This window comes from Solanum stenotomum, chromosome 3 (assembly GCF_019186545.1).
Source record: "Solanum stenotomum isolate F172 chromosome 3, ASM1918654v1, whole genome shotgun sequence".
In the NCBI taxonomy this organism is placed as follows: domain Eukaryota; kingdom Viridiplantae; phylum Streptophyta; class Magnoliopsida; order Solanales; family Solanaceae; genus Solanum; species Solanum stenotomum.
Window position 1 is genome coordinate 15,531,843 of NC_064284.1, and position 121,896 is coordinate 15,653,738.

The 121,896-nt window shown below is 33.5% G+C and overlaps 10 protein-coding genes and 2 pseudogenes across 11 annotated transcripts; 4 read left to right on the top strand and 8 right to left on the bottom strand.

Annotated features, from left to right (window-relative positions):
* The first annotated feature begins 7,283 nt into the window (after positions 1-7,283).
* Positions 7,284-12,102, top strand: LOC125857991 (4-coumarate--CoA ligase 2-like). Its single transcript, XM_049537649.1, has 6 exons — positions 7,284-8,523; positions 10,824-11,022; positions 11,152-11,297; positions 11,395-11,462; positions 11,582-11,687; positions 11,774-12,102. The coding sequence occupies exons 1-6, from the start codon at positions 7,450-7,452 to the stop codon at positions 11,888-11,890; spliced, it is 1,710 nt and encodes a 569-aa protein (XP_049393606.1). The 5' UTR covers positions 7,284-7,449; the 3' UTR covers positions 11,891-12,102.
* Positions 12,103-14,179: 2,077 nt separating this feature from the next.
* On the top strand, positions 14,180-20,216 carry LOC125857990 (uncharacterized). Its single transcript, XM_049537648.1, is given in 7 exon segments — positions 14,180-14,596; positions 15,090-15,185; positions 16,025-16,526; positions 17,210-17,300; positions 18,162-18,492; positions 18,862-19,010; positions 19,545-20,216. Coding segments are annotated over 7 exon segments (1,983 nt in total). The 5' UTR covers positions 14,180-14,293; the 3' UTR covers positions 20,056-20,216.
* A 631-nt stretch (positions 20,217-20,847) lies between these two features.
* Positions 20,848-28,217, bottom strand: LOC125858002 (NADH dehydrogenase [ubiquinone] iron-sulfur protein 6, mitochondrial). The gene is made up of 3 exons (XM_049537659.1): positions 27,982-28,217; positions 21,228-21,312; positions 20,848-21,101 (listed from the first exon to the last, which is right to left on the bottom strand). Exons 1-3 carry the CDS (start codon positions 28,126-28,128, stop codon positions 20,995-20,997), a joined length of 339 nt encoding a protein of 112 aa, XP_049393616.1. The 5' UTR covers positions 28,129-28,217; the 3' UTR covers positions 20,848-20,994.
* Positions 28,218-28,762: 545 nt separating this feature from the next.
* Positions 28,763-37,609, bottom strand: LOC125857989 (pentatricopeptide repeat-containing protein At5g27270). The gene is made up of 8 exons (XM_049537647.1): positions 36,960-37,609; positions 34,787-36,191; positions 34,130-34,441; positions 33,331-33,435; positions 33,109-33,196; positions 32,898-33,019; positions 32,348-32,412; positions 28,763-29,863 (listed from the first exon to the last, which is right to left on the bottom strand). The coding sequence occupies exons 1-8, from the start codon at positions 37,500-37,502 to the stop codon at positions 29,306-29,308; spliced, it is 3,198 nt and encodes a 1,065-aa protein (XP_049393604.1). The 5' UTR covers positions 37,503-37,609; the 3' UTR covers positions 28,763-29,305.
* Positions 37,610-38,839: 1,230 nt separating this feature from the next.
* LOC125857994 (cytochrome P450 89A2-like) lies at positions 38,840-43,704 on the bottom strand. The gene is made up of 2 exons (XM_049537652.1): positions 42,050-43,704; positions 38,840-39,209 (listed from the first exon to the last, which is right to left on the bottom strand). Exon 1 carries the CDS (start codon positions 43,594-43,596, stop codon positions 42,055-42,057), a length of 1,542 nt encoding a protein of 513 aa, XP_049393609.1. The 5' UTR covers positions 43,597-43,704; the 3' UTR covers positions 38,840-39,209; positions 42,050-42,054.
* A 14,174-nt stretch (positions 43,705-57,878) lies between these two features.
* On the top strand, positions 57,879-71,289 carry LOC125858730 (cytochrome P450 89A2-like). The gene is made up of 6 exons (XM_049538545.1): positions 57,879-58,191; positions 58,279-58,400; positions 58,484-59,042; positions 60,062-60,174; positions 64,116-64,342; positions 69,892-71,289. Exons 1-6 carry the CDS (start codon positions 57,879-57,881, stop codon positions 71,201-71,203), a joined length of 2,646 nt encoding a protein of 881 aa, XP_049394502.1. The 3' UTR covers positions 71,204-71,289.
* Positions 71,290-73,076: 1,787 nt separating this feature from the next.
* LOC125857993 (cytochrome P450 89A2-like) lies at positions 73,077-74,841 on the bottom strand (annotated as a pseudogene).
* Positions 74,842-83,692: 8,851 nt separating this feature from the next.
* Positions 83,693-85,626, bottom strand: LOC125857996 (cytochrome P450 89A2-like; annotated as a pseudogene).
* Positions 85,627-87,141: 1,515 nt separating this feature from the next.
* Positions 87,142-89,089, bottom strand: LOC125858001 (uncharacterized). Its single transcript, XM_049537658.1, has 4 exons — positions 88,866-89,089; positions 88,687-88,762; positions 87,603-87,689; positions 87,142-87,500 (listed from the first exon to the last, which is right to left on the bottom strand). Exons 1-4 carry the CDS (start codon positions 89,025-89,027, stop codon positions 87,436-87,438), a joined length of 390 nt encoding a protein of 129 aa, XP_049393615.1. The 5' UTR covers positions 89,028-89,089; the 3' UTR covers positions 87,142-87,435.
* Positions 89,090-90,199: 1,110 nt separating this feature from the next.
* On the bottom strand, positions 90,200-99,045 carry LOC125857997 (D-xylose-proton symporter-like 2). Its single transcript, XM_049537654.1, has 14 exons — positions 98,895-99,045; positions 98,708-98,805; positions 97,673-97,751; positions 96,892-96,951; positions 96,740-96,806; positions 96,534-96,658; positions 95,980-96,081; positions 95,469-95,837; positions 95,338-95,385; positions 95,185-95,247; positions 94,706-94,786; positions 94,175-94,273; positions 92,145-92,282; positions 90,200-90,537 (listed from the first exon to the last, which is right to left on the bottom strand). The coding sequence occupies exons 1-14, from the start codon at positions 98,943-98,945 to the stop codon at positions 90,406-90,408; spliced, it is 1,512 nt and encodes a 503-aa protein (XP_049393611.1). The 5' UTR covers positions 98,946-99,045; the 3' UTR covers positions 90,200-90,405.
* A 962-nt stretch (positions 99,046-100,007) lies between these two features.
* Positions 100,008-105,165, bottom strand: LOC125858000 (probable NADH dehydrogenase [ubiquinone] 1 alpha subcomplex subunit 12). Its single transcript, XM_049537657.1, has 5 exons — positions 104,962-105,165; positions 104,273-104,299; positions 101,439-101,530; positions 100,548-100,657; positions 100,008-100,477 (listed from the first exon to the last, which is right to left on the bottom strand). The coding sequence occupies exons 1-5, from the start codon at positions 105,048-105,050 to the stop codon at positions 100,319-100,321; spliced, it is 477 nt and encodes a 158-aa protein (XP_049393614.1). The 5' UTR covers positions 105,051-105,165; the 3' UTR covers positions 100,008-100,318.
* A 4,893-nt stretch (positions 105,166-110,058) lies between these two features.
* LOC125857992 (ERAD-associated E3 ubiquitin-protein ligase HRD1B-like) lies at positions 110,059-121,371 on the top strand. Of its 2 annotated transcripts, none has more exons than XM_049537651.1 (8): positions 110,059-110,267; positions 114,011-114,555; positions 115,857-116,033; positions 117,301-117,450; positions 117,531-117,724; positions 119,016-119,175; positions 120,215-120,455; positions 120,937-121,371. In XM_049537651.1, exons 2-8 carry the CDS (start codon positions 114,023-114,025, stop codon positions 121,072-121,074), a joined length of 1,593 nt encoding a protein of 530 aa, XP_049393608.1. In that variant the 5' UTR covers positions 110,059-110,267; positions 114,011-114,022; the 3' UTR covers positions 121,075-121,371. The 2 variants fall into 2 exon arrangements, with proteins under 2 accessions (XP_049393608.1, XP_049393607.1); XM_049537650.1 differs by lacking the exon at positions 110,059-110,267 and adding an exon at positions 113,404-113,592.
* The last annotated feature ends 525 nt before the right edge of the window (positions 121,372-121,896 follow it).

Genomic DNA, 121,896 nt, shown 5'->3' on the forward strand with positions numbered 1-121,896 from the left:
TTATATGTCATTCCTTTCTATAAATAGTTGGATCACAATACTTGTCATTTTATAAAATTTATGCATAAATTACTATATTTTTCCTATTATACCCTTGACAGAATAGTTAATTAATCTTGTCATTTATTAATAAAGTTGATTTAAGAAAACATTAAATAAAGGTAAAAGGGTAAAGCTACATCATTTCTTAATGCAAGTGCAAAGTAAAAAAAATGACTTATAAAATGGGACGGAGAAAGTAGTATTCAAGCTTATACAATATTATCATATACGCATTGAATGAAAGACTTCAATTCTAATTAAAACACGGGATAGTTAATGTGTTATGATTGTATATCAAGAACTAGAAGGTGGGAAAATCAAATGTTCACCAATAAAAGTTCAAATAATCAGTCAACAAAATTACTAAAATTTCATTTTAAAAACGCTAGGCATATATCAAGATCCACATTATTCAGGATCATAGAACAAAAAAATGCAAAAATAAAATAAAATAAAAAGAACAGCTGTTATAGAAATGTATTAATTTTTCATTAATAATAATATGAGAGACATTAAATTAAAATTTAAATAATTGTGAATTTATTGTATATTAATCAAGTCTGGCAGCAACAATAGAACAATCCAGAGGAGTCTAGAACACAATTGCCATTATTGAAGGATCTCGAAATGCAAAACGCCAAGCACTCGTTGTTGAAAAATTCCTTTGTGCATTGAGTAAAACAAGTCACTTTGTTTTCGTCTGTTTCAAAAAGAATTTTGAAAAAAGTTATATACACTAATTTCTTGTAAATAATAAATATCAACATAAAATGCATTAAAATTAATGAGCAAGATAAATGGAAAAAATTATTACCAAAATTCCTTGCAACAGCCAAACCAATAATAGCTAGAAATACCAAGAGAAGAAATGAGTAGGACTTATACAAAGCCATTAGATAGATTTTGATTTGTATTAGCTTGAATAATTGTATATTTTGGGTAGTATTTATAGTTCTTTATAACAGATTTAAATGAAAAATATTATAGAGAATCCAATATTTTATGGAAAAATTATAAATTACATACTTAAATTTGTTATTGTATTTATTAAATTTCTTATTACATTGGAGATATTTTGATTTATAATTACTTTAATAATTGTAAATTTTGGGTAGCATTTATAGTTCTTTATGACAGATGTAAATGGAAAATAATATAAAGAGTCCAGTATTTATGGGAAGATTATAAATAACATACTTAAATTTATTAATGTATTTATTAAATTTCCAAATTTAAGAGATCCTTATATTTTTATTATTGTCATTAAGTCCCTGGAATAACTAGTCCTTTTATAAGATATATATTTGATAAATTAGTTAAGTATATGTGTTTTAACTTTTAAGTGTGTGTCTAACGTCAATCAATAAAATTATATATAAAAAGAACAAAAAAATTATTAAAAAATATAGCAATTGATGTTAAAATAAATATTATATCTATCTAAATGATAAAAAAATTCATGACGTATGAATGTTAAAAATTTATTTTAAATTTTTTGAACCTCTTTCTTTAGTTTTTTAATGTTTTTATTTATTTATTTATTTATTTATGTTCTTTACCATAATTTAAGTAAAATTTAAATAAGATAAAAATGTTAATTTTTAGGAAAGATTTAAAAAGAAATTTTTTATTCAATTTTAAAGTACTAAAATTAGATTTCTTATCATTACAAATAAATAACGATTTAATAACTATAACTTATTGAATTTCTAGGACCCTAAACATTTATGATATATTTAGTAGCTAGTTTTGGCAATGTATTTAGACCTACAGTCTTTATGATAAAATGAGACGGGGACATAATTCAGTACATAACCAAATATACTTGTGGAAAAATCCTTTTGGCCGGAAAATTTGATCAAAATTTGATCAAAATGATATTTTACCTTTTTGAACATTTTTATCCTTTTAATTTTAATATATTTTAATTAAAAAATGGAAAAAAAATTAATTTATTTTAAAATAAAAAAAATATTATAGACTTTTTAAATTTCTGGCCAAATAGTAAACTTTTCAATATTCTGCAAAATTTCTTTGTCGACAAAATTAATTGAGCTTGTTTAAATTGACTTTTAATTTTTTAACTTATTAGTCAAAAGTTAGAGGGTGTTTGGATTGGCTTAGAAGTTGGTCAAACCTACTTTTAAGTCAGTTTCTGACTTCTGAAAATGTTTGGCAATTATAAAAAATAATTTTAAATAAGTCAAAAATGACTTAAAATAAGTTGAAAAGTGTTTGGCAAGGTAAAAAAAAAATTAAAATAAGTTTAAAATGACTTAAAATAAGTTAAAAACCAAAAGTAGGTCTCCCCCTACTTTTTATTTTTTGACTTAAAAGTCATTTCAGTATGACTTTTTATTTTTAACTTAAAAACTGCTTTTTTTAAGCCAATCCAAACAGACTCTTAGAATCTCTAACTTTTGACTTTTGATTTATTTTTAATATTTTAGCTTAAAATTAAGCATTGTTGTTAGGAGTGGCCAAAATCACTTATTTTGATGAAAAAAACATTTTTTTAGAGAAATTAAGGTGTTTGACTAACATATAAAACTGTTTTTATTGGAATTAGAAGTAGTTTTTCTGCTCTTGGAAAGAACCTAAAAAATCTGCTTCTTAAAAAAAGCAGAAGTAGAAAATTATTTTTTTCAAGACCAAACTATCCTTATCATATATACATATTTACCAATATATTCTTTATATTTATTTATTGTGGTGAATTTTCATATGTAGTGATTTTAATTTGTGGAATGGTTTTTAAATTTATTTTGTCTGATATTTTTAATTATATTTAAATTATTATGTTAATATCATATTAATATTTAATTTATTTTTTATTTATCTATATATAATATTGATTCAAAATTTAAATATGTAGATATTAATTTAATAAAAGTAATATTAATTTAATACTTTATAATAGATATTTAAAATAATTTTCTCTCTACAAAATAATCTTGATATTAAAAGTGCATTGATACGTGTCATTTTTCGTAATTTGACTCTCAAATCATTTTTAAAAATGATTACCCAAACACAATCTACTTATCAAAAACGCTTTTCAAATGAATTAACCAAACACAAATTATTATTTTTCAAAAGCATCTTCTAAAAAGTCATTTTAGAAAAAATGTTTCTAAAAATAAGTTATTTTAGCAGCAATGTCAAGCAGGCTTTAAGTGTTCATACACATTTTTTGATAATTTATTCAAACACTCTAAAAATATTTTAAAATTATTTTAACTTAAAATAAGTCAATCCGGACAAGCTAATTAATACTTTTCTTGATGTCTCTTAATGTCAATTTACTTTATATTTGAGCTCACTATAGACTTTTAATGGTACTTCTTTTCTTGATGCATGTCTCTTAATGTCAATTAACTTTATATTTGAGCTTATTATAGACTTCTAATGGTAATTTTTTTCAATTCCTTTTGAACTTTTAACAATATTTAAATAAAGTATTCTTTTCAATTCTAAAATTGAACATCCACCACATAAGTCTTGTAGCTTTCTTTGTTCATTAATTAGTAATCTCTTTTCAATTTCCTGTAAACTTCCTTGAAAAGGATGTTAGGAAGACCAAGAAAAAATAGAAAGAACATATTTTTAGATTATGATTATTTGTAACTTATTAATTTGATACATACAGGTACCAAAAAAATATGTTCCTGCGGTATGTGATTCAGATTTAATTAGGGTTCAAATGTAGAATCCAAATATAAAAAAAAAAGTACCAAAAATGTCTTTTTTTTAAAAAAAATAAAATTGGACATCTAATAATGAGAATCTCTCAACTGTATATTTTTTTATAAATTCAAATCGAGTTATATTAATCAGCATTGACCGTAATTTGACCAGTAGTAGCATGAGTAGGATTGGACATTATTGGCCCATTTATTTATTCAGCTTATTTTGATGATCCGTCCAACTTTAATTTAGACCGTCCATTTTAATCACTATTGAATTTGTTTTGTTTTTCATTCAATATTCAGTATTTATATTGGAGTCATCGCGTACAGCCTCATTTGGGGAAAAGCGTTCCTTATTAAGAATTTTTCCATACCCAAAATTTAAATCCGAGACCTTTAAGTAAGGAAGAAGCAGTCTTATTTGCTACACCATATCCGTTTGTGGTCACCTTTGATTACTAATTAATGCTTACTGCTGATTATGTTGAATGCTAAACTTAATTGTGTTTATACGTAGATAAAAATTAAACTTATAGTAGCACTCTCTTAAACAATTTCCTAATTGAGAAATATGGGTCTTGATCATTATTCATGGAATAACCAAAGATAATCTCAAGATAGAATGTGAGATTATTTAATACCCTGTTTGATTGGATTTTTTTTGTAAATCATTAGTTTTTTTTTATATATAAAAAAATAGGTATAGGAGAAGAAAAAATAGGGAGAAAATTATAAAGTGGGGAATTAAAATTTGAGCAAAAACCATTAATTAATCATATATCAACAAAATAAAGTACAAAAACATTAAAAAGTATAAAAAAAACATGATATTTTTTCATTGATAATAGTCTGAGTGACATTAAAATTTAAAGGGGAAAGTAGATAATACCTACTTATTATCTACTTTTGAGATTGTCATTTAACTAAACACGTAAGGGCAAAGCCTGATTATGACGATTATTTGGTCAGGATATATCTATCTTGGTTTGGATTATCAAAATAAATTGTGGTGGCTAATGTCCATTTTATGTTTCGTTTATAAGTATACTTGTTTGTAAAAATGATTTAAACATACAATTCACGCGTGTACATATAAAAGATGAAATAAAAGGTTCGATTCGATTTGGATATAAATTGAATTAAAAGAGTGGATTAAACGAGTTAACTATTAAATTTATTTAAAATTTGATCAATGAAATGAGTCAACTTGATTAAATGATGTATAAATTATAGGAACCACATATTATAAGTACTAAATAACATCCTATCCCTTCTAGTTTTTTATTTACCAAAAATCCCTTAAAAATGATGTTTGCGGGATACATAGCGTTGTGCACGGGATACATTAGGTTTGATACATTTCACATAGCGAGATACATAGCGTTGTGCACGGGATACATTAGGTTTGATACATTCCACATAGCGGGATACATAGCGTTGTGTACGGGATACATGCGGGATACATAGCGCTGTGCACGGGATACATGCGGGATACATAGCGTTGTGCACGGGATATATAGTGTTTGATACATTCCACATAGCGGGATACATATCGTTATGCATGAGATACATGCGGGATACATAGGTAAATAAAGGATTTTTGAAATAAGTAGGAATAAATGGATATTAAAGTAAGTAAAGGAGTATAGTTAAATAGTTTGTCCTTAAATGATTAGACCTCATCTGGGCCTATTTACTTTTCCTCATTTCATGTCTTTGCTGATTTGCATTTGTTGGGATGTTTTGATTATATGTTGTTTATCCAATTCTTTTTCTCAACCTTTTTTATTATTACATTAGATAAATTGATTAATTTCTACAAGAGAATGTGAGGATAATTAATTTTTTATTTTATTTATTTTACATTTCTTTTTAATTCATTGTTATTTAGAAATTACGTAAAAGATATTGCAAATCACAATAATGAATAACTTAAAAATATCAAAAAAGCATATCATATAAAAAATTTCGTTGACTTTCAAAATTTATCAATGCCACATAAATTGAGATATGAGGAGTAACTCACAATCATTAACAACTAAATATATTTGAAAACTAGACAAAAAGTTAGTTGAATCTCCTGATTTCATCAATGTCATATATAAATAAGTAAAAATAAAGTAACATATATTGAACTCGTAATGACACAAATTCTAATATATCTAGTTAATTAATGAAGAATAACAAGAGAGAAATTAAAATTGTGAAACTACTAAGAATTAAGATAGGATGATATAATCAAATATAGTAAACATACATTTTGGCTATTTGAGTATATCCCATAACATATCCAAGATATTCATACGGAAAGCAACATCTTATTAAATTCGATAAATGAAGAATACCAAGAAAAATAAAAACAAATTAAAGAACAAGAAAACAAAAACAACTGAGAATATAATAATTAAATATTAATTTTATTTTTTATAATTAACGACTATTTTTTATGAATATTTTTAAATTTCGTATTAAATTAGAACATGTATTTGCGAAAGAAATGAGCCAAGTGAATTGGTGGTATATTGGTAGGTATGGTTGAGGTTGATGAGAAAGAATTGCTTGAAACTTCCTTGAGCGGAGGTAGCTGGAATGTGAGCTTACTATAGGGACAACACATAGCTTAAATCAACCACTAATTTTTTATTTTATTCTTGCCTAGGAATTGTCTTGGTTCACTAGTCAAGTCCACTTGCTCCTTCACTCCTGACCTTATAAAATCGAATCGAAATCAATAATTTGAACTAAATAGAGGTCATTGATTTATTGTTAATAGATTATTGATTTAGTGAATTTGATAAGAATTTTGATTTTTCTTTTATATCGGATTATTGATTCTTAACAATTTGAAGATTTTTTTAAACGAGTTAACCGATTACCTGACAATAAATTAATAAACTTATATTTGTACTAAATGTGTATATAAGTCATTAACTTAGGATTTAGTTTCATACTTTTATTCTGATTATCTCAAAGTCTTGGTTATTCTACAAGGTGTCAACGTTTGCTTTTGAGCAAGATGTTGTTTGTCAACTCATGTGCATGTCTCATTTGTTTTTTCACGTTGTTTTAAAGTTATTATCAATGATTTTTTAATTATATGAAATCTTAACGGTTAAACTAATAACGATCATAACTGATAAACTAATAACTAATAAGTCGATATGTTAATGATTCTATAACAATTTAATATCTACAAAATGTATAAGTCAAATTGGTAAACTTCAAAACTGAACCGACTAATACACAGTCCTACATAACTCGACCTCATTTAAATTAACGAGAATGACTTTCTCTGATATTAGTGTAAATATGAAGATCTCTAATAAAAAAGTATATGAAACGTTTTTTTAAAAGGATTAGAAAACCATTTAATTTCATCCATAATTTTTTGCACTTATAATGCAAAAGAATGAAATAAAATATTGTAACTGAACAAATTTAAATTTTGTATTTGGTACTATTTTGTTTTGGTGTGGTAGACTCCCAAGTACTCTTTGTCATCCTCCTCAATGCCAACGTAACTACTCAATTACCCTTTTGTTCTTCTTTCTCAACCAAGCCACACGTTTAACTACTCACCTAACTTTCTCCACCTTACTTTCAATTGTATTTATATCACCTTCTCTTCTTCCTTTTATACCAATCTCTCTCTGTTTTCTTCTCTAACTCATAAATTTTCTTCTTTTCAACTGTTTTTCTCATAAAAAAGCAACCAGAAATGGTGAGTGTAGCTACTGTTGATGCCCAAAAAGCAGAGGTATTATCTTCTGTAATTTCTCCGAATCAAAATCAATCTTCGGAAGAGCTACATGTATTCAGATCGAAATTACCAGATATATCAATTTCCAATAGCATACCACTCCATGTCTACTTGTTCGAAAGGTTATCGGAGTTTGAGGAGAGGACATGTCTTATAGCAGGCAACAGTGGAGAAACATTCACTTTTGGTGAAACGCATCTCATCTGCCAGAAAATTGCTGCTGGTTTAACGAAGGTAGGGATCAAAAAGGGAGATGTTATCATGACTTTTCTACAGAACTGTTCGGAATTTGTGTTTACTTTTCTAGCATCTTCTATGATTGGAGCTGTTATCACTACGGCTAATCCGTTCTACACGAAATCGGAAGTGTTTAAGCAGTTGAAAGCTTCGAATGCGAAATTAATTGTTACTCAATCGCAGTATGTGGATAAATTCCGTGATCCCGCGGAAAATGATCCGAAAATTGGGGAGGATTTTTCGGTCGTTACAATCGATGATCCGCCGGAGAATTGCTTGCATTTCTCTGTGCTTTCGGAAGCTAAGGTAGAAGATATGCCAAAAGGAGTTGTTATCCATCCTGACGACCCCGTGGCTCTTCCGTTTTCGTCAGGGACCACGGGGTTGCCAAAAGGAGTGATACTGACTCATAAAAGCTTGATTACAGGGGTGGCTCAATTGGTGGATGGCGACAACCCAAATTTTTACTTGAAGCACGACGATGTGGTGCTGTGTGTGCTTCCTCTGTTTCATATATTCGCGCTGAATTCAGTGCTTTTAGTCTCGTTAAGAGCTGGAGCTAGTGTTCTGTTGATGCAAAAATTCGAAATTAGTGCGCTGTTGGAGCTGATACAAAAACACCGTGTCTCAGTCGCTGCTGTAGTTCCGCCCCTGGTTCTTGCATTGGCGAAAAATCCAATGGTGGATTCGTTCGATTTGAGCTCGATACGGCTCGTGCTGTCTGGGGCTGCGCCGCTAGGGAAGGAGCTGGAGGAAGCACTCCATAGAAGAGTGCCCCAAGCCATATTTGGACAGGTAAAAAACAAACACAGTTCCCTGTTTTTTTTGTTTTTTTTTTTTGGTTTAGCTAAGCACAAAATGACACTTCTTGATTTCCTATTTTTGGCCAACAAACCATAACCAATTTAATTTCATGTTATTTGAATGATTTATTTCCCAATTTGTGTATAGTCATTGATTCCCAAACGTTGCAACATTTGAATTTGATATATCCATTAAAAAATAATAATTGGCATAACTATTTTAGCATGTTAATCCTATTAATTGATGTTTTAGGGAGTATTAAATAAGAAATAATTTGAGGAATAAGTAATTAATGATAAAAGCAAAACATAGAAAAAAATATTGTTTTTTCTTGATATGTTAAAAATAACAATTAAAGATTAAAATATACTTTTGAAATAGTGCACAAATATAAGTGTACAGAGGGATTTAGAATAACAAAACTTGTATTAACTTAAAATAGAAAATATAAGATGAAACAACTAATTTTACGTATGAGCTATTAAAATAGATAGTTTATGGTGTAAGTGAACTTATGGTCTCTATTCTCTACACAAAATTAGATATTTTATGTATATATCTTTTTGACGTATATTAAAGTTCAAAGTTAAATTATTTACTTGGAAGTACAAGGATCAAATTCCAACTTGATGCGTTTTTTTTCTCTCTCTTTTCTAGCGTAGTGTACTCATTTTCTAAAAGTTCTAGAATGGCCTTATTTCTTAAATTTTCTTTAAATGACACAATTAGGTGTAATAATCAAGATCGACAAACTTTGTTTACAAAAGGTTTAATAAGCCGGAAATGTAGGTCCAAATATGGTGACTGAAAGTTGTGTTTCTTCAAAATTGTCATAATATAAAAGTGATTAAGACGTAATCAACATGCATAACGGACATACCAAATTACATTAATTAACAACTAAATTTCTCACATAATATAAATGATCAAATCCAGTTAGGTTGTCTTATAAGGAAACAATTTTCTAACTAATTTAACTATTATTTCTTCATATCATATTTCAATATATGTTGTCATACTTCAGACTCTTTGACGGTTGCAATTTCTGCACGTAATATATTAGAGGTAGGTAGCGTCCATTTAATACAAACATATCAATTGTTTGGTACGTAACATTAAATTCAACTAGATTTTTATACCCTTATAAATAGGTAGCGGCCATTTAATACGAACATATCAATTATCTGTTACTCCCTCCGTTCAACAATAGTTATCAATTATATTATTTTGAAATATTTAATAATATTTGTCCACTTTATAAAATCAATAGATAATTTTACACTTAGTTCTTAATTTACCCTTATTATTGATTGTAGTTATTTTCCTATCGCATTTTTCAAAACATTGTATTTATTATATTCAAAAGGTGATATAATAAAATTAACCTTCTATTTATAGTTTATTAAGAAGTGTGCAAAGTCAATAGCGAACAACTATTATTGGAACACTAAATTCATCTACGTTTTTATACTCCCTCCATCCAACAATAGTTGTCCACTATACTATTTTGGAATGTTCAACAATACTTGTCCACTTTATGAAATCAATGGATAATTTTACACTTAATTCATAATTTACCCTTATCATTAATTATAATCATTTCTCAATTATATTTTTCAAGACATTATATTTATTATATTCAAAGGGTGATATAGTAAAATTATTTTTCTATTTATAAATTTTAAAAAATATGTCAATTTAATAGTGGACAAATATTATTAAACTCAGAAAGTACCTTTTTAAATAGGTAACGGCCATTTAATACAAATCTGGTATTTTACTCAAAAAGTGAACGAATTTATATAGCAAATGTGCTTTTGCAAATAAAAATAATAATCTAGAAGTGCTTTTCAATTGAAAAGCATAAGGTTTTTGACCAAACATTTTCTTTTGGGAGGATTACGGCGGTTTCCAAATCTATTAAGTTAGTTTGGTTGAGGGTATAATAAATAGTGTTATTGAATTTAGTTATGTAAGAATTAATTATATTGATATTATTTTTTATTTATAATTTGATTTGATGTATTAAAAATAACATTCATCACATAATATTTTAAAAGATTATTCGTATTCAAAAATATCCTTCACTTTCAGAAGCAATTGTATCATTAACCATGTTTATGCTGATTTATGCCAACTCTTGTATTGCTAATACCATAAATTGTAGTGCCAAATATTTATAGGCATAAATATATTTGGCACTTCATTCATAAAGTAAAATCAGGCAAAAAATTCTGGAAATTTTAAAAACATGGGAATTAATATTTTTAATAATTCACATGAATTTGCAGGGATACGGTATGACAGAGGCAGGACCAGTAGTAACAATGTGTCCAGCATTTGCAAAGCAACCATTATCAACTAAATCCGGTTCATGTGGCTCTGTGGTTCGAAATGCGGACCTCAAGGTGGTTGACCCGGAAACCGGTGGCTCCCTTGACCGCAACCAACCCGGTGAAATTTGCATTCGCGGTTCTCAAATCATGAAAGGTCGTTATTAATTCATTATAAATTTTAACTTTCTATACATTGATAGCGTAAAAATGATACTCTTATTAGGTAATCGTCTATAAATAATATGGAATTTATATTAAAATGTTATATGTATGGGTTAATTAGGTTACCTGAATGATGATGAGGCCACTGCACGGACCATAGATATCGATGGATGGCTCCACACCGGCGATATAGGATATGTAGATGACGATGATGAAATATACATTGTCGATAGAGTCAAAGAGCTCATAAAGTTTAAAGGTTTCCAGGTATATATATATATATATATATTGACAACGTTAAATATTTTTTATATCATCAGTTCATTAGTGTATAGAACTTAAACTCATTTGCTGGTTCGTTTAGGTGCCACCAGCTGAGCTTGAGTCTCTTCTAATAAGCCATCCAGAAATTGCAGATGCTGCTGTTGTGCCGTAAGTACAATTAATACAATTCCACATATACTGAATCATAGAAAAAATTATTATGTGTTAATTTGGCTCTTATATATTGTAGTTTTAAAAATGTTTTAACAATTAATTAATTTGTGCAGGCAAAAGGATGATGCTGCAGGGGAAGTCCCGGTTGCATTTGTAGTCCGTTCGGCCCAAGGTTTTGATCTTACTGAAGAAGCTATAAAGGAATTTATTGCCAAACAGGTAATACATCAATCTTTTCGGATCGAATCTAGAAGAGAACTGTAGAATTTTACTAAGCATAATTTAACGTAAAATTGATATGGCAGGTGGTATTCTATAAAAAATTGCACAAGGTGTATTTTATTCATGCAATTCCGAAGTCTCCATCTGGAAAGATACTAAGGAAAGATTTGAGAGCCAAACTTGCCGCGACACCACAATGATAATGCACTCTGTCTACGCAAAGTCCGTAATTGTATCGAAGATCACTTATGTCTTTAACAGTATTGTATCAAGTCTTATATATACAATGACTAATTCTGTGAAGGTTGATTTACTTTTAAAAAAAAAAAAAATTCTTCACTTTTTGTGTGAATTTTCTGGATTCTTTGAAAGGAAAACTTTCAGTTTTATAAATTCATGCACCATTATTTATTACTCTTCCAAGTTCCATGTACCTCAATTTATGTGAAGAACTATTTTTATCTATTTATTGAAATTTGTTGCAAAAAAAGGATTTATTATAAATTTGGAAAGCAATTATGCATTACGCACTATTCAGTATTGACCAAAATAGAGTTGTACTTACGATGGTCCCATCAAATTATGTTGTGTGTTGCTATGTATCCTAATTCCTATCATTTCTTAAATGAAAAATTACGTGGCATAATTAACTTGTACACTGTTTTTATTATTTCTTCAACTTCAAATGCTGTTTTTTCATCTTTTAACTCAGACACTGTCCAAATGGCAAAAGAGAAAAAATGGAGGAAACTGGAGTATCTTAAAGGAGGGAAAAACATACGAATAATTAAATTAATATACCACTTAAGATATCGTTATATCTAAAATTCTCTTATCATTTGAAAAAAAAATCCCCTCTCAGATACATCTCTATCCCCTCTCAGATATAGCCCTCCCATTAAGTAATGTATCATTTGCAATGTATCGAACAAACAAGGAATGTATCTGAAAGCAATAAAATATTCGAGACTTTTGTAACTAGAGAAACTTTCGGAATAAGATGTAATTAACCCCCAAATATATGAGATTTCTGTAGGTTTCCTATGCATTGTAAATTGGGGAATTTTCACAAATAGTCACTATAATAAACTTAATTATACTCCATTGCCATAGTTTGCATATTTATGGGCTATAGCTACAGTTTAAGTTGTCTCGTTTGTATAACTCGCGGGTTTATATAATTTGCGGGTGAGTTTGTAAAATTTGCGTGTACGCTTGTATAACTGAGCTATTTTTGTATAAACTCGAAACAACAAATTCATTCAAACACAAACATTTGAACTTTAAACAGTTATACAAATTATATTATACAAAAGTTGTACAAATTATATTATACAATTTACGAATTATACAAAATACAAAACCCCAACCCACGTAATTATCACTAAATATCGGTTGCGAGTGATAATTAATTAAAATAATAGCTATGATGACTAATTAACTAATATATATTTGTTTAACCATGTAATTTTCCCGTGTAAATTAAGGTCTTATAGACAATATTAATGTGATTTTTCTAAGAAAAAAAAAGGCTTGAAAGGCCCAATAAGTAGGGAGGGTTATGAATGACATAATGAGTAGAGTGATCCCTTCAAGCTAATATGGGCCTCCATCATTTACGTAGGAGCCCACTTGTATATTTACTTTTTGACCACTAAATTGAACATAAACATGTTCTCCCACCTATTGAGGGAAGGAACCAAAATAAAATAATCAGGTGTATTATATTAGTACTCAGATTTTATTGAGCTATTGAGATTAAATATTTCTTCTTTATGATAAAATGGAAAAGTAGAAATTTATTATGTTTTTCAGTGATACATATGAACGTAATTATATAGATAATAAGACTATTTTTTTTACATTAATATGATAATACTTGTAAACTTCATCAGTTTTGACTTGTATACTTAATAGGAATTGTGATGGATTACTCATATACAAAATGAAATTATTATTATTTTTACATATGCGAGTTTACAAATAAAAAGGAGAAGACAATCCTCAAAAAATCGACTATGAATGATTGTGAACACTTGCTTTATGTCTTAAGCACCCATGTTTAATTTGCAGATGAAATAATAATCGTCAAAGTACTTAAGAAAGTATGGAAAGAATGGTGCATAATGGTTGATCAAGATTCATATACTATTAAATGCAAAATATATGATATTCAAGAAGATGCTAATTATCATCATGAGAAATAGATGCCATAGATTAATGAATCATTTGAAAGATATTAAATTTGTATATTTTCCTCGAACATAAAATGTACTACTTATAATTTACCTAAATTTTTATTTCCAGATGATGCAATAATACGAACATTTAAAACATATTATGAAGTAATATAATCGAATTGTTTATAGAAAAAAGCCACTAAACCGCCCGGTTCATTAATACTAGTCCGGTTCAGACCCTTTACAAAGAAAGGAAGGCCCAAAACCGCCATTTCACCCAATAAATCTCAAACCCTACATAAACCCTGAACCTTACAGACATTTCATGGCTTCTTCCTTGTGCATCTTTTCTTCTCCATCAAGCCACACTAACTGAAGAAAAATCCCTACAATTCTTCTCATCGCCTACAATCTCAATCCGTAATGGGAAAAACCTATGCAGCAGGGCTATTCGCAGCCCTAGCTTCTGCCAAATTTGGTACAGAAACTGCTTATGCCGATGGTAGTTTCAATTTCTCTCCGTTTTCCACTTCTTCTTCTACTAATGCCGCACCGAGTGCTCCTGCTGATGTTCCTAAGACACCTCGGCCGACAGCGGAAGCTCCTGAAAAGCCAAAGGTTCGAAATGATAATCCCAGGACTACTTCAGCTGGTTTTGATCCAGAGGCATTGGAGAGAGGGGCCAAGGCGTTGAGGGAGATTAATAGTTCCAAAAGTGCCAAACAGGTCTGGAACCCGAGTTGATTTTTTAGCTTTATTCTTAGGAAACCTGATTGAAATGTCCCAATTTGTTTGGTTGCTACTATTTGGGGAATCAATTAGTTGGAAAATATATTAACTGTCAAAATTAAAGGATTTGTGTGTTGTTATGTAGTTTAAATTTTATTTCAGAAAAATTAAGGAACTGCTATGGTGTTCACACTGAATATAAGACTACATGATTCACAATCTTGTCGTTTTTCTATATTTTTCTTTTTGGCAATGGATGTGTGTTTAAGTGGGAAAAGAGCTCTGATTGAGATTGAATTTTGTAAATGACATTCTATGGTGTTAATTTTTTGTTTTCATGAGATATTTCATGGTTGGTTGAGAGGTATTTTGTGGTATTCTTAATCAACTTATGTTCTATGCAAGGCAAAGGTTTTGTCTTTGACTTTCTTTTCCAAGTTTCTGATGTTCTATGGTGTGGAAGATACTAAATCTGAGATCTTTGTTGTAGGTTTTTGATGTGATTAAAAAGCAAGAAGAGACGAGGCAAGCAGAGTTAACTGCAAAAATGCAAGAGTTTAAAGCATTGCAAGCTCAAGCTGAGATGGTAAGATTGATTTTCTACGGTGAACTGACGCTTGTGTATCAACTCATTAAGAAAAAGTTTCCTTTATTTGTTTTTGTTGATAGATATAGAAAGTTTCCCTTTTGATGAATCCGTAATCAGACGTATGAGCTTGCAAATAATTGTTGTAAGTTGAACGTTTGTTTCATTTCATAATTGCACAATTTGTTTGTGGTTTTGATCTCTGTTGTTTAATTAGGATATTCCATGTGTAATGTCCCTTGTTTTTCTTACTTATGCTATAAATCCTAATCAAGCATTACTGGTTGGTATTAAAAGTGGACTAGAAATTTCATTGGCCCCAGGGACATGATTATGTATTTCCATGTGCAAGCTAATCCAAATACAAATAGCTCAATTATCTTACATTAAAAATTCTATTAGGAAAGTTCTTGAAGATAATTAAGCCATGCATTCCAACTAATTTCCATTCAAACAGGCTCTGGAGTGGCCTGCTGAATAGTTAGGTTTTTCCATCTCATGAGTGCGTAGTGCAAAAAAAAGAAGCATTTGTTTGAACCAAGTTAGCGGATTTGAAAAATGCTCGACATTGTGCACTTGATAATTATTTGTTGTTTTAAAAGGGTGGGCCCATTATCCACCGAGTTTCGAACCTTATGCTACTGGCCCTCAGGATTCCTCGTTCATAAAAAAATAATTATTTGTTCACTAAACAATCTAAAGGAAACCTTTTTTGTTGTTCACTAATCTTATCAGTGCACCACATTTTACTTTTCTTGTTTGTAATTTCAAAATGTGAACTTTGCTATTTATGTACCTATGGGGAAAATATATGTGATTAACTTTCTTTCTTTTAACAGGAGAGACAAAGGGTTGTGTACGATGAACAGAAGAAACTAGCTCAGCAACAGGCACAAATCAAGTCACAGATGGCTCGATATGAAGATGAATTAGCAAGGAAAAGGATGCAGGCATGTAAAGGTCTTCTTAATGTCATGGTTAAATTGGTATTGCATTAACTGATAAAGCTGACTTCTCCTTGCATTCTGCAGGCAGAAAATGAGCATCAAAGAGCTCGAAATCAGGAGTTGGTAAAAATGCAAGAGGAATCAGGTATGAGACAAGAGGCTGCTAGACGAGCAACAGAAGAACAAATCCAAGCGCAGCGCCGACAGACAGAGAGAGAAAAGGCAGAGATAGAACGTGAAACTATTAGAGTGAGAGCTATGGCAGAAGCCGAGGGGAGAGCGCATGAAGCAAAGCTGGCTGAGGATGTTAACAGAAGAATACTAGTGGACCGTGCAAATGCTGAAAGGGAGAAATGGATTGCCGCGATTAATACGACTTTTGAGCACATTGGAGGTTCTTCTCTAACGACCATCTTAAAGCTTGCATTTTATGGGTATCCATGTATAGAGTTTTTCTTAATAGGTAGCCATGTGTAGAGTTATGATCCATAACCCTCTATTTCATTCATGTTATTAATACTGACTTGCGTAATGCATACTTACCTTGTTTTGATGTTGAATTTTTTTGGTCTGAATCTGCCTTTCATGCCAATGGGTTGTGTTTGTAAATTTTGCTGAAGAGACGTAGGAAAACAGAAACAGGAAGAGATTTGAATTTATAATTGTTTTAAGTATTGTGGAGTAATAGTTGTTTGCTGGTGTCAGAAACAATCAATGAGTTTGTTATTTAGATTTTAGACATTTTCTGTAGTCATTTTCCTTTTTAGCATTTTCAATGAGTAGCAGAAAAAAATTAAATACACTATACACGATTTGTGGACTCCTTACATATTCATAGATGCTTCATTCTTCTGATTCTTGGCAATCCCCTAGTGACTACATTTAATGCTGATACTTGAGTGGTGGATTAGAACTTTGTATTAGATAAATTGCAGTATGTAACAGTTCTCTCTTTAAAAAGGTAATAAAGCACTACAGATTTATACCAAATGCACACATTGTAGCTAGGCTTGTATTTCTGGCTACTGCTAATGCAAAAATATGATCTTTCTGACGTGAAGATATTCATTTATGTAGGTGGTTTCCGGGCAATACTAACGGATCAAAATAAGCTTGTTGTGGCTGTTGGTGGTGTGACAGCTCTCGCGGCTGGAATATACACAACAAGGTATTAAATATATTTTCAAAACAACAGTGAAAGTTTTTGGCTTGTGCAATTTTTTCCAAGTCATGCTAAATGTTGTGATGTGAATTTTCTTATGTACATTGCTTGTGGGATCTAGGCATTTTCTTTTCCTCTTTCAGAATCCACATGAACAGACATCAGATACTTTGACCATACTTTTTTTTTGATGAAGTAAGAGAATCCCGTTGATAGCATCAAGAAGATACAATGATTACAAACGATAACAAAAACACCAAAGACTATCAGCTTTAAATACAATATATAGCAAAGCTAATGCTAAAGAGCTGATAAAGTCTGCGTTTTTTGGGGGTGGCTGGAGTAAGGAGTGGTGGTGTTTTAATCACATTGATCAGTCCTTTGCTTTTTTCCATCATTTTAGTTGTGGCTTATGACGCCTCAGTGGGATGACGCTTTCTGCTGGCTTTTTGAGTCCGTTGTGGTTATTGGCCCAAGTCTTCTTTGTTTGTTCTTCTGGTTTGAGCATCATTATTACTCAAACCACCTTATGGGGATAAAATGAAGATTCACTTGCGAGGAGAATCCTACTGTAATGGGATGCAAACTTGTAAACATTTCCATCATTTTAGCCATACTGAATTCATATGATAATTAGCTACTGGTAGAATTGTCTTGTTTGACTGCTGCCTCTATCGATAATCCACTTGTTTATTTCAAATGGCTATCAACAAAGAAGTTGGTTGATTTGGGATAGGCGGTAGTAACTATTAAGTTTTGGTTATCCTCTTGTATCCTGTGGTTGTTCTTGAAGGTACTTTTTTAGCACTACTTGTTTTGACTGGTGTATCTAGTATGGTTGATGCAAGTTTGCTATCTGGATTGCAGGGAAGGTGCAAGAGTTGTTTGGAGTTATGTGGACAGAATATTGGGACAGCCATCTTTGATCAGAGAGTCATCTAGAGGTAAATATCCCTGGTCGGGCTTCTTCTCACGAGCCATGAGTTCTCTCAAAGGTGCTAATGGAGGTTCCGCAACCAAATCTGAGAAAGGGTTCGGTGATGTCATTCTACATCCATCTCTTGAAAAAAGGATTCAGCAGTTAGCCAATGCCACTGCTAATACCAAAGCTCATCAAGCTCCATTTCGCAACATGCTCTTTTATGGCCCTCCAGGAACAGGGAAGACAATGGTTGCTAGAGAGCTTGCTCGCAGATCGGTAAGATCTTTCTTCCCCTTTCAACTAATGAGCAGTGATCTTTACATATTCATATTGATATGTGTTCCATTCAAAATTGTTGAAGTATTGCATGTGTTAGGAAACCTGTTGATACAATTTATAATAAAGCATTGAGTTGCCATGGAACAGGCTTATGTCTACCATCTTATTAAGTTGACAAAAAGTACCTGAAAAAAAATAAAATTGATGCAAAGTCTCACCATTCTGAAATTAAAGACACTCATCAAGAAGTTCTCTAAGGGAATTCTCTCAAGAGTGATGATTTATGACTCCCTTCATGAAATATCTATAAATTGGTGGTTCTGACTTTATTTTGGTGGTCAATAATATGCTTGAATCCGTTGTCAGGGACTTGACTACGCATTGATGACGGGTGGTGACGTTGCTCCGTTGGGATCACAGGCTGTCACCAAAATACATCAGTTATTTGACTGGTCCAAAAAGTCCAAAAAGGGTTTATTACTTTTTATTGACGAAGCAGATGCATTTTTGTGCGAGTAAGTGACTTTTCCCCAGCATTGCTGCCTCTGGCTGATCTAGATCTTTAATAAAACATCTGCATAGTAGGTTTATCCTATTTAATTGGGTTGCTGTACAAAGAGGTCTACTTCCTTCAATGAATTAATTAGTATATTCTTGTTCGGGAATTTCTGGAGTCCTTTGTGGCTTCAAGATGTTCTGGAAGAATTTGTTTCAAATACTGAGAGTTGCAACTTGCAAGGCACTGAAAAAAATCAGGAGAGATAACAATGTCTGAATGGTGATTTCATTACCGAGTCCTTGTTCTCCTTTGAGGGAGAACTTGCTGAAGTCAAAGGGAAAATTCTGACCTCATATAAATGTTGTCAAATTAATAATGCCACATTGTTACTAGATTAACCAGTTATATCATCTTCATTTCTGATATCAAGGCCAGGTATAATATATGGCTTGCTTTATTTTCACTTTATCATGTAAAGATGATTGGCGCTTAGAATTTGGTTGTACAGCTATTTGGTCTATGAGTTCATACCATCTCATTTCAATTTCAGGCGAAATAAAACCTACATGAGTGAAGCTCAGAGGAGTGCCCTCAATGCACTCCTTTTCCGCACTGGTGATCAGTCAAAAGATATAGTCCTTGCCTTAGCTACTAATCGGCCTGGTGATCTTGATTCAGCTGTTGCTGATCGTATTGATGAAGTCATCGAATTCCCTTTGCCTGGTGAGGATGAGCGCTTCAAGCTGATCAAACTGTATCTGGAGAAATATATTTCTCAAGCTGGGGAAAGGAAACCTGGCTTGTTCTCTAACTTATTCAAGAAACAGCAGCAAAAAATAGAGATAAAAGGTTTGACAGATGATATTCTGAGAGAAGCCGCAGCCAGGACGGAGGGATTTTCAGGCAGAGAGGTCGCAAAAATGATGGCTGGCGTTCAAGCTGCTGTATATGGGACTGAGGACTGTGTATTAGATGCTAACTTGTTTCGTGAAGTGGTAGATTACAAAGTTGCAGAACATCAGCAGAGGAGGAAATTAGCTGCAGCTGAGGGTGACAAGTGAAGAAGTTTTTTCCTTTAGATGATTTTTGTCAAAGAAGTTGATCAAGGGTGCGGTGCCTTCTCAGAAAATTATTACTGACATTCAAAGAATGGTTTTTATTCTTTTCTCAATTATTTGGGAAATTTTGGCTTCTTACGAGTTAACAGTTCCATTGTATCAGATTAACCTAGGCATGCTCTGTGTTTACTCATTTTTAATGGCCACTTGCGTATTCAGCGCATATAAATAAAAGTGTTAAAAGGCTGAAAATTACCACTAAAGAGTACTCTTTCAACAGAATCATTTGCAAATTTTACTTAAAGGCTCCATCAAAGCTCACCCTCCTTGTATTCTCAGCCGGGGAATATGCAAATATTACGACTTTGCCTTTGGTTTGCAATATTCTAAATTGTTATAACTGATAAATGGAAGTGTTATTGAGGAATCAAAAGGGCTAGTTAAGGAATTCTGAGTGTTCGCAAGGGCATGTTTCGTACAAAAAATGTAGGGCGAGCCACGTACATTAGGCGTAGAGCACATTTGGAGCATACGTCTGGATGCTTAAGACGTAAGCCTCGCAAAAAAAGCAACTCCTCCATTTACCCGAACACATTTTTCAAGTGTCTTGCCTCAAGGCGAGTTCCAACTTTGCCTTCTAAGCGTTTCTGGTGTAATAGTTGAATTGTAATATATATAACTATATAAGTCATGTGGAAAACCTTTGGCAGCTAACATAAATTTAATCAGGCAAAAGCTTGTGCTATGTATGTGCAAAAGAGAGAAATGAACTTGTCAAAAGCATCAGTAGTGCAAAAGAAAATGGATCACACGGAACCCTAATCCTTATTACGAGAGGCAAAACTTGCCCGCATCAGTAGTGCAAAAGGAACACAATAATCAGAGTTGCTTGCATATAAAATGAAGACGACTTCTTAATTCAGGAATCCTCATATTGCAGTCCTAATGGTGATGATCTTGAACAAAGCGCAAACCACAGTACTTGCATATGGCTGGCTCAGGCAGATCAAGGCATATATACTCAATTGGATGACCAAGAGCAGGTGAGTCTGTTTCAGAAGAAAAAAATAGTACTTTCAGGCTGATAGATTCTTCTTAAAGGAAGCAGTATAATTCCTAAGCAACTCACTAACACTTGCAAAAGAAATGGGAGCACGATATGTTATTCAAATTACCTCCTTCGCAGGCAGCAATCCTTCCCTCAACCTTGATAGGTGGAACTTCACTGATCAATTCCATGGGAGATTTCTTGCTAGTATCCTACCATCAAGCACCACACAACAGTTGGGAAAAGAAACAGAGTACTTTATAGGGAGAAAATTCTTGCTGTAATTTTGTATTAAAAGTGGCATGGTAGAAACAACAGCAACAACAAGGACATATATCTTGGTATAATCTCGAGTCCTTCTTATTCATCTAGCTCTATCTGAACAAGCTTATTGTTTCACTCGCTTGACACTGATTGATATGGAGAAATTTCTTAATGCAATTTTGGTTTAAAAGAGGTATGGTAGAAACAACAGCAAAATACAAGGACTTCATATCTTGAGAAATCCTTGACACCTTATTGTTCCATTGCCTTTTTTCCTTATCGAAGTTTATTGTTCCACTGGCTTGACATTTCTATAAAATGGTCACCTGTTTACATAATTTCTGACAAGCTCATGGAAGTGGGCGCTTTACATATGATTCACGTCCAAAAATTGACAAAATAATGAATTTTCTACCACACAAATGGTCACAGAACTCTGTGGTGCAGCACCCTTTGAAAAAGAGAAATAAAATTTTGGATTGGGAATGAAGGGGGAAAATGGATTACTACTTGGGCCAGAAGCATGGTAGGACAGCTCACAAGCTACTCAAGCAGTCTAGAATTTGCTTAGTTTGACTAGCATTTGGTGTTGTCAAAAGCAAAAAGCGTAAAAAAGCTCTAAGATTTGTTGGGGGTTTTAAGGGCAAATAAAGCGTGAGGTGTTGATGAAAGAAGGCAAAAAGGGTGAAAAATACAAATATATACATTAGTCCAAGACCAATAATTATACACATGAATGACAAATATATGTAAAAGGAGTTGAAAAAGAAAAAAAATAATATGATAAAGTGAAATATCATTTATTTAGTGTCGCTCATTGGCAAGGGAAAGTATGTGTTAGAACCTTGATGATGGAACTGAAGCGCAAGCGCACGTTAACTGAGGCAAAGCACTCAACACGTTTTGAGCCTCGCTTCAGGGCTTAAGCAAATCTTTGACAACACCACTAGCATTCTGTTAAGCTCAATACCACAAAAGCTCGTCTCCATGCTCATGAGCCCCTTTAATTGAAGCTTAAATACATTTTTCTTGAAAACTTGAAACTTAAATACATCTTGTCTAATTAGAAACCATTAAATATCTTCCTACTACTTTTCTTCATATATACTCCTATGTTAAATACACACTAATAATAAATCCATTTTTTAAAACAAGTACACACTACAACATCTACTTTCAGTTGACACATATTTTACTTCTCGCCTCAATCTGTCTTTCTAGTCCTGTCAGTCCAATCTCCGATCAGTCCCTTCTTGCCATCTACAATCATGTGTTCTCTCTATCTTTTATTCAGAGTCTCCAATATTTCTTCTTTTGTCTCTCCCACTCCATTTCCTATTTCAATCTCATCTTTCCTTTCGCATGATTTCGATAATGACTGCCATTTAGCTTCTATTTTTTGACATGCAAGCAATACAAGATTCAGGTCTCGCACACAACCACATGAGAAGTGTTGAAAGTTGAGTTGCGAAGGTTCTCATTCCAAAGGTTAAAATTGGAAATGGCTAATTCTATCTCAAATGAAATAGTTCAATCTCAAGCCTCTCAGTTGATAGATTGTGCCAATCTTAAGCAAGAAGATCTCAGGCTAGCCTAACCCAAGCGAGGACCTGACAAAGTCAAGCTTGTCCTCAGATTTGGCTGGCTCAACTTGCCGGCATCCATGTATATCAAGGTGCACAGAAATTTGTGGTCCTTTGGCAAGAGGACAACACCAAGCTTGTTTCATTAGACTTTCAGATTCTATGCTTAAGTGAACATAACGCATCAGATGTTAGTCAGTAGTAACTGAAGGACACAACAGACTCAGAAGAACTAATTAGGGAGAGAAACCATTTTAAGTGTTTCATCCAACAGCTACCTATTTAGCATCTCCCAGTTTATATGTTCAATTTTGTTTGGAAACTATAAAGCAAGAGTCAAAATAGTGCTGCATTTAAGAGAAAAATAACCTAATAGTGGAGAAAAAGTTGTAAAGAATAAGAAATGGTCCAAATACCTTCATAAAAAAGTACCCCCATAAAGATAGAACAACGAAATGTGAAACGAAGGTAGCAAACTGGAAGAATAGGAGAACTGCTAATAGTTTAACTGGGGATGCCATAGGGGGTCAAGAGCAGACCAAAAGCAATACAGAATGGTGTTTTAGAGAGATGTCGAAGCCGGCAAACTGTAAGAGCCAATATCTATCTATGAGGGGCAGATTAGTTCTGATTAACACTACTAAATGCAATGCCTACTTATATAATGTCTTTATTTTCAGCTCCTGTAAATGAAGTGAAGAGAATAGATGCACTAAGAAAGAACTTCTTTTCGCAAGGTAGCGATGACAAATAAAACAACTCATTTGGTCAACTAGAGTACTCTCACTACCAGTAAGAAGGAAGGGGGAATCGGAATTAAGAATTTGAGAGTTCAGAATAAAAGTTCAACGATGGAGTGGTTGTGGACGTTTGTTGCAGAAGATGGATCACTATGGAAAGATGTAATAAAAGAAAAGTATGGGACAAAAGGAAAATGGACAACCAAGTCTGTGAATGGTCCTTAATCCTTATAAACTGTCTTTGGAAGTCTATCAGAAATCTCTAGTCTAAATTCATGAACAAGTCCAGCTTCAAAGTAGGTAATGAAATGAATATATCTTTTTGGGAAGATAATTGGTCAAGGATCACTGAAATAACTTTTTCCTGATCTTCACAATCTGAGTCAGCAACAAACAGCGGCAGAGGGAGAGGTATGGGAAACTCAAGGATGGAACATAAGCTTCAGAAGACTACTAAATGATTGGGAGATTAGCAAATTAGCTAAGTTTACAATACTTTGGAACAATTCAAAAGGACCTCTACTGCTGACGACTATATGATTTGGCAAGGGAATAGGCAAGGCAAGTTCTCAGTTAAGTCGGCTTATAAATATTCAACCTCTCAAATAATCAAATTGGATGTTAGCCTTGGAAGAAGATATGGGAAGTTAAACTTCCAAATAAAGTTTGCTAGCTTTACATGGCTTTTGACAAAAGAGCCATTTTTGACACGAAACAACTTTACCAAGAGAGGATACCAGTTATGCTCTAGATGTTACTTACATGGAGAGGAGGCTGAGACAATCAATCATCTCTTTTTACATTGTAAGTTGACAGTTCAGTTATGGAAGATATTCATCAACTTAAGGGGTATGGAAGGAAGTTATCAGTAACAAGTACGGCCAGAATATCCCATGGGTTTCCGATATGGTGAATATCCCATATGGTGTCTCGGTGTGGAGAACTATCAGAAATTTATGGGGTCAACTACAACACAATATTAGATACAAAGTGGGGAATGGGACCAGGGTTCTTTTTTGGAAAGATCACTGGATTGGTCAGGATTCCTTGATGTCTTCCTATCCGGATATATATATCCTCAGCTCGTCTCAAGATGCAATGATAAATGAGGTATGGTCTGAACAAGGGTGGAATTTCAGCTTCAGAAGGTTACTAAATGACTGGGAGATAGGGAGAGTAGCCGAGATGCTACAAACACTAGATGATTTCAAGGGCACAAATCTGGAAGTTGATGTAATGATTTGGAAACACAATCATGATGGTATGTTGTCAGTCAGCAGATTGTACAATAGGAAAGTGAAGGAAGTTCCAGGGGAAATCTCTGGACCATGGAGTAAGGTATGGAAAAATAAAGTGCCAACTAAAGTGAGGTGTTTCTCATGGCTAGTGGCTAGAAAGGCATGCCTAACTCATGAGAAGCTGCAAAGAAGAGGCTTTGAAATAGCTTCCTGGTGTTCACTGTGTAATGAGACAAATGAGACTAATAGCCATCTATTCCTCCATTGCAAAGTCACTGCTCAATTATGGGCCATTTTTCTAAGCAGAACACACACAAACTGGACAATGCCAGAACACACTGCAGACCTTCTTAGTTGCTGGGTGAGAAGAGGGGGGAGTAAGAGCCAGAAGAAATGGTGGAACATGATACCCTCTTGTATATGGTGGACTATTTGGAGAGAAAGAAACAAGAGGTGTATGGAAAATACTGCAGAATCAGTACAAAAGATCAAATGGCGTTGTATGAAGACCTTCTGTTTTTGGTGTAATGAGGAGGGTATAGAGGATGTTGGACAGATTTTAAACTTTTTCTCTTCTTTATAAGTTTAGTAGCAATTTCTTGAGTTGGTCTTTTTTGGGTCACTGATGTAAATCTTTTTGATGGTTGCCAGCATACCCTCATTGCTGAGGAATACAACTTTACTTTACAAAAAAAAAAAAGAATACCTATAGTTCTAGCATGCTGGAGCGGAGATGGCAGCCTTTCTGGTCAGAAAGAGAGATACGGTTGCCCCAACTTGTATTTGGTGGACACCCTAGAGAAATAAAAAATGCTTTGAAAATAAATCCAGTAAAATCAAGTAGTTAAAATGAGTGTCTAGTTCTTTTCTATTTTTGTGTGTAAGCAAGAGTACTTAAAAGACCTTGAATCTGTTTTTGATGTTCAAGAATCCTTGTGAGAAGACAAAGGATTAGTACTCCACAGTATAAATATGGGTGGCTACATAATTTTTAGTAGTTTATTTTATTTACACATAAATATCGTACCTTCTGAAAAAAGAAAAACAAAGAAATACCAGAAAGTGTAGACAAAAAGTTTTTTTATTTTTAAGAAAGTGAACATATTTGTAAAAATCCAAAATAGTAAGTAGAAAATCTAATATGGGATGCACTTCCTATTTGAATAGTTTCTAGGAAAATGTGGTTAGTGTTTTCTCAATTTGCGGTTTCTCCTTTTGATAGTGCGTTCTACCTTCCGGCGGCCTCACTATTCCACTTTCTCTTCATGCTTATGTTTTAACGGCAACACAGATGTTGGGTGGGGTGATCTCTTAGGGGTCGTTTGGTTTGAAAATGAGTTATGATGGGATAAGTAATGTTGGGATAAGTTATGTTGGGATTAGTTATGATGGAATAAGTTGTGTTGGGATTATTTTTTATTGAGTGTTTGGTTTGTTGTATTCAAAATAATAAATTTTAAGAGCAATTTATTTGTTTACAAAAATGCCCTTCATTAATGTAAAAAGTGATATAACAAAAGGGTTGAAAGAGACCTTTTTGTCATTTACCTATTTTATCCCAGGATTACTATACCACCCAAAGAGAGGGATAACTTATCCCGGTACTAATTATTAATCCCGGGATAAGTTATCCCGAACTTGCCAACCAAACAACAAAATAAGCGGTACTATAATTTAATCCCGGGACTATATGGTATTATCCCTCACACCAAACGACCCCTTAGTGCCATGATTTCTTCTTCACTGGCTCTTTAATCTTGACAGCTTATGTATGTTCAGTTCTTATTTGCAGCATCTACTCCCAATGTGCATTTCTGATTTGGCACAATCTTGAAAGTATCAACAGATGATCTGATTTCAGCCCAGCAGATATCCTGACTTAAATTCTACACACACTCATATGCTTGCACTAATGTTTAATTCGTCTTTTAATCCCACCAGTCCTATCATATCAGCAAAGAAGAAAAGATATTCTCTCACCATACGAGCATAGATTTGGTTTACCCTTTACATATTGCTCTTTGTAGATGAGATTGACTTTATAAAAAATTTATTCTTCTAGTTTATTTTTTATGGTTAATTCTGTTCTTCTATTTGCTTTTATGATGCTAAATTCACCGTGTATGTACATCTAATTTCATCAATGTCCCATTAAGTGCATTTTGAAAATAAACCATTTTCATTCTCATATATGACCATCTATGGTAAAAAGTATACCCCTTAGTCCTTTGTCAAGTTCAATCTCAAAGGAAAAAGAAAATGAAGCATGAACCACACCTTGAACCAAGTTGTTAGTCCCAAATTGTCCAACATTTGAAGACAGAATATGATGGTTGCTTCTAAGTTTTAACAGCTGATTGACATAAGACCTCTCCTGAAACTAGCCCAAAAGGTTTGAGGATATGCATGACAATCTGTTCCCTTTTTCCAGATTTGTATTGTTCAAAGTCCATGCAATATACTGATTTTTCTTAGTAGTCCATGTAATAAGAAACTACAAGCATGGGATGTTCTCTTGAGCTATTTTAAATCATTATTTCAAATGCAATTTCTCCATGTGATATAAACAAATTGCATACTTTCAGTATAACACGCAATACTCAGCATTCACTCCCTTTGCACAAAATATGAAGTTCGTCCTAATTAGAGATCAATTCTCACCTTCACTTATATCTTCATCGTGGTATTTGTGCCAAAAAAATAACAGCTCTGCTTATCAGATTCTTCTACAACCACTCTTCCTAGGGTATCAAACTACATATGTTTCCAAAAAGAGATTTTAATCCTATCCTCCTTGTGTCTCCAAATTCGGAAATTCCTTATGAAGCACTCCACTGGAGAAGAAACACACATATCTTTAAAAGGAGATGAATATATTATCAATAACGAAAACCGTGCGACAAAACAGCGTAGAGAAGAATAGAGTAGCTAATACAGATTTCAATTTTTGATGATCCATAAGCTAGGGCATCACAGCACCGATGACGATGAGTAGAACTCCGACAAGAAACATCAACAGAAAAATAAAGCACGAGGTGAGAAAAGGAGATTCTAACCTGCATCCATTTCTCTGTATGAGAGGTGATGACCTCGCTGCTAGCAACACCGCTGAGACTTCTGGTGCTGGACCGGACAATGGAAGATGCTCCCGCTAGGGTTTTGAGGAGATTGGTAGCCATTGATATGCCCTGTTTTGATGCCATTGTTGTATTTCCCCCAACGCTGAAATTCCCACTGCTATTCAACAAATGCGATGTAGCCTCGACTCGGACCAGATCTTGGTTAGTACTATTTCTTTTCTCTCTTTTTTTTTTTTTTTCTTTTTCCAATTTCTATTCTTGATAAATACCATTCAATTTTTACATCAAATTATATTAACCCTCCAAAAATAAGTAATTAATAAAGTATATATATATATATATATATATATATATATTAATTATTCATGATTATGTAATAGAAATTTAAGTAGCAATATTCATGCATTTTATTGACTATTTTACTAATTTGGTATAAATTTTAGATGCACTAATGGAGAGGTGGAATTTTTCGTAGTGGGCGAAAGCCTAATAGAGCAATGACCCATGGAGGTAGAAGGCCCACAAGTCGTGAACTTCTTTTCTCGAATAAAAAATAATGATGATATCTTAGAAATAAGTTTTGTCCGATTTATCACTACCAGTCTATTCCTAGCAGAATTCATCTATTTTACCGTGCCTTCAATAGGTAAAAAAAAATCCTTTCATTTTTTTAATGTTCAAGGGAAACAAGGAAACACCTAAAATGGGCAATAGTGTAGAAAAAAATCAATTCATTAGTACGAGATATTTTTTCTGTATTGTTAGGGGAAGAAAGAAATACAACAATGTGAAGTAACACTTAAGACACTAGGTTCAAACCACAAAATTAGAATCGAAGAATTTGCATGACACTTCTAAATAAAACTAAATATACAAAGTTACCGACACTCAGTGTCAACATTTGTACATAAAGCTTAATCATTTTTATGGTATAAGCAGTAAGAGATACAAACTAAATACTATTTACACTCCCTCATACTTCTCAGGCCTTCAAAATTGGTTAGTCAGAATCCACCATATTCGCGACTTGGGAAGTACCCCGCCCAGTAAGATCATCAGCACATCGATACTCAGATACTGCCTTGAGCAGTGTGACAGACAATGCCAAACTCAATGTTGCATGTTATTTCAACTGATCAACTCCTTCATATAATATTAGCTTAGCTCCAGCCTTGCTGGTATGACCTTGGCATCCACGCTAGTCTAAGCACAATTGCATACTTGATATGACGTAATTGTAATTTGGCATTCAGTCTCATCCCCCAAGAAGTTCATTAAACGGTTCAGTTATGCTGATGAATCAGTCAGCTTTCAATTTTGATCCAACTTCAAGTTTCTCCAAGAAGGGAATCCCGAAACTGTTCATAGACCTCAACACCCCTTCTGCTTTGAGTACTAAGCCTGCTGACCTGTACAAATGCACAGCTGCACTCATTATAAAACGGTCAGGTTTTACAGACTTGGAGATTCGTTCAAAGAAGGAAATGCCTTCCTCCACATGACCATAGTCCATGTAACATCTAAGCATAAGACTATGAGACTCTAGGTCAGGTTGTAGTTCAGCATTCATGAGATTATTATAAATCCTTTCTACTTCTCTAATTAATCCCCCTTTTGCAAAACCTGATAGCAACACGTTAAAATGAGCACAAGAAGGGGCAATTCCTTCTTTCTGCATAGAATCAATGGCCTTTTCAGCCTCTGAGCACTCTCCCACCCTTGTATATGCTTTAATCAGTGCAAGATAGGTTAGGGAGTCAGGTTTGCAACCACTGCTCCGCATGCTATGCATGAGGACTTCAGCTTCTTGATAAAGTCCAGAAGCCGCATATACATTGATCATAACATTGCAGCTCACCTGCATTGTGCTGAAAATTATTAAGTACTTTAATGTAGCAATCCACTTCTAAGCATTCTTCTATGCTATAAATGGCAATGAACATTAACAGTGCATTATTGACAACCAAGACATATAAGTTTGTATTGAAAGCACATGACAAAATTTCACCAGCCAGAATGTGGCTGTACTGCAGAAACATATTTTTTTTTTTGATGACAAGGGAAACCCGCAGCTGCTACCCTTTGGGTGCGCACTGGGTAAAACCCCCGCTCCTATGCAATAGCTCGCAAACCACATAGGAGAGGTAACCCGCACTAGGCAAGCCCGGTGCGACGAGCTCGACCCAGAAGGCAAACCCCTTGCTTTCGCTGGCAAGGGGTTTCTGTAATACCCTTTATTAAAATAAGGGCATAATTGTCATTTAGCTCTCATTTAAAAAAAAAAAGAGGATCAGAATTTTTTTTTTAAAAAAAGGGGCTGAAAGCCCTAACAGAAGCAGCAGCAACGCTGCAACTTCAGGGATCAAAAGAAAAAAAAAAAGGGACTCTTCTTGTTCTAGTGAGCGAACGAACGAAGGAGAAACATAAATTTAAATTGAAAGCCTTAGCTCTCAAACTAAAGAGAGAGGTGGAAGAAGAAGAAGAACGAGAAGAAGGTAAGTTTCTTAACTTAGTCTAAAGGTTGAATTTGTATCTTCCATGACTATAAGATTGGGAATTGGGAAGTTGAGAAACATGGGTTAGAAGAAAAAGAGGAAATTTATTTCATTCTTATGAACCAAGTGAATATAGTCAATGATTTGAACTATAAACTTTGGTATTGGGCTTATATGCAATAAGAGTAACCGGGCAGTAGGTTAGGTTGATCTTTTTACAGCGAGAATCGACCAAGAAGAGACTAATGTGTGTGATTAAAGCACTAATTAAGTGATTGGGCAGATTTCAAATCAGTCATGAAACCTCTAGGGCTGGGTTTTTTTTTATGTAGTATGAATTATCTAAATGAAGGAGTTAACACGAAATTATTATGAATGTGATTATAGATTGACCAAAGGAATTCGTACAGAGTAATTGAGTGGCAAGCTTGGTAACTCAACACAAGTACTGTGAGTAGTAATCTTACCACAATTGATGTTTTATAACTTGCATGACTTTCACATGGTTTATAAAGTAAATGTGTTATCGAATGTTTTGAACTTGCATGTGGGACAAGTCTTTTACTGGATATGATACTGAAAAGATTATTTGAGATGATCTCATTCTTATAAGATATGATTACTGATATTGAAAAGGTTTTATACTTATTTGAGAAATAGTATTTTGACAGGTGATTGTTAAACTTTGAAATGATATGATTTGATAAGATTTAAATGCTCTGTTCGATTTTGAATTGTTTTTACTTATTACAAGAAAAATATAAATGGGAGTAGACCTTGATGAATCCCGTAGCTAACGGCGGGTTCGTTAGACCTGGTGCACCTTGTAGTTCTGATTTCTGATAAAGCCCTTGCTAGTGGGAAGGTAGAACTAGTATACTGTTACTGATATCCCTCGAGTAGGGATCTACTGATATGAATAACTAACTCCTTTATGAGGAGTTCACTGTTATTGGTTACTTTTTAAGGAGAAGACCACACTGATTACAAGATTCATCCTTGGAAACCTCCCAGCTATAAGATTTGATATGAAAATATTCTTTTTCTGAGTTTGCTATTATGTATTTACATTGATTTTGCTTATATGAGGCACCTAAGGTTGAATATTGTTATTGTTTCTGAAAGAGCATTGTTTCATCATCATGACTATTACACTAGCATGCTTTCTGACTTGTCCCTCATTAAAATGGTTGTGGTTAAGTAATATTACTCACTGAGCTAGCGTCTCACTCCTCGCTATTTGTTTTTACAGAGAATTCAAGTGGTATTGAAGAGGATTCCATTAACTAGCGTGTGAGTTAGTAGCATCTGGTGAGCCCCGCATTGCTTCGCGTGGCAAGAGAACTATTGATTTGTTATGTTTATTTAGTTTCTTTTAAAAACTCTTAGAATTGCTCCATTTGTCATTCTTTTGATTTGAGTCAAGATTAGTCCTTCGAATTGTAGTCAAGTGACTAGTTTGGAATTTTTTTTCCGTAATTTGGAGATGAATTGGTTTTTATTTCGTGACAATTTGATCCTTGATGGATATTAAATGGTGGTTTATAGTTGCTATTAGTTGTGTTGTGAAATTCTGAGACAGGAAAAATCCAAGATAGGCCTAAAAACAAAGGAAACTCTGCCCGATTTTTTGTAGAATTCTGGTGAGGCTTGCTTTGGGATTCTCCCCCTTAGCGCCGGTCATGATCCTTAATTGGGTCGTGACAAAGTCGAACTTAAGACCTCCAAGAAGTCCCAAGTCCAAACCACTGGGCCACCCCGAAGGGTACTGCAGATACATATTTACTGCCGCAAAATAAAGTAAAATGACTTTTCTACTGGATCTGGCTCTGATTACGCTTACATACCTGTCCAGGTTTTATCCCTGCTTCCTGCATTCTGCCAAATAGATTAGATGCTTCATCATATTTCCCTGCATCAATCGAAAATAAGAAATCACAAAATTGGTACAACTAAAACACTGTGACAGAAGCCAAGAGAATTCAAGCACAGACACATTTCCCTCACCACCCTCACCCAGGGAAAAAACATAGCTCTTCACCAACCAAAAACAATTGGCAACAATACAATCATTATGACAGGTGTTTGAAGTCTGAACAGAGCAGAAAAGGAGCGTCTTGAATTTAAGAAAATAAAAAGGACACACATATGAAGTATGTCCATTCACATTAGCATTTTCTTGTTGGGGAATACAGAAACACACAGAAGATAAAGGGAAAACCAAGCAGCTAACTAAGCCACAACGATAAAAATGACAATTTTCAATACTACCTATGTTTACGAGATATTGTGAGACAGATAAAAAAAATTAGGAGAATTAGCATTTGAGTGATCTTCACCAGAAAGACCCAGGTTTTCTTAACAAACCCCTGAGAAATTTAGGCAGCAAGTAATTACCAGCCTTTCCATAATAACATATCAAGTTGGTATAAGCCTTTTCATCCAAAGAAATGCCCATCTTCTGAGCAATATCAAAAGCCTTCACAGCTTTATCTAGATTTCTTCCTCGTCCATATACACTGCATCCACAACCAAATTCTTACACTTACGAGAAATACAAAATATAATATCTTTCCCTCACTCATTTTAAAGAATGACAAGTTCTAACCTAATCATGGTGTTGTATGTTTGAATTGATGGAGGAACACCTGAGGAGAGCATGTGCTCATAAACTCTGGATGCAAGCCGCAATTTACCTGCACTCCATTAAAATGTCTTTAGGTCTCAAAACTTTTAATTTCTGGTCAATATTGGATCTCAATATGCTCCAAATGAAAGAAAAAAAAAGTTCAAATGCTTTAGGCAATTGTTCTCTTTGATAAAAGTTAACCTGCTTGCAGCATTGCCTTGATAAATGTATTATAAGCCACAGTATCAAGCTCCAAATTAGCACGCAAAGAATTGTGAATAATGGCCTCCGCTTCAGTATATCTCCCTGCACATTGCATTTCAACAACATCAAGCAACATAATCAGATAATACAAGCAAATAAGATATCTATTTCTTCTTTCCAATTTCAGGTTCTTCTACAGCAGCTGTTTTAAATGTGAATATGAGATAATGGAACTCTTTATGTATTCCCAATATCTAATCCTAACACAATCCACTTGTAATACTGGGGAAGAAAGTTGCAATTCTTCGACAAATAAATAGAGAAATAACTCTGGTGTGGTGTTCAATCTACCTTTAAAGTTTAGGAAGAACAAAAGTTATCAAAGAGATCAATTGCATCAACAGAAGGCAGTGAGGACATCAATTGAAAAATTGTGGCATGCAAACACCAAACATCTGTTTAATTTATTCGATTGGCACAGCTAAACCAGCTTAAAGTACCAGGAAATTTTAGGTGAACGAAAGGCAGACATGTTCATATATGCTCCTTGAAGAAGAGCTTCATTTTCACAGAAATTTCTAAAACTCCTTAAGAAATGGAGAGAAAGGAGTCAGTCTGATCCCTCACTATCCTTTACCCACACTAACTTAAGATATTGTACTTGAGTGTTGATAGTTTAGGATTATGCCAAAATAGATGATTGTATAGATAAAGTAGTTTAAACGCAATTGAACAGGGTAACACAAAGTCTTAGATTGAGCAGAAAGCATTCAAGTCAAAGATTCCATACTCTTACCGCAATTACTTAAACCATTCACCAGCATGCTAATAGCAACTGGACCTAAAACATGCCCTTTCTTCATCTCTTCCCTGTAAAACGTGTAAGCTTCCTCTTGTTTGTCACATCTATTATATGAATCAATTATAGAATTGTATACAAGACTTCCAGTCCTGGAGGAGTTCGCAACTGATGCAAAGACATTAAGCGCTTCCTTCAAATTCTTCTGCTTCCCATAAAAATTGATCAAGGATGCACTTGCAACATCCTCTGGTTTTCTACCCAGTTTCATTAACAGCTTATAAAGGTCTTCTGCCTTTGAAATGTCACCTACAGGAGAAATTGATGTAAATTACCAAAAAATCAGGCCTCATAACATTTCTGCTTAAAGGATGAACTAGAGCGGAAAGAAAAATTCAGATACAATAGTCCCAGATGGCCATTGTGGAATCACTTTAGTAACCATATTATACTACCATAGTGGGATGAAGCTAAGGAAATTATGAGTTCTGAGTTCTATGCTATTTTAATCAAAACATTTCATAAGGACAGGAAATCTGGCAAGGTCAATCTTTTGTCAGTCAAATTTGTATACATATCAAGAATATTAAAGAGCAGAAATAGTCAGTGTTGCTTACACCTAACTTACTAAATGCAAGAGCAAATTTATTTTACCTTCTTTGGTGAATTTCCTGATTAGCTGACTAGCAACAGACAGGCCATTTGCAGTCTTAAGCAACAAATTTAGTGTTTCTTCTGCCTTCATTGTATTTCCATCTGCTATATAGAGGATAAGGGCCAGCTCAAAAGCCATAGCACCTGGTTGGTCCAAGGGCATGGAAGCAATTTCGGTTGCAGAAAATCTATCATTTCCATGGATGGCCACAGAAAAAGTCTGTGTAAATACAGAATCTTCAAATGTCTTGCTTGCACTGAATTCTCGTATCAACTGCACTGCATCTCTGACCATTCCTTCAATGCAAAAAACTTTCATGACTGTCTTGAGAAGCTCCTCATCAAATTCGACTTGAATTTTCCTTATCTGGAAAATGAAATCTTTTGCTTTCTCAGTTAAACCGAGTCTCATGTACAAATTGAGCATGTCTTTGCAAAAACCACACTCAGGAATTTGCATCTTAGAGAGAGCCTGAAACACAGCTTCGGCAGATGCCAAGTCTTCCTTCATAATATAGCACCTCAATAAGATACCATAACAGAAATTTGAAAATGATATGTTTTTTGACTTCATTTCATCCATTATATTCAGTGCGTCCTCAATGTTTCCAGCATTTAGATGGACTTGAGCCATTGTTGTATAGGTTTTCTCATTACTAATCACACCCAACTTCTTAACGTCTTCAAAAGTCTTTTGAGCATCTTCATAGAGACCAAGCTTGCCATATATTCTGATAAGCAAGCCATATATGACTTCATCTATTTTGATACCATACCTTTCCATCTCCTCAAAGAGAGCAAGTGCTTTGGGATAATCCTCCTTTCTGTAATACATTGTCAAAAGTGAAGCACATGTAAAGTTGCTCGGGATTATCCCTTGTGATCTCATATCTTCATAAAGCCTGAAAGCATCATCATAGTTACCACTTTTTGAAATCAGACTGATGAGAATGCTATAAGTTGCCTCCTCCGGAATGAACTTCAAACTCTTCATCTGATTTAAAGTCTTAAAAGCTACTTCAGCATGACCTTCTTTGACAAGTGAGCAGATAACGACAGTAAAAGTAAAATGATTCAGCTCAACCCCTTTTTCAGTCATCTGTTTCCATATACTTATAACATTTTCATGAAGTGATCTTTTCTGTAAAGATGACAGCATGAAATTAAAGACTGCAGTTGAAGGTGTAATTCCCCTTTCCTGAACAGCAGAAAAGAAGGACATCATAGCTTTGTGACGTCCCCACCGAGCATAAGCGCACAACATGGTACCACAAGCAACTTCATCAGGTTCACACCCCGCTTCAAGCATTTCCAGAAAGGTCTGCTCAGCTAGCTTGATTTTCCCAACTTGGCCATATGTACGGAGAACAATCGTATAGACAATGACACTTGGCCGGTAGCTTAACTGTTCCAAGCATAAATCTAAATTACACCAAATTAATATTTCAGATTCTCCAAAGAAAAGAATTATTAGAAACAAAACATTGTGATCCTATGCTAATGTGATGACAGATTACTCGTGACAGAATCATAGCCAATGTTAATCTAGATTTTAAGAACCATCTAACAAAAGGTATGTTGAAGAACTTCTAAAAGACAAAAGTATGCCAAAAATAAAAAAATAAAAAAATCTGCATAAACCTTAACAAGTGAAATTCCCTCCATCCAAATCTATATGACACTCTCCAATTTGGAAGGTCTCGAAATGTTTGTCAACATTCCTTATCTATACAACCCCCACAACTTTCAGAAATATGAAATTATTAAAATTTTAAACATGATGTAATATTTCTCTATCAAAGTAACTTCTCAATCATTACATTAATACTTTCTTATAAGGTTTTTCTCCTCTATCAGTAATGTTATAGAAGTCAATTTAACACCTTAAACATTCAAATTCCATCCTATAATATGAACGGAGGAGGATATACTGATTTATCTCAAATATGTAGTTAACTTGTCATCTAGAAAAAAAAAATGCAATCTTGTAAAAGAAGCCCAAAAAAACAAGCACTTGAAACTTGGAAGATGCACAAGCCCCTCAAAATTCGATCTAAAATCAGAAATACAGAAAAGATTCAGACAGAATCCAATACACACACCATTTTCAAGTAGAATTCAACTGGGTTTATCAAGTTCAATGTAAAAGTTGAAGAACCACTAACAAACTCACCTGTAATTTCATCCAAGCGAAAAAATCTCTAACTTGTCGCCAACCCCTTTGTTCTTTGAGCACAACACACATCTCTCTAAAAGTAAGCTTTGTAACAAAAGAACCCATCACTTCCCTCATATCATATGACCCTTCAGCTTTGACTGAAAGACTTCTTACTCTCTTAATAGCCGCAACCACATGCTTCCCGTACAAATTCCCATTTCTATCGTCTTCCAAGTACTGCACCATCTGCTCAGGGGTCCGCTTAATCCATTTGGGTGTCATAGCTTGTGAGCCTTGGTTCCGCCTCAACGCGCTTAAATATTGAGCTTTAGCTTTGATAATGCGACGAGCGTTGTCGTCGGAAAGTGGATTCTTGGGGTGTTTTGATCTGGGTTTTGGTTTGTTGAGGTTCTTGCTGTTGCCGTCGCTGAGTGTCCATGGGTCTGGTGTGACAGAGCAGGAGACTATGGTGGGTCTCGGTTTGGGTTTTCTGGTAGGTTTGTGAGATGGAGATTTTAATGGAGTTGAGCAGAGGAATGAAGATTGCAGAGCTTCCATTGATTGATTTGGAAATTTTGAGAGGGCAATTGAGCACACAGGCTACTCAGTGCAAAGAAGATAGCACTGATAATCGCGGCTCAAAATTAACTTCAGTAGCAAGCTCGGGCAGTTTAAAATATCGGTCAGCAATAGTGAAAGTTATTGGAGAAAATGTTTGGACAAGTGCTGAGGACTGAGGAGCTGCGCTGACGCTCGGGGAAATGACTTTAGATAGGAGGTGTCGAGGTCATGTATTTCGAGGATACAATTCTATCTAGGAGGAGTGGAGGTCACATATTGGAGAAGAGTACTAATTGTATCATTGGGCACGACGAATGATACAATTCTTTTTATCCTATAGGAGTTACGGTCATAGTGCAGATCGATGAAGATCCTTATTGTAGTAGGAGCCGGTTGGAGTTACGGCCATAGCAGCCAAGCACATCCTACTACTGTTGTGCAATCTTTCATCGGGTTCGTAGAGTCGGTTTTTGTTTACCACAACAGAGGAGCCACCCCCACCAAGCAGGAGATCATGGGTCATAACGCATTCTTCGCACAATAAATTCACTTTGAAGTTGACTTATTCGCTCGACTAGTCATCAGAACGTGTACGAAATACCATAAGGGCACGTCAAACTTCTCTTCGTTCCAATACTTGATCTCTCTTATACTCCCATCAACACCAACTATTCCAACATGTGTTATTCTCTTAATGTCCAATATTTTATCTCTCTTATACTCTCATCAACACTTACTATACCAACATTTGGTGCTCTCTTTAATGTCGACTAAATCAAATTCATGCCTAGAACTAGAAGTTCCATTTTAGGGTAAAACTATTTATCAAAAGGTTATTTCATTCTCATAACTTAAACACAATTTCGGAGTGTAGTATTTAAGCATAGAAGTAAAAATCACTCGATAAATGATACGTATACTTTTAACTTGGTAAAATATATGAGTGGCAACTCAATAATTTTAATAGAAATTTTCATGGATATGCAACTTGAACAAAGTCTCAATTGCTATTAACTACCCCCACACTTCCATGGGTTAATCAGTTCAAGTGCTATGCAATACCATTTTCTTTCATATATATATGATTCAAAACGTGTGTCATCTGGCAATTCAAACATTCTCGCCAAGTCTTGATAATGTGTTGAAGACAAGATTTTAGTGCCAACGGAAACGTTGGGACATTAACATTCATATCAACTCGAAAGCAATTTCACTTTGTTCCATGGCAAAATTCATTTCCTGTTCTTCGTGAGTTATCGAGCTCTGTTTCAGAACATCTTTAATCCCAGATGATCCATCACATCCACAAAATTGCACGACACAAACATAAAAACAATAACAAGTAGAACTATAAAAAACCACACCACATTTTTGTAGTAGCAGTCAATACAAAAATAGATTACGAGCCACTGTTATCAACTTTTAAGAAAGATGAGCATTGCCCCATCAGGCAACAACAACATACCCATTGTAATCCCACAAGTGGATGTACGTAGACCTTACCCTACCTTGTGTGATGTAGAGAGGTGGTTTCCCATAGACCCTTGGCTAAAGAATAGCTTTTTCAAAAATAAGTTTGACAAATACAATATAAAGTGTGCCAAAATGATTCTAATGCCCTCTTCCTGCTATGATTATTCCCCACCATTGCATCAGCGGAAGATTCTACAGCTTATTGCTTATCATATTCCCTTTTGCTGTTTCCTGTAACACGTGGATTTATAATCAATAAACAAAATCAACAAAGAATCCCTCCCTACTAATAAAGAGGGGTGGATAGAACAGAACATAAAGCAGGTATGACAACTACCAGAAACACCACCACAACAAGAATAACATACCCAGTGAAATCTCTGGGGAGGGTAGAGTGTACGCAGACCTTACCACTACCTCGTGGAGGTAGAGAGGTTTTTTCCGAAAGACCCTTGGCTCATGTGTATCAAACCCAAGTAAAAGAAGAATAAACCCGCAACTTTTAATATTTTCACATAGGAAGCAACACATTCATAATAGGTACAAGCAAGAAATAGAGCAACAAAAAGATAAGCCTTTCCTACTGAACTAGCCATCTAAGCTCAATCTTAAATTGTGACTACCATAAAAAATTATTGTGCACTAGCCTAGAGGGGATCCAAGACAAAGTCACTAAATTCTAAATTCTAACTAGCTTGAGGAGCAAATACCATTGCATCCAATTCTCTTTTGAAGAAGAGAGTGGTCAAAAGATATTGGTGCCTGATGGAGTGCCATTTATAGTTCACAAAAAGTAGAGTCAAGACTCCAATTAGTAAGAATAAAGTAAGGAAATGGTCGTACAGAAATAATGACCTACACAATACTTTGTTGAAGGTGGAGTTTTAAATTTCAATACTATAAATAAATAATTTGTCTATCATATTCTCAACATTGTAAGAAACAATTCAATCCAAAGAAAAAACAAAATGATGTTGGCATTCCATTGCAGGTTGTAAGCAGTTGAGCTTTGTACCTTATGAATACCATCAATATACATTTAGTGATTAGTCATAGTATTGTGTCTAAAAAATATTTGCGAGGAGATTTCCTGAAAGTACCGTAGAGGACGATGACTTGTAATAACATTGGGGCACCTAATGAATTTTCCTACTACTGTTGATCCTACATGGCAGACTATACACAAGGGACAGGTTCATGCAGTGGGGGTAGTTGAGAGTAAACTATGTCCCCTTTGTGGTATTGAGCATGAAAGCATAGATCACCGTTTCTTCCAATGTTCTTTCTCTAGCTCTATATGGAGCAAACTACTTCTGTGGCAAGGTGATAGGAGGTCTACAATGAAATGGCAAGAGGAGATCCAGTGAGCTGTTTTGAATGCCAACGGGAAGAATGTAAAAGCTACAATGTACCGGGCAAGTATTGTTGCATGTGCCTATTTAATATGGCAGGATAGAAACACAAGAGTTACCCAACAGAAGCGGAGAAGTCATGAACAGATTACAAGGTTGATTCTATAGGAACTCAGGTAGTAGCATGTACAAGTAGTTTAAGTTTAAAGCTAGCCAGTATAATGAGAGAGCAGAATTTATACCCTTGAAGCTTTGATGTTAGACAGTTCTAAAGGAAAGAAATGACAGCACAAACCTAAAGGAAGCGCATAATGACAGCACAAACCTAAAGAAAAGAAACTCAGTGAAAAGTTTTGCGCATCCTCCATCAGAGAAGTACAAAATCTAGCTGTGTAAAAATATATAATAGGAAGAAAAAAACCCACAGTTTGACGCAGTTGTCAACAACACAGAAAGACGACCAAGACCTGCTTATTCCTCTTATTTGTCAAACAAAGTTAGCACCAAGGTGTCTCTACTTTGAATTGATCTTTTCCCTTTTATAAATTTTATGATGTTATAGAGAAATCGTGTGGCTGCAGACAATCGACGCAGCAATAGAAATCTGAAGGAGGGAAAAAAGCGGAAGTGCAACAAATTCACTTATCCCAAGCAGGCATAGAGACGACAAGATGGATAGCAGAAGAACAAAACTCCAAAAGCACCAAGAAAAATGAAGCAAAAGAAAGGAAGTTCCAGATTTAAAGTAGAAGTTGTGAAGTCACCGCTAAGCTGTTAGGAAACTTTCTGATATAGCCTCACATGTTAAAGATCAAATAAGCAAAAACAAGGCAGCAAAGTAAAGTTAGTTGATCAGATAAACTTTACAGTCATCACGAACGTACATGGAGAAACAAGTGTTACATTCCTGGAAAAATAGCTCACGACAGCAAAAAGAAGAATGTATCTACCTCCCAACGGCCAACACATAAGGTTAATTCAACAGATAATGTTAACATGATGTATTTGGTTAATTCACAAAGCTGAGGAGCCATACTTGAAATCCCCACCAAAGCATAGGTCTGTCATAGCTAGAAGAATAGGTCACAACGCAAAAAACAAGACTATTTATCTCCCACAATAGCTCTTCCCTTTGCTTCCAGAACAAAAGGTACAGAAGATGTCAGGATAAAATATAATAGAAAGACTAAAATGTCCCAATTTTCATGTGACTGTCGAGAACCCAATGGGACGACGAAGGGGAGTGTATTCCCTTGTATTAATAGTAGTAATCATAATATGTGAACAATAAGAACTAGCATTCTTATAGAGGAATTTAAGAATGAAAAAACATCTAATCTAACATTTTAGCATTTGTGACTATAAATATATAAATGTATTTTTTTAATCGATTAAAGAGGGAAGAGTGGCAAAACAAAGTGGAACGGAGGGAATAGTATAATTCTAGTGAACAAGGACCACTTCTTTACACAAGATCCAGGAAAGCACAAATTGAACTACTACCAGCCAAATGGACAAGATATAAGCAAGAAACAGTAAGTTTAACTTTTGCCTTGCTGCAATATCAGCTTAGTAGTTTGTATCTTGTTTTAGCCAATACAAAGTTACAAACTACTAAGCTGATATTGCAGCAAGGCATTAACCATCATTTTCCCACTAACTTCCAGCGGGAGGGAAGTCCATCAACAGAGAATGATGCAAATAAAAAGAACCAATTACCAAATTCAAGCAGAGTTAACTCTGGGGCAGATACGAGCTCGTAGTGGGTTCTTCATCACAACGGTGAATTCTAGAATCTCTGTGAGATCAACATCATCTCCCTCCACAGGCTTCCATTGAAAATGCCAAACCAAATTAGCCACAAAGTATTCCAAATGAAGCATAGCCAATGCATAGGCAGGACATATTCTCCTCCCTGCACCGAATGGCATCATCTTGATCTCTCTACTCCCTGTTATATCAAACCCTTCGTTATCTGATCCTTCCACTAAGAACCTCTCTGGCCTAAACTCCAAGGGATCCTCCCACACCTTTGGGTCTAGACCCATCTCTGCAACCATGAAATTGATGGTGACATCCTTTGGGATGACGTACCCGTTCAGTTCTACTTCCTCTGTCACTGTGTGTGGCAGCACAAAGTGACCAGGTGGGTGCCGCCTAAGACCTTCTAATATCACTGCTTTCAAGTAGGGAATTTTCTGCAAATCCTCCTCCTTCACCACCTCTTCATCTGTCAACTTGCTCTGTTTTTCTCCCACTACACTTGCAATTTCTTGGTATAGTTTTTCCTGAATGGAAGGGCTTTTGACCAAGTTGGCCATAACCCACTGTAAGGCAGTGGACGTCGTATCAGTTCCGGCGCTTAGGAATTCACCGCAGAGGGTTACGATTTCTCCATGATTGAGGTTCCTTTTTTCCTCTGGCAACTCCAAATTCAACAGCGTATCCACATAAGCCACCACAAACTCATCACCGTGCTCGATTTTTTGTTCTTTGGTCCTTCTTCGAGCTTCAATCAGAGGGATGATGATACTCTCTTGCTCTTGTCGTAGTTCAATGAGTTCCTTCCAGCGATTCCGAAAAATTATTTTCCCAACTCTAGGAAAGAAATTGAGCGTATTGAATCGTCTGAAACCCAGGAGCATTTTTCGCTGTATATTTTCAATTTGTCTGATTTGAGATTCCTCAAGCTTATCCCCAAAACACATCAATACAAGAAGACAGAACATAGCATACTGAAAATGATCAATTAACTTAACAGAATCAACTTGGGAGTTACGGAGCTGCTGAATGAGGATACCCAATACCCAAGATCTGGCCTTGGAATAGGACTTGATACGAGAAGGGTGGAGTATTTCTGAAGTCAAATTTCGACGGAGTAGACGCCATATAGGGCCGTAAGGGGAGGAGTTGATGTTCCGCTGGTTACTACTGACGGGCCCAGCCTTTGGCCGGTCAGAGAAAACAGCACCTTGCTGGACTAAAGCTTGGTAGGCTATGGAGTGGCTAGCTACGAATATGGCTGAACGAGACCCAATCTTTAGGGTAATCAACGGACCATACTTAGCCTTAAGGTCACGGAGGATGGGTTCCAAGTCGGCGAAGGTCCTTTTGGCCCATAATAAGCTACCGATTACCGGAAAACTGTAGGGTCCCGGCGGGAGCTTCTTCTTGGTATTGGAATTTGGAGAGACAATAATATTAAAAATGGATTTCAACCAGAAAGCAATACAGAGAGTAACAACAATAATAAACCAGATTTCCATTGCTAAATCACTCACTACTTTGTAATCATCAATGAGATTTTTATCTTCTTATTTTCATTATCATTATCACCCGCCCAGTTCAGATATGGTGAGGAAGGTTGTCGCGACTTTACACATATAAGGTATAATATCTCAAATATAAAATATAGAATTATTTTATATGTATTTGATTGGAGTTTGAAAATTGGCCAAACACATATACACCCCTTTTAACTTGTCCACATTTTTCATTTTGACACTTTATCTTAGCTTTATTCCATTTTAACTCTTGAACTCCAGTTTTTATGTTTCATTTTAACACGAAATACTATTTTTATGATTTATTTATTTTTATATATATTCTTCAATTGCAACTTCTTATTTTAAATTGACATGTGTCATTTAATTTTAGTTAAAAAATTAAAAATTAACAAAAAATAATTCTTTTTAAAAAATAATAATTTCTTTTTAAAAGTGTTATGTATTTTTGTGTGAAAATAATCGACGAAATTGTGTTGGTTTTCTTTTTTTAAAATCACTGACAACCTAACAAAGTCAGTCGAGTTTTAACATTGTTTAGTAGTGTTATTAGCAATGAACAAGAGTCTTTTTTTAGTAGTGTTATTAACTAAGTCAGTCGAGTCTTTTTGAAGATTGGTTTTTTTATTCGTATTGATTTATATTAAAAATTAAAAGTGAGTATTTGCGTTAAATTTAGATAGCCTAGATGATAAGAAAAAATAAATAAATAGTGTTATTTAATTTGATTGAATGTTTAAGAAAGAACATCAAAGAACTTTCGTCAATTTGTTTTCATGCAAAAATACAAAGATATATCAAAAAATAATATTATTGTTTGAAATTTTTTATGTTTATTTGCGAATGTTTAATGTTTTTGATTAACAGGCACACGTCTATTTTTTTAAAATAAGAAATTGCAATTGAAGAACATAAATAAAAACAAATCATAAAAATTAGTATAAGTGTTTAAATGGTATAGAAAAAATGGAGTTTAAGGGTTAAAATGGAACAAGGCTAAGTTGAAGTGCCAAAATGAAAAATGAGGGCAAGTTTGAGGGGTTGTATATGTGTTTGGCCTTGAAAATTTTTATTCCATATTTATACCATAATGGTACTACCCTTTGTCTCAATTTATGGGCATTTTTTATTTGTCGAGAGTCAATCAGTTCAAATTAGATTGAGAATTTGTGCATGAAATCTTCAATTTTTTTAAAATGAAATTTATATATTTATAAACTATGTAAAAAGTTCTATTAGTCACAATAATTTATAATTCAAAATATTTAAGAGATCTATGATAAACTTATAATTCATAATAACTTATTCTTGGGCTCCTCTCCTTTCTATCTATTTGGACGACAAAGGCATGTCATTAAGATTTACACCCCCATATAAAAATGTCGATTTCATATTACTTGATCACTTATTAAATTGAAATAAAAATTATTAATTTTTTTTATTTACCCTTACAATTAATATAGCCTTTGGAAGTTTAAATAAATTTTAAAGATTTAAGAATATTTTTTTCAAGAGGCAATAAATATGAACAAAGGGCAAAATAATAAAATTGATTAATCTATTAATTTTTAATTGCCGTATGAAATAAAAAGTGTTCATCTAATATGAACGGAGATAGTAATAAAATAAAAATAAGCTTCAGGTGTGTTTGGTATATTTAGAAAATATTTCTCGAAAATTAAGTGTGTCTCTTACTTATTTTTTTCGTATATGGTAAATAAGCAAAAAAATATTATTCAAAGAGCACTTACATGTTATCTTGTAAAATGCTATGTAGAAGGATAGAAATGAGGAGTGGGGGTGAGGGGGTGGGATGATCAAATGCTAAGGGTTGGATACGATAAACTTGAAATATTATGCAATTTGTGTTGACACCCAATTTTGATCCTCCCCGATGTAAATTAATCATCGAGCTTCTTAAATTCCGAACGAGTTGAAATAATTGACTTTATAAAATTCAATATATTTTTCAAGTCAGTTTAAAGTAATTTTGTCATTTTTATTATCTTTTGAATAATATATATGTTTTACATAATTATGTATATACCAATTAGTATATATTTTATAAATATTTCGAAAATCATCTCAAAAAGATTTTAATTTTAGTAAATATTTTATTAAATTAATTTAGTTTAAATTATGGTTTTGATTTTAAGTCATTTAAGCTTAATTGAGTTTATTATTTTATTTTGTTGAAATTAAAAAGCTCGTTAGTTAATCATATTAATTCGTCTTATTTAAATTTTAGCCAAATTCATTAGTTAAACTTAATTTGCTTAAGTTTTTTGACTTGAGTTGGTTGATTTTGCAATTCATTTGGCTAAATCTTAAATTACAAATTCAATCCATTCCCTACCAATTGTTTCAAACCCTTTCAGGCCATTTTTGGGCCTCAATTCTAGCAAAAAATCGGCCCAACTTTCCCCTTTTCCTTCAACCTTTCCAGTAGTCCACCCATTTCCTAACCCAAAATTAATTCCAACCATCCCAGCCCACTTCCAGCAGCCCATACAGTAGCAGAACCGACCCAAACCCATTTCCATCCCTTTTTCCCTTGTAATCCCACGCCAACACAACAGAAAACAGTAGCAACACTCCAACAAACGACCTTCCAGCAGTCCAAAATGACGTCCAAATTCCAACGTTCACAAGAAAACAACCAACAACGTCCCTTTCCGTAGTACTGTTCCAGCATTTTTCCAGCCGAGAATCTGCCTTATAGCGTGAGATTGAGCCACATAGCTCGCCAAGGACAAGAGAATCAATCGGAGCCGTTGGTCCTCCTTTCCCCTTTCGGAATGAGTCAAGACCTCAAGGGAAAGGTGTTTGTTCGAATTGGTGAATGAATTCGTATTTCGAATTTGGATTTCACCCCAAGTCTCTACCCGATTCCCTCCAAAAATCTACCCTATTTTTCCCCTATATAATGATCTCTTCTATTATTTTGTAAAGGGGGGATTTTTGAGTTTTTAATTTTTTTATTAGAAACGTTTGTTAGAGAAAACGGGGGATTTCTTTTTTTAGTAGAAAAAAAAAATTAGAGTCAAGAGAAAGGGTGAAATTTCTTTGAACGAATTCTTATACTTGAGAGAAGTTTCAGACGGCCTTTTCTCCCAATTAGGAGAAGCGGAAATTCCTCATTCAAAGCTAGCTTGAAGTTCTTGGTCGACTGTTTGAGTTTCGAATTCGTGTGGTGAAAAACTCGTCTGCTCGTTGCTGTCCAGTTCGCCGCACTTAAAAAGGTAAACCTCATTTTCTCGTATCACCCATTTCCTAAGCCTTAGACTGTTCACTGTTTGAAGGATACAAGTTATATGAAATGCTGAAATTTTAGAAGTCTTGCCGATCCTATGTGTTTCTAAGTTGTTTTTCCCTCCTACTTTCTTATCATTTAGCTGTTAATCTTGTTGGTTGGCTGTAGCTTAGGATGATTGTGACTTTTTTTTTTCTTTTTTCTGAATTTAGAATGTCGTTTTTCTCAGTCTGATGAACAGGGTTGTGTTCATACATTTTGGCTAGCATGTTGAGTGCTTTCTTCTCTTATTTGGAATAGTGTTTGTTCCATCCGTGTTCAATGAAGTAAAATATGGTTCATATGTCAGTTATTTACAACTTTAAAATCTCATTCGTAATAGTGTTGTTCGCATAGTTTCCATTGCCTCTCACGTCGAGTTGATTTTCTTAAGTCTATCCTAGTTTGACTAAAGTAAAGGCTAAATCGATAATTTGTCGGAATGTTCATTGATGTCAGCTTGCTTTGTTCCACTTCCGCCCTTCTGAATAGGTTTACTATTTGTATTTCTCACTACTCGCCTTGTGAACCATGCTAATATTTGAAGTTCCCATAATTGGTATTTATGAGTCATGACTTATTAAGTGTAATAAAAAACTTCTTACCAAGAATGGTTTGCCATTTACAGTTTGCATGAATGTGGGGTAGTGTCTTCTTCTAATTGATGGTTGTTTTTTTTAGGGTGCTAGCATTACTTGCTACTTTACTGATGCCAAGGAATATATATTTGCTATAATGTAGAAAGCCTGTTGCTAGTCCTTTTTTTTTTTAATCATAAAGGCACATGTACATGCTTTTCCTCATTGTTGGAATTCACTGGGCAGTAGAAAAAAAAAATAGTAACCCTTTGATTATGTTATTTCATTCCCTATTTATGATGAAATGATTGATTGACTACACAAGATTTTAATATATTAATTCGGTCTAATTCTCTTCTATGCTTTGGGTTACTTATTTGATTGAGTTGGTGTTAAAGTTCTTTAAATATGCTATTTTCTCAAGTCATTGGAAAAATTAAGTTCACTAACATGTTTTTCCCTTCTTATTTTTGTTGAATGCGAACCCCTTCTTGAGTCTGTGGGGACTCCGCTTCCTATCCTTGCATTTCGGGGATTTTGCTTCTCTTTATCGAGTCCAAATAGTCGGTGAACAGGTTACAGGCAGTACGGGCTGGAAGTTGAATTTTCATGTTCCGAAAACTCGAAAACAAGCTGAAATACAACTCGTATACAGCTGTATACAGTCGAAAATAACATTATACAGGTTCAAAAATACGAGAAAACAGGTGAAAAATACAAAAGTATGAAATTCGAATAAAAATACAGGACCGGGAGTTCAAGAATTAGCGGGATACATGGTTTATACATCAGATATGCACTTAGTGTATACCATGGCAAAAAATGAGAATGAAAGGGCCCAAGACCTTAAGTGATTTCCAGCAGGCCCAAAAATTGAAAAAAAAATGGGCCAAAGCCTCATTTAAATTGTTGCAGGAATTTTGAAAGAGTTGGGCCTGAAAGCTCATTTTACTGAATTTGGGCAAAGAGCCCAAGTTCAAATCTTCTCTCCCTTTTCTCCTTTATTTACATTGTATTATTTGACTGACCTCGATTATCTTATGATTTAATTTAATTAAAATCCTAAAGATAGTCATTTCACTTTCTCTCTCTCTCTCTCTCTATATATATATATATATATTCAAATTAGACATTTATATTTTGTACTTAGCTTTTATTTTCACTTTATTTATTCGTCCTGTCACTTGAATTATTCCCCCTTAGGAAAACCCCCCTTAGCCTTATCCCCTTAAAATAATAATAGTAATAAATAAAATAAGTAAAAAATAAATGAGTTCCTTCACTTAATTAAAACTTCAAGAAATTAGTTAAAGTAAAAAGGTTTCTTTTTTACTTAGTTAAAATTGCAAAATTGGCCAAAGTCGTTATGAGTTCTTTTTACTTAGTTAAAATTTTCTAAGTTAGTCAAAATCATTTTTAGTCAAATCGCCGGTCAACCGCAAGTTAGCGGGCATTCCGAGGGCCTAACACCTTCTCGGAATGTACATTTAACTCCGAACTCTTTTATTTTCAATTGATTTTATCTGTTTAAATCTTTTGAAAACCTTATATTTTTTCTTGATTTTTTACTAAAAATTAAGTGGCGACTCTGTCCTTTTGGAAACCCGGTTTCTCTTAAACCATAAGTTTAATCGGTTTTTCGAAAACTAAGTCAGTTTTCCTTTTATATATATTTTTAAATAAAACAATTTATTTTTGTTATCAATAGAGAAGTCATTTTCCTCATTTTAAAAAAAACTTGTTTTACGGGAGAAAATATTTTCAAAACATATGAAAAAAATGAAAAACATTTACTAAACACACTTAACCGTGATTAGGACAATTAGGCTCCTTACTATTTTATTTTTTTCAACTTTCTCCTAGTTTTTATTTAGATGAAAGGCATATGAAATATATTTAAATCAATGATTGATGTTTAGTAAATTTAAAATAAGTCTTAATCATGATTAGAATAAAAATTAGTATAAATTATAGGAACCACATATTATAAGTACTAAATAACATCCTATCCCTTCTAGTTTTCTATTTACCAAAAATCCCTTAAAAATGATGTTTGCGGGATACATAGCGTTGTGCACGGGATACATAGCGTTGTGCACGGGATACATTAGGTTTGATACATTCCACATAGCGAGATATATAGCGTTGTGCACGGGAGACATTAGGTTTGATACATTTCACATAGCGGGATACATAGCGTTGTGTATGAGATACATGCGGGATATATAACATTGTGCACAGGATACATAGCGTTTGATACATTCCACATAGCGGGATACATAGCATTGTGCACGAGATAGATGCGGGATACATAGGTAAATAAGGGATTTTTGAAATTTTTGAAATAAGTAGGGATAAATGGATATTAAAATAAGTAAAGGAGTGTAGTTAAATGATTTGTCCTAAAAATTATTTTCTATAAGATAAATTTCAATAAAGTTATTTTATTTGCACCAAATATATCCAAGTTTTCATTCACATAAAAGAAATAGCCCAAAATTAGCAATATATGTACATGCAACAAAAATTATTTTGAACAAAATGATCATATACATATTTAATGTATTTATATGTATATATAATGTATCGATAGTATATAATAGTGTATACTCCTACATAAATTATGTGTAACTATATATGAGAAATATGTATACATTGTTGATGCAGTAAAGTCTTCATATGTCTATTAGGTATATACATGAATCTATATCTAACAAAAAATTATCATCATGGTAGACATTGTCGTTATATACGTTTTTATCTATATTACCTTAAAAACATGAACTTCTAACTTGAATGTTAAATTACTATAATATCCCTAACTTAGGTTGTGACTTTTTCGATGACTTGTGACTTTTTCGATAAGTTGTGACTTTTTTCAAAGGGTTGTGATTTTTCGATGAGTTGTGACTTTTCCAAAGAGTTGCGACTTTTTCAATAAGTTGTGACTTTTCTAAAGAGTTGTGACTTTTCCAAAGTGTTGTGACTTCTCGGAAAGGTCATGATTTTTCAGATAAGACACAAAAAAATTTGTTCATACTACCCTTTTTTGACTATAAAGAGAGGGTCTTATTCTCATTTTTCAACCTCCTCCTCCTCCTCCTTCTTCTTCTTCTTCTTCTTCTTCTTCTTCTTCTTCTCCTTCTCCTTCTCCTTCTCCTTCTCCTTCTCCTTCTTAATTTTTTTTTGTGTGATTTATTGTCGTTGAGCGAGTTCAAAGTTTAGCAGAATATGAGGTACCACTATTCTGATGAAGTAAGTCGTTCTATCCTAAGAGAGTTTATTCCATAACCTCGAGTACTTGAAGAAAATAATATAATTTTTATGATATAATAATTGTTTTTTTGCTTAATATTTACATTAGTATGTAATGTTCCAATATATGAAGTTAACATGATGTAGTCTAAATTCATTTGATTTTGTTAACAATTTCTCTTGTGATGCAGATTTATGCTTCTGAATATCTTTTTCCAAAATTTAGAAATTGTGACGATTTGTTTTTTATGCTCAAGACAAAAGAATGATTTTATTTATCAATGCTACTTATGTGATTTGGACTCTCAGAAAGTTTGCTTCAAAATAATTATTACTATATAAGCATTGCCCTTTTGTTTTACTTATTAAAATTCTTAATATTTCAGTATTTTAGATGAAGAAAAGTTCATATAACTTGTAGTAACGTCAGTTGAAGTTTGTATTAGTTTAATTTTTTTATTTGTTTAATAGCTGATTTTATGAGATAAATATGTTTATTAATACAAATATATATTAATTAGTTCACCTGCTTTCATACAGTCCTCTGGCAATGGTAAACACATATTTTACACCACTAATCAACATTGTTTCTTCCCCGTGAAGCATTACTTATACAACCTATTATTGGTTCACCTGCTCACATACAGTCCCCTGGCAATTTTAAACACATACTTTACATATATATGCTACTCATACCCTTATTTTTGCCGCACTTTACATCTTAATGATACCCTCTTTTATGCATCAAATCCAATTCTAATCATGCAGATTTTGACCATTTATCGCCCTCATCAATGGTACTAATACACAATAACTCCTAGAATTAACATTGTCGCTCTCATCTCCCAATGGTAGTCATCAAGCTCCTGCCCACATGACGACTGAAATTGAACTAGCAAAATGGAATGTACCGACAAACAACATACAAAAACAGTCTGTTAACTCGGTGATGAGAGTCTTAGTGATTTGAAGTGGTTCAATAATGCCTTACTAGAATTCAAGGCATGACGGGACTTTCAGAACAATAATATTAGCTAACTAAGAGGTAATAACATTAACACTTTTACTTACCTTATTATTTTATCATTCATGTTTATTGTACTTATACCTCCACCCCTATTCACAAATACTAGGTACAAAAATTCAAGCAACACTATTTAATAAACATATCGAAACATGGAAAGACTCCTTGAAATCAAATAAGAGTTGCTACATTGCTAAAGGACGCTTGGATCGCGTCAACCCCAACTACTATTCCGTACATAAAGAAGTTGAATTGGCATTTACAGATAACACAATCATAAAGGCGACTGACATTGAGGTTTCAATACACAAATTCTTTGTTGGATTTGTATCATTGGATCATGTCGATAAATTATCTAATGGTGCTATTCTAGGTAATTGTCCACCCAAATAATTTGTTGTTTAATTTCATGCTCTATTACGTAATCGCTATCACTAATTTACATTACCTATTCTAAGATTTGATTTGCGTTTTAGTTTCAATGAATCCCTTCATTGAAAAAGAATATAGCAAAAGACGTGAGATAGTTGTTACAAATGAGCAGTATGTTTTAAAGATGCCTAAACTACCATCAATATACAGATATGGTGAAGTATTGACATTTCGGTTCTAACTGATAACCCATCATGGAACATACAATTGTTACTCTATGAGAAGATTTTGTAGAAAATGACGGTGCTTTTCTAGAAAAGATGAAAGATGCCCTTGTAACACTAGGCACTTTTGAAATATCTACTATTTCCATGAGTAGCGTCTTGATCAATCCACAGTTTCAGAAATTCACGAACCTGGTACATTACATTAATCACACATATGTTCTGCAATGTTATTTAAACCCGATTGTTATGACTAATGTACATACTATACTTTAGCATTGTAGGCAGTTACTTTTAAAATTTCTATAACATGATATAGTTGTTCTATTATCATTGTTGGGTAATTACATACTAAAATTTCTAAGTTTCCAAAACCTTTGCACCGAGCACATCTCACTCAAAATGGGTGATACGGTTAACTAATCTCATAAAAATACAGGCGTGAAATGGTAAGGGCCGAAAATAAAGATTTTATGATAACACCAAGTAAGGAAATGAGAAGAGTCATAGAAGTTTTGTTGGTATATAATATGGATGGATTGCTAGCTGATTCACAAGTACATACTATCCTACACTTGTACTCTCTAAAAATAATAACCAAATTTTATATCCAAAATATAATCACAAATATGGTATATTGGAGATGTGTAGGATTGTTTGTACAAGTTCAAAGCAACAATTGTAGACATACTGAATAAAGATGAGCCATGATATTCGTCTTGTAAAAAGTGAAGCAAAAAAGCGAAAGTTATAGAACATACTGTATCGTGTAACAATTGAAACATTGAGAATGTAGAATATGAAATAAGGTTAGACTCAATAATAACTCGATTCTACATTTACTAATTAGAAAATAAATTAGCTTTAACTTTTAAATGACTACCCTTATTAAACAGCTACTACTAACGACTTGAAGTGTGTGGTGGAGAACAACGTGTCCGAGTTATACTATTTAAACTGGCTAAATATTTACTAGGTTGCAGTGTGCAAGACTACATAGAATCAACCTCAATAAAGATATGAACTGTATTTATACCTAAACACCTTAACGCCCAATGGACTCCGCCACATAAGTATGTTGTCTAATCCATTCTAACTTTTACAATTATCTTATTGTGATACTTCATAGCACAAAAGAGAAGAAAATAATTACACAATTACATATACATAAAATTTGTTGATTCTTCAAATTTGCACATTAGGTTAGTTTTGAAAGAAAATGTGCCCATTATGCTGCTGAGAAAACTGGACCCCTTAAATGGCTTATGCAATGGGACATAGTTGATTTGTACCGGCTTTGACGAGAATGTCATACATGCAGAAAAAACAACAGGTCAATATGTTATGAACCAGATGTTTACTCCAACAATAAAACTATAACCACCCCTTTTCCTTTTTTTAAACAGATACTGCTTACGACTTAAAATGTGTGGTGGAGAACAACGTGCCCAAGTTATACTATTTGAAAAAGCTAAATATTTACTAGGCTGCAGCGTGCAGGACTACATAGAATTGACCTCAGTAAAGATATGATCTGTATTTATACGTAAACATCTTAACGCCCAATGGACTCCGCCGCATAGGTATGTTTTCTAATTCATCCTAACTTTTACAATTATCTTATTGTGATACTTCATAGCACAAAAGAGAAGAAAAGAATTACACGATTACATATACATAACAATTGAAGATTCTTTTAATTTTATATATTAGGTTTGTTTTGAAAGAAAATGCGCCCATTATGCTGCTGAGAAAATTGGACCCTCAAATGACTTATGCAATGGGACATGGTTGATTTGTAGAGGCTTTGACGAGAATGCCATACATGCAGAAAAAACAACAGGTCAATATGCCACAAACCAGGTATANTCAAATGTAGGAGTATACCTACCACAACATACTTTCTCACATGACAAACTATACATTGCACTATCTAGAGGAATATCTATGCCAACAAAAAAAGTACAGGTCATGACTGAACAACTAGATTGATGCATCGGGACATACAAAAGAAATATTGTATACAAGAAAGTATTAGGTGAGATTTGTTTAATACCAAAATTGTAAGAAATCAAATAGGAAAAAACATACACCACACATATAGCTAACGAAAATTATATTGGACAAATTCTTAGGTTTGGTGGAAGAGGAGACGATATGAAAAACATCATACAACTACCACTTAAGACATTACTTTGGTGTATATAAAGTTATTCAAATACAGGGTACACTGAATTTCAAATATTAAAAGGGAACATATAGTTCATGACACGCCATAACTAACAGGACAAACTATTAATTCATGCACAATTACTTACTAACAAATTGCCTAATAATAATTTAATAATACGACGTTCGTCGCTACATGCCCAACAAGAAAGAAGGCAAATAGATTGGCCATTCACTTAGTATGATGTAGTGCAATATTAAATACATATCGATATGTTGAAAGCCTAAAATATACATAAAAGATAAAATATCTCGTGTATAGGGATCTCAAGACTTAAGCACGTGCAATGAATCTAGTATATATATATATGATATAACTCAGATACATGATCATGTATAATAGATATAAATGTACTTATAGAAATTATTTTTAAAAAAATCCTCAGATACATGCATCACTATTATTGTATGTAAGACGCATCTCAGATAAATAATTATATAAATTATCATATACATTAGAAGATAGACTTATAGATACATGTAATTAAGGAAAGAAATACATTATTAACACAGAGACATAATAGGAAGGCGAAATTATCTAGTAGTACCTATATTTGAATAGAATTTTATACTGAACCGTTTTACTCCATAAAATTTTAACTACACATTTAAACTAGAACAAAATAGAAACTTTAGCCTCTTTTGATTATTGATCGAATTTATGTGACAATAATTTAACTGAGTTGGAAAAATATGTATTACACACACAAAATAAGAGTGAATTAATTTAAAAAGTTACAAAAAATTAAATAAAAAGTAAGAAAATTACCTACATAGAAGACAAAAGCCAAAAAAGAAAAAGAAATGGTAAATCCCTTTCTTCTTGAAATCCACCCACCCTTTTTGAAACTAGCAGGTCCCCCACATGCTATATCACTTATCCTTGTCATTATTAATTTACGTGACATTTTTTTAAAATTTTGAGATTCAAACATGTTCATTTTTTATCGTAAATTTTTTATATATATCTTTTTTAATTGTGAATTATTCTAACTTATAATACCTATACATAAATTACATTTCAAAAATTTGAAGATTTCATGTGTAAATTTTCAATCAAACTTAAATTGTTTCCCTCATTTTCAAATGAATACTATGTATTTATCAAAAACCCAACAATAAAAATAATTAAAAACGAAGAAAATGAATACTATGTATTTATCAAAAACCCAACAACAAAAATAATTAAAAACGAAGAAAAAGAACTCCAAATTAAAAGTTAGATCGAAACGAGTATGCTTATTGAAGAAGGATTATTGTTTTTTTTTTGGTGGAAAAGTGTACCTTATATATAATCAAAACATTACAGTAGTATTAGTAGCCATATAGTTAGCTTCTCAAGTAGTTGTAGTATTAGCATCACTATTAATTACATCATTAGAAATAATATTCAGATTTCCAAGCATTGCTAGCTTGGTACAAGTAGATAGTGAAATTATTTTAGTAGTTGCCTCTCCATCCTTATCGGCTTGCAAAATAGGTCTGGCAACTACCAGGATATAGGATATGAGCATCATTATTTAATTCTAATAAGCTTCCTTCCGTTGCTAAAAAATCTGCTAGCCTATTTCCTTGCTACTAATTCTTTCTTTTTATCTTTTCATAAGCATTTTTTTTTTAAAAAAAAAAACAATTTCTCATCTCTCTTTTTAAATTGTAAATACAATTTTGAATTTTTTACTATTTCTTGATCTTTCCTTCTTTCAAGTTCGGATTTTTCTTTCAATTTCAAGCCTTTTGGTGTCAAGTTTAATGTTAGGAGTAGTATTGTTTGAGTGCTTTCTTCTATAGATATTAGTACTCTCTTCGTTTAAAAAAGAATGATTTAGTTTTTTTTTAGTCTGTTTAAAAAAGAATGTCCTCTTTCCTTTTTTAGCAACACTTAGTTTCAACTTTCCACGTGACATGTTTAAGTCCACAAGATTAAAAGACATTTTGGTACATTTGACATAACTTTAATTTAGAATCACAAGATTAAAAAGTTTTTTTTTTCTTTTCTTAAACTCAGTTCCAAATCAAACTAGGTCATTCTTTTTTCAACGAAGGAAGTATCATTTTTGATGAAATTGTAAGCTCAAATGGAGCTATTAATGGACTTGTTGGGGTTAGAGTTCTTGCGAACAAAGGTGACAATCATTTTTTTAAAGTACTTATTTGTTAAATAATCATTTTTTTAAAAGTACTTCTTTGTTAAATAAAATAAATATATAAAAAATAATGTTTTGATAGGTAGCAGGGAAGAACTTGGGTGGTTGGTCACAAGAGAAAATTAAAGGAAAGGTATCCTTTAAGTTTTAAATTAATTATTGGTGACTATATTGACCAACAAAAGGTCAAACATATTTAAATACTAAATTAAATTAATTGTGGACTCAATTAACATTTTTAAAACTTATAATCTTTTTAAAAATACAAAGCAATCCCCCCCACTAAATAAACAAACTTTCCACTCCCTATCTCAAACATTCTCCTCTCTTAAACGTTCTCCTCTCTCTCGTTGTAGAAAACTTTTCATACTTCCCAAAAATTAAAAATTACTTTGATCGGGACAATCAATTTCTCCGGCAACTTTCAACTTTCGATGGCCGTACTTTGAACTTTCAATTTTTCTATTCTAACCATCCAAAGGAACAACAATTTGCAGGTAAAGCTTTATTTTTTTGAAAAAAATTAGGGATTTTTAGTTTTTTTTTTTAATAGCTTTACAATTTGCATATACTCTTCCCTCAAGAGCTGCCTAGGTTTTGTGCGATTCATGTTGAGACAATGAAGTTTTTGCTTGTTTATGCTTTAGGAAGTGGATCAACTGATTGTTCTAGGACGAGCAAATCGACTAACCCCACCCTATGCTTTAGGACAATTTTTGGCAAGATTTGATTTTTTTTTTTTAGGGNGCTTCGATCGGGACAATCAATTTCTCCGGCAACTTTCAACTTTCGATGGCCGTACTTTGAACTTTTGATTTTTCTATTCTAACCATCCAAAGGAACAACAATTTGCAGGTAAAACTTTATTTTTTTGAAAAAAATTAGGGATTTTTAGTTTTTTTTTTTTGAATAGCTTTACAATTTGCATATACTCTTCCCTCAAGAGCTGCCTAGGTTTTGTGCGATTCATGTTGAGATAATAAAGTTTTTGCTTGTTTATGCTTTAGGAAGTGGATCAACTGATTGTTCTAGGACGAGCTTTAGGAAGTAATATTTTACAATTACAGTTTGCTTTTTTTTTTGTTTTTTAGGGTACTTGGAGATTGATTTGGATTAGTGGGGTTAGTTGATAATTTAGGTGAGATGGGGAAGAAAAGGGGTTTGCCAATTGGGTTGCTGATGGGTGGAAGGTGGAGGTTAGAACACTCAAGAAAAGAAAGAAAAGGTGTCCCTGCTTTCTTGTTCATTCCTCTTTTCTTAATCTTACCTTTGTTTTTGTTTTTGTTGTATTTTGCTTTTGAGATGATTAAGATTGGTCCTAGTTCTGATAAAAAATTGATCTTATATTTATCTTTTGAAATTAACAACATTAGGGCCTCCTCTGTTGCAATAGATGGCCTATTTGCTACAACATATGGGTTATTTGTTGCAACAAGTGAATTATCTGTAGATTATTGTATTGTGTTGAATTTATTAAATTTATTGCTATTTTTTTAGTGATGCACAAATTGATTGTAAGTTTTTTCATTTTTTCTATTTGTAGATAAAATGGCTTCCAAAAGAAAAACAAGTGAATCAGTCTCTAATAAATCAAGAAAAGTAGCTAAAGTACAAACACCATTAGAAGAACTTGTTGTACAGAAACAGCATGAAATTATGGAAATTGTAAAGGAGGACGATAAAAATAAAAATAAAAAGAAAAGGAAATAAATGATGAAGAAACTGAAAATGATAAAGAAGATGAGGAGGAAGGTGAAAAAGAAAGTGAGGAAGGAGATGAAAATGAAAGTGAGGAAGGAGATGATATTGAAAGTGAGGAAGGAGATGAAGATGTTGTCAAAACTTTTAATATTGACAAGTTCCAAGTAGAGATGCCTATAGATAACCCTACAAATTTGACAGGTGATTTTGTTGTAAAATCAGCCATGGGCGCCAAATTTGATGCTTTTAGAACGATATTGATGAATGAAAGGTTGGAGGATTTCTTCAAGTCTAGTTGTTTTGGATACTTTCTTGATATGTCGGAGGCTAACAATGCACGTTTTCAAATGAGCATGGTATATGATCTTCTCAAGCGCGAGATCAAGTATAAGGGAGATGGTGATGATGCTTTGGAGGATAAGAACAAGAAAATGGATGAGATTTGGATAAACTGCTGTGGCATGCCAGTTTGTTTTGGCATGAAAAAATTTGTCATAGTGACTGGACTGATATGTCATCCTCCTTCTGAACCACTTCCTAAAGTTGCACGCTTAAGAAAGCCAAGAGAAAAAAAGATATTTAAATCAGTCAAGGTTGGTAAGAAAGGTAAAAAGTCAGTCAAGAGAGTCAACACCAAAACCAACAAAGGCAAAGAAAAACTTAATAATGAAATAAGTTGTTGGCTATTATTGGACCTAGTTATAAAGCCAAAGATTTGATAGAAGATCTCCAGAGCAAAAAGGTTTTAAAGAAGCACAAAGAGCGATTGTGCTTAGTTTGGTTTGTGCATATCATTTTATGGGCTAAAGACATCAATAATGTCATAGATCTTAGTTTGTTTGTGCTTGCTCAGGATTTGGATGCATTCAACAATTACCCATAAGGTAATAATAGTTATTTCTTGATTGTCGAGTATTTGGTGTCAAAGTTATCACCGAAGACGAACAATTTATATGGCTTTCCTTGGGCTTTCATAGTAAACTTCACCTCTAATTTTAGTATTTTATTTATTTGTGTTATTGAATAGTTATTTTAAATTTTTATTTTCATCATCTTTATATTTTTAGGCTTGGGCATTTGAAACAATACCTTACCTCAGGAAGCAATTCAATGATTACTCGAAAAAAATTTCTCAACCAAAGATTCTTAGGTGGTTGTCTGCCAACAACAACCCAAAAATAAATTTTGTTGATCTCTTCGATCCTCCTTATGATATAGTAAGTCTTCTATAGAATAATATTTATTTAAATTAACTGATTGTTTGTTTTGCTTTCGTTTAGTTTTCTTCCAATATATGACTCATTTATAGTTATCTATTGCAATAAATGAGTCATCTGTTAGAAGAAAACATAAGAGTTTGCTACTGTTTTGTTTTTGTCCAACAGATTACTGATCTATTGCAATAGATGGGTCATTTGTTGGACGAAAACTTAATCATTTGTTGTTGTTTTACTTAGGTCCAACAGATGACCTATTTGTTGCAACAAATAGGTAATATATTAGATGAATTCTCAATCTTTTGTTGTTTTACTTTCATCCACTAAATTATCGATCTGTTGCAATAGATGGGTCATCTATTGGATGAAATCTCAATAACTTGCTGCTATTTTGCTTACTTTCCACAGATGACATATCTGCTGCAACAGATGAGTCATCTGTTATAAGAAAACTTGATCATTTGCTACTGGTTTGCTTTCTTCCAATAGATGGCCCATCTGTTGCAACAGATGAGTCATCTGTTAGAAATAAAATATATAGGTAAATATTACAATAAATATTTTATATATTATAATTTATAAATTTGTTTTAATAAAAAATATTTTTCTTTATAAATTGTACATCCATGGCTTGTCCCTACAGAGCAAGAGTTACAAATGCCATTCTTTTTAACACTAGAAATTATTGACACAAAATCAGATCATATAGTAGATCTAATAAAAAAAGAATTAGCTGAAGCAACAACGATCAAAAGGGAAGCACCTATTGTTTCTGGTGATGCTGATATGTTGCAATAGATGTTTCTGTTGATATTGGTGATGCTAGTGCTAAAAGTGGTGGTGAGCATGTTGATGATGTTGGTGATATATATGGTGAATTCACCCCTTTCAGTGGAAATACCACATCTTTTACTCCTTCTTCTAGCTTATGTTCTGCATGAAAATGTGAAGAATGGGTTATCTATTGTAATTGAACTTTACTTATCACTAATTATGGGTTAAAAAGCATTTCATATCAAAATAATCAATTGATCTCTTTATTTAAGACGAATACAGTTAGTTGATCATGTAATTACTCTATAATGCATTGAAAATGTAATTGAACTTATTAAATGAAAGGTAATTATAATTAAATAAGTTTATTATTTATCACTAATTATGGGTTAATGAAACATTTCATATCAAAATAATCAATTGATTGCTTTATTTAAGACGAATACAGTTAGTTGATCATGTAATTACTCTATAATGCATCGAAAATGTAATTGAACTTATTAATTGAAAGGTAATTATAATTAAATAAGTTTATTTATCACTAATTATGGGTTAATGAAGCATTTGATATCAAAATAATCAATTGATCACTTTATTTAAGACAAATACAGTTATCTTATTATGTAATTACTCTATAATGCATTGAGATTATAATTAAACTTATAATTGAAAGGTAATTATAATTAAATAACTTTTTTATCACTAATTATGGGCTAATGAAATATTACATATCAAAATAATCAATTGATCACTTTATTTAAGATGAATACAGTTACTTGATCATGTAATTACTCTACAATACGTTGAAAATGTAATTGAACTTATTAATTAAAAGATAATTATAATTAAATAACTTTATTTACCATTAATTATGGGCTAATGAAACATTTCATATCAAAATAATAAATTGATCACTTTATTTAAGACAAATACAATTAGCTGATCATGTAATTACTCTATAATGTATCGAAAATGTAATTGAACTTATTAATTGAAAGGTAATTATAATTAAGTAAGTTTATTTATCACTAATTATGGGTTAATGAAGCATTTCATATCAAAATAATCAATTGATCACTTTATTTAAGACGAATACAGTTAGCTGATCATGTGTATTTACTCTATAATGAATTGAGATTATAATTAAACTTATAATTAAAAGGTAATTATAATTAAATAATTTTATTTATCACTAATTATGGGCTAATAAAGCATTTCATATCAAAATAATCAATTGATCACTTTATTTAAGACAAATACAGTTACTTGATCATGTAATTACTCTACAATACATTGAAAATGTAATTGAACTTATTAATCTGCAATGCCGTCTTACTTTATGGATTTGCGAACTCAAGCATATAATGATATGCATCAAGCACTCCATGCCCGTGCTCATGTGTTCCCCTAACCAAAGACTTTGCAATCTCCCTACCCTTATATATCTTCTAATAACTCACCTTACAACCCAATTTTGTACGGAGTTGATTTGCCATATCTCTCGTAGATAGACCTTTACCATTAGGTGTTTGGTCTCCCTCCACATCATGTCTAATCTCATCATCTGGAATATTCATGTCCATCTCATTTAATTCATCATTTAACAGATTTTGTTGGTCTTATTCTACATTTTCATTCTATATCAGTTTTTCAACAACGTACACCCTTAAAACGGACCTAGTTGCATCACTCAGATAAGCATGAAAACGAAGTTGATTGCTTATCTTAAAAGGTAGGACCCTCTAATTATCAAAATACTTGTGCATGTAACTGATGACTAGATCATTTGGTTGACAATTTAGTCCACAATAACTAATGATTGAGTTCACAAAATCATTATACAAAAATATCTCTTTGGACGGTCATCAATACTGACTCTGACAAGTCACCATCCTTCCAACGCCAAATAAATCTATTGTTCTTCTCAATCCATTCACCATAACAATCAACAACTATTGTTATTGATTCTTCCATTGATGGTACCTAAAGAAATTTATTAAAAATATTTAATAATGATTGTGTAGTAAAGTTGAGTGGCTATATATATAGTTAAAAATCATATGCACAATCATTGTCCCAACAAATGAATCATTTATTGCAACAAGTAGATCATTTGTTGCAGCAGATGATTCACTTGTTGCAACTGATGATTCACTTGTTGGATACATGTCCAGAACTAGAAGCTTATTCAACATGTAAGTCAATTGTTGTAATGATGAGTCATTTGTTGCAACAAGTAGTTGATCTGTTACAATATATGACTTATCTGTTTGGACAAATTTTTAATTGTCCTAGTTTGGCTTGGTATTGTAACATGTATCCAACGGGTAAGCCATCTATTGCAACAGATGAGTCGTCTAGTGCAGCAGATGACTCATATGTTGCAATAAATGATTTATCTGTTGTGACAAGCTTCTGGTTCTTTCCTAGCTTGGCCTGATACTGTAATATGTATCCAATATGTAAGCTCTATGTTGCAACAAATGAGTCATTTGGTGCAGCAGATGACTCATCGATTGCAATAAATGACTTATCTGTTAGGACAATCTTCTGATTCAGTCCCAGCTTGACATGGTACTGTAATATGTATCCAACATGTAATTTATTTGTTGCAACAGATGACTTACATGTTGGGTACGTGGCTGTAATTTTTTGAAGAAACACTCAAATTATCAAAATAAAAAATTAGAGTAAAAATCATTAGTTTACTTACCAAAATCACCTATGATGTAATGCCCAATGATAAATGAATGAAAATTGATCTGAAAACAACAGTACAATGTGAATATCAACTGAAAAAGGAAAAAAATGATGAACAACCAGAAGAAGATGGTGATGAACAAGAAGAAGAATGAAGAAGAAGAGCAGCAACAATGGTCCCCAACAATGGAAGAATAAGCAAGAGATAAAAAGGGAAAAAGTGAGCCGTTGGTACCCTTTTTTCCCCTCAATTTCTTATTATTTAGGATTTTATATAACATGGACTAAAGTAAAAAATAAAAAACCTAGGGATGAAAAATTCAATCTCTTAATTCTTAATTTAAAAATTGTCATCCCTATTCAATAATTAAGACTTGAGTCACCAATTCCTAATTTTGAAACTTTTCTATAACCCTTAAATCATTGTCCAATGGTAACAATGGTAACTATTAAAGTTTTTTAATTTTTTTTTTTTTTGAATCTAAACAATTTGCCATTGTTAATCTATGGTAAAGAAGAATAGAAAACAAAAAAGAAAAAGAGACGGTTGGGGGGCTGGTCATGGGTAACAGGGGAAAGTCTAGTGCGAATTGTGCAGGTATTACAAAAATTTATTTTATTTTTTATTAGTTAAAATATTTTTCCTTACTCATATTAAATTATATTTTTAAATAATTTTTTTTATCCAATTGACATGATTTAATTCGTTATAGTGTCATGTCATAGCGAGTGTATCTCACACACTTAATATTTTTGGTTGATTGTCTAAAAAATATCAAATAGGTATCAATTCGAAATACTAGATGTGTTCAATAGGTACAAAACTTAGTTAAGATGTCCAAGTGAAATATGTGGACAACAGTGTGTATGAGTTGAGCGTTATCTTTTCAGCCACAGAATCTCTACAGATGACTCTCCTTTGTTACTAAAATCACTCGCATGAAAATGAAAACAATCTCTTTGTGCAATTGGAATTGAGTAATGGGAGAACTGTATTTTCATACTACTCCTTACTCTCTGCATATCTTTCTTACTCAAATCCCTCTTTAATCTTGTATTTTTCATATCTGCTAACTCCAAATCCAAGAAGAAACTCCCACCGGGACCCTACATTTTTCTGGTGATCGGAAGCTTATTATGGTCCACCGCCAAATTAGAACCCACACTCCGTGTACTCAAGGCTAAGTATGGTCCTCTGATAACCCTCAATATTGGGTCTTATTAACAATTTAATTATGCATTGTAATTAGTTGTAATTAGTGTTAGTTACCGTTAGCTAGTCAATTAGTTAGATTGTTAGTTAGGCTGTCACATCAAGTTGGTTAGGGAATCAGAAAGTTAGTTAGGATATTTTGTTTTCTTATCTTCTACTTTTGCTTAGTTGGATACAGCTGTCAACATTACATTCTTGTGTATAAATACTTGTATCGATCAATACACAAAGTGTGAGTTCACATTTTCTCAAATCTCAGATTCTGCAAGCTGCTTCTCTCAATTGCCAATTATGGCTTCTCTGTTGTTCTTTGATTAGATGCTCACCATTGTTGTGTAGTTTGATATGGTATTAGAGCCTAGCTTGCCCTCGTCTCTTTCGATCTGAATTTTTCGTTCATATTCCTGGTTGATCCTTTACCATGACAGGTGCTGAAAATATTCCTTCAACAGAGGGAACTTTTACTAGTGGTTATACGAGCAGTGCTCTCTATATACATCATTTTGATAGCCCTGAAATGGTACTAGTTCCAGTTCAATTCGATGGCACTGGATATCGATCCTGGAGAAGAGGAGTCATGCCAGCTTTGTCAGTGAAGAACAAGCTCGAGTTCAACGATGGTAGCTGTGTTAAACCAATTGTGAATTCACCTCAGTCACGTCAATGGCAACGATGTAATGATATGGTAACTTCCTAGATCTTAAATTCCCTCACTAAGGAGATTTCAGATAGTGTGGAATATGTTAATGATTCAGTGGAACTTTGGAAAGAACTTGAAGATAGGTATGATCAGACTAATGGAGCAAAGTTATATCAGATCCAGAAGGAAATTAATGATCTCACACAAGGTAATTTGGACATCACTGTCTATTACACTAGAATCAAAAAGCTTTGGGAAGAATTGAATACTCTGAATATGAGAAATTAGTGCTCTTGCACTTGCACTTGTGGAGCCAAAGATGGGCTACACAGAGCAGAACAGGATAGACGTTTGGTACAGTTTTTGATGGGGATGAATGAGGCATACACTGTGGTAAGAGAAAACATTCTTATGATGAATCCTTTTCCATCCATGGCGCAGGCTTTCTCTTTACTGATCCAAGAGGAGAAACAGAGAGAATTTAGACCTTCTAGTCGAATTCCTATGGAGTCAGCTTCTTTGAGTGTAAATACTTCCAATAGTAATGGAAAGGGCCCAGCAGGAAGGAACTACAAGACATCATTCTCCAACAACAACTATTCTGGAAGTAACAGTACCTTAGGAAATAACAATAACTATGGAGGATCCAATTATTACTCAGGAAGCAGTAGTAATAGGAATGCTATGTTTTGTCATTTCTGCAAAAAGACGGGACATATCAGGGAGAAATGCTACAAGTTAAATGGATATCCACAAGGACACAACAACCAGGCTAACAGGAACAATGGATTTCATGCTAGACAGAACAACAATCATGAATATAAGGGAAAAAGAGTTGTGGCTAATGTGCATGGATCTCCTGATGACATGATGCTTGCTCAGGGAGAAAACTGTCCACAGGGCAATCACAATCAAAATGCCACAATTACTAAGGATCAATATGCTCATATCATGAATCTCCTGCAGCATTTTCGAGTCGAGGGAGAGGACTCAACTAACTCGAATACAGCTGCTGGTTCTGTGAACTTTGCAGGTATTGTAGTATGTTCTTCCTCTGTAGATTTTGGAAAATCTTCATGTGAATGTTTTAAATCAAGTGCTGACTTGTGGATCATTGACTCGGGGGCATCAAACCATATAACCTTTAACAGATCCTCTCTAACCAACATCCAAACCATGCCTTACCCTATGCTTGTTTCTTTGCCTAATGGATATAAAGTTAGAGTGACATAATTTGGTGATGCAGTGATCACATTTGAAATTTCAGATTGTTTTACACAATGTATTATATGTGCCTTCTTTTAAATACAATCTAATTTCAGTTCATTCCTTGACTTTTTTCATGAATTGCATAGTTTTGTTCACTAGTGCATCTTGTTTGTTACAGGCCCCTTCAGTGAAGAGGCCTCAGGTGCTTGGTAATAGCAGAGAAGGACTTTATTTCCTTTGTTCAGGATGTCTGAAGAACAATNTTGGTAATAGCAGAGAAGGGCTTTATTTCCTTTGTTCAAGATGTCTGAAGAACAATGTCAAATCCTCCACCTGTTGCTATATACCCTACAACAGCCACAGTCCTTCTTTTTCTAGTCTTAGTAGTAAAGTTTCAAATGATAAGAACATTTATGTTGAATGTTATCCTTTCTTTGCAAATAAATGTACTGATACTTTTGTGTGTTCTTCCACTTCTGATAATGATCAAAATGTGTTGAAAGACAATAACTTTTCCACTACTTCTACTAAATATACTGTAGACTTGTTATGGCACAATAGACTTGGCCATGTGCCTTTTGCAAAGATGAAAAACATACCCACAATTCCAGCTAGTTTTTCTGCTAAACAGCCCTTTATGTGTACCATTTGCCCCATGGCAAGACAAGAAAGACTACATTTTAGTCAAAGTACCACACATTCTAATACCATTTTTGAACTCCTCCATATTGACCTCTGGGGTCCTTACCACATACCCACACATGACAATTACAAATATTTCATCACCATAGTAGATGACTATAGTAGGTCTACTTGGACTCACTTATTGAGCACCAAAAGTAATGCCTTACAGGTTCTTAAAAACTTTGTAAGTATGGCAGAAAATCAGTTCCAAACCACAATCAAAGGTGTCAGGACAGACAATGGGCTGGAGTTTAATAATACTGAAACAAATTTTTTCTTTCAAACCAAAGGTATAATACACCAAAGGAGTTGTCCCTATACACCCCAGCAAAATAGCATAGTGGAAAGGAAGCATAAGTACTTGTTGGAAACAGCAAGAGCTCTCCTATTTCAATCAAAACTTCCCATGAAATACTGGGGTGAATGCATACTTACAGCAACACATCTCATAAACAGACTCCCTTCAACCTACCTAAAAAATAAATGCCCTTATGAAGTCTTATATAAGAAAAAGCCAACCTACAGTCAGCTACGATCATTTGGGTGTTTATGCTATCCCACACTACCCAAAGTTCAGAGGGACAAACTCCAACCCAGAACCACTCCTCACATATTTGTAGGTTACCCCTTCGGAACAAAAGGATATAAGGTGATGAGTCTTGCCACAAAAAGAATACATGTGTCTAGGGATGTAGTATTTCATGAGAATATATTTCCTTTTACTTTGACTTCAGAAAAATGCATTTTTCCTTCTGTTCTTAGAACAGTTTCTTCAACTGATTTCTCTGATTGTATTGAATCAATACCTGATAATACTTTGTTAAATCAACACACAGATATGATTACTACTGACTCAAATGTGTCACACCATCCTCATTCCCCCTCACACAATCAGCCTACTCCCACACTGATCTCTCCTCCTGCAATACTGCAGAGGAGATCACAAAGAGAGAATAAGCTCCCTTCACACTTGAAGGATTACATTTTTTCTATCCCTACTTTAAAGACCCTTGCTCCCACACAATCTCTTTCCAGTGCTCTTTCTCTCACTAACTTGTTCACTAAACACCAGCATATTCCTCCTAATGTCATTGCCTCCACCAGTCAAGCAGTGGTTGAAAACATTTGTCATGATAGTGAACTTTTATCTTATGAGGAGGCAGCATTAAGTCCTGTTTGGCAAAAGGCCATGATACAAAAATTTGATGCACTCTATGCGAATAATACTTGGGATCTTGTGAGATTACCTGCAGGTAAGCAAGCAATTGGTTGTAGGTGGGTGTACAAAGTGAAGCACAAATCTGATGGCAGTATTGAAAGGTTTAAGGCCAGACTAGTGGTTAAGGGGTACACTCAACAAGCTGGTGTAGATTACACAAAAACTTACTCCCCAGTAGTCAAGATGACCACTGTGAGGACTCTGATTGCATGTGCTGTCAAGAAAGGTTGGGATATGTTTCAACTTGATGTGAATAATGCTTTCTTTCATGGTGATCTTCATGAAGAAGTCTACATGAAACTACCACAAGGGCTTGCTGTAGATGACTTAGGGTTGGTATGCAAGCTCAATAAGTCTCTTTATGGACTTAAACAAGCTAGTCGACAATGGTATGCCAAGTTCACTGAAGCATTATCACTCAGAGGATATGTCCATTCACATCATGATTATTCTCTTTTCTACAAAAAGTCTGGTTCCTTGGTAGTTTTTGTTGCAGTCTATGTTGATGATGTTATCCTCACTGGTACAGACATCACTGAAATCACATATCTCAAGGCCTACTTGGACAATACATTTAAAATCAAAGATCTTGGTCAATTACATTACTTTCTGGGGTTAGAAATACTTGACATACCAGGAGGGGTTCTTGTCTCTCAAAGGAAATTTGTGCTGGATCTATTAAAGGAATATGACTGTTTCAATTGTAGCTCACTTTCTTCTCCTTTTGATCTAACTGTCAAGCTCAGAGCCAAAGAGGGAACTCCACTTCCTGATCCTACATATTATAGAAAACTAGTGGGAAAATTGAACTTTCTTACCAATACTAGATTGGACATAGCCTTTAGTGTTCAACACTTGAGCCAATTCATACAGGACCCCAGAACTCCACACCTGCAAGCAGCTTTTCATCTTCTTAGATACTTGAAACAAGATCCAACCTTGGGTCTTCATCTATCCAGAGATCTTAATTGCTCAATTAAGGCATATTGTGACTCAGACTGGGCATCCTGCCCAAATTCAAGAAGATCAGTCAGTGGCTACTTGGTTCTACTTGGAAATAGCCCAATCAGCTGGAAATCAAAGAAACAAAAAACCATCTCTCTATCCTCTGCAGAAGCAGAATACAGATCACTCAGAAAAGTTGTAGGTGAATTGGTTTGGCTTCACAGGTTGATTACTGAGTTGACTATATCTGATCTTTCTCCAATCCCTGTCTTTTGTGATAGCCAGTCTGTTATTCATATATCTCACAACCTTGTCTTTCATAAAAAGACCAAACATATCGAAGTTGATTGTCATTTTGTACGCAATAAACTTCAGGAGGGGCTCATCTCCCTTTATCATGTTTCCACTACTGAGCAGCTAGCAGACATCCTTACAAAGGCACTTACTGGTATCAAACATTCAGCAGTCCTTGGCAAGTTGGTTGTGAGATCATCACTACCAACTTGAGGAGGGGTATTAACAATTTAATTATGCATTGTAATTAGTTGTAATTAGTGTTAGTTACCGTTAGCTAGTCCATTAGTTAGATTGTTAGTTAGGCTGTCACATCAAGTTGGTTAGGGAATCAAAAAGTTAGTTAGGATATTTTCTTTTCTTATCTTCTACTTTTGCTTAGTTGGATACAGCTGTCAACATTACATTCTTGTGTATAAATTCTTGTATCGATCAATACACAAAGTGTGAGTCACATTTTCTCAAATCTTAGATTCTGCAAGCTGCTTCTCTCAATTGCCAATTATGGCTTCTCTGTTGTTCTTTGATTAGATGCTCACCATTGTTGTGTAGTTTGATAGGTCTCGTCCCACCATATACATAGGTAGTCACTCTTTAGCCTACCAAGCTTTAGTCCAGCAAGGCTCTATTTTCTCCGACCGGCCAACGGCTGAATCTAGTAACCAGCGCATCATCAGCTCCGCCCCTTACGACCCAATATGGCGTCTTCTCCGTCGAAACTTAACTTCAGAAATACTCCATCCTTCTCGCTTCAAGTCCTATTCCAAGGCCAGATCGTGGGTGCTGGGTATCCTCCTTCAACAGATCCGTCACGCCCAAGTGGATTCCGTGAAGTTAATTGATCATTTTCAGTATGCTATGTTCTGTCTTCTTGTATTGATGTGTTTTGGGGATAAACTTGAGGAACCTCAAATCAAGCAAATTGAAAATATGCAAAATAACTTGGTCCTGGGTTTCCGACGATACAAACATATACTGAAATTCTTTCCCAGAGTTGGAAAAATAATATTGAGAAATCGCTGGAAGGAACTCATTGAACTACAACGAGAGCAAAGGAATATCATCATTCGTTTGATTGAAGCTCGACGCAGGGCCAAAGAACAAAAGACCGAGCACGGTGATGAGTTAGTAGTGGCTTATGTGGATACGCTGTTGAATTTGGAATTGCCAGAGGAAAAAAGGAACCTCAATGTTGGAGAAATCGTAGCCCTCTGCAGTGAATTCCTAAGCGCCGGAGCTGATACGACGTCCACTGCCTTACAGTGGATTATGGCCAACTTGGTCAAAAACCCTTCCATTCAGGAAAAACTATACCGAGAAATTGCCAGTGTAGTGGGAGAAAAACAGAGCAAGTTTAGTACAGACGAAGAGGCGGTGAAAGAGGAAGATTTGCAGAAAATACCCTACTTGAAAGCAGTGATATTAGAAGGTCTTAGGCGTAACCCACCCGGTCACTTTGTGCTGCCACACACAGCAACGGAGGAAGTTGAACTGAACGGCTACGTCATTCCAAAGGATACCACCATCAATTTCATGGTTGGGGAGATGGGTTTAGACCCAAATGTATGGGAGGATCCAATGGAGTTTAGGCCAGAGAGGTTCTTAATGGAAGGATCAGATAAGGGAGTTGATTTCGATATAACAGGAAGTAAAGATATCAAGATGATGCCATTTGGGGCAGGGAGGAGAATATGTCCTGCCTTTGCATTGGCTATGTTTCACTTGGAATACTTTGTCGCTAATTTGATTTGGCATTTTCAATGGAATCCTGTGGAAGGAGATGATGTTGATCTCTCGGAGAAGCATGAATTCGCCACTGTGATGAAGAATCCACTACGAGCTCGTATCTATTCTAGAGTTAACTCTGTTTAAATTTCGTAATTGCTTCTTTTTATTTTCATCTTCCATAACATTGTTTCACGATTTGCTGAAAAATCAAATAAAACCAATTGATAGTATGATTGGTTGACTTTAGATTGTTGCTAGTAATCAAAAGAAGCAAACTCGTTAGCGAGTGGAATTTGGAGCCACAAAGGGTAAATTCATCAAAGACTCTCATTGATCTTTGATATGCCGTGTAGCTCTAATGATCAGTAAGTTGCTTTGCTGTGAACTTTGTGTGGGTTTTCTTGTGCTCATTTCTATGTTATCTTACTATTATCAATTTGTTATAAGCTAATTATAAATTGAAAATTAAACCAAAAAGTTTTTCATTTTATTTTATTCAAGAAAAAATTAAAAACTACGAAATTTATTTGGTTTTCTTTTAATAAAAAATCGGATCTGGCTCCCTTCCATTACCCCTTCCCTCCATTTTGTCAAGTGCACGATCTAGATTAGAGACATGTGTCATATTTAAAGTTTAAAGGTCAAGATTATATTATATTAACAAATATCATAACCATAGTTAAGTCAACTAATTTTAGAAAACTACTCTCCAAATTTGATAAGGATTACAAAATATTCTATACAAAATTTGATATTTATTAATATCATTAATTTCATACTATATTTTTCTATTTAAATATTAAATTGTAAATTTTTAGTTTTAAACCAATTAGTTTTAAATGATAAAAGATTGTTATTGTGCGTTCTTTTGATTACATCTTAATTACTTCTATCAATTCCAATGTTCTCCTTTTTTGGATCATTTTTCAGCTTATTTAATTCTACTTAACAATTGCTAGAATGGAAAATGATTTTTTTTTTGTCCATTGCTACAGTATGTTTTTCAAAAAAAATATATATAATTAAATAATTGGAGTGGATTAGTAAGATAAATAAAATAGATATCTTCTTATTTCTTATAAAAGTATTTTAAAATAAAATTAGATTTCAACAAAATTTAATGAAAAAAAAACATTTAAATTGATTGGTGACTTTTTAAGTGAAATGTAATCCTTGAGTGATTTTCTAAGTAAAATATCAATAGTTGAGTGACTTTTCAGTTATAATCATTAATTTCATATTATATGTTTGTATTTAAATATTAAATTGTAAATTAAAAATATAAGATGAAATTAAAGATATTAATAAATATCAAAATTTGTATGGAATATATTGTACTAATTCTTACCAAATTTGGTGAGTAGTTTTCTAAAATTAGTTGACTTAACTATGATTATGATATTTGTTAATATAATATAATATTGACCTTTAAACTTTAAATATGACACATGTCTCTAATCTAGACGTGCACTTGACAAAATGGAGGGGAGCCGGATCCTAAAAATCAACCCAAATTAAATCATAAACACCTCTATTAAATATAAAAATATAAGATGAAAGTAATGATATTAATAAATATTAAATTTTGTATGGGATATATTGTAATTCTTACCAAATTTAAAGAGTAGTTTTCTAAAATTAGTTGAGCTAACTATGGTTATGATATTTGTTAATATAATATAATCTTGACCTTTAAACTTTAAATAAAGCACATGTCTCTCATCTAGATGTGCACTTGACGAAATGGAGGGGAGCCGGATCCGTTAGTAATTATTTAACTGGACTACCCCTTAAACTATGGTTACCACCAATAAGGAAAGCAATTAATAGATAATTACTGGGTTTAACCGTGGTTTAGAGGGGTATTTCAGTTAAATGATTACTGACCATTAAACTTGAAAACGAACAGATGTAATTAGATTAGCATAGCATTAGACGAACCGAATACTAGTTATACTGGAGAGTGGAGAGGAGCGTCTTCCCTAATATACAACAACGTCAAATTAATCAACTCTTTGCATCAATAGATTTAACAATAACAATACAAATTTCAAATGTAACAACAATTCAAACAAGCTTATATTGCAACAAGGCATTAACCATTATTTTCCCTCTTAACTTCCGGTGGGAAGGAAGTCCATCAACAGAGAAGTAGGCAAATAAAATGAAGCAATTACCAAATTCAAACAGAGATAATTCTGGGGCAAATACGAGCTCGTAATGGATTTTTCATCACACTGGTGAATTCTAGCTTCACCGAGAGATTAACATCGTCTCCTTCTACAGGATCCCATTGAAACTGCCAAACCAAATTAGCCACAAAGTATTCCAAGTGAAGCATAGCCAACGCATAGGCAGGACACATTCTCCTCCCTGCACCGAATGGCATCATCTTGATCTCTTTACTTCCTGTTATATCAAAATCAGCTCCCTTATCTGATCCTTCAACTAAGAACCTCTCTGGCCTAAACTCCATCGGATCCTCCCATACATTTGGGTCCAATCCCATGTCCGCAACCATGAAATTGATGGTGGCATTCTTTGGAATGGTGTAGCCGTTTAGTTCTACTTCCTCCGTCACTGTGTGTGGGAACAGAACGTGACTGGGTGGGTGTCGCCTAAGACCTTCCAATATCACTGCTTTCAAGTAGGGCATTTTCTGAAAATCTTCCTCCTTCACCACCTCTTCATCTGTACTCAACTTGATCTGTTTTTCTCCCACTACACTCACAATTTCTCGGTATAGTTTCTCCTGAATGGAAGGTTTTTGACCAAATTGGCCATAATCCACTGTAAGGCAGTGGACGTCGTATCAGTTCCTGCGCTTAGGAATTCACGGCAGAGGGTTACGATTTCTCCAACATTGAGTTTCCTGTTTTCCTCCGGCAACTCCAAATTCAACAGAGTATCCACATAAGCCACCACAAATTCATCACTTTGCTCCGTCTTTTGTTCTTTGTTCCTGCGTCGTGCTTCAATCAGAGGAATGATTATACTCTCTTGCTCTTGTCGTAGTTCAACGAGTTCCTTCCAGCGATTCCTAAATATTATATTCCTAACTCTAGGAATGAAATTGAGTATATAGAATCGTCGGTAATTCACGATATACTTGCGCTGTATATTTTCAATATCTTTGATTTGAGATTCCTCAAGCTTATCCCCAAAACACATCAATACAAGTAGACAGAACATAGCATACTGAAAATGATCAATTAACTTCACGGAATCGACTTGGGCGTGACGGAGGTGTTGAAGCAGGATACCCAGTACCCACGATCTGGCCTTGGAATAGGACTTGATGCGAGAAGGATTGAGCATTTCCGAAGTCAAGTTTCGACGGAGGAGACGCCATATAGGGCCGTAAGGGGCGGAGCTGATGCTGCGCTGGTTACTACTGAGGATAGCATGGGTGGGTAGAGCCCTTAGTCGGTCGGAGAAAACAGCACCTTGCTGGACTAAAGCTTGGTAGGCTAAGGAGTGGCTAGCTACGTATATGTTGGGACGAGACCCGATATTTATGGTGATCAGAGGACCATACTTTGCCTTGAGGTCACGGAGTACGGATTCCATGTTGATGAAAATCTTTATCGCCCATAGTACGCCACCGATCACCGGAAAACTGTAAGGTCCTGGCGGGAGTTTCTTCTTGGAACTGGAGTTAGGGGAGATGATAGTAGTATTAATTAGAAATTTCAACAAAAAAGCGATACAGAGAGTAACCACAATGATAAACCAGGTTTCCATTATTGTAGTTTTTTCCTTCCAAATTCTAATCAGAATTGAAATTTATCCAGAAGAATGAGCTTCTACACCTTTTTCATTTTCAATGTTTACCTATGTGTGTTTATAAAGCAACTCCAACCAAAGTGAATTTATTATAATTATCAAATATTGGATCGGCTTCCTTCCATTACCTTTTTTCTAAAGTTTAAAAGTCAATATTAACAAATATCAGAACTATTATTAAATTAACTAATTTTAGAAAATTATTATCCAAATTTTTTAAGAATTATAATATATTTCTTACAAATTTGATATTTATTAATATCATTAATTTCATCTTATATTTTTATATTTAAATGTAAAAATATAAAAAATTTATCATCATATTAGTTAATGGCTTTTGAAAATCAGTTTTTGCTATTTCGATATGTATTTTCTTCTCAGGATATAAAGTACGAAGAAGAATTTTAATTACTCAGACACATTTGCAGCTTCTTCTTTATTTTCTCTTTTCTCTTTTTTTTTTTAAAAAAAAAATGTTAGGCAAATTCTAGTAAGAATTGGATTTTACCAATGGGTGGACAGTGCTTTACGATATATTTCATACAAAATTTGATATTTATCAAATAGTAAAAATTTGAGATGAAATTATTGATATTAATAAATATCAAATTTTATATGGAATATATTGTAATTCTTACTTACTAAATTAATTGATTTAACTATGGTTNAAATTTGATATTTATTAATATCATTAATTTCATCTTATAAAAATATAAAAAATTTATCATCATATTAGTTAATAGCTTTTGAAAATCAGTTTTTGCTATTTCGATATGTATTTTCTTCTCAGGATATAAAGTACGAAGAAGAATTTTAATTACTCAGACACATTTGCAGCTTCTTCTTTATTTTCTCTTTTCTCTTTTTTTTTTTAAAAAAAAAATGTTAGGCAAATTCTAGTAAGAATTGGATTTTACCAATGGGTGGACAGTGCTTTACGATATATTTCATACAAAATTTGATATTTATCAAATAGTAAAAATTTGAGATGAAATTATTGATATTAATAAATATCAAATTTTATATGGAATATATTGTAATTCTTACTTACTAAATTTAGTAAGTAGTTTTTTAAAATTAGTTGATTTAACTATAGTTATGATATTTATTAATCTTGACCTTTAAACTTTAAATAAAATACATACCTCTCATTTAGACGTGCACTTGACGAATGAGAAGGAATGAATAATGGAGATTGGAAGGGAACCGGATCTTCAAATATTGTCTATTTGAATTTTTTATGTGTGAATTACACGTTGTAAGCAAATAGACAATCCACTGGACAAACTGTACAGTAGGGATACGGTGAACCACGAAGGAAGGAAAAAGAACGTGTAAGGAAATAAGATGAACATTCTCTTAATCAAGATTTAACACCAAATTTCTATTTCAGAAAAAACAAATACTACCTCTAAGGTATATCTCAATTTAATACGTCTACTTTTCTTTTAATCGGTCGTAAATAAAATGACATATTTCTATAGTTAATTACAATTTAACTTTAAATTATTTATTTCACAAATAATTTTTAATCACAAAAATATCTATTATTCATTTTAGACTATAAATTTCAAAAATCTTTATTTATTTCTTAAACTCCATGTCTTTTATTCTCTCGAGCTGGATGATTAAAAATTATCATGACCAGTTCCCTTGGGGATAGATCTATAAGAATTCATCATTCCCTATAACAAAAAAAAAAAACTGACTTGAATGATCCTATTTAAGAGCTAAGTTGGCTAAGGATAGTCATAATTATTATGGCGAGCCCGCATGGCCCAATGATCATTTATATATATTTTTTGTAATAATTTTAGGTATTATTGTCAGAGGCGGACCCACATTATGGAGAGGGGGTGTACGTACATTCGATAACTTCCGAAAAAATTATATGTGTATATGTATATCTATTTTGAAAAACTGGTAGAAATTAAGATATATTTATTAGTACACCCATGATAAGCATAGAAATGTCGTTGTGCTACTAGTATAAGCTAGAGATACCACCTTTGAGACCAGGGTTTGAATCCAACTAAAGACCTTTTTTATTGTTTTTATTTTAAGTTTAGCTTAAAGCTCATATTTGAGTTATGTTTATATTGGTGTACCCAAAGTCTTTAAAATTCTGGGTTTGCCTCTGATTATTGCATGTAATGTAGGCTTAGTCGTTTTAGAACTATCAATGATTGGTAAATCGACGGATCCATTTACAATCCCTTTAAAAATATTACAATATTATTTAAAAGATAAATTTTTATGTATGTTAAAGTCAAATCAAACTAACTCAAATAAATTGAGACGTATTGATATAAGAATGAATAATGCATCAAACAGACTGTATTCTTTTTAAGAAAGAACGTGCAGACAAGTTGTTGTTTATAAGGATAATAAATTAATAACGTGGATATAAAAAAATGGTACTTAATTTATCGAGCGGGTAGTTTATTCTATGAGATGTATAATTGTCATAATTAGGAGTGTACAAGTCAAATTGAATTGACAAATCAAATTAAATTGAAAAAATAAATTGAATTGTGGTTTGCTTTGGTTGGTTTGGCGTTGAAAAAAAAATCGATCACTTTTAGTTTGATTTGGCTTGATATTAAAAGAAAAAAAGTAAAACCAAACCGACAATATATATATATATATATATATATATATATATTGAAAAAGAATTTAAATTACACCGTATAGTTGTAAAAAATTGAAAGATAGAAAAAAAATCGATTAAAGCCGAAATCGAAAAACACGACTTTATGTGCTTTGATTTGATNAAAATCGATCACTTTTAGTTTGATTTGGCTTGATATTAAAAGAAAAAAAGTAAAACCAAACCGATATTATATATATATATATATATAAAGTATGAAAAAGAATTTTAATTACACCGTATAGTTGTAAAAAACTGAAAGATAGAAAAAAATCAATTAAAGCCGAAATCGAAAAACACGACTTTATGTGCTTTGATTTGATTTTTAGATTTAATAAACCGACATAATTAATTTAATTTTTTTTTTAATGAAAAACCAAACCAAAGCAACCTATGTACACTCTAGCCATAACTTTTATCATGCTCTGTGAATATAACGAAATATAAATGTTTTATCGGATTATTTTTACAAAAATATTTATACATTGTTTCCACGAGTACATCCTTCATTTTCAAGCTTTATTTCTATTATAATTTTTCCATCTTAACGATTATTCATTCTTTTTTAGAGTGTATAAAGTCACGGAGCAATTAAGGGTAAATGCTTATTTGTGGTCACGGTTATTCTAGAATGATTAGTGTTACACTGAGAGTGATTTGAAGTATATATGTGGAGATCTGTGATTCTTTACTTTTAGGCATAATACATAAATATGACCCTTAACTTGGCTTCATCAGATAGCTATGTCCTCTATCTTTGAGTGTGCACAAATAGACCCTTAAACTTATATAAAATTGAACATGTAGACACATGTGTCCTGCATGGCATAATACATGTAGGACGCCACATAAGACACAAAATTTTCATGTAGGGTGCCATGTAGGATGAATGTGTCTATTTGTTCAATTTTATACAAGTTTAAGTGTCTACTTGTGCACACCCAAAGTTAAAGGTCATAGTTGCCAGCTGACCTCAAGTTAAGAGTCATGTTTATGTATTATGTCTTCCTTTTATAATGCTGAAATGTACTTTTTGTGGTTAATTTGCAAGTTGGATCAGATTATATTAGAAGAATTTAATTGCTTAACTGATTAAAATTGAAAGAAAAAAGAAATTTACGTAGGTTTTTATGTGCATGACATTAATGATGATTATTATAAATATTTAATATTTTATTTATATATAATATATTTCTTACACATTATTTGAGTATATAGCTATTATAGAGAGGTAGTTTTACAAAAAAATGTACTACTATAAATTAGAACGAATTCGTCTTTTGTCCCGCATAAAATTTATATACACAACGTTGAATTTTATAGAAAGAAACTAAAAATATAGAATATTAAATTAATAAAGGAATAATTCCCTTTCCAACTGGGGTCGTTTGGTGGCTGAATAAAAACGAGTGATCCATATATTAATTCTTATACAATGTTTGATAGGTAGATAGGAAGAAAGTTATCCATGTATAAAATTAAGATATCTTACATAAATTCCACTACTTTAGATCCTAATTACTAGAATTTATGATAGTTTGTAATATTACTTTTTATACCATATTTTGGCCTCGAGATGCATGTATCATTAATGACGAGATACATGTATTTAACAGTTTTTAAAGCCGAAATACACAATTTATTAATTTGAATTAAAGGGGTGTAACTTATTAATTGCTGACTAATTAACAACCCAACAGATTTACAGGGTCTTTGAATTATTGTTATTTTATTAAAATAAGTTACTATGGTTAAATTTCATTAAAAGTACCAGATGGTGTAGAAATTTCATACACCGACGGTGCACAAAACTTAAACCCAAGTAATTCTGTTATTGTACTCTTCATCTTCTTCATTGATTCCTTCCTTTGTATCTGAAAGTTTCGAGTTTTTTTTTCCAATTGGTCAATCACAGTATTGTTGAGACATTTCCTTACAATCGTCCGCCTGAATCCTGTGCCAACTTCTAAAAGGTGGATGATGCATCTCGTCATTAATGATACATGTATCTCACAGCCTAATTTGTAAAAGTTTATCAATTGAACTTTGGAGAAATATGAACTCTATCTCAAATATATGCATCTCAACTTTAAAAACTATTGGATATATGTATCACCATTAATAATACATGTATCTCAAGCATGTATCTCGCAACCTAATTTGTAAAAATTTATACAATCGAACTTTAGAGAAATATCTAGTATTAATTTGATGTATCAAATATCAATTTCATACGTTATATTAAAAAACATGTATATATCTCGAATACATCATAAGCAGATACATATATCCAAAAACATGTATCTCGTCATTCTTCTTCTTATAGTCTTACTCATCTTCGCATGTTAAGGTAATACAAAACTATCAAGTATTGATTAGCGAAATTGAAGCCGAAGAGATGATTAAGGACGATTTTTGCATCATATATATCCTCATAGATGACGAAAGCAGTTCCACGTGTATCCTTTGTTGTGTCAATACAAATCTGCCTTATAGCACAGACTCAAGGGGTTCAGCCGAACCCCCTCGGCAAAAAATTACACGGTATATATAAGGTAAATTTTATGTATTTCTGTAGATATATATATTTTGAAACCCCTCAATAGCAAAGAGAAATTAATGGCGCAGTAGCAAGTACCCCCAAAATTATGATGTATGTCACTAGTTCAAATCCCAATGAAAGCGTTTTATTTTTTTCTTATTCAGTTTCAGTTTTGTTTTTTTAGTTTTTTTTTTACTTTAAAAAATGTGCTAAAAGTTTGGTTTTAAACCCATAAGAATTCAAAGTTTCCATTTCCAAAGGCTTATTTCATGTTTATACTTTTATTTTTCGAATCCCTGAACGAAAATCTTTGGTCCGCCACTGCAGCATAGTACTTGCCAAAGATATAGTACATCTCTTTGCTCATGATGTTGAACGGAAGGTATCGAACGTATGGTACCCTGTTAACCTTTGACAGTAGGCGGGTATTGCCCTTTCGGAGACTTAACGTCCCCACAGTTTCGCCGGAATAAGAGAGAAAAAGTTTAGCCTCTTTTACTTAATAGTTTCGCCGAAAGATGAGCAAGAATCAATTTTTGATATTAAGAGGAGGAAGGATGAGAGAGAAATGGTGGAGGACCTGAGGGATTAGAGATATTGTTGGAGTAGAGGAAAACAATTGATGAGAGAGAAAAATTATTAATTGCAATTGGACCATTAATTTTGGTGTTTAATAAATCTTAGGTTTAAGGGATTTGTTTATCTAATGGTATCTTTTAAATTATATGGTATAAAATATTAAAAGTGGTAATATATGTAATTGTTTAAAAGTAGAGGTAAATTTAGCATATATGGTAGGGATGTATGTCTAGTTAGATAGTTTTCACTAAAATTAATTCAACATTTGGTTGACAATTTAAAAACCCGCATAGTATTATTATGTAGAATAGAAGATGGAATAGTTACTAATACAAGTATAACTATTTACTACATAACTAATACATGCATAAAATAATACATAAATTCACTCATAATTAATCCTTACATTAATAATACACTATATATGCATAACTCTAATTAACCAGCTACCAAACGATCCATAAGTTCATCCTCATTGGGCTGTACTTTTGTTGAAGGAAATAAAATGCGTGGAATTTGGAGCCACAAAGGGTAAATTCATCAAGACTCTCATTGATCTTTCATAAATGTGTTGTTGTGTAGTTCTAATGATCAGTAAGTTGCTTTAAGAATAAATTAGAAATTGGCACACTTTTCTGTGAACTCTGTGGGTTTTTTAGTGCACATTTGATTTGATTTGAGAAAAAAAAATTAAAAACGACTAAATTTATTTTGTTGAATTTTGATTAAATAAATCAACCCAAATTAAATCAAACACGTCTTTTCACTTGGAATACTTTGTGGCTAATTAATTGATTGGCATTGTCAATTGAATTCTGTGGACGGAGATGATGTTAATCTTACTGAGAAGCAAGAATTTACCATTGTGATGAAGAATCCACTACGAGCTCGTATATGTTCTAGAAGTAACTTTGTTTTTGGTTCTTTCGCCATCAACTTTTATAGGACGTGTGTGTCTACTTGTTCAATTCTATATAAGTTTAAGTATCTACTTGTGCACACCCAAAATTGAAGAACTAGACACAAGATGAAGCAAGTTAAAGATATTGTTTATGTATTATTTGAGAAAATTTTAAGAAAAAGGCAAAATTTGGGAAAAGTTTTGGGAGACTAGCAATGTTTCGCTAGCGGTAGAAATTAAGAAAATGGTGGGACTCTTTTGAGGTATGAGCTTTGAGAGCTCCAAATATGGGATCATACTGCCAAAATCTAGCCTTGAAAATACTGCATCAGTATTATATTATTTATAATACTTAAATAGATGCTATCATTTTTTAACGTTTACAATATTACACATCAGCAATCTACACAATATTGTAACAAGCTATATTTGAGTATTTTAGGTCCTTCTTCGATATAAAAAAGATGGGATAAAATATAAAGTTAGATTATCAAAATAAGCAAAGGCAAAATGGAAAGGAAAAAAAAAATAACGCAATCATATCAAATCATACATAAAATTAAAAAAAAAGCTAACGTTATATGATAATAAATTTAACAATACAAAACTAAATATTATATTTAAAATAATAATACAACCATTCAAACAAGCTTATATTGCAACAAGGCATTATTCATCATTTCTCCTCCAACTTGGTGGGAGAAAAGTCCATCAATAAACAACANTTTGAACATTTTTTGGATCATTAGCTAAAAGTATAAAATGAGTGAAATACACTCGCGATGACGTGGCAATTTGACAAATTAAATAATGACATGTGTTATTTGAGTTTTAAAAAAATATTTTAAAATGTATTATAATGTGAAGGAAAAAGAAAATCACTTACTATTAAAAAAAATTAAAAATAATCTGTAATCCCAACCGACTAACCCACCACCCAAACCCTTCCCCTGCTATTCCACCACCATATCGCTGTCCATTCCAACTCTTTAACATTGTTTAAAAACTCCGGCGACCGTGAAATCTCCAATAATTTTAAGCATGAATGATTCAAACTGTACTTCACATATTAACATGAAAAGAGGATATAACTTTCTTATTGCCCTATCCTTTTAGATTATTATTTTTCTGCATTAATTGAAAAAAGAAAAGTAAATTAGAGAATTTTACTTCGAAAAAAGCATCAATGGCAGACGAGAACTCGAAAGAAGAAGGGTTAGGGCTAAAAAAGGTTTGTAACAATTCTGTGGAATTTCACCATCTCCGTCGTCGTCAGTGTCGTACTGGGGTTCTTATTCTTGGTCTTCTTTCTCCGGCGAGGAGTAGCCTTGTATGAGTGAAAAACTCATCGTCACCAACCGACAGGATTCGAATAAGCCTTTCGAGTTTCTTTTGCCCCGCCATAAGTTTTCCAAAGTAAGATTAAGTTATAAATTTGTAAGTTTGTTTGCTTCCATAAATCAACAATATGACAAAGATTAAAAAATAAAAAAAAGGAAATAAAATTTGAATCGATTCTATATTTGAAGAAAAAAAAGAGAACAAGCAGTGGCGTTAATGGAAGAGGTGCCGAACAGGAAGAAATGGATATAATGACGGTGATAATGAAAAATATGAAAAACTACAATGATAATGATGGTTGGATAAAAAGCAAAGAAGAGGAAGAAGAAAGTTACTGGTGCGAGATTGCGGTGGCGACGGTGGTTGCTGCTTGGTGGTAAGGTGAAGGAGTAATGGCAGCAATCACAAGGAAGAAGAAAGGGATTTTTTATTTTAAAAAGTCTAATTAGTTGCTTTCACGCGCTCTTTGTCCGTGCATCACACTTAAAATGCCATGTAGGCAAAAAATGTTTAATTGATTCAAATTTGAAAGGGTAGAGATGTTCAATAGGTACAAGCCTCATTTTAAGTGTCTAAGTGAATTATGCGGACAACTTTAAGTGTCTGACAATGACTTAAGCCTTAAAATAATAATACAACCATTCAAACAAGCTTATATTGCAACAAAGCATTATTCATCATTTCTCCTCCAACTTGGTGGGAGAAAAGTCCATCAATAAACAACAACATACCCATTAAATAGGTCCTCCAGAAAAGAAAAGGTAGAGTGTACATTAATCTTACAACTACCTCGAGATGGAGAAGTATAGAAACAAAAAAAAGCAATTACCAAATTCAAAGAGAGTTAACTCAAGGGCAAATACAAGCTTGTAGTGGATTCTTCATCATAACGGCGATATCTACCTTCTCCGTGAGATCAACATCATCTCCTTCGACGGGATTCCATTGGAAATGCCAAACCAAATTAGCGATAAAGTATTCCAAGTGAAGCATGGCCAATGCATAGGCGGGACACATTCTCCTCCCTGCCCCGAATGGCATCATCTTAATCTCTCTACGTCCTGTTATATCAAAATTGCCTGCAGCTGATCCTTCCACTAAGAACCTCTCTGGCCTAAACTCCATCGGATCCTCCCACACATTTGGGTCTAAACCCATCTCTGCAACCATGAAATTGATGGTGACATGACGTAGCCGTCCAATTCAACTTCCTCCGTCACTGAGTGTACAAGCACAAAGTGACCGGGTAGGTGTCGTCTAAGACCTTCTAATATCACTGCTTTCAAGTAGGGCATTTTCTGCAAATCTTCCTCTTCAATTGTTAACTTGCTCTGTTTTTCTCCCACTACACTCGCAATTTCTCTGTATAGTTTTTCCTGAATGGAAGGGTTTTTTACCAAGTTGGCCATAACCCACTGTAAGGCAGTAGACGTCGTATCAGTTCCGGCGCTTAGAAATTCACTGCAGAGAGGTACGATTTCTCCAACATTGAGTTTCCTGTTTTCCTCTGGCAACTCCAAATTCAACAATGTATCCACATAAGCCACTACTAATTCATCACCGTGCTCCGCCTTTTGTTCTTTGGCTCTGCTTCGTGCAGCTTCAATCAAAGGACTAATGATATTCCCTTGCTCTCGTTGTAGTTCAATGAGTTTGTTCCACCGATTTCTAAATATTATTTTTCCAACTCTAGGAAACAATTTGAGTATATAATTGTATCGTCGGTAACCCAGGATCAAATTGCGCTGCATATTATCAATTTTTTTAATTTCAGCTTCCTCAAGTTTATCCCCAAAACACATCAATACAAGAAGACAGAACATAGCATACTGAAAATGATCAATTAACTTCACAGAATCGACTTGGGCGGCGTGACGGAGTTGCTGAAGGAGGATACCCAGCACCCACGACCTGGCCTTGGAATAGGACTTGATGCGACAAGGGTTGAGTATTTCTGAAGTCAAGTTTCGACGGAGAAGACGCCATATAGGGCCGTAAGAGGCGGAGGCGATGCGGTTGTTACTACTGACGGCGTTGCCAGCCGTTGGCCGGTCGGAGAAAACAGAGCCTTGCTGGATTAAAGCTTGCTAGGTTAAGGAGTGACTGGCAATGTATATGGTGGGACTAGAACCAATATTGAGAGGACCATACTTATCCTTAAGGTCACGGAGTATGGGTTCCACTTTGGCGGTGGACCATAATAAGTTGCCGATCACCGGAAAAATGTAGGGTCCCGGCGGGAGTTTCTTTTTGGAATTGGAATTAGGGGAAACGAAAATAGTAGTATTAAATAGGAATTTCAGAAAGAAAGCGACACAGATAGTAACGACGATCAGAAGCGTATCCAGGATGGCAGGATGATGAGTGCACTATTATGAGAATGTAGATCTAATTGGTTTGACATATAGGTTCTTATCATTGAAAATAGTTAAAATTTTAAAATTATAGGTCCAAAATTGAAATATTTAATTAATTAAAACGTCAAAAGTACTATCAATAACCACTTAGGGATGTGTTATCCAATTTTAGAAAGAAAAATAAAACAAGATAGATATAAAAGTCAAATTTCTAACCTCACTGTGAGGTTCACCCAATCATCATCGTATTATATGATATTTCGAGTGTGGGTTCACACATTTTTATTTAACAAAAAATTTAAAAATATAACGCTACTATATATGATTTCGGGAAGGGAGCATGGGTTCACGTGAACCTTGTGACCCCCTCCTGCATACGCCTCTGACGACGATCATAAACCAGCTTTCCATTAGTGTATTTTTTTTTTTCTTTCTTCCTTCCGATCAAGCTGAAATTTGAATCTGTTTTTGTTTTTGTGATTTTAATAATGTGACGTTGAAAATCAAAATTAAAAAGTTACCCAAAATATATATTTTGAAAACGAAGAGATGATTATTTTAATCCTTTTATTAGTTTTGCATGCATGGGTAGGGTGCATATACTGCAAGCGCAGGCAACAAAGAAGAATAGACTAATCAAACACAATTCACCCTGCAACGAAAGTCACCTCTTAACATGGATCCAACGGATAGTTAATAAGTTTACTCCTGATTGCGTTTATGGTAGTATAAAATAAAGAGAAGTTGTCATGAATTATTAATTTTATTTTTGAATTACTGACAGTTAAAAAAAAAAAATTATTTGATTAGTTGAACTTAGATAATCCTTAAATTCTCGCAATCAACACTTCTCTCGACTTTCGACTTTTTATTAACAATCTCATACTTTTACAAGAGTTTGAGATCATTTGCTATGTCATATTGCATATTGAGATTGTATCTAAGTTAAGTTAGTCAAACAGAAAGGTGTTTTCAAAACTATCAATAGTTTAGAAACGAAACTAATAATTCACGTCAAATTATACGCGGGAATATGTGATTCTTTTTTTGGTGCTGAAATGCTGAAGTTTGTGAATTTTTTGTGTTAAATTTGCACGTTGGGGCGGATTATATTATATTAGAAGAATTTAAATGCTTATCATAAATATATTTTAATATTTTATTTATATACAATCTATAATGAATTCATCTTCTATCCTTCTAAATTTTATAGAAAGCAACTCAAACATGATATTAATTATACTAATTATAATATAGTGTAAAAGGACAATATACCACTAAAGTATCGTAAATTGTATGTAAATAATACCCTCTGTCATACTTTTGGAACATAGGTGCCCCTACCGTCCAAAAACTAGAGCATATATGCCCTTCACTCTAACGGAAGACTAAATAGGGACACGTGCCACAATCTTATCCATCGATCCGTTATTTAATAAATGTTGGATCGGTGGATAAGATTATGACACGTGTATGTCCATTAGTATAAAAGGTATTTATGCTCTAGTTTTTGGATGGCGGAAGCACCAATTTCCCAAAAGTATGACAAAAAATATCTGCATATCATTTACGATAATTCGAGGTTATATTTGTCCTTTTTCCCTTTAATATATGAATAATTTCCTTATCTTAATTATACTAATTTTACTACATGAATAATAATTTCCTTCCCAACCAACAACCAAACGACCACTGAGATAATTCTCTATACTCTTGTTGAAGGAATTACAATGACTGTCCAATCTAATTAGCAAAATGCACACTTCAAAAGAAGTCAAACACCATCTGGATCATCATCCTCATCAATTTTTTTGGAACTAGTAAGTGTTTTCTAAAGCTTCATTCTTTAAAACTGAGATTTTGACACAACATTCTAATGCAAATACCAAAAGATCCCCAAAACACAAAAGCATAAGAAAACATTGAAAACCTAACTTTTATAACTAATTCAAACTTGTTCTTCACGAGTTATCGAGCTCTTGTTTCAGAACATCTATAATAGAGAAAATTAATCCTATCCACAAAATTGCATGATACTTAACATATAATCACTAACAAAAAGAAACTACAAGAACCCACCTCTCCTTTTTAGTAGCGAGACAATACAAAAGTAGATTACAAGCCATTGTTAACTTTCAAGGACGCTGGGACAGAAGAAGAAAGATAGACATTGTCCATCAAGCAGTCAACCAAATGATTCTAATGCCCTTCTTGCTATTCTTACTCCATCATTGCATCTGTGGAAGATGCTGTAGCTCGCTTATCAGATTTCCTTTTGCTCTTTCCTGTAACACGTGCGTTTGTAACCATCAATAAGCAAAATCAACGAAGAATCCTTAATACATCAGGAATGATAGATAAAATATAGCAATCCTAGTGTAACTTGCCTTTCTTCTTCAGTTGCTTCATTTTAAGTTTTGAGCTCTTTTTCATCGGAAATTTAACAGGAGCTTTATTGGAGTCTTGAATTTTGCCTGAAGCAAATAGGAAAATGTCAATCAGTTTGACATAGAACAGACATCCTCTCTACCATGTGCATAAGGAAAAGAGAGAAGGAACAAACAGAAAGTAGAGCAGATATAGCAACTACCCAAAACACCAAAACTTTTAGCATATCACATAGATACAAGTAACATATATTCATCATAGGAAGCAATGACTCCACTCGTAAGCACAAGCAGCAAATCAACAAAAAGATGAGCCTTTCTACTTACTGAACCAGCAATCTCAGCTCTATCTAGGAAATTGATTAGGATTTAGGATCAACATTATAGCACTCTAGCCTAGATCAAATCAAATCCAAGACGTAGATTCACTAGACTATGAATTCTAAGTAGCTCGAGCCAGGGACGGAGCTCATAAGAGAGATTAAATCTCGTTCTTTAAAAGATTATAATGCGCAAATGGGATAAAAATCAAACCTTTTTCTTATGACAAGGAAAACCCGCAGCAGTTACCCCTCAGGTGCGCACAAGGTAAAAAACTCGTTCCTATGCAATAGCTCGCAAACCACATAGGGGAGGTAACCCGCACTAGGCAAGCCCGGTACAACAAGCTCGACCCAGAAGGCAAACCCCTTGTTTTCGAACTTCTCCAATATGGAAGTCCCAAGCCAAACCACTTACCACTGGGCAACCCCGAAGGTTATATATAAACTGATGAATCCCATCGCCATAAGGAAAAATTGTAACATAGTAATAAAGGGCATACAAAAGTTGCTTTTAGGTCACAAGTTCAATCCCAACTATGTCATTCTAGTATGAATCCACTTAGATAAATTCACAGTTACGCCACTAGTTCGAGAATCAAATAACATAACACCTTGAAACAGAGATTTCAGTTAATTTAATTCTAATGGATTTCTCTCTCACACATACACAAGATCATAAGCAAAAATGCTGGAGTTCAACGTTCAAACCCCTAACTTAAACACTAGGTCCGTAGAAACAGCTACAACGGTAACTAACATACCTTCAGCAGCATCAGCCACAGCCATCTCCACATCCTCCATTGTTATCACGCCCTTTTCAATAGCCTCTTTTTGGTCCTGTTTCACATCAATCAACACCCTCAAATCACAAATTCAAAATACACGTAAAAAATTCAATAAAAAGATGAAAAGGAATTAATATTGATCAATGATTACAGACCCTGCGCCATTTCTTGAAGAGCTTGCGTTTACGCTTCCCGGAGATGGCAAGAGGTTGAGCCTTCTGCTTAAGCTTACGGGTATTTGGGTCTCCATGTTTTGCTCTCTTGCTCTCTGAGATTATTGCCCTTCTCTTCTTCTGCACCTCATTAAATTTCGCCATTATCCCCAATTTGCCTTCACCTTCGATACTTTTTCTTCTGAAACCCTAGTTTAGTTTCTCTCTGCCACTTTATACGTGTAGGCCGCCGCTTTAGGTTGAACCCCCGGTTTAGTGTTAAATGTACCGAACCCGGTCCACACGCCCCGTTCTATTTATTTAAGGGAAAAGGGTTGGAAATATATTCAAATTTTGATCAAAATTGTGTAACAATCCCAAACAGGACCTAGTACCCTGCACTATTTAATAATGTATTTTAAATATATATAGGTGTCCATCTGGAAATCATAAATATTGCATCATTATAAATAGTAACTTGTCCAGTTAGACACTTATATATCTTTTAAATACACTATTGAAAATAGTGCTGGGTAATAAGTCCTGCCCAAAGTTTGAAATTATTACAGAAATTTCGATCAAAATTCAGATATATTTCAGACATTTTTCTCTTTGTTTTTGGCTTGTTAATATAACATTATTCTTTTGGTACAAATAATAAATAACTTTGAAATTTTCTCAATATTCAAGTTTAAATAGTTTAACAGTAATCTGTGATGGAATTAAATCTGTTTTAATAATGTGTATCAAATCAAATTAATATAGGTATAGAGGTATGTCAAATAAATGGAACAGTTGCAATAAAATCTGAAATCATTTTCTTGTGCGCAAACGAAACATGTTTTTTTTTGGGTCAAGAAAGGAAAATATAGATATGGACTAGTTTTATTATTCAGTGTGGCATTCCCAGCGGCACCTGTTTTGGTCGAAATGATACTCCCGCAGCTAAAAAGTAAAGTAATCCATTTTGTTTGACCATTTTTGCTTTAGTTCATTGGAATTATGATCTTTTTCTAAACAAAAATTCACCAATCCAAGAGAAAAAAAAAGCATAATAATACCACTTAGTAATATTTTTGGATTCATTGTACATCTTTATTAAATACTAATACGCAAAAAAAAAAAAAAAAACGTAGCCCACCAGTAGATAGATAACCAATTTATGAATGGTAATGATCACAACAACAATAGAGAAAAGGATACTAACAATACTGGCATTCGAGAAAGTATACTGTGCTAAAATAGTGTCCCTGAAGGAAAGAATCAAGTTAAACAACGAACTGGAACACTATTCTTTCCATTTTTTCCTTTTGTACAAAGTAATGATCCACTGCTGATGACATAATACACACGATTACACAACTAGGCTAATCACCAGCCCTCGATTTCGCATACTGGTGTTACGAGAGAACAGTTGCAGACCAACTTGGTTGCCTCAAGAATTCTGACAAGGAGACATTCAAGTATGAAAAACAAACTTGTCCAAGGGTGATAGCCGTACTTTCTATTGCCCGAGAGATGGAGAAGAAGTAAGATGTGAGTTCTAGAGATATTTGGCTTCAATCTCTTCCAAAGTGAGCCCCTTTGTCTCTGGTATGATGAAGAAGATGAATACAAGAGACAAAACAGCTATGCCACCAAAGATGAAAAATACAGTTCCGGCCCCCAGTAAGTCCTGCAATTAGGAGTAACCAAAAATATAATTTCTCAAAGGCATATTTGTTAATTCTGACTCGTAATTGATTTTCTTAGATGACACCCATTTTTAAGCCAAATAATGCCACTAAAATAAACATAAGTTGGAAAAAGGGTGGGGACCCAAGAGAGAATAGCCTTGAATGCATAATCCATCAGTGATGTTGTTTGGACTCTTCAAAAATCTCCGGCTGTGTGTCAGATCATTCAGTAATGCATTTTTCTAAGCTCCAACACAGGGGCGGTAATATTTTTGGAGAGATCAAGCAACATAGTCCACCAATACCTTGTCAACTAAGATGAACGACTTCCAGATGACATAAAGTTGTATGGACCAATTACATCACCAGTTCTAGATGATATAAACTCATACGAAGAAATTGCATCACCTATGGCCAATTTATCATGGAGCCATTTAAAAGAAGGTGTCTCCAAAGCAATCAACAATTTGGGCGCTAGACCAAACAATCTTGTACAATTATACTTCACATCGGAAAACCTTATAATTTTATCCATTAACAATCATAACCATGCTTGCATGAGGTGTCAATTATGTCTTCAATCTTCAGTCTAACAAATAAAAGAAATTATCCTCCGTTCTAATTTAATACTTCTGGAAAGATCCAATACTGTAACTGAAATCTTAATTTAATCTAAGTATCATGATGGGTACTCTACCTCCCCAGACCCCACTTATGGGATTACACTGGGTATGTTGTTGTATCATGATGGGTACTCGTACATTTAATTACTTCTGATGTTTGTCACGACTCAGAAGTCATTTTAGACCTGAATGTTAGTGCAGGGACAAGTGTAAGAGTAAGAGAGCATCTAGCTTTAATAACCCCATTTAGTATTGAGGTGAACTGTGTCCAGATAGAGCAAAATAGATGAAGTATGTACCCTACCCCTATTAGTTCTGGAATAAGGTATTATGATTAATCAATATATTGTGACTGGCACTCACTTTTAGTATTCTTGGAGTGAGATTCCAAAATTGAAGAGACAAGTGATTTGATTTCGAAAGCTCAACCACTAATGCAGGCGGATTCTAATAAGCAGCAGATGTACTCTGACAACAAGACTTCGCCAGTATTAGCACCTAATAGACTCACTATCCTCCTTTTATCTTCCATTAATTGCACGGAATACATTGTCAAATATTCAAATTTACTATTAAGATATAATCTATTAGAACTAAAGATGTACAACATCTGCACATTCAAGTACATAACAAGCTTGAAGATACTCCAGGTTGGAACAAAAAAATCCAAACTTGTGTGACAGGCAAAAGAGATGCATCTTAATGGATACTATTTAGTTCTGTATGGTAAAAGGAATATATCATGACTTTCTAGGAGAACCAATTTCAAGTATCTGATTTCACCCTCTATCCTTTTCATCTTTTATCTTTTCAAGATTAGGCTTAAAATGAAAATTAAAAAAACTCATCGAATGAATAGACAACAGACTAACCTTCACAAATCACAATAACATGCCTCAAAGTTGCTTTTAAGGGAATTCTTTAACAGAGCAAGTGCAAAAATATTATTTAGAAATTCCAGAGTATTAAAGAGTTTTCAGTACCTGAAGAGGAGAAAATGCAAATGCCACTAGTGCATTTGCACCGAAATTCACAAGAACTGTAAGACTCAACCCTCGCCCTCTAACGCGCAAGGGAAAGATCTCTGAGATCATCAACCAACCAATTGGACCAAATGATAACTGCAAAAGATGACTTCAAGAAGTTAAGAGCAATGCAGTACTTGGTCAAGCTTCAAAAACCAAAACAAGCTGGATAGAGATGCTGTGGCTTCTTTCTTTCTTTTGTGGCTCAAGGAATCTTATAGTTAAACAAAATAACTCATGATAAAAGGCAAGAGGATCGATTACAAAACCATAGGCCAGAATATCGTACTATTTTTTTCTAAAATCTAAAATAGCACACACGAATCACAGAAAGAATTGCAGATGTTATCTTGGTACAATCAATACACCAAAGTAGAATATGTCCACAACCTCACTTCTTTGGAACAAACCAGAAAGTACTACTGTTTTGGGGTTCACCCTGTTACAAACTAATACCTTAGAAAAGAATGGAACAAGTCTTTCAAATTCTTTGTCCCAAATGTTCTTGACTTTTTGGGCATAGACATATACATAGTAGATTAACAATAGGAAAGAATTATCATAATTTCAATGGATAGACATAAGACTAGCACGAGAGTTTTGTGGGAGACTTGATGCTTTTGAAACATACTCTACAAAGCCCCAAGTTTCCTTTTAATTCTATAGCATAATTCTTACGCAAGGCAATAGTGGATTAAAAAATACTTTCTAGTACCTTAGTAATTAACTTTTAGATACTTTTTTCTTCTACAGATCTATGATCTAATTTCATGATCTGCAAAACAATGGTGCCTAATGGTCATAAAATGGTCTCCTACCTTTTTCCTTTTCATAACCTCTGCTAGAATAAGGGAACAGTGCAAGGGACTGCAGGAAGGAGAAGACACACTCACATGGAAAAGACATAGTAAAGGGGTTTACACAGTGAGCTCTGCATACAAAGGCCTGAATCAAGAGGGATCACAGATCAGTTACTTGCGGTGGAAACTTATATGGGAAGCAAAGGTACCATACAAAGTGGCATGTTTCACTTGGTTGGTTTTGAGGGAAGTTATTCTTACTCAGGATTATCTAAGATATAGGGGATTTCAACTTTGTTCAAGATGCTATTTATGTGGACAAAATGCAGAGATATTTAGACTTTTGTTTCTATACTGCGAAGTGACCGGCCAGTTATGGGATCGGTTTTATTAACCTCAGAGGTATCAGGTGGGAAATGCCAAGAAGAACCTCTGAAGTCTTGACAAGATGGAGCACAGAGGGTAAATGCAGCACAAACAAAGACAGATGGAAAATTGTCTCAGCAACAATTTGGTGGACAAAATGGAAGGAGAGAACTCGAGGTGTTTTGAAGATACAAGCAACCCCTTGCAAAGAATCAAAAATGAATTATATTCTTCTGTTTTGCTTTTGGTGTAAGTCAGAACATATAAACGATCCAGTTTTAATTATTGACATTCTAGGTTCCTTGTAAGAAGAGCAAGAGTTGATCTTTAGTTTCTGCTTTTGTCTGGATCCTCGGATGTAACACTCTCATTTTTTGTCCGATGATTTATATACAGATTTTGTTACCTTCTCAAAGAAAAGTTCTGCTAGTGGAAGATCACTGAAAAGAAGAAAGAAACATCTAATCTCAACAAACCATTTCAACCTAATTACCAATAAGATTAGACTATTTCAAAGTCTGCTGAAAGTTTCAGGTGATGAACATTCACAACGTCCAAATAAATAATTTCCATCATACCAGTGGGGTAAAAGATGAGCAAAGGTCGTTGCTTACTCTTCAAAAAAAAGAAAAAATCTAGAATTACTGCATCTAATAAAATTTGTGCAAAGTTGAACTTCAATTTTATCTTCCTCAAAAAAATAAAATGTGCACAAAAATCATGATGTTATTTGTACTGTATAGCCAAAAGTTACACTCACTCAGACAAGTCTATTGTAGTACTTTCAAGCACAAATATTGAATGAAACAAAACTTGAATTACCTGGTAACAGCCAACATACAGTAGCAGAGCAGTAACAGCCACAGCTGGAACATCACCAAGGAAAGTGTAATATGATCCCAGGAGGAAAAGTGACATTGCCTGCAGAAAATACATGATTAGTGGGAGCTTCAGAAAAATTAACATTGATTGTTATGAAGTTGCTTCTTTGGAAGTAAGTTATCTAAGATTAAACATGTCAAATCCACCATACTAGGAATTCTGAAACCATAAATTTATAAATTAATACTCACTCCATTCCAATTTACATGATACTTTTCATTTTGGGATGCTACAGCATGTTTGACAACAATGCATTGACCATATCACATAATACAACTTTCATAACTTTCTAGAATTCAAATACAGTTAACTATTTTTAAACTCAGTAATGTTTTCTCAACCCAGTTACCATTAATTTAATACTATATTTTACTACCACAATATATATACACAAGTCAAATTAACATATAAAACTTAGTTGTCCAGTCAAACATTGCCATATAAAATGAAAAAGAGGGTATAGTTACTTACAATCCCAGACACACCTCCAAGAAGCAGAGGCCTCCTCCCAAGCTTATCAACAACTACCACTGCTACAGCAGTCATAATGAGCTGAAAATGGTGAAAAAGAGGGAAACATAGGATCATTCCAATGCTGTAGCAAAAGTTAACTGAAACTAGCAGCAATATCCCATAAAGCAAATGGGATAACTAGAACAGAGCCACAGAGGAAGCAAGTTAAAAGGAAAATTAAGACTATTATCATTAGTTCTGTATCAATGAATACTGAATCAACTTTGCAACGATCTTCCGAACAAACCTCGAATGCAAGCATCCTATCCACTTAACGCCACAGGAAGTTGTTGCCTTATATTACCATAAGAATTCAAAAAATAATAATATATATGCCCTTTACCACCTGCGTGGACATCTTTTCTTGTTCATTCTTTTCCAGGAAAGAACAAGGTTAAATAGAAAGAGAAAGAAAACAATCTTCCCCAAGATTCCACCTTCAACAGTGCAAGGAAAACTGAAGCTCTTGTAGCATCAGCTGCAGCCGAAAATCCCGCATCCTGCCATTGTACACTAAGTTAGTAGGGCACAAAGAAGAGAAAGTGATATAAGAACATCATTAACACCCTTCAACTATTTGGCAAGTGTACCTGGAAAATTTTTGCAGCATAATACAAGACACTTGGTTGCCCAGTTATCTGCCATGTGAAAAGCAAAAGAAGTGAGTGCACAGTTAGATCATTGCAAGTGGAACGGAAATGAAACTATTAGATATATCTACCTGTTGAAACAAGATTAGTCCAGCACCAATTGTTAGGGCTTTCAAGCATTTTCCTTGCAGCATCTCACCTATTGTCGCCTCTTTTTCTTCGCTTAGTTGTGAAAGCTCAGACAGAATGTCATCAACTTGACAAGATGCCGAATCACCAATTGCAGCTCCCCTAAGCTGGCACAAGCAACATATGGCTTTTTCTCTTAAACCCTGCAACTCACCTTTCCCCTGTATAGCACATAGAAGAATCCACCTGGGTGATGAAGGAAGCCACCACATTCCAATTCCCATAATAACTGCTAAAGGGGCACTAACTCCATACATATATCGCCAACCAGCAACAGTTTCTATCAGAAGGCTTCCAACTGTATATCCAACCTACAAATGTCAGCTTTCCACAATTCAAAAGAATGCTATACAACAAATAATGATGCCATGAAATATAGATCTAGAGATCACCTTCCTCTACAGTAACGTTCATATAGACAACAGAATTTCCAGGCAAGTATGTAGTACTTACTAGCATCCCAAAAACTATGAAGAACTCTTTAAGAGAAATCAGTTGTCCTCGTATCTGGCTAGGAGCCGTCTCAGCAATGTACATGGGAGCAGCATGCATTGCCTGCCATGGAGCAACCAGTTTGAACATTGAGTCTTTAAAAAGAAGTAGATTTCCAAATATTTTTCAGGTTAATACTGTTAAATCCCTCACTTGACCTTGATGGTTTAATGTAATTGATGCCTCGTCAAATCAAAGCAGAAAGAACAAAGGAAGCTAAAAGAGGTCATTTCTGTGTTTAGGAGCGTAATCAGGAGAACGATAGAAGTGAGAGGTTCATGTATGTGAAAGCACCAGTCAGAGTTCAGGGGAGTAGAAAGACACCTCAGAGAAGAAAGAAAATGGGAAACAGTAGACAACTTTTAAAGGAGATATAAGCAAGTGGAAGGAGTTGAAGGAGTAGAAGGACTCATGTGACTGAGAACTCACCATCACAATTCACATGTGAAAATACAAGATCCCCGGTAGAATAAGTAAAATGGAAAGAAAAGATTAAAGACATTGCAGTATCTTACCAGTCCAATTCCTACACCATACAGCAAGCGTCCAATTACCAGAATAACATAGACAGGAGCGAATGCTGTTACCAGAGCTCCAAGAAAGTAGAACAAAGCAGACACAATCAACTCCCTTCTTCTCCCTACAAATAAGTTAAGTAGTTTCAGTCACAAGAGTCACATTTGAAATGTGACACCAATTGCAGTCGGATAGAAAAACTAACCAAGCCAGTCAGCAATTTGGAAAGCAACGGCAGATCCAATTAAAGCACCATACAGTGAACCACTAGTCTGTCACAAGCAGCAAACCTAAGATCTTTCCAATGCTCAGACAGAAGAAAGCACATATGATTTCATAAGAAAATGGTACACTTACTATAAGACCAGTTTGCACAGAAGACAAATCATACCAAGAAATTCCACTCAATGTAGCTGACTGCAGAATATAAACAACATTAACTTTTTTGTCAATCAAGAATATAAGTGGCATTAACTTGTTAAAGTTGTTTTTATTTAATGAGCCAACTGCAGAATATAACTTGACACATTAGAACCATAACTCTATATGCTAGAATGAATAACAATACCAAGTGTGATAAACAAATATTATGAAATCAACAGTTCATTTAAAAGGTACACTATCAGCAACATTTGATGACCTTTCTACAGAAACTTGAAACAGTAGAAAATTTCTATGAGCTGTCATTGAAGAGAAACAAGCAATTCAACTGGACGCATTTTTATATGGCAATCAACATCTTTGTAAGAGCAAAGATCTTCTTGAGGCACACGATGTTCAAAGCCTGATCTCAATCAAAAGTAATTTCAACATATTACAAACTACCATGAGCTAGACAATTGAAATGTGATAACTGGAAAGACAGATAAAAATGTCAAGTTTGGTATTTTTCCTACTTGCTAGGCCAAAGACTAAAACTTCCATGTTCCCTCCAATATCAGTTCTTTCTCCTTTTGTACTAAGTTGGTCCAGAATCCATAAAGATTCTTGTTAACAGCCTTATGCCATCAGCTAGGAGGACATAAAATCAAGGTCGAGCCACTAGAAACATGGTAATGAGACACAAGGATTCTTTTATTTTTCTTTTTTTGATGATACGATACAAGGACTCTTTATTAGGTCGAAGGAAGCAAGATACCTCTATGGAAATTGTAGCAGAGGATGTGGCTCCAATATCATAACCATAAAGCAGTCCTCCAAAGGCGGGGAACAGAAAACTGGAAAATCATTCATCAGCTTATCATAATATATTCAAACTAAAAGATCAAAAAATAATAATAAGTATCCTACTAAGTGAATCAGCATAGGACATAGAAAATCCATGGATATTGTAGTACTAATATTTTTCTTTTCTGATTTTTCCTTTTTATTCTGGAAGACTAAACCTTAAGCAACTAGCAATGTACAGATTGAGTGCAATAACCCAAAGTGAATTTGTAGTCTATCATGTCATACCTAAAAAATCATTGAAGCTGGAAATTTCTCCATTTCGTTTTCTTCTTAACACATCGATTTATTATTTTTGTGGATCATCTGAATAATTTATCTCTGGGAATAAAGATGGATATTTATATTTCCAACAGTACACATAAAAACATGCCGAATCACATAAAAGATCACTTAGAATTCAAAATTGTAAAGAGAAGATCATCTTTTGTATAGATAATTATATACTATAACTTAATAGAGGAATCTATTGAGCCAAAATCTATACTGTTTTTACTAAGATATAGGAATCTATTGAGCCAAAATCTATACTGTTTTTACTTAAGATATAGGAATCTATTGAGCCAAAATCTATACTGTTTTTACTTAAGATATCATCTTGTCATGCTATAAACAACAACAACCACCCCCGTGTAATCCCACAAGTAGGGTCTAGGAAAAGAAAATGCCACATCATTACTATCACTTTTTTGGGTTGCTCACTCAGTATCTGGTACTTGTATTGGAGCCCGACTAATCCGGATACGCTCATTGAAGGGCCCATTTCATGCTATAAACAAAGTGCATTCAATTCATCAAACAAATAGACTTACAATTCCAGAAACTACTCGAAGCACATCTTACTGGTACATTTCAAATGGAAACTAGTACTATGTTCAGTTTCAGCACCAAATGATTAAATTCGATGACTCAGATTACAAAATGGACTCAATTAGTAGTTACTCACGGGAGTACTGCGGAGCGTATTGAGTAATTCTCAGCATGATGTTCGCCTTTTAGAAGTGGCTCTCGGACGATGTTGATCTCACTAGACGAATTTTCACCCTGCCCCAATTCACAATCATCAAAATTGCACCAAAACACTTTCCCCCAAATAAATGGATAAAACAAATTACAGGACAACACTAAATTACCTTGTCAATGGATGAAACAATTAGCTGCTCGGGATCGTTGGGTGTCGCCATTAGAGAAGGTCAAATTGAAGATTTAAGCTTACAGGTTAGAGTATTGTCGAAGCTAACTGTATTTGCTCTTCTTTTTATTATTATTATTATTATTATTATTATTATTATTATTATTATTATTATTATTATTATTGTTTTAGTTTTGGGAAAGTTAGGTGAAAAAGAGGAAGAAAATACATATAGACGAAAGCAGGAGACTGATTTCAAAGAAGAGGCCTATAGTATAGCACGTCGCTTCTTCAACTACGCTGAAAATTGAAATGGTTAGGTGAGAAATGGCGGTTTGTCTGGAAAACTAACCAAAAAAAATTAACAACTTGTTTCCGTATTGTATTTTTAGTTTAAATACATGTTTATTTTAAATTTTATTGTATGATATCATTTAAATTAATGCTAGCTAATAATGAGTTTTGGTATGATCACGTCATAATATCTTCTTCTCAATTTGTCTATAAATTTATCAAGTTTTGAAGGGGAAAAACTTGACACAACATCTAAAATCTAAAAATAAAAAAAAGGTGATTATTACACCAAAATATACTTGTTAAATTCTTTTAAAATTTTAAAACTTACCCTAAATTTTATATTTTATTTTTAAAAATAAAAGTTCATCAATTACGACTTCAACTAGATGAAAATGGATTCGCATTCATATACATAGTAATTATATAAGCAAAAAAAGAATTTAACAGTGTTCTTTTGTCTTTTCGATAATCTCATCTAGAAATACATACTTGTCATGAAAAGATTGTCATAGAATGTGGAAAATTACTTTATTAAAATATATATTCTAATTGAAGCAAATTAAAAGACATGTTTATGTATTAATCCACATATTATATAGTATCAATCCACATATACACCACCAGACGTCTAGAACGAGATTCTGGCAGCCCATCCTCTGTATACTACTGTATATAATGTTAAATATGATCACTTATTAACTTGTCGAATATTGCGTAACTGAAAATCCATCTTAAGATTCATATTTCTTCGATATTCATCTTGTGAAAGGGAAGGGGGAAACTGAACAAGGTATTTAAATTCAATGCATTTGGTCTTCCCACCACGATCCACCATTTTCAATTCCAATGGGATATAACATAATATATCACTGAATAGCTTAGTTTCAAAAAAATAACAATCACACTTTAAACCGGCGATGGAATAAAGTATGCATACCGACATTTTGGATCCAATTCAAAACCTGAGAACCATATCAAAGATAAGAGAATTGTACAGCAAATTGTATCGACCTGAAATTTGATAGTACACATGTGCTTATAACCACAGGTTCAATACGAGGACTTTTTATTAACGAAGCATGGCAGAAAATCCATATAATTGTCCAGCTGCACTTTAGAAATTGGAACCTATTCCTTCTTGGTGGGTTGCCAAGTTTGGTACCTAGTCCAGTCTCTCTGTCCAGGATTTAAAGTGTGTCCCTTGGAGTGATATATGTATGCATCACCTTCACCAGAAAAGTTCTCCTTGTGCTCAAGCCCGTACCTCTTGGGTTTCAGCAGTAGCAGCTGCATGGCATGTTATATAAGAATTCTGAAATGGTGGGGTATGCATCAAAAAGAACTTGTCAAGACTTACTTCATCACCAGTGTGATCAGTGACGTGATGGAGCCAGCCATGCCATTCTGCTGGAACTTGTGAAGCATTGTAACGATTCTTCTGTGCATACTCCACCCACCGGTGTCTTCCTACATAATCATGTCAAAAACAAATGCTTTTACTTGAGCAATCGTAAAAATAAAATAAACAAAAAATCACTAAGGTCTCCCAAATTTGGGTTACAGGCATCACTGCATTCCACTATACTTGGAGATTAAGGGCGATGAGACTCCAAACTATTAACCTTAAGGTTATCCATTTAATGTCTTAAACAAGATTAACATATCTCTAGAATTTGAAAATGTAGTCAAGCTTCACAATACGACCTAGAAAGCATGTTTAACTAGGCCAAAACTATTATTTCACACAATGAAACAAATAAGCCACCAGTAAAGTTAATATCCTCTACCAAGAGAGATTAGTAGAGTACACATACTGAAGCAGATCAATTGAAACGCACTAAGTTCTGTCACCATAAAGTATAAGTCTTGACAAAGCAGCAACGGCAACAACTACTCCATGAATAAAGAGCAAGAGACCTTTGCTCTTTTACATAGAACAAGGAAAATATAACCTACTCAGTGAATAAAGAGCAAGAAATCTTTGCTCTTTTACCTAGAACAAGGGAAATATAACCTTTCTTATATGTGCCTACATATAGCCTTTCCTCTGATCACCTTAAGGGGAAAATATCAGAGCATAAGATTATACAACTAAATGATAGAACCCTCAACTTTTAGGCGATACACAAGGGAACCCACAACCTTGAAGATTCATTTTGTGGCACTAGTATTAAACAAGATAACGACAAGTGAGATGTACAAGGGAAACTGATTAAGACACACAAAAGCATGAAGCAGCTGTACCAACCATATTGTGTATCGCCTAGCTTCTCATAATATTTGTTACCAAATTTATCCACACCAACAAGTGTTGCACCAATGTTGTGGATCTTGGTTTGCCTGAAGCAGCAAGAAACAAATAGTATCTTAGATGGACAAATTTAAGAAATCGCTTTAACAAGAAAGATGTGGCAAGGTCTTTCAATAGTCTCACTAATACCTTACTAAGGAAAAATATTGTCTTACTCAGGCATGTATTATACAGCTGTTCTGTAAACATGAAAGCAATCAGTTGAAAAATCTTAAAATTCAAACGAAAGAGGGGAAACAAGAAGGAGATTGTAATAATCTTCCCCCTAATTTTGATGTTTCTTTTAATGTGAGGAGAAGTCAGAAAGTTGCAATTTTCAGCTACAACAACGACCACGGCTACGCCTCATTAACAAGTTGAGAGCTCGGATCGAATCAGTATATCATCCTCATACCAAATAAAAATAAGAGTGCAAAATAAGTTTTATATATATATATATATATAGAAAAAAAAAGAATTATACTTGAGAATCACACCCCTTGTCCTACCAATGTTAGCTCAATATGGTCATTATTCAGAGAGGAACTGGTTATTAATAACAAAAACTCAAGACAATCAAAACCAGGAAAAGCAGACAATACATGGGATTTCATCCCCTCCCTGTCTCCCACTAATATTCCATTGCTGGCCAATGTTGAAATTAGTGTCTCAAATTTAGAGAGATTTTACACTGTAAAATCTTGGAACCATTTGGGAAGCCTGAACTAGCAGTAATGGATCGGTCTCCACAACCTCCTTACCAGATTCCCTCCTATTTCCTTTCTCACCAAATGACAAAACAGCCACCAACAACAGAAACATAGTCAAGATTTGGATCCTGAGAATACAAATAACAATCCCACATACAAATGTATGCATATGCATCTATCTTACGCATCCAACAAAACAATAAATTCACGCCCGTAGCACATAAGAGCATCATGTGGCTTTCAACAACTTCAGATGTGATCATTCTGAAGACTATAGTTGTTGATGCAATTAGATTTCAACATCCATGTCAAGTTTCAATAGCTTCTATCAATTGTCAGCCAATAAAGGTTTTGATGTGTTTCAAGAGATGATGCTGAAGACTAGTCAAAAGAAAGAGGAAAGGTGCTAAGGCCTAAAATGTACATTCTGGGCTAACTTTCTAAAAAAGAAAGCTTCACCTATTTCCTAAGATAAGCATTTTTTTATAGAAATCTTCTTCTGAAGATATAAATGTTTATGAATGTAGTCAAGTATTCTGACAAATGGAACGTATCACTGGAGTGTGGAGATAACTCGACTGCACAACAAAGGTCTACTAAAAGGTTTCTCCTAAAATTAATTTTAAAAAGGGGATTGTCTATCCCTCCCAAGATAACCCACAGTCCTGGATTATAAGATAATGCACCAAATAATAAAGAACAAAAGTTTTTACCCAAAAAGAAGCAATTTCTGCACTACTCTTAACTGGTGTGGATTTTTCTGATGCCTTTGGCTCTGTTTGAAATAAATGTTCTGAATCTAAAACTGGGGTTTTAGTTCCAGTCTATTTCCTGATATTGCAAGATTTCTTTAGCACATTACCGCATACGCTCGTCGGTAGCCGTGGAGTGTTTGAGAGTAAAAACCTTGAGTAACCAGCCAAATTCAATTTTTCTTAATTTTACTTTCTTCCTGAGTTCTACTACAGTCAATCACAGACTATACTGACATTTAGAGCCACAGATGAAAACTTATAGAGGCTAGACAAGCAAAAGAGCTTGTAATGATCGTTGCCCATCATGGTCTAAAGTCATGTGCATGTAAAAGTATTTGGTCATTGACAGGGGCAAATCCAGAGGGTCATAACAAGTTCACGTGAATTTAGTAGCTTATGCCCAGCTCTTGTATGTATATTTATATATATAAATAATTGATAGTGAACCCAATTATTATTATTAGTATTAACTTGAAGTTTTTGTAGGACCCCGTAAACTTCAAACCCGGGATCCACCTTTTGCCACTGTGCTCCTATTCTTCTCAATGTACCACATTGCTAGGAAAACTGAAAGAAAAACTATAGCTCATACATACGTGATACGAGTGCCAATCATGAACAAAAAAATTGAACATATCAAACTTTAAACTCTTTACTAACTACCTCCCCTCTCACTGCCCCCCAAACATTTTCAAAAAATGTAAGCAGATGAACGCAACAAACAACATTAAAGTGTTAGACAAAACCACACCAATATTTACGTGGAAACACCCATTGAAGGTAACACCCCAGACAACGGAGGAGAAAGTCTAGTTGTATGGCAATGTGTACTATGGAAAAGTTCAGCAACAATAGAGAGAGAGAATCCAAAAGTGCTAAACCACCCAACCAGAACAGCATATAGAAATAGGACAAACAAAGAGGTCATGACGGACCAATCCCTCAACAGCCACAAATCTTAGAGAAAAAATCCACAGTCCATACTTAATACTATCATCTTCTTAGCTCAAGTCAGACAGAATTCAGGCAACCAAAAACAAATAAACAGAATGAACAGTTTTTTCAATTGTTCAACCAGTAATAGATGGTAACAAGTATAGCTAACAACACCATAGACCACTGAATAGTTTTGGTACCTTATTTTAATTAAGTTCATTATGTGACCTCGTGCGGACCAAAACTCCATGAATTGAACATGTTCATAAAGCTAAACAAGTCAACCCCCTAATTTACCCACATTGACAAATAAAATCATTCAGTTATGCATTCATCATTTCAAGGGTCTTTTTACAGCACTTAATTAGAAAGAGAGCTAAATGGTACTTACAGAAGATTTCCATCCGCGAGACACCTCCTAGTAAAATGCAAGAGGGAAGTTGTAATCAGCTGAGAGTTTGAGATTAATTAAACAACATAAAAACAAGAAGTGTAAATGTTTTAAACTGATAGTAACAGTGATGGAGCACCAAACAAGCAAGTTTACTTTGGTCACAAAAAGATAATGCCCCAAAATGCTAGAATAAGTCATAATATCCAATTTACTTTGGTCACTTGAAGAGCAGAATTAAGTTGGGGTAAGCTGGTTATAGTAACAACTGCTCCTTATTCCGAAAACATAGGATAATAACTTTATCACATGTGACTGTCGTTATGCACAATAATAATGAATCAAGAACACCAAAACATTTACCAGAAACATTTCAGGTTAGGTAATAGTTCAGACATAAGACCATCTAATATAAAAATCGGTTTCATTTCAATGTATACCTTATTGTTCTTGTTATAACAAATCCAAACGAAATCATTTTCAACAAATTACCAAACAACAGAGATTTCAAACCCTTTCATTCTCAAATTTGAGCTTACAACAAGAGATTAAATGGGAATAATCGACACGAACTATCAATTTCAGATTAAGATTACGGAATCAAATTGAAAAAAAGATGCATATCAGATTTTCAAAATTTACGGAGTGCAATTTGCAAACACCGATGAATAAAAGGTAAGAGAACCAACACGTATCCTTCTTGTTTGAGCTCCTTGAGGAAATTTCCGATCCCCTTTTCCTTAATCGACTGGAAAATGCTCCTCACCACCGACGCCATTCTCTTCTCTTCTGCTTCCTTCTCTGAATTCTGTAAACAGACGCCGAGATTCGCTTACTGAGATGAAAATAGTATGGGCCCGTGAGTTGGTCTGGTTTACAGATCCGAGATACTGACTCGCTTCGAACCCGTTTGGAGACAATTGGGCTGGCCAAATTTTTGGGCCGGGAATATGAGAGAATTTCACGAAATTAGATCCGAATTTATGAGGGATAAACTACCTTATTAGACATACATCACTATTACTAGACATCGGAGCCAGTGCTAGCACGGGCCCAATATGTATCATTTTTTGTTTCAATTTATGTGACAAAGAAAAAATTAAAGAGTTAATCAAACTTTAATATTAATTTAAAATAGTTTAAATTTTTAATTATTGTTAACTGTGGTAAAAAAAAAATTATGTCTTTTAATATTCTAAATTGCTAATTATTTTTGTATGATTTGTAATATCTTTTACGCAATTTTGAAATAATAAAGGTTATTTCTTCTTTCTCAATTTATGTGGTACTAATAAAATTTCGAGATTCAATCAATTTTTTTTGTCTTTAAAATATTCTATTGTTAATTACTGTAAATTATTGTACTTTCTAAGTAATTTTCAAATAATATATATTATTTCATTTGTCCAATTTATGTGTCATCAATAAAATTTGAAAAGTTAATCAGATCTTTTACATATTTTTATATCTTTTGAATATTTAAGTAAATAATTATTGTTATTTATAATATTTGATACAGTTATTTAAAAAAAATTAAACAACAAACAAAGCGAATTCATCATAGGAAAATTACCAAAGCATCCTTGAATACATCAATAATGGGTCCCACTTTTTGTTTTAAAAAATATGCATATTGGGAGGATATTTTTGTCCAAAGTGGAAATAGAATAAGTATAAAGCATTAAAGTCTTTTAAAATTTTAAATTGTTAATTCTTATTGTATGATTTGTAATACTTTTACGTCGTTTTCAAATAATAGAGGTCATTTCTTCTTTCTCAATTTATGTAGTACTAAAAAAAATTTTGAGATTCAATCAACTCTTTTTGTCTTTAAAATATTTCTAGATGTTAATTACTGTAATTTATAGTACTTTCTAAGAAATTTTTAAATAATATATATTATTTCATTTCTCCCAATTTATGTGTCACCGGTAAAATTTGAAGAATCAATCAAATCTTTTATATATTTTTATATCTTTTAAATATTTAAGTAATTAATTATGGTGATTCATAATATTTTATAGAATTATTTAGTATAGTAAAATAAATTTAAAAGAAAGAAACAAAACGAATTCATTATAGGAAATTACCAAAGCATCCTTGAAAACATCAATAATGGGTCCGACTTTTTGTTTTTAAGAAATTGCACATTCGAAGGATATTTTTGTCCGAAGTGGAAATATTGTGTAAAAAATGTGTATTTATTGTGATTTTGAATGTTTTGTGGGGTAATAGGACGCACGCAAAGTTAAGGTGTCTTTTTGAAAATCTGGGACAACTTCAAATATCACTTAATGTTTTTTCTCAAAATCTAATTTACTTTCGTAAACTATGTGTCAGATCAAAATCAGATTAACAAATTCAAAAGGAATGAGTAATAAATATATATAGAAATGACATATTTATTATTTAACTAATTAATAAATATGTAACTAAAAATTTTGTTAGCTTTTGGTTGAAAGCTAACAAGATAGTTACCATGATAGTTGGCATTGTGGCTTATTATATATAGAATAAATATATACTAATATTATCTTTACTTTTAAACAATTACATATATTACCACTTTTAGTATTTTATACCATATATTAATATATTATTTGAAAATACTATTAGATACCCACATCCCTTAAAACTATTATTGATTAATTATCTGCTTAAATAACTCTTTCACTCCAAATCAACCACTGTCTCTTAATTCTCCCCTCCCATGTTTATCACTCAATTATGTCTCCTCCTTTTTGATTCAAGAATTTCACCTTACAATTTCATTTCAACAATAGTTAATCTACTCTCTTCTTCTCAATATATCATCACCACAAATTCTCCTGAACCCAAATATCATTTTGTATTGTTCATTTATCACGAGTTCCAATCACAGTAACTGCTACAGAGAAAACTTTCAATTCATAGTGGGTCTTGATTGTTTGTCTCTGAAATAAATGGATCTTAGTTTTGATTATGTTATACCACAGTGCAAAAGGATCAAAGGGAATATTGTAGAAAGTTTTTGTTTGCTGGTGCTCTTCTAAGACTTTCTTTGGTTACTGTGATATGGATGTGGTAGTACCAATATTACTTTGATATAGCCCTTGAAACATGTGTATCAAATAAGTAGTAATCTTAATTAAGATCCGAGTTGTATTTTTAGTAATGAGGTATCTGAACATGTATATGTATCCACTATATATTAAATTTTGGATACATGATTTTTAACAACACAATGATATTAATGATACGACAGATACTCTACAGTCGTGATTTGTTCATAGATTCATGTGTTTCAACTACATTTCATATTTAGATACACATAATTAAATGTATATGCTTATTATGTATTCGAGATACATGTTTTTGGATATAACGTATGAAATTTAGATACACATAATTAGATGTATATGCTTCTTCTTCTTGTATATTCCATACTTAGATACACATAATTAGATGTATATGTTTACTATGTATTTGAGATACATGTTTTTGGATATAACATATGCAATTGATACTTGATACATCAAATTTATACTAGATACATATAAAAGATACATTAAATTAATATATATATATATATATATATATATACACACATAAAATTAATAACAAATACATGAAATTAATGCTAGATACTTCTATGATACATATGAATGTACTTGTATGACACTCATGTATCTAAATGTTTAGTTTGTTGGATACATCATATATTGACAATAGATACATCAAATTAATGAATTTATTATTTTAAGAGTAATAATTTGAAATTAATCAAATTACATTACCAAGATATACATGTTTTTATCTTATATTAATAATATTAATGAATTTACTATTTCAAAGAATAATAAAATGAAATTAATTATCTATGTATTTTGAAAATCCTCAATTACTCCTCTAATTAAGGAAATAAGTTACAACCAATTAATTTAAATAAATAAATTTTGTATCTCAATTTTAAAATTCGACAGATACATGTATCTAATGAATTCAGACTCATGTATCCTAATCATAAAATATGGTAGAGGAAGTAATATTTGAAACTATTGGGAATCTTAATAATTAAGACCTAAACTAGTGGGATTTATGTGATTTGCCCATTTATGAGACGTATCACGTTTACCTAGAGCCGTCAAAACGGGCTTTAACCCATGGGGTTTTATCTCGCGCATCAGATTAATATATCAACGCTTATATTATTGTATCTCGCGCATGTATCAACACGTATATAACTCTGATACATTAATCTGATGCGCGAGATACAATAATATAAGCGTTGATACATTAATTTGATGCGCGAGATACAATAATATAAGTGTTGATACATTAATCTGATGCGCGAAAATGAGGGATTTTGGAGATTTGTAAAACTTATAGGGGATAATGGTAATAAGTAAACTAAAATGTGGAATTTCTGTAATTTTTCCTTTTTTTTAAACACTAAACAAAAATTCACTCAATGGTTAGAAATTTCGTGTATAGAACTCTGTATAAAATTGATATGAAATGCGTATATAACTATATAAAATTTACATTAAGTTTTTTTTAAAAAAATCGTGTATAAAATCTATATGAAATATCTTTACAATTGTATGATTTTGTATAGAACACGTGTTGGTTTCTGAAAATTTAATATGACTTAGAACACCATTATATAAAATTGTTATATAATATTCTTAGAAAAAATTTTATACAATTATAATAACATACAGAACTTAAAATATCATATATTTCTTCAAACAATTATCGTACAACATGAATACAATGTTGATACAATATGTTTGTAACTTTGAATTAAATAAAGTAGGACTGAAATTCAATCAAAATTGTAGATAGAGAAAGTATTATGAAATAATTTTATCTCAAGTTGTTAGATGTTCACTGCAAAGTGCCTTAAGAGGACAAATGTTCCACAATTTAGCAACATTCAAGGTTACTTTTACTTTATGATTGCAAGTACAAAAACAACTACTTTAGATGGTTGATCAAATGAGAACGGGTGAAAGATTATATGTTTTTTGTGCAAACATAATTTAAAAATAAAAAATCACATATTTATAGATTGTGCTTTGTTTGAGAATTATTTAGACTCGATTATTAAATATCTATAAGTCACAATTTCATTGATTCAGTCTTAAAATGAAATGCACCATTAAATTATATTGCAAATCAAATAGAAAACTAAGAGGTCAAAGCTTACCAATGATATATACTGAATTCATTTGTGCTACATAAAATGAGGAAAATGTCCGAGTATTTGAAAAAAAAAAACTTATGGTAACAATATTGTAAAGTTTTTGGCCTTACTAGATGCGGATAACTTTGCTATTCAATGGTATAGAAGTAAGAAAATGTTGGAAGAGATGACCTTACATGTTATGGATCTATTACTTATAATAATTAGATAGTGTCAGGTCATTGAACTTAGAGTAGAAAATTCTAGTGAGCTTCATATGATCATTAAATTGATTAACTTGAAATGAGAGATCTATCATGTCCAAGTTCTACTATTCGAGTTAAGAGCGGAATCTCACGACAATAAAGAAGATGGAAGAGTCTCGACAAAAAATAGACAAATACTAAAAGGGACAAAAAATGAGCAAGTAACATATTTTACCGTTCGGTCAAATTATATCCGTTAGTTAAATATATATTACTTTTTTATATTAAAAAATATTTATAAAATAATAACATACAAAAAAATATATTTTAGTTGACAATTACTTTTTCCCCAAAATTAGCCTCCTAGAGTTTGAACAACTAAATAAATGTCGAGAACCGTTTCTGTGTTTTCTAACCGATTTATTTACTGGGTCGGGTCAAATTGTGCGTTGTAAATGCCCACGTGGCAAATACCAATTGGCTAAGTCTCCCTCGATGACGATTCCTCCTCCTTATTCACCTTCTCCCATGGCTACCAAATTTATTCTCTTCAGGTACTCATGTATGAAATCGTGAATAGCTAAGGATTCAGGATCTTCGCAACGATACAGAAACTTCACAGGTAAATTGATCTATACAGCATTTCAAAAGTAATAGGGTTTGGCAACACTTTGTTTGTTGTTTCCATCTTCAATCAATCAATCATATCCCTAATTAGTTGNTTTAATTTATTACCATTTTTGTCAACTTTTGGCAATACTTACTTAAAATAATTTTGTTTCTTTAAACTTAGCAAAAAGTGCTGTCATTCACAATTTTTATCAATACTGTCATTCAACCAAATTGTTATATATGGTTAAAAGAATAATGTTGACAAATATCATAAATATTTTTTAAAAAATATACACGTAAGTAATTTTTCCCATCATGTTTACCTAAAGCAGTAAAAACGGGCTTAGCCCATGGGGCCGGTCCAATTCAATCCGTTATTGGGTAGGATTGGAATAGAATTTTTAAAGCCTATTTAAAATTAGGGCAAATTACATAAATCACATACTTTTAAGGAAAAATTATAATTTATCCCTTAAAAGTTTATAATTATAGAAATCTATCAAACGGATACAATAATATAAGCGCTGATACATTAGTCTGATGCGCGAGATACGTTAATTGTTAAGTAAGATGCATTACATTTTATACATGATACACTAATATGATGCGCGAGATACAATAATAGAAGCGCTGATACATTAATCTGATGCGCGAGATACACTAATCTAATGCGCGAAAATGAGGAATTTTGGAGATTTGTAAAACTTATAAGGGATAATGGTAATAAGTAAACTAAAAGGTGGGATTTCTGTAATTTTTCCTTAAAATTATGGCTTATAAGCCCGATCCATATAAGCACTTGTCCCTGAGGCTTGATTGGGGTCGGGCCGGGGTTGGCTCATGGGCCAAAACTTTTTATTTAAGGGTAACTCACTAGTATATAATCTAATTATTTAAAGGAAAAATTACAGAAATCCCACATTTTAGTTTATTTATTACCATTATCCCCTATAAGTTTTACAAATCTCCAAAATCCCTATTTTTTGCGCATCAAATTAGTGTATCTCGCGCATCAGATTAGTGTATCATGTATAAAATGTAATGTATCTTACTTAACAATTAATGTATCTCGCGTATCAGATTAATGTATCAACGTTTATATTATTGTATCCGTTTGAGGGATTTATGTAATTATAAACTTTTAAGGGATAAATTGTAATTTTGCCTTAAAAGTATGTGATTTCTATAATTTTGCCCTTATTTAAATACACGCTATGTTGTAATATTATGAATCATACAAGATTTTGGTATGTCCAAATACATGTATCTCGGAATATATAGACTCAAAATTAGGTTAATTTGCTCTAGATAGACTCTATCCAAGTAGATTCGCATGTATCTAGGATATATAGACGAATCTCACGCCCTCGCCTTCCTCCCATATTGCTTGTCACTCTTTTATCTCGCTCACGTATCTGGTATGCGAGATACATGTTGATTGCACTAGATTTTTTAATAGTGTTATTGAATAAACACCATTATTTGACATATTTGATTTGAAAATCTTCTCATTTTTCTTGATGTTATATATAGAATTATAAGTTAGAATTATTTTTTTTGAAAAAAAAGATCAGCCCACCCCAGCCCTCGGCCCTTCTAGGGTTGGGTTGAGCATTTTCAGGCCCTTCTAAATGAAGGGCCGATCGACCCTAGCCCTTCAAATTCCTTTGCCCGTGAGGCTTGGACTGGGTGGGGCTAAGCCGGCCCTTTTTGACACCTCTATGTTTACCAAATATAATAGGAGTTTTTTTTTTTTTACACTAAACAAAAATTCACTCAATGGTTAGAAATTTCGTGAATGGAACTCTGTATAAAATTGATATGAAATGTGTATATAACTATATAAAATTTACGTTAACTTTTAAAAAAAAAATCGTGTATAAAATCTATATGAAATATCTTTACAATTGTATAATTTTGTATAGAACACGTGTTGGTTTCTGAAAATTTAATATGACTTGAACACCATTATATAAAATTGTTATATAATATTCTTAAAAAAAAAATTATACAATTACAATGACATAGAGAACTTAAAATATTATATGTTTCTTCAAACAATTACTGTACAACATGAATACAATGTTGATACAATATGTTTGTAACTTTGAATTAAATAAAGTAGGACTGAAATTCAATCAAAATTGTAGATAGAGAAAGTATTATGAAATAATTTTATCTCAAGTTGTTAGATGTTCACTGCAAAGTGCCTTAAGAGGACAAATGTTCCACAATTTAGCAACATTCAAGGTTACTTTTACTTTATGATTGCAAGTACAAAAACAACTACTTTAGATGGTTGATCAAATGAGAACGGGTGAAAGATTATATGTTTTTTGTGCAAACATAATTTAAAAATAAAAAATCACATATTTATAGATTGTGCTTTGTTTGAGAATTATTTAGACTCGATTATTATATATCTACAAGTCACAATTTCATTGATTCAATCTTAAAATGAATGCACCATTAAATTGTATTGCAAATCAAATAAGAAACTAAGAGGTCAAAGCTTACTAATGATATATATTGAATTCATTCGTGCTACATAAAACGAGGAAAATGCCTGAGTATTTGAAAAGACAAAAAGACTTACGGTAACAATATTGTAAAGTTTTTGACCTTACTAGACGTCGATAACTTTGCTATTCAAAGGGATAGAAGTAAGAAAATGTTGAAAGAGATGACCTTAAGCCTGTTATGGATATATTAATTATAATAATTAGATAGTGCCAGGTCATTGAACTTAGAGTAGAAAATTCCAGTGAAAGCTTCATATGATCATTAAATTGATTAACTTGAAATGAGAAATCTATCATGTCCGAGTTCTACTATTCGAGTTAAGAGCGGAGTCTCATGACAATAAAGAAGATGGAAGAGTCTCGACAAAAAATAGACAAATACTAAAAGGGACAAAAAATGAGCAAGTAACATATTTGACCGCTCAGTCAAATTATATCCGTTAGTTAAATATATATTATTTTTTTATATTAAAAAATATTTATAAAATAATAACATACAAAAAAATATATTTTAGTTGACAATTATTTTTTCCCCAAAATTAGCCTCCTAGAGTTTGAAGTTTGAACAACTAAATAAATGTCGAGAACCGTTTTTGTGTTTTCTAACCGATTTATTTACTGGGTCGGGTCAAATTGTGCGTTGTAAATGCCCACGTGGCAAATACCAATTGGCTAAGTCTCCCTCGATGACGATTCCTCCTCCTTATTCACCTTCTCCCATGGCTACCAAATTTATTCTCTTCAGGTACTCATGTATGAAATCGTGAATAGCTAAGGATTCAGGATCTTCGCAACGATACAGAAACTTCACAGGTAAATTGATCTATACAGCATTTCAAAAGTAATAGGGTTTGGCAACAGTTTGTTTGTTGTTTCCATCTTCAATCAATCAATCATATCCCTAATTAGTTGAGTTAGCTATACGAATTCTTTATATCCATTAATTTTGCTTTATTCGGGTCCAATTCATTCAAACTTTACTGAAAGATGATGTCTTTGGGTCATAGAGGGTCTATAAATCTCACAATTATCCTTAAACTTATTACCTCTGTTTCCTAATTTTTGTGATTAGGTTTGTATCCTAATATTTGGTGGAATCGATCTAAAAATATGCATAGGTTTGATATTTGGTCTTGTTGGAATGCCCTAAAAGTGGAACCTTTAACACTTGTAATGTATGGATAGACATATATTCCTTTTTTGATCTGATTGAAACTTTTGTTATTGACAGGAATTAGAGGAGATGATGAGGTTACAAACTTATGCGGGGCTTAGCTTAATAGCTACACTGGCTGTTATTTATCATGCTTTTAATTGCAGAGGACAATTCTACCCAACAATGGTTTATCTGTCGACGTCCAAGATCAGTCTTGTGCTTCTTCTCAATATGGGTCTTGTTGTCATGTGCATTTTGTGGCAGATTACAAAGAAAATTTTCCTTGGTCCCCTTCGAGAGGCTGAGGTGGAGAGGCTGAACGAGCAGTCTTGGCGGGAACTCATGGAAATACTTTTTGCTATCACAATTTTCCGTCAGGACTTCTCTGTGACCTTTCTTGCAATGGTAACTGCGCTCTTGCTTATCAAGGGTTTGCACTGGTTGGCTCAAAAGAGAGTTGAGTACATTGAAACAACTCCTACTGTTACTAGATTGTCCCACATTCGCATAGTATCCTTCCTGGGCTTTCTCCTCTTCATAGACAGTCTCTTTTTGTACGACTCCATGAACTATTTGATACAGACAAGACAGGCATCTGTTTCTCTCTTCTTTGCCTTTGAGTAAGTCAAACTCTTCCTACTCACTGTTGTTGCTCTCTTTTTGGTTAATATGTGCTCCTTGAGCTCCACTGCTAGTTAATGGTGTTTTCCCTGTCGCTGTGAAACTAAAAGAAACAGAACAAAAAATCACACCCATTTACTTTTTGTTTAGTCCTTTACTTTTATAAACTAGATTCCTGATTATCAGTGATATTCCAAGGGAAACTAGAGATGTTAGTGATCNTCTTTTTTGGTTAATATGTGCTCCTTGCGCTCCACTGCTAGTTAGTGGTGTTTTCCCTGCCGCTGTGAAACTAAAAGAAAAAGAATAAAAAATCACACCCATTTACTTTTTGTTTAGTCCTTTACTTTTATAAACTAGATTATCAGTCATATTACAAGGGAAACTAGAGATTTTAGTGATCTTATTAGACCAAGGGCCCCATAGTTTATGTTTTATGCCTTACAAAATCACTTGGTTGGGGCATGGGGATGTATCATGTTTACGTGTGCTGACACGTTGGCAAAGGTGAGATTAGGTTTTTGATCTTCGTGTGCTATTTTCTTTTACGCAGTTCTTACTTTGCTTATCTTCAAAGCTGATGCAAACTGCTGTAGTTTATGCATACTTGTTAGTACTGCAATGTTATAGCTCATATGGGTTTAGAAACCTGTTTTGTCAATCATTAGGCTGGATTGATGTCAAGTCTCTTGGAATTGCAGTCTTATCTCATTTCTCATGTAAAAATAAATCTTAATAAGGTAAAGATGTTATAACACCCAATTTTCGATTCTCTTAGTTAGGGTTGATATCTTATAAGGTATAATTTAATAAATGACTCTGACCCTTCGGGGTGGCCCAGTGGTTTGGGCTTGGGACTTCCATGTTGGAGGTCTCAAGTTCGAAACCCCTTGCCAGCGAAAGCAAGGGGTTTGCCTTCTGGGTCGAGCTCGTCGCACCGGGCTTGCCTAGTGCGGGTTACCTCTCCTATGTGGTTTGCGAGCTATTGCATAGGAGTGGGGTTTTACCCTGTGCGCACCCAAAGGGTAGCGGCTGCGGGTTTCCCTTGTCATAAAAATAAATAAATAAATGACTCACTGTTTAGTTAGAAATCTTTTTTCATGTACATATTTACATTGTTATATCAATGAATTTACTAACACTTGCCTGATTCATGTATCATATTTGTAATTGCTGGGAAATATATTCTTGAACTTGATTACTTCTCGTATTGTTTTCCCTTACTGCAGTTTGATTATGTTAACAGTATCCTATATCCTTCTCCCTAATGAAGAGCAACTTCTTTTTGGTAATGATTCAGGTACATGATACTTGCAACAACAACTGTCTCAACTTTTGTAAAATATGTCTTCTACGTAAGTGACATGCTTATGGAAGGACAATGGGAGAATAAGCCTGTCTATACTTTCTACTTAGAACTTATCCGAGACTTGCTCCACTTGTCTCTTTACTTGTGCTTCTTCATGGTGATTTTCATGTAAGTCTATTTTAAGTTTTGCAGTTTATTTTTCTCTACTCATAAGTGTATAGAGGTGTTTCTGCAGATTGGGAAAAAGAGTGTATAGAAGTGTCTCGCTTCTGGATATATAAGCTTTCATTCTTCCCTAACATAAAGTTGCTGATGTAATCAAAAGCTGCCATACTTGTAGAAATTTCCATCCATCCATCCATCCATTTATTTGATGATAAACTCCTTACTTAACTATATGAGGAAAAAAATTCCTTCTAGAGATTAATTGTTGATATGTAGCAGCCAACTTTGTTGCAAAAAAAGCTGTCCTCGACCTTAGCATGACCAACACAAGATTTAGAATAGAGTTCAGAATATACAGAATATGAGAGTATTGTATCGATGAACTGAGAGTTATTAAATTGGCCTTGCATCAGCGGTCATATAATGGGCTGTCTTTGCTCTGACTCAAATGCGCCACATTTAACAATAAAGAAACCAAATGTGCCACATTTCACAATAAAGAAACCAAATGTGCTACATATATAGGTATATAGTCCCTGTTAGATCTCTGTCAAGTATCTGGGCATATAATCCCTGCTAGATCTCTGTCTGCACATTATGTGGCCACTAGTTGTGGGGTTGCCTATGCTTTGGAATGGGCAGAGGATACCCAGTTATTTAGCTACCCTAATGGAAGTTATCATTTGTGATTATGAAATATCTGACAGTGAAGCATGCTCATTTCTTGTATTGTATGTGCTTAGTACTTTTCTGTTAGTAAACCGATTCTAAAATGAACCTGATTGAGTATGTCATTTCTCTTTTTCCCCCTGGAGGTCTTTACATCTTATGATGAGGTTTTGGAACACATTTTGCTTCATGTATAGTTAGACCTACTTTTTGGTAAAGAAACCCCCCCTGCAGCAGCCGGTAATTTATCATCTTCTTTTTATTTGGGTGGGGGAGGGGGTGTAAAGAATTCACCTTTTTTTAATACTGTCTCCTTATGAGGGGCATGTAGAAATAGGGAAGCACACTGTCCTGAAGCCTTACTAAGGTTCCTCAAGTATACATAGCTGTAGTCAAGTTGGTGTGCGACATTTGTTGAGTGTTCTGCAGATCTGTATTTGACTTTTGATAGAGGAGCTCTTCTTGTTTGTCCTTGTTGATGACTTGATGTTACTTTTTATTTGTTGACCCAGGCTTGTCTATTAGGTCTGTTCGTTTCCTTTTGCTCTTGTTATCATTACATTGAGACGCCTCACATTATTTGTTTAATTGTATTTTGTAGGAACTATGGTGTGCCACTGCATTTGATTCGGGAGCTTTATGAGACATTCCGCAACTTCAAGAGTCGAGTTGCCGATTATGTACGCTATCGGAAGATCACTTCAAATATGAATGACCGTTTTCCAGATGCTACACCCGAAGAGCTCAATGCGTAAGTTGCTTACTTCTAACGTTTGTATATTTTTTGTTCCTTGAGAACTTTCTTAATCAGTTACTTCTATGTTTATGCAGAAGTGATGCTACCTGCATCATTTGTCGTGAGGAGATGACCACTGCTAAGAAACTTATTTGCGGGCATCTGTTTCATGTGCATTGCCTCCGCTCATGGCTAGAGCGTCAACACACCTGTCCTACCTGCAGAGCCCTTGTTGTGCCAACTGAAAATGGGACAAATGTGGCAGGATCACGACCAGATGTGCAACAAGGTATAATTTATAGCTTGATCACATTCCGCTAATCATACTTTAGTGTCCAGTGGCATAGCCACATGGATTTGAGTAAGTGGATTCAGAAAAAGAAAAAAAAGATGTCACACCTAAAATATGAACCTGTGTGGAGGGGATTCAACAGTTTGTATACATGCAATAAATTATTTTTACCCTTTTGCATAGTGTAATCTTCTGGTTAAGGGGTTTCAATTCAACCCCCTTCAGGGTAGTTATTCCCCAGTTTGTATAAACTAAAATAAGTCAATTCCTTTGAGTGAGAGACAATGGACTTTTATCTTCAATAGTCTTAATCTACATGACTTTGTCAACTATATTTAGCACTAGGACTTGGAGGCTAAGTCATCCATTCATTGCTAACAATCAGTGGCGTACGCAGAATTTTTTGCATGCAGTGTCACCTTTTAATATATATATATATATATATATATATGTATATAACTAATGCAATTCACGTATACTTATTATATCTTTCCCATGAAGTAAAATAAAAACTTATATTTTAACTTTTTTTGGATAAATTTTGCTTTTGAAAATAATCTCACTAGAAATAATAGTGCTAAATATTTTCTTTTTATTTGAATTTTGAAGTACCAAAAGAAGAAAAATAAAAGGCAAAAGAAGAAAAGATAAAACAAAGGTAGAAAGAAAGGAAATATATCACTAATCAACATAAAAGCTCCTAAAATGTACAAAAAAAAAATCTTTCTAGACTCAAACTCGCATCCCTCTCGTGGACAGCTGAAACACTTTAACCAACTGGGCTGCGCGCTCTATGGTGTCAAAATTTATCACTGTAAAATATATATCGCTTTTGTTGTCTTTTAATTATATATGTATATTTAGCAAAAAATTTCAATGAAGCCGTGTCATGTGACACCCCTTGGGCCTTACTAGATCCGCCCCTGCTAATAATCTGTGTCGAGCATCAAATTGTAGCTTAAGTGCTAATGTGTGAATCAAGTTGATAACAGGTCATTTCAAAATCAAAGGTGGATTTTCTTAGACATTTGAGGATAGTTTTTATTTTATAATTTTTTCTAATTTCAAGGTTTATATTTGGTAGTTGTCACTGATTGTGGAGTGTATTTCTATCTTTTTCTCTTTTTCAAAAGGTGATTGTATGTCTAGCTTTTTTCCCTAAAGGCTGAAATTCTCATTGGAAGAGCCAAACCCGAGAAGGGACACTTTTATGTTTTTATGTTTTTTTGTAATGGATGAGTGTGGCAGTTATATATATTTATTGAACCCTTTGTTAATTCTCTCTCAGGCCATGGATCAAGTGCCGCAAGTGCATCTCAAGGTTCGCAAGCAAACACCACGCCAAGTAATAATGTTAGCCAGCACCAAGCTAGAATCCAAGCTGCAGCAGCAGCAGCAGCAGTTTATCAGAAGTCTTATGTTTATCCTTCTGTACCAACACTAGCGTGGTATGGATTTTCTTATCCTTTATGTACATGCACTATTGATTATTTGCTTTGCATATTTATTAGACCTTTCCTCATCCTACAGACGTGAAAAGCTGAATCATACCTCTCTATATTCCTTTTTCAGCCTACTTGTTAGTGACAAGTAATTTTGGAACTTTATACAGGCAGGGTAAAATTAGATAGGATTTCATTTTGGAAATGAGCAAGAGGGAGTTTCAGCATTTTTATACATGCTTCGTCCACACTCTAGGCAATCTGTTACTGTACTACTCTTTTATGCAGTTTAGAGCTGTTTTGGTTTATGTTCTTAAATTCTCTGGATAAGTCAACTCCTGTTTTCTCTCTCGTCCCTGTGTTGCTATTATTATTGGATGGCTACATTGAACCTTCATTTCTTGTGCTTACCAAAAAAAATATCTTTCTTAAAAAGAAAATTTTGTTAGCATATTACATGGTACAGAAGTTACATCTTTACCTCCGGGATTCTTTTTTCCTATTCCAATTTTTACGAAACTGCAATAAGTAAGTTGTGCTTCTTGCATACTCCTCAATGAACATTTAAAAAAGACCCATTTCAAGTGTCATCATATTAGTTTGGAAAGTCAAATTTAATCTGTTTGAGATAAAGTGAGCATGAAAATGTAAGATGCTAACAAGAGACGCTGTTTGCAGATTCACAATTCATTTTTAGATGCCTTCATGCATTGTGATGTAATCTCTAGTCTGATTGTGGGCCATTTCCTATACATTCATTTTGGGTCAGTTTCTTAGGAACTATTGGACCTCCTATTAACAGCTGCTCATTTAGCTGTCCATGACTGACAAGGGGGTTGTCTTTGACTTGTAGTTCTTTGTTCTGTGATATACTGTCAATGCAGAGTACGGTGGAAGGTAGCTGCTTCAAGTTCATCTTTTTTACTGTGCACCCCCTTCCTGTTTTTTTTTTCCTTCTTTTTTGGCAGTTGAAGAGGGAGTCTGGTTTTCTTGTTAGGTTTCTTAACTGTTGGAAGGAAATTGAATCAATGGGTCTTGTTTGCAGGTCTCCTGGATATGCTCCAGTTCCTCCTTCCTATAGTCCCGTGGGCAGTTCTGCCAATGTGCTCTCAGATGGGGAACGGGCATTGAATGAACAATTATCGCACAATCAATTAGCAAATATGCCCTTTGCTCAATATCCACAATCTGGTTTTTTCCCTTTTCAATATCCAGGTGCTAACAACCTTGGTATTCCAAAGGCTCAACTTGAGGCCCATAAGATACTTTTACAGCAACAAATTGAGGTATTAAGTTTCTCTGCTTGATTGATATCTTTATCTATTATGCCTCTATTATACATTTGGTATTACTCTGTAAAAGAGTTGGTAATTCCAATGGACAAATAAATTCTACATGCATGAAACTCGAAGTGGTCTTTTGTTCAATTCTACTCACCTATGTTTGTGTAGATTTTTCCAACTAATATTCTGGAAAAATTAAGTACTGTTTCTAGACATTGCAAGCTTTGCTTTATTTGCTTAGTTATCTTATCATTCATTTCAGTTTCTTTTTCTTTTTTGGGGCGGGGGGGTATTTTAATGCTAATAGGTGGATGAGATGAGAAATCAGATATGTGATATATACCATGTGATCATGCACGTGGCTGCGTTATACTTTAGTAGGATACTTTTCTCTCTAGTTTCTGTAACGCATTCATTTAATCTCTCACTTTGAGCTTAATTCTCATTCAATTATGCCACTGGTATATACTGCATCTGTGATCAGGTTCTGCAAACCCAGCTCAAGCTTTTAGAGCATCCAAACACACAAAAAAAAGCAGATGATTTAGGAATTTCTGATAGTAAGGGAAAATCAATTTTGTCAGAGAGTTCTCGAGGACAAACCGAAGGTGCAGAAATATGAAGCTAGCATAAATGTATATTTATGGTAAGGGCAGACTGAAGTTCAAACGTACAGTTAGAAATAGTAACATTTGAGCAATGGATTTGTAAGAGGTTGTTCTGAAAGTTATACTATTCCCGAGCACTATGGGAAGTGTTGTATTCTAACTCAGCAACTGATTATTTCCCTCAAAAGTCAAAAATCTTGTACGCCTTGTGAGTTTTAACTTCACTTATTCTTTATTTACCTTGACTTCTTCTATACTCCAATCTCAGTATATAGTATACCTTTAAATTTGAGTTTTAATTTGTGGCAAAATTCCCGCTGTTTGCTATGCTCACGATCACGAGTCACGGATGTGAACATTTCACAGGATTACAATGGGAAAACGCTAGTTGAGATTCTGTTTGGGTTAAGCTGATTATACGTAGCCGATAAGTATTACGTGTTGGTAAGACTTTTATGTGTTTACGTGTTTGAATCAAAGTGTTGACTGTTGAAAGTGATGATTAACAGTCTGATATATTCGATATTAAGTGTTGAAACTAATAATAAACACTTGACATGTTTGATAAAAAGTGTTGATATGCTCTTCTTCTGAAAAAAAATATGAATAAAACATCATTCTTGATATATTTTCTTTTAAAAAAATTATAATTCTAAAATTATTATTTTTGCAAGGACAGGGATGAATGGTGTGTGGAATGGAAAATGTAAAGAGATTATATTTCATAAAATGTATTTTGGGAATTAGCAAAAATATTAGGGATAAAATAGTAAAAAAGATTGGTTAAATTAAAAGTGTTTCATGAACGGAAAATCAAAAAGTTTGGGATAATTAAC

What these genes read in the sequence shown, in the direction of transcription:
- LOC125857991 (XM_049537649.1), top strand. Translation starts at nt 7,450, where the DNA reads ATGGTGAGTGTAGCTACTGTTGATGCCCAAAAAGCAGAGGTATTATCT. An exon ending in CGGTTCTCAAATCATGAAAG is followed by an intron (nt 11,023 to 11,151) that starts GTCGTTATTAAT and finishes TGGGTTAATTAG; the next exon opens with GTTACCTGAATGATGATGAG. An exon ending in TAAAGTTTAAAGGTTTCCAG is followed by an intron (nt 11,298 to 11,394) that starts GTATATATATAT and finishes TGGTTCGTTTAG; the next exon opens with GTGCCACCAGCTGAGCTTGA.
- LOC125858002 (XM_049537659.1), bottom strand. Translation starts at nt 28,128, where the DNA reads ATGGCATCAAAACAGGGCATATCAATGGCTACCAATCTCCTCAAAACC. An exon ending in ATACAGAGAAATGGATGCAG is followed by an intron (nt 21,313 to 27,981) that starts GTTAGAATCTCC and finishes GCTTGATGGTAG; the next exon opens with GATACTAGCAAGAAATCTCC. An exon ending in GATTGCTGCCTGCGAAGGAG is followed by an intron (nt 21,102 to 21,227) that starts GTAATTTGAATA and finishes CTTCTGAAACAG; the next exon opens with ACTCACCTGCTCTTGGTCAT.
- LOC125857989 (XM_049537647.1), bottom strand. Translation starts at nt 37,502, where the DNA reads ATGGAAGCTCTGCAATCTTCATTCCTCTGCTCAACTCCATTAAAATCT. An exon ending in CAAGGCAATGCTGCAAGCAG is followed by an intron (nt 33,197 to 33,330) that starts GTTAACTTTTAT and finishes AATGGAGTGCAG; the next exon opens with GTAAATTGCGGCTTGCATCC. An exon ending in CAGGGATAAAACCTGGACAG is followed by an intron (nt 29,864 to 32,347) that starts GTATGTAAGCGT and finishes AGCACAATGCAG; the next exon opens with GTGAGCTGCAATGTTATGAT.
- LOC125857994 (XM_049537652.1), bottom strand. Translation starts at nt 43,596, where the DNA reads ATGGAAATCTGGTTTATTATTGTTGTTACTCTCTGTATTGCTTTCTGG.
- LOC125858730 (XM_049538545.1), top strand. Translation starts at nt 57,879, where the DNA reads ATGGGGAAGAAAAGGGGTTTGCCAATTGGGTTGCTGATGGGTGGAAGG. An exon ending in AGTCAAGGTTGGTAAGAAAG is followed by an intron (nt 59,043 to 60,061) that starts GTAAAAAGTCAG and finishes TACTTTCCACAG; the next exon opens with ATGACATATCTGCTGCAACA. An exon ending in CTGATAACCCTCAATATTGG is followed by an intron (nt 64,343 to 69,891) that starts GTCTTATTAACA and finishes GTAGTTTGATAG; the next exon opens with GTCTCGTCCCACCATATACA.
- LOC125858001 (XM_049537658.1), bottom strand. Translation starts at nt 89,027, where the DNA reads ATGGCGAAATTTAATGAGGTGCAGAAGAAGAGAAGGGCAATAATCTCA. An exon ending in TCTTCAAGAAATGGCGCAGG is followed by an intron (nt 88,763 to 88,865) that starts GTCTGTAATCAT and finishes GATGTGAAACAG; the next exon opens with GACCAAAAAGAGGCTATTGA. An exon ending in TGTGGCTGATGCTGCTGAAG is followed by an intron (nt 87,690 to 88,686) that starts GTATGTTAGTTA and finishes TATTTGCTTCAG; the next exon opens with GCAAAATTCAAGACTCCAAT.
- LOC125857997 (XM_049537654.1), bottom strand. Translation starts at nt 98,945, where the DNA reads ATGGCGACACCCAACGATCCCGAGCAGCTAATTGTTTCATCCATTGAC. An exon ending in ATACGCTCCGCAGTACTCCC is followed by an intron (nt 97,752 to 98,707) that starts GTGAGTAACTAC and finishes ATGATTTTCCAG; the next exon opens with TTTTCTGTTCCCCGCCTTTG. An exon ending in CCAAATTGCTGACTGGCTTG is followed by an intron (nt 96,659 to 96,739) that starts GTTAGTTTTTCT and finishes ACTTATTTGTAG; the next exon opens with GGAGAAGAAGGGAGTTGATT.
- LOC125858000 (XM_049537657.1), bottom strand. Translation starts at nt 105,050, where the DNA reads ATGGCGTCGGTGGTGAGGAGCATTTTCCAGTCGATTAAGGAAAAGGGG. An exon ending in CTCAAACAAGAAGGATACGT is followed by an intron (nt 104,300 to 104,961) that starts GTTGGTTCTCTT and finishes GCATTTTACTAG; the next exon opens with GAGGTGTCTCGCGGATGGAA. An exon ending in CTCGCGGATGGAAATCTTCT is followed by an intron (nt 101,531 to 104,272) that starts GTAAGTACCATT and finishes TTGCTGCTTCAG; the next exon opens with GCAAACCAAGATCCACAACA.
- LOC125857992 (XM_049537651.1), top strand. Translation starts at nt 114,023, where the DNA reads ATGATGAGGTTACAAACTTATGCGGGGCTTAGCTTAATAGCTACACTG. An exon ending in TTCTTCATGGTGATTTTCAT is followed by an intron (nt 116,034 to 117,300) that starts GTAAGTCTATTT and finishes TGTATTTTGTAG; the next exon opens with GAACTATGGTGTGCCACTGC. An exon ending in ACACCCGAAGAGCTCAATGC is followed by an intron (nt 117,451 to 117,530) that starts GTAAGTTGCTTA and finishes ATGTTTATGCAG; the next exon opens with AAGTGATGCTACCTGCATCA.